The sequence below is a fragment of the Triturus cristatus genome, chromosome 10 (assembly GCF_964204655.1).
Source record: "Triturus cristatus chromosome 10, aTriCri1.1, whole genome shotgun sequence".
Classification (NCBI taxonomy): Eukaryota; Metazoa; Chordata; class Amphibia; order Caudata; family Salamandridae; genus Triturus; species Triturus cristatus.
The window spans coordinates 121,221,231-121,365,409 of record NC_140593.1 but is presented as its reverse complement, the minus strand read 5'-3'; positions in this window follow the sequence as shown (position 1 = coordinate 121,365,409).

Genomic DNA, 144,179 nt, shown 5'->3' with positions numbered 1-144,179 from the left:
TAGTATATTAGGAACAAAATAATTGCACACAAAATCCGAGTTGAACTGCTTCCCAAATATTGCTGCTAGTTCTCTGAGCATGTAAATGAAAGTAACTGAAAAATATGGCACACAAATGTAAAATTGAGAATTAATGTGTTCATATGCAGATAGCTCAGAGCTGAGATGTATGACGAAAAATGAGATGTAACATTGTTGTAAACTTGTCACATGCAATCCTGTTAATATAGATAAGACTTAAAAAAGAAAAAAAAACAATATGTCCTCAAACATCCCATTGATGAGTCATTACGAGTGCCACGGACCTGCACAGAGTAAATCCACATCCCGTAATTAACTTTACCAATAATACTGTTAACTTGTGGGTACAGAGTTAGCAGAAATTCTGAATAGCCCTACTTAAAATATGAAGAATTACTGGGTAAATTGGTGGTTCTAGGTCAGATTTACCTGCTAATTGCATATTCTGCACTGCAGTTTCCATGTTTTTGGCTGTTTTAAACAGCCAAAAGATCTGTAGGAAGCAAGACAGATCCGTGGTGATTTTCAGCCCTTATTAATTCCAATGGGCCAGTAACATAGTTACTGGCCCTATCAGAATTTCTGGGCTGTCGTAAGAGGCTTGAAGATATTTGCCTTAGGGGAGTACCTGTAGTGTACCTTCGAGTGCTCTATTTAAGAAGTCCAATGTGCTACTTTCAGTAACAAATTTGGTAAAGCTCTGGGCTCGATAAAATTCCATTTGATTTGTTTAAAATCAACTTAGAGTTCTGGGTTCTTTTAATTTTATTATTGATAAATGCTACATCCTAAGGAAATCCCATTAAAAAAAAATTGCCTCTGGGCTGATATTGTCCTGGCTTGCAATAAGAGATTCCAGTGGGATCCACCAAATTGCCACTCAGTAAGTCTAATTAATTTGTGGTCAATAATTAATGTCTCCTGCCCAGGCTAGTGGAATCGACTGTAATTAATGATGTTTATTCACACTTTGAGGGTGGGTTTAAAAAGTGAGTACCCTTGACCAGATATTCAGATTGCAACTTTTCATAACAAAATACTACCGCGTATTATGATGTAAACTTTGGGATTATAGCACAACATATTTCATGCTAGAGGAAACTGAATTTTTCAAAGGTGTAATCGGGTCTAATAGGAGAAACATCCAAGGAGTTTCTAGTGTCTTTTGGATCTTCCTGGCCAGTGTGCCTAACCTGGCTCTGTTCTGTTTATCCCTTAATGGTGCTGTATATTTTTTATGACAATATGCGACTGGCGCACTATTGTTGGAGGTAGGAGGGATCACTACTTTACTGTTTGCAGCTGATGCTGGCTTCAGAATATTTGTTGTATTTTGGGATTTAAGTTAAGGAGCCTTCAATCAAGTTACCATAAAGACCAAATATATGGCTGAAAAATTGCCCAAGTCTTTTATGCCGAAATCCATCTTCATGGCCAGTTATTGGAGAAAGGTCCACAATTTTGTTGTGATGATAGCACGTTCATGCTAAGGGGCCGATTACGATCTCGTTGGGAAGGGCTACGAATCTGATTAGGGCTTGCCGAATCTGATTCGGAACCCTTGTTTCCAACTGAATCATACCCAGTTCCGAACGACCGATTATGATGCCTGGAAACCGTAAGCAAATCGGTTTCGAAAGGCATTCGGACAGGTCGAGCCTTTCGGAGAGCTCCATGGACTCTGTTCCCGAGCGAGCGATTACGATGACCGATTGGGACAGCCATTCCGATTTGGTTTGCCTGGAACGAAACGGATGTCGGAATCTATCTTTGGGGGCCCGTAGCAGGCCCCCCTTCACCCGGGGCCCTCCTATCGGGCCCGTGGGGGAACCCATGGGTCCCCTCTTCCCAACCATGCACATTGTGGCAGACAGGGTGCACGATTTCCCACCGGCTCCCATTGAAGTCAATGGGAGTCCGACCAAATCGTATCTGAATGCATCCAAATCGCTCGGTTGGACTCCCCCGATCCGAGTCGTCCAGAAAGCATTCCCAAACCGATTCGGTCAGAATGCTTTCCGAACGAGATTGTAATCGGCCCCTAAATAAGGGATCAATCCGTATCACGCATCCTAAATGTGTGTAAGGCTCATACATGTTCTGTAGCCCTTTACATTGCTGTGATAAAGGACCTCAACAACTATGAAATTGTACTTTCAGTTGAGGACCACTTTTTAGGAACACGCTTATTATGCCCACAAGTATTTCCGCCATCCGCCTCCACTTAAAAATGGGCTTAATGAGCAAAAGGCCCATATTTTTCTTATAAACCATGACTTAAAAAAGAGCTGCACCCTAATGAGAAGGCAATTAAAGATGTGTTGGGACTCCAACGGTATCTACCTTACCATGGTTCTCACATGACCACTCCATCCTGTTCAGCTTTGAAAATAATTGGAATAGTGACTGAACTCCTGTTTCAGTCTTTAAAAACAATACCTGGGAGTGGGTTAGATATCAACATATATATATATATATTTTTTAAATGGATCTTTGAAGCATTCTTTAATTGTCTTTCCCTGGTTGGGAGCTTATATTGCATTGGTTGTGCCTCCCATAGCAAAGATTCTGTATAATAAGCTTTTAAGTGGATATTTTGTCCTGGGTAAATTTCACATGCAATTGGGGGCCCCACATATGCCTTTTCGGATCGATTCACTTGTTACCTAGCAGAATTTGAGACCCTGGTTCAACGTGTTTTTTATGCGCAATGCATACTCAGCAAAGGAGAAAGTAGTCAGTTACTACTTTTACAAGCCTGGACCTTCATAGTCCCATTCTGGCCATTCAGGTTGCTAGATAGACTATATTTCCTGCACCAGTTTTGTGATCTCTAGATTTGTGTTTTTAGTGTAGAATATTCGGAGGACAGTTAGAAGTTACGATAACAAAGTTGGTTGATGTGCCTCTTCTCTGTTTTATCCTATAAACATTTGTGATTAATATTTAAATGTCCATCCACCCTCAAACTTTTTTATATGTTTATCTTCTGTTTGTACTCTGATATTTAGAAGCTTTAAATGCAAAATAGCTTATCTTAAGTTGAATTTTATACAGGTTTTATGAGTTATTGACCCAAAATAAACTGTTGCATGGCTAAGTCCATATATGGCATGAGATCATCAGTAATATAATCAATGAGGTCCTCTGTGATATAATGTATGAAGTTGAGGAGCTACGAATGCTTCGATGAACACACTGTAGGAATTGAGTGTTTTTTAAATTTTTTTCAATATTATCAATAATGGCCCTTCAATTAAAGTTTTTTTATCTGTTTTTTACTGTAATTTTAACTACAAGTAGAGAGCCATACGCTCTGCTGTTACTTGCGTGGTTCAGATAAATATGTCTTTATATAATTATGTATCTAATCTTTTTATACTGTATAGCCACTTCTTGAAGCAATAATGGCAGGTCTTCCAGAGAGCACATACTCATTGATAGCACTCCTACATGCCTTTTCAGGCAGAACATCTACAGCTATAAAGCTCTGTTATCTTTCGAACGGTAGAACAAGCCAGCTGTGTTCTGGTTCCTTCCAGCGCTCTCCTATTGTAACACAACGAGCATGTAGAATTATGTAAGTTGTTACACCAGCAAAACCTTACAAGTTCCAAATAGAGATATTGAGGGGGGGGGGGGGGTCGCACACAAGTCCAGGCTCACTAACTGACTCAAACCTGTGCATTTTGCAGGCAGCACTACCTCCAGGGGAGGTTGTGTTCCTGTCACCCAGTTTGAGTTGCACCTTTGTATAAAATGTACTGATTATCTATTTTTTTTCTTGTTTTCCACTACTTGCATATACCTGAATGCCTTGCGTAGTTTTGTTGCAGTGTAAAATTATATATATTGGTTTGGGATATAGAAGGTACGCAGGCCTTTTATGGAAAAGGGAGTCCTCTGGTGTTGCTGACTTCAATTTTCACCCATTTGTGTCTTGATGTTTACCTGCTTTCTATGTGTGAAGGCAATAAAACTATGAATGTTGGAAGTCTGCGTTCTTTGTCTGTTTCTCTTTTTCTATTCTCCTATAGTGCCCTTGTGTCTGTACATCCTGATATACAATCTCAACAAGGTGCTTTCTCTATGCCTGCAGTTCATGCTTTGCAGATTGTGTGCAGAGTCTTGGTATGGCATTCCCATAACGGAAACTGAAGACCGTACTCCTAACCCACCCAGATATGCATCTGTGCCAGGGATGCAGCACTATTGTTTTGTTTAAAAAAAAGGAAAATTGTAATGAGTGAATTGTTTAGACTGACAACTGTATAATGTTTAGAAATGTTTTTGCCAATAGGAATCCTTTCTTTTTTTATGGTAAAATGCTACTTTAATAATGTAAAGTAACATCCTAGGAGTTGTAAGTGCTGCTAATAAGGCAGTATATCTTTTTTAAGTTTTTTCACCAGGTTGCTATGACTTGAACATTGCTGTTTTTTTAAATTGTACCATATTAAAAAAAAATCATTTAGTCTCGAATACCTGGGTCTGGTCAATTCTTTAATGACTCAATATCATCACTCTTTATTTTCTTGATATGTAAACTCTGTGTACATACAGTCAGTGAGATGCATGTGCTTCCAAATGATGTAGGATAACTTGCTGGGCGAGTGTATTACAGACTGTTTTAATCTTGTATTGTGAAGTGGCTGCTTTAATTTCATTTGTCTCTGGGTCCAGGAGTAATTCTCAAGATCCCTCTTACATCTGGGATGGCGTATACAAGCAGCTCACATTCTGCAAGATTGCTCCAGTCTTTGCTTTAATTTTCCGTGCCCTATACTTAGGGTATCACTTAATACCCAAAAGAAATGTGGGGTTTTCTCATGCATTTGATTTATATTGTGTTAAAACCTAAAACTAAATAGAATTTCATCACATTCTAATTCTCAACTACATTCATTTTCTGTAAGTATGTTTGTCAGTGCATTTAAAAAGACAAAATCGTGATTACTTGAGTGAAGTGTGACACTAGGAAAGTGGTGTGTCTGGCTTTAATAAAGCTGTTTTATGAAATAATATAAATTAAGTAGTGCTTAGTACATGGCATGTGCACTGGCCACTACAGAGTATCTCATCTTGGATAAGCAGTTAATACAGAAATCTGGTGAGATGAGAGACACATTGTTAAAAGCTTTTGGAAGAATTAGCATTTTTTCCTAATCATTTTTACCCATTAATTTCTTTTTTATTTGTTTCAAATATATATTTTATTTGGGAAATATGCAAATACAATAGAATAAATACAAGGGATAATCATTAAGCATATAATCATAATATTTGATAAGAAATATGAATTAGGAAAAAGAGAAAATAAGGGGTATAAATGACAATTATATACCATCAAGCAAAAACTAACAACTGTATGACAATAACTAAAATCAAAGTAGAAATATTGGCAAAGATATTACATTAAAAATATGAAAGATTTGCAGAGGTTTATGTACTTCTTCAATTCAAGGATTACATGAATATGTCCTGTTTACATAAAATTTCAAAACAATTGTTATGGGTAAACAAAGAAGATCTCGTTTAATAGCAAGAGTAATTGGATGAACATATAAAAATATATTTAAAAAAAAAGAGTAATTGAATGAACATATGCTCTAAATAGTCTATGATTGTAACAGACTCCATACCACCATGCCTGAAAAGATACAGTAGACTCATCGTTCCGTGCCTTGGTAATCTGTTGGAATGCAACGGCAAGAATTAGTCAATAATGTGAAAATCGTTGGGTTGAGATGACCAAACCTCTGAGACGCTGCCTAGAATAATATTAGCAAAAGTAATTGGGACTTGTGTGCGAAAAATAGTATTGATCTGTTGCCAAATTTGTAAACAAAAGTTATGAATAGAGGGACATTCAAATAACATTTGTTTAAGATCTGCTGGAGCAGTGGTGTATGACCAACACGTAGAGGGTATATTAGGGTCAATTTTATGTAATTTAGCAGGAATAATCAAGAGTCTACAATAAATGAAAAATTAAGATTTTATTTTTTTTTAAATAAATTTGTTTATTGGTTTTCAATTACAGCCACATATACAAGGGTGGACAACATGTTCAGGATACACAACATTGCAGCTGGGCAGTCATAGATATACAGTACAATTAAGTAACACTTTCTTGTTCGACACGTCTATTCAACTCCAGTTCAACTGTAGGCGACACACATGGCTCTCCTCTATACTTATTCCATTGCGACCACTTCTTATCCCATTTTTTGGGGCACCTCAGTTTCTGCAAGCATACATCTGTCCATTTCCCTAGCCCATAGGGTGACGAACGGTGGGTCTGTGCCCCCCAACTTCTCGCCAGTTCTCGTTTAACCAATGTGTACCCCATTGTTGTGAATTGCTGTTCAACGTCCGTGAGGTCAGTCGCCTCCCATATGTTTAATATACCCAGTTGTGGCTTCAATACTATTTCTTTCCTTAAAGCCGTCTGCATATGGGTTGACGCTCCCTCCCATAGGGCACGCATCTTTGGGCAACTCCATAACGTATGATAGAATGTGGCCTGCTGTCTGCATCCCCTCACATAGAGATCGTCAGGTCTAGCACCTATTTTCGCCAGAACTACCCCTGTGATGTATGATCGGTGAAGTACCCTAAGCTGGATCAGCCAAAATCTAAGGGTGATGGCCGCTTCTCGGGGGGACATGAGAGCCGTCTGCCAGTCTTCATCATCTATCGGGCCTAGGTCATCCTGCCATCGCTCTCTGAGTTTTGGAAAGATGTTTGGTAAATTATTACGTAGCTTCTTGTAAGTCAGGGATATTGCCTTTGAAACGAGGGGCCTGTCCAACAAGCGGGCTTCTAGTGGGGACGAGTGTGGTATATCTTTGAGAGACGGAAAGGCCGCCCGTATCGCATGACTGATTTGTAAATATCTGTACTGTTCCCCTTGGGCCAGATGATATTGCCTCTGAAGGTTCCCAAACGTAAGCATGGCTCCCTTCTTCACCAAATCCCTCACCGCGGAGATACCAATGAGGTCCCAATTGTCGAAACCGGGCTGATAACATAACATGCCCAACTTCTGGGTGTACCATAACGGCGTCGCCTGTGAAAAATAAAGTTTGAGTAATATTTGCTGCTCTAGAAGATGTCCTTAATTTAGGAATAGAATTGAAAAAGAGGTTTGTAAATCGGATTCCTAATAAAGTTCTACCTCTCTTTTATCTAGAGAATCTGGAAAAGAAATTCGGTATTTATAAAGTTGGGATACAGAAGGGGAATTGTATAAAATCACATTTATACTAGGTATTGGAGATTAAGACATATGATTGAGAAGAAACTGGATACATGATAATTGAACCACAGAGATTAAGGATATGTATTTGGTTTGATGTGAAGAGGGAAGGGAAAAATGTGCTTGAGCTATCGAAAAAGGAATACAACCATCATTCTGAAAGAGTTGATAAGTCCACCAAATGTCCTTTAGCATACCAATTTTTCCCAAAAATTATTTTGTTATGTATTTTAATATATTTATTATATCAAATTAATAAATGTGCAAATTGTGCTTTAAGGTTTTGATAAGAGATCGGAATAGATTGAGGGTCTTACAACCATTTTTAAAAATGGGAAGAGATAATTAACTGCCGATCAGCAGCAAAGCATGCCTCCGACATCGCCGCTCTAATCCTGAGCCAAAAATCTAAAATAGCAATCCTAACCGAATCATGGCTCAATGAATCATTGTCACCTTACCTAGATTTATTGGTCCCTTCAAATTATAGCATTGTAAGGCTTGACAGGCAATTAAAAAAAGGGGGAGGCATTGCTTGCATTTACAGCTCAGACCTCCTCGTCACTGAACTTCACGCTGACCCCCACCGACTCCTGCAAATATCTTGCACTCTCCATATGTAATAACGCTACCCAGTTGTGCAAACTGCACATCTTCTACCACCCCCCAGGCAAGAACAACACCTTCATGGACCACCTCATGGAAATCATTACAGCTAAGGTTTCCCCCCACTCCAATGACATTTTCCTCGGAGACTTTAATCTGCACTGGAATGACCTCAATGACCCTCAGGTTAACGCCCTCAAAGACTTCCTTGCTGATCAATCACTTACTCAAGCCTGCACATTACCAACTCACAAGAAATGCTCCACACTGGATTGGATCTTTGCTAATGCAACGGCGGCCAGGCTTAACTCAATAGAACCATGCGCCTGGTCTGACCACCACGCTATTACCTTCCTATTGCCTGGCACCCACAAGACAAGGTCAGCGCAACCTGTGAAACCGAAACTCTGGCTCAGGGACACAAAGAGCCTAGATCTCGAGAAGCTGGCTGCACGTTGCGCGAATGACCTTCTCCCCCACCCCCCAAATCTCTCAAAGGTCAACGACTTTAAAGAAAACTTCAACACGACTGTGACATAATGGATGATCTTGCCCCGCTAAAGCTAAAAAGATCCAGAATTAAAGAAAAAAATCCCTGGTTCAACGGATCCCTCAACAATGAAAGGTGAACCCTCTGGCTAACAGAACCTGGAAACAGCACCCCTCAGCCTCCCAACTAAAGCTTCTCCGACAGACCAAAAATGTTTACAACAGGAACATTTTCAAATAAAATAGAGTTCTTTAGATCGGAACTGGAAAACACTAACAACAGACCTCGTAAGCTCTTTGAAATGGTCAAACATCAATCTAACAAACTGGCTAAAACTTCCAAAGAAACCTCAAAATCCCTAATAACCTGTGAGGAGTTATCCTCCTTCTTTACAGCCAAAATTAATTCCCTAGGAAATGAACTTAATTCCGCCACCAACATCTGACCTCCTCCTGCCGGGTTCCATCTCTCCTCTCTCCCCCCCCCCCCAGACAACACCCAAGAACCAAGCACACTGGTCCAACTTTAAGTTATATGACGACCATTCCATCTCGAAAATTCTATCCTCCTTAAATCCGAATATCCACTTTAATGACCCACTCCCCTCCAGCTGCGTGGCCGCAACCTCCCAATTTATCATTCCCATTTGGACTACAATAATCAACGCTTCCCTACTACAAGAGTCCATACCTGACTCTTTAAAAGCCGGTCAAGTGGTCCCCATCTTAAAAAAACCCACCTTGAATCCTGCTACTCCAGACAATTTCAGGCCAATATCCCACTTCTAGCGAAAGCTCTGGAGAAATGTGTGCAACTTCAACTGAGCCAACATATCGCCAACTTTAATTTGCTAGACGAATTCCAATCTGGGTTAAGGCCTGGGCACAGCATGGAAACTACTATTCTCCATATTGTGGATGATGCTATTCAAGCCCTTGACCAAGGCAAAACATGTCTCCTAATTCTACTGGATTTATCCTCGGCATTCGACACAGTCAACCACGAGAAACTAGAATGCCTCGAATTCAGGATGGAAGTAAGGGGAACCGTTCTCAAATGGTTTAGATCCTTCCTCCCGAACCGCACCCAGTCAACCGTAATCTATCTGCTCCTTACCCGATAACGATCGGAGTCCCCCAAGGATCAACTCTTTCCCCAACCCTCTTCAATCTCTACCTTGAACCGTTAGCTGAATTACTACGTACCGCCAACATCTCCTTCCACATGTATGCTGATGATACCCAGATCTACATCAAAATCTCATCTGAAGAGGAGATCAACTCTTTGAATAAGGCCCTAAAGCTGACTGTTCAATGGCTCGCCTGCAACCAGCTCAAACTAAATGCACAAAAAACAGAGTTCCTTCTAATCTCCCCCTTTAAAGGTAACACTGACATCCTGGAATGGACCAAGTCGATCACAGCCCTAAACTGCTCACCGACCATAGTGGAATCTGCCAAATCTCTCTGAATAATCCTAGACACCAACCTGAATATTATGCAAGACCACATCAACTCGATGGCTAAAACTGCCAGGTTTCACCTGATCTACCTGAGGAAACCTTTCAATGATGCAGCGGACCTAAAAATGGCAGTCCAGGCATTAGTTATCTCCAGAATCGAATACGGATGCTCGACCCTTTCAGGCCTGCCCAAGATCTCCACGGCCCCCCTAAAAGCTTGCCTCAACGCTGCCGCCAGACTCTTAACAGGCTCAAAAAAATTCGACCACATCTCACCCCATATGAAGGCGCTGAACTGGCTTTCTCTTGAAGCCAGAATCCACTCAAACTGGCATGTATCACCCACAAAGGACTACACACAAAATCCCCTGCATATCTCGCCCAGAAAATCATGGTTTCTGGAGGAGCCAGAAACTCCAGGTCCGCCAGAGACTTTGCGCTCCTGCCACCCCGCTTCCGAAAGGAAAAAACTTACAATCGTGCTTTCTCCGGGGTCGCACCAAGAATCTGAAACTCTGCCGTCTTTCATCAGAAAAATTCCCTCGCTGTCAATATTCAAAAAGGAAGCCAAAACCTTCCTAATGGGCAAGTTTCTCCCTTAAATCATGCATTGCACACACCGCTCAGTGGCTTTGCTTATTTTTGTTGCCGCTAGAGTTTGGACTGACTGGCTGCTATCCATCTTGTACTGACCTTGTACTCCAACAAATATATTTGCTGGATTTCTCTGCATTATGATCTGAACATTGTATACACCCTGTTATTCCCCAAATGTTTCACTTCCTTCTATTCCTACGTATGTTTTTTTTTTCTTTGACTATTTCATACTTGTATACAACGTGTTATCCCTGTGTAGCGCTTTGATACCCTAACGGGTCACGTTCGCGCTCTATAAAACCCTAAATAAATAAATAATGATAAAGGTTTGTGTGTAAAGATTGGAAACTCCTTAAAAGAAAAGGGATGAAAAAAGGATTTTTCAAGATCCCCCCATAAGTGAGAGATGAAGGAATCATCGTCATGTAACAAAATGGAAGTCTGTTTAAGGAAAAGAACTGAATGGTAAGAACGAAAATCTGGGATATTAACACCTCCCATATGTTCAGGTCTTTTGAGTTTATGGAGATACATTCTAGGTTTTTGTTGTTCCATAAAAACTTGGACAAGATACAGTATATTTTTTTATAATGAGAATTAGGGATATTTGTAGGAGTATTTGAAACCTAGAATATTATTATGGGAACTAACTATAGTATCTAAACGTCCCCACCAAGATAGGACTAAAGGATTCCATCGAGAGGTAGATGAAATTAATACTGTTTGTAATTCCTTCAGGTTTAAGGATACAGTGTCTTTAATATTGTATCTAGTATTGTCTGAAAGTTGTCTACCTTTAATGAAACCACATTGTTCCTTTTAAATCAACTGAGGTAATAAAGTATCTAAACGAATAGCAAGTATTTTTGCAATGATTTTATAATCTAAATTACATAAAGAGATAAGCCTATAGTTTTTGCACAATTTATGGTCTTTGTTTTCCTTGGGGAGGAGACATATTAAACCATCTTGAAAAGAACCATCAGACTTTTGAGACGATATAAAGTGAAGAAACAATTGATGTAATTTGGGAATAAGAATTTTGGAGAAATATGAATAAAACTCTATAGTGAAACCATCAGGTCCAGGAGCTTTTCCTCATTTAATGGAAAGAATAGCAGTAAGGATATCATGAATATGAATGTCAGCATCCAATGAAAAAAAGTTTGGGTGTGGAGCTAAAAAGTACGAAACGTGACGCATGCTGTTGCTGACTTACATAGCTTTACACTGACCTTGCAAACAAATTTAACAGTCCCTGCCCCCCCTTCCACCACAACCCCCCAACTAGGTTGTGTGAGAAAGTGGTTCTGTATATACTGTTCCTAAATAGGTACAGTGTGTACAGAGTACACAGTCCCCAGAGGTTTGGCAGAGACTAAAGTTAGATATAACCTTACTCTCTAAAGTGGTAGCTTGGTCGAGCAGTAAGGCAGTATCAGAGGACAGTGTAAAGCATTTGTTGCACACACTCAGTCAGCAAATGGTCTCACACACTCAGTAAGTGAACTCTAGGCCAATGGTTTATATATAAAAAATATGTGCTTATTTTATTTTAGAACCAACAATAGGTATCAAAATATACTTTCTCAGAATGAGATGCTTTGGATAAATACTTTTGCAATATTCAATTGGCTTTTGTAGAAAGTTACAGATTGTTGCAATAGGCAACACAAGTTCAAACACAATAATGCATTGAGTTCAATGGAAGTTTTAAGTTATTTGCAATAGATTACTTTTGTAATTCCAGGACTGGATCCTAGATTCAGTCCTGGGTCAGTTCTCAGAAACAAGTGATAAAAGTCGACTTAGTTGCTGTTATGATTTTTAGACAATATTTAGCTATTTTAAAAGTTGACACTTAGAAGATATCTCCAAGAAAACAGTCAATGATTCCCTATGGATGAAAATTCAAGTTGCAGGTATAGTATGTTCTCTTTACTTTTGTAATCCAGTACTGGGTGCCTAGACTCAGTACTGAGACCTCTATCTAAAGCAGGTAAGTAATTACGTTTTCACTGTTTGTACGATTTTTAAAGAATATTTGAAGTTTGCAAAAATCGACACTTAGAAGAAATTTCACAGAAAAACAGACAATGATTCCCTATGCAAGAAAATTGGGTTACTGGTAAGTACGGTTGTGAATATTCTTCAGGGTCAGTGCTGGGCACCAAGATCCAGCACTGGGAGCTCACCTAATAGCAGGTGAGTATTTTCGTTTTCGTTAATCGGCTGATTTTTGGTGAATATTTTAAGTTTTGAAAACTCCACACTTGGAAGAAATTTCAGAAGAAACCAGTCAATGTTACCCTATGGAGAAAATTGAGTTATCGGCTTTCAGGTAAGTACTCGACTGGCAAAGTTAAGGTTCTGGGCACAGACTCAGGGGTCTCCCAGGGTCAGGTAGGTACAGTTGTTACACCCTTAGCGGCACAGGGGCAGCCGGGTGCAGAGTGAGTTAGGCCCAATGTTATCCTAAGGGAGGCAGAGGGGCCTTAGTTGGTGGCTGCTGACTAGCAGGCTACGCGGCTGTGGGAGCTGGGCTCCTGGTCACTTGCTCAGGGCAAATGGGGAAGTAGATATGTGCAAAGGTTACACTGCCAGGGCCACTCGGGCGGCTGGGTGCAGGGTGCTTTTGAGCCCGGGCGCTCAATTGGTTTCAGTGTGAAAGCTCCGGTTTAGAAAAAGGCTGCAAGCTCGGGACGAAGATTCTTCAGGTGCCACCCCCGCTTCGAGAGGTAAGTTGGGTAGTTGGAGGATAGGTAGGTACACAGGGGGCCGCAGGGCACCGGGTGCAGGGGTGCCTTTTGGTGTCGGGAAATCTTACCCTCTGTTGATCGCGGTTGGGGGGGTACCTGGTTCTGAGGCTGCAGGCGTCATCAGGAGCGTCGAGGGAAGTCCTTGGGTGCCGGACTCGGGGTCACAGTCACCGGGGGGTCGTCCTTGTGCTCTTTGTTCACTCCGGCACAGGCCAGGCTTGGCGGGTGCCGAGTGTGCAGGGTTCGCGGTTCCGGGCTGATGCCAGGGATTAGAAGCTGATTTTGAGTAGAGCCTCTACTCATGGGAGTCCCAGGTGCTTAGAGCCAAAAGGTAGCCAGATCCTCCGGGGTTTGTGAGGTTGCTGGCCACAAGAGATGCCGGGTTGTAGCAGGAGCAGGTTCGAGGGTCGACCGGCCGGTAGTGCTGGGGCCAAAGCAGTTGGTGTCTTCCTCTTCTTAGCAGCTGCAGGGCAGGTATTCTTTCTTCTTGCTCTTCTTTGTATTTCGGAATCTGGGGAAGGAAGGTTCAGGGTGCCCCTAAATACTAGATTTAGGGGCGTTACAGGTAGGTGAAGGGCAGGGACCAATGGGTGCCTGTCCTGGGGAGGGTACACCCCCTATCCTGCCTCTCTCCTGTGGGAGGGGGGCAGTAGCGTAGTCCTGATTGGGTAGGCCCTCCCATCTTTAAGATGGCGAGTGCCCGGAGATATGCTTCACCTCGCCTCCCCCACCTGAGGGGTGGGGTTGGCAGGCTGGCACATCCCCTGTCCTTATTTGGGGGTTCCGGCCAGGCTTCCCGCCAGAGTGTGGGCTGCCAGTGGCCTGGGGAAGCTCACAGAGGCGGCATGCCTTTGAAGCTTCCCCCTGCCCATCCTGGGGGAGGAGATCTAGCACCTCGCCCAGGATGTGCTTTGTTGCAGGCCCAGCAGAGCAGGGGCTCTCCTACCCAGGGGTCCAGCAACATGTCTGCTGTGTGGCAGCCTAGGCAGCCCCCAGACCCGACGTGGATTGTAGGTTAGGTTTCAGGGGGCATCTCTAAGATACCAAACTTCTCAGTCTTCAGTGTTGCCATTATGATGCTGTGAAGTTCGTGTTTGACGAGCTCTCAGCACCATGTACTCTTAAATGGCAGCACTGCACTTACAGTGCCCGGGAATGGACCTGGGTACTGTAGGGGCACAGGGCTCATGCTCATGTGCTCACACCAATGGCATAGGGCACCCAGCTAGAGGGGTGGCTGATGTATGCCAGGGCAGTGTAGGTGGTGGGCATGGCACACAGGGATGTGTGCCATGTCGACTCTCTGTTTTGTCTTGTACCAAGACACTCAGCCTGCAAGGGCAGTGTGTGTGTGTTAGGGTACAGGGCCTCTAAGGGTGACACAACAAGTGCTGCAGCCCTTAGAGGACTTCCCTGGTCACAAGGCCCTGGGTACCTAGGGTACCATTTACCAGGGGCTGACATGTGGCCAGGGTTTGCCAATTTGGGTTTTAGGTCTTTAGGGAAGGAACATAGGCCCTGGGCACCTGATTGGCAGGAGTCCAGGGCACACTCAGTCAAAGTACATTCAGCAATTCAGCAAAAAGTGGGGGCATACCATGCAAGAAAGATGGCACTTCCTCACACAACCCTCCCTCCCCCCCCCTCAAACGAAAGGTGATGAGACTAACCTTGCCCTATGGAGTCTTCATTGTCTAAGTGGAAGAACCTGGAAAGTCCATCTGCATTGGCATGGGCAGTCCCTGGTCTGTGTTCCACTTCAAAGTCCATTCCCTGTAGGGAGATGGACCACCTTAGTAGTTTTGGATTTCCCCCTTTCATCTGCATTAGCCATCAGAGAGGTCTGTGGTCAGTTTGCACCAGGAAGTGAGTACCAAACAAGTATGGCCTCAACTTCTTCAGGGACCAACCCACAGCAAAGGCCTCCCTCTCAATGGCACTCCAACGCTGCTCGCTGGGGAGTAGCCTCCTGCTTATAAAAGCAACAGGCTGGTCTTGGCCTTCATCATTGGTCTGGGATAGGACCGCTCCTATCCCTAGCTCAGAGGCATCAGTCTGCACTATGAACTGCTTGGCATAATCTGGAGCTTTTAGAATTGGTGCTGAGCACATTGCTTCTTTCAGGGTGTCAAAAGCCTTTCGGCAACTAACTGTCCAGTTAACCTTCTTGGGCATTTTCTTGGAGGTGAGTTCTGTGAGGGGGTCACAATGGACCCATATCCCTTCACAAACCTCCTGTAGTACCCAGTCAAGCCAAGGAATGCCCTGACTTGGGTCTGGGTTGTTGGAGCTACCCAGTATAGGATGGCCTGGATCTTGGGTTGTAAGGGTTGTACCTGGCCTCCACCTACAAGGCGGCCCAAGTACACCACAGTGCCCTGCCCTATCTGGCATTTGGATGCCTTGATAGTGAGACCTGCATTTTGCAGAGCCTCTAAAACCTTCCCAAGGTGGATCAGCTGATCCTGCCAGGTGGAGCTAAAGACAGCAATATCATCAAGATAAGCTGCACTAAAGTAATCCAGCCCAGTCAGGACATGGTTCACCAACCTCTGGAAGGTGGCAGGGGCATTCTTTAACCCAAAGGGCATCACAGTAAACTGATAATGCCCATCAGGGGTGGAGAATGCTGTCTTTTCTTTTGCTCCTGGGGCCATGCCAATCTGCCCGTACCCTGCAGTTAAGTTAAAGGCACTGAGGAATTGGGCTGCCCCTAATTTATCTATCAGCTCATCTGCTCTTGGAATAGGGTGAGCATCTGTCTTGGTGACAGAGTTGAGCCCTCTATAGTCCACAGAGAACCTCATCTCTCTCTTTTCACCTTGTTGATGGGGTTTGGGGACCAGAACCACTGGGCTAGCCCAGGGGCTCTCAGAGGGTTCAATGACCCCTAACTCCAGCATCTTGCTGACCTCAGCTTTGATGCTTTCCTTGACTTGGTCTGACTGGCGATAAATTTTGTTTTTGACAGGTGCACTGTCACCAGTGTCCACATCATGGGTACACAAGTTTGTCAGACCAGGGGTCAGGGAATTAGGCTAGCATACTGTTGCAAGACTTGCTTGCAGTCAGTCTGCTGTTGGGCAGAGAGGGTGTCTGAAAAGACCACACCATCTACTGACCCATCTTGTGGGCTGTAGGAGAGGAGGTGAGGGAGAGGTTCACTCTCTGCTTCCTGTTCCTCATCAGTCACCGTCAGCATGGTGATGTCAGCCCTGTCATTGTAGAGCTTAAGGCGGTTACCCTTTTGGGTGTCCTGCTAGTGCCCAGGTCAACCAAATAGGTGACCTCACTCTTTCTTTCTAGGATAGGGTAAGGGCCACTCTATTTAACTTAGAGGGCCCTTGGTGCCACTGGCTCCAAAACCCACACCTGTTGCCCAGGTTGAAATTCAACCAGTGCAGCTTTTTGGTCATACCAGTGCTTCTGGAGCTTCTGGCTGGCCTCAAGGTCTTTGATGCTTTTTCCATGTACTCAGCCATTCTGGACCTTAGGCCAAGCACATAGTCCACTATGTCTTGTTTGGGCTCTTGAAGAGGCCTCTCCCAGCCCTCTGTTACAAGACAAAGTGGTCCCCTCACAGGATGAACAAACAGAAGTTCAAAGGGTGAGAAACCTACTCCCTTCTGTGGTACTTCCCTGTAAGCGAAAAGCAGGCATGGTAACAGGACATCCCATCTCCTTTTGAGATTTTCAGGGAGACCCATGATCATACCTTTCAATGTCTTGTTGAATCTCTCAACAAGGCCATTGGTTTGTGGATGGTAGGGTGTAGTAAACTTGTACTGCACTCCACACTCCTTCCACATGTGTGTTAGGTAAGCAGACATGAAGTTGGAACCTCTGTCTGAAACTGCCTCCTTAGGAAACCCTACCCTGGTGAAGACACCCAGGAGGGCCTTGGCTACTGCAGGAGCTGTAGTAGTCCTAAGTGGAATTGCTTCAGGGTACCTAGTAGCATGATGCACTACTACTAGAATAAATGTGTTCCCTGAGGCTGTGGGAGGTTCAAGTGGACCCACAATGTCCACTCCTACCCTTTCAAAGGGTACCCCCACCACTGGTAGTGGGATGAGGTAGGCCTTTGGGTGGCCACCTGTCTTGCCACTGGCTTGACAGGTAACACAGGAGCTGACAAACTCCTTCACCTTTTGGTGCATCTGGGGCCAGTAAAAGTGACTAACTAGCCTTTCCCAAGTGTTGGATTTCCCCAGATGTCCAGCTAGGGGGATGTCATGAGCCAAAGTTAGGAGGAACTCCCTGTACTTCTGTGGCACTACCACCCTCCTGGTAGTTCCAGGAGTGGGGTTTCTTGCCTCAGCATACAGTAATCCCTCTTCCCAATAAGCTCTGTGGGTACCACTGACATCTCCCTTTGCTTCTGAAACAGCTTGCTGCCTCAGGCTTTCAAGAGTGGGACAGTCTCGCTGACCCTAGCACAGCTCTTCCCTAGAGGGTCCCCCTGGGCCCAAGAGTTCAACCTGGTAAGGGTCGAGTTCCATGGGCTCAGTTTCCTCAGGGGTATCCAAATCCTCTCCCTATGGAGAGGGGTCCTTAATGTCCTGCTGTACAGAAGCTGGCTCCCCAGTCTTCTTACCTTTTCTCTTGGTTGGCTGGGCCATTATTTCAGGCTCCAGACCTACCTTTTTCACCCTTCCTCATGCTCTGTGCTCTGGTTTGCACACACACCAATTCAGGGATGCCCAGCATGGCTGCATGGGCTTTTAGCTCAACCTCAGCCCAGGCTGAGGTTTCCAGATCATTCCCAAGCAGACATGCAGCTGGCAACTTTGGAGAGACAACAACCAGTTTCAGGCCAGTAACCCACCCCCATCCTAATGTCTTCATGGCCATGGGATGACTAGTAGTGACACTCTTCAGCATTGGTGACTGGGTAAGACTTCCCAATCAAATATTGCTCAGGGGAAACCAGCGTGTCTTTCACCATAGTGACACTGGCACCTGTATCCCTCATAGCTTCTACCCTAGTCCCATTCACTCAGGGGTACTGCAAATATTTCTTCAAGTTGGGTGGCCACACAGCTACAGTGGCAAACTCCACTTCCCCCAGTGAGACTAGACTTGCCTCAGTGTGTCCCCAGATTTGGGTACACTTCTGATCCCATCTGTATACTTGCTACCCCAGGAGTGGCTGTGCTGGGTGCCTTAGGGGCTTGCTTGTAGGGGCAAGATTTATCTACAGTTAGGTGTCCTGAATTCTTACAGTTCTTACACCAGGCCTTTAAGGGATCAAGGGATCAAAGTTCTTCTCCCTATAGGGTTGAGGCACATAGGGGGTAGTTTGGGTCCCACCCCCCTGAACAGGTTTGGAAGACTCAGACTTTTTATCTTGGGGATTCTCACCACCTTTCCCCTGGGGAGGTTTTGTGACCACCGTCTTCTGGTCACCCCCAGTGATTGTCCTTGTCACCCTAGTCTTGACCCAGTGGTCTGCCTTCTTTCCCAATTCTTGGGGAGAAATTAGACCTAGGTCTACCAAATGCTGTTGCAACTTTTCATTTGTGCAGTTACTCAATATATGTTCCTACATGAATAAATTGTACAATACAGTAAAATCCTGCACACCATGTCCAGCTAACCAACCATCCAGTGTCTTCACTGAGAAGTCTACAAAGTCAATCCAGGACTGGGTCTGGGTTTTGTGAGCCCCCCTGAATCTAATTCTATACTCCTCAGTGGTGAAGCCAAATCCCTCAATCAGAGTCTTCCTCATGAGGTCATAGGATCCTGCCTCTGGCCCAGAGAGGGTCAGAAGCCTGTCTCTGCAGTTACCAGAAAACAGTTCCCACAGGAGTGCCCCCCAGAGAGGTATCTTTACTCTTCTTATTTCACAAGCCCTCTCAAAGGCTGTGAACCATTTGGTGATGTCATCACCTTCCTCAAATTTAGGGACAATCACTTTGGGGATTTTGGGATCAGATGTTTCCTCCCTATACTTGTTTTTATTATTGCTGCCTCCATTGATGGGTGCTAAACCCATCTCTCTCCTTTCTTTTTCTAGAGCCAGGAGCCTGGACTCTAGCTCTAATCTTTTGGCCAGCCTTTCTAAAAGGCTGTCCTCTTCACTGGTGGGTCCCCCAGTGATCTCTCTGGTACCAGTCACCTGTGTGATCTCTAGGTCCCCAGATGCTAATTCTTGGATGTGAGGGTATGGGGGCCCTCACTTTCCTTGGGAATAGTGTGGGGGGGGGTCATTTTCCTCCTCCTCTTCTTCCCTTTCCTCATCTGACTGGCCGTCACCATGTTCAGATGGGTGGTCCTCAGCATACTCAGCCAAGAGCTCCTGGAGCCCCAGTTTGGTTGGATGCAGGTCCATTGGTATATTTTTAAGTTTGCATAGGGACCTCAATTCCTTGAAAGACAAGTGTAAGCAAGGTGCGAGGTCGAGCTCCTCCACCAGGTCCATGTTTGAGTCATTCTAACCTGACAGTTCTAATCCTCTACCCTGACTATAGTGACTTTTATTTTTCTAAAATTCTACTGGGACTTAAGCAAGGCCCTGACAAGACTTTTAGTATTTTGGAAAAGACCAATCAGAATTCTAAACACAATTTTAAGAGTTCTGTTGTGTGATCAGATGGTGACTAAGTAGTCCAACAAATGCAAGTTTGTATCCCACCTCTGATCCACCAATGTGAGAAAGTGGCTCTGTATATACTGTTCCCAAATAGGTACAGTGTGTACAGAGTCCACAGTCCCCAGAGGTTTGGCAGAGGCTAAAGTTAGATATAACCATACTCTCTAAAGTGGTAGCTTGGTCGAGCAGTAAGGAAGTATCAGAGGACAGTGTAAAGCATTTGTTGCACACACTCAGTCAGCAAATGGTCTCACACACTAAATAACTGAACTCTAGGCCAATGGTTTATATATAAAAAAGATATGCTTGTTTTATTTTAGAACCAACAATAGGTATCAAAATATACTTTCTCAGAATGAGATGCTTTGGATAAATACTTTTGCAATATGCAATTGGCTTTTGCAGAAAGTTACATATTGTTGCAATAGGCAACACAAGTTCAAACACAATAAGGCTTTGAGTTCAATGGAAGTTTTAAGTTATTTGCAACAGATTACTTTCAGGATTACTTTTGTAATTCCAGGACTGGATCCTAGATTCAGTCCTGGGTCAGTTCTCAGAAACAAGTGATAAAAGTCGACTTAGTTGCTGTTATGATTTTTTTTGATAAACAAGTTTATTCATTTTGCAAAAGACATGCACCAGCCATATCACACCACAAGTCAACGATCGAGAATGACAGTCACAGAATCCCCCCTCCCCCGCATACATATATAATGAGACAAAGAAACGATGGAACCAATCAAGCCCCTCATGGTTAGACCACCCCCCCCCCCAGCCACTTCCCCCAAATTCTACGATATTTCTTGGGGCAGCCCCGTGCTGCGTACATAACCTTCTCTTGCGTGGCACACCAGTCCACCCCACTCCGCCAACGTCCCACGGTGGGAGGGTCAGGACACTTCCACAAGGCCGCAATGTCTCTCTTAGCAACCACCATGGCCGTATTTAAAGTTGTCAGTTTGTCATTTCGTGACCCATCCAATCCATCTGTAATGTCCAGGATCGTGTGCTTAGGGTCGTGCGGGACCTCCCACCCCAGAACCTCCGAAAGCACAACCTCAATGCCCTCCCAAAATCCTGCTAGGATGGGGCAGGCCCACACCATGTGCAGGAGGTCTGCAGGATCATGGCCACACCTGGTACAGGCTGAGGACGTACAGGGGTGAGATATGCGGCGTGTAGGTAGTAAAGTTGCACCAAGCGCAGCCGAGCGGAGGGGGTGACCATTCTAGGAGCCATAAGTGCATCCCGCCAGTCCTCTTCCTCTAAGGGGCCTACCCAGCCCTCCCATTGCGCCCGCATTCTGTCCAAGGAAGTCGGGGTGTTGTTAATCAGTGTGCGTGCTGTTATGATTTTTAGACAATATTTTGCTATTTTAAAAGTTGACAGAAAATATTTCATAGAAAACAGTCAATGATTCCCTATGGAAGAAAATTCAAGTTGCAGGTAGAGTATGTTCTCGTTAATTTTGTAATCCAGTACTGGGTGCCTAGACTCAGTACTGGGACCTCTATCTAAAGCAGGTAAGTAATTACGTTTTCACAGTTTGTACGCTTTTTAAGGATTATTTGAAATTTGCAAAAATCGACACTTAGAAGAAATTTCACAGAAAAACAGACAATGATTCCCTATGGAAGAAAATTAGGTTACTGGTAAGTACGGTTGTGAATATTCTTCAGGGTCAGTGCTGGGTACCAAGATCCAGCGCGGGGAGCTCACCTAATAGCAGGTAAGTATTTTCACTTTCGTTACTCGGCTGATTTTTGGTGAATATTTTAAGTTTTGAAAACCCCACACAGAAGAAATTTCAGAAGAAACCAGTCAATGTTACCCTATGGAGAAATTTGAGTTATCGACTGGCAAAGTTAAGGTTCTGGGCACAGACTCAGGGGTCTCCCAGGGTCAGGTAGGTACAGTTGTTACACCCTCAGCGGCACAGGGGCAGCCGGGTGCAGAGTGAGTTAGGCCCAATGTTATCCTATGGGAGGCAGGGGGGCCTTGGTTGGTGGCTGCTGACTAGCAGGCCACGCGGCTGTGGGAGCTGGGCTCCTGGTCACTTGCTCAGGGCAAATGGGGAAGTAGATAGGTGCAAATGTTACACTGCCAGGGCCACTCAGGCGGCTGGGTGCAGGGTGCTTTTGAGCCTTCGGGCGCTCAATTGGTTTCCATGGGAAAGCTCTGGTTTAGGAAAAGACTGCAAGCTCGGGGACGAAGATTCTTCAGGTGTCACCACCACTTCGAGAGGTAAGTTGGGTAGTTGGAGGATAGGTAGGTACCCAGGAGTTGGGCACAGGGGGGCCGCAGGGTGCCGGGTGCAGGGGTGCCTTTTGGTGTAGGGAAATCTTACCCTTTGTTGATCGTGGTTGGGGGGGGGGGGGTACCTGGTTCTGAGGCTGCAGGCATCGTCAAGAGCATCGAGGGAAGTCCTTGGGTGCCGGACTCGGGGTCACAGTCGCCGGGGTGTCGTCCTCGTATTCTTTGTTCACTCCGGCACAGGCCAGGCTTGGCGGGTGCCGAGTGTGCAGGGTTCGCGGTTCCGGGCTGATGCCAGGGATTAGAAGCTGATTTTGAGTAGAGCCTCTACACATGGAAGTCCCAGGTGCTTAGAGCCAAAAGGTAGCCAGATCCTCCGGGGTTTGTGAGGTTGCTGGCCACAAGAGATACTGGGTTGTAGCAGGAGCAGGTTCGAGGGTCAACAGGCCGGTAGGGCTGGGGCCAAAGCAGTTGGTGTCTTCCTCTTCTTAGCAGCTGCAGGGCAGGTCTTCTTTCTTCTTGCTCTTCATTGTATTTCAGAATCTGGAATCTGGGGAAGAAAGGTTCAGGGTGCCCCTAAATACTAGATTTAGGGGTGTTACAGGTAGGTGAAGGACAGGGACCAGTGGGTCCCTGTCCTGGAGAGGGTACACCCCCTATCCTGCCTCTCTCCAGTGGGAGGGGGGCAGTAGTCTAGTCCTGATTGGGTAGGGCCTCCCATCTTCAAGATGGCGAGTGCCCGGAGATGTGCTTCACCTCGCCTCCCCCACCTGAGGGGTGGGGTTGGCAGGCTGGCACATCCCCTGTCCTTATTTGGGGTTTCCGGCCAGGCTTCCCGCCAGAGTGGGGGCTGCCAGTGGCCTGGGGAAGCTCACAGAGGCAACATGCCTTTGAAGCTTTCTCCTGCCCATCCTGGGGGAGGAGATCTAGCACCTCGCCCAGGGTGTGCATTGTTGCAGGGGCTCTCCTACCCAGGGGTCCAGCAACATGTCTGCTGTGTGGCAGCCTCCCAGACCAGATGTGGATTGTAGGTTAGGTTTCAGGGGGCATCTCTAATCACTGTGGTGCTTGGTACATGAAATCCCACACTGGCATCAGTGCGGGTTTAATGTGCTGAGAAGTTTGATACCAAACTTCTCAGTCTTCAGTGTTGCCATTATGGTGCTGTGGAGTTCGTGTTTGATGAGCTCTCAGCACCATGTACTCTTAAATGGCAGCACTGCACTTACAGTGCCCAGGAATGGACCTGGGTACTGTAGGGGCACAGGGCTCATGCTCCTGTGCCCACACTACTGGCATTGGGCACCCAGCTAGAGGGGTGGCTGATGTATGCCAGGGCATTGGTGGTGGGCATGGCACACAGGGATGTGTGCCATGTCGACTCTCTCTTTTGTCTTGTACCCAGACACTCAGCCTGCAAGGGCAGTATGTGTGTGTTAGGGTACAGGGCCTCTAAGGGTGGCACAACAAGTGCTGCAGCCCTTAGAGGCCTTCCCTGGTCACAAGGCCCTGGGTCTCTAGAGTACCATTTACCAGGGGCTGACATGTGGCCAGGGTTTGCCAATTTGGGTTTTAGGTCTTTAGGGAAGGAAAATAGGACCTGGGCACCTGATTGGCAGGAGTCCAGGGCACACTCAGTCAAAGTACATTCAGCAATTCAGCAAAAAGTGGGGGCATACCATGCAAGAAAGATGGCACTTTCTCACAGGTTGTGCATAGAAACCCACCCCGTCTAACAAACCCAATGTGAATCCCCTGACTTGTGCGTGGAGTCATGAACAGGGAGCTCTCCCTTGGGGCATGACTATACCGGCTTACAACCCTGCCAGATGGCGGGGTGGCCGCTTGTAAGTGTGAGAGCTAAAAAACATCGTACCCTTAATGGGCCATTGGGTGCATCACTGGCATGGTGTCTTTTACAATAAATTTACTCAGCTAGGTCCTGCGGGCTACAGCCCGTCATCAGTAGCATTTTGTACTGTCTCAACGATAATAGGCAGTATGTGCATTCCGAAATCATTCTGTGTCACTGAGTCCAGTGTCCGAAGGGGCTCCTGTGGCCCGCTGCTTTTTTCTTGCTCCCAACATGTTTAGCAAATTTCATTGCCGATTTAGCTTCTGTGAACCCTCGAACAATACCTTCAGCTTGGCCGGATATAGCAGTGCGAATGGAATATCCGCTTGTCTAAGAATCTGTTTAATCAGATCAGCACAAACTTGTGCCTTGCTGCCTGGACCGCTGGGGTAAAGTTCTGAAACAGTGAGATGTTATTGCCCTTGTGATTGATGCATCCTCTCTCTCTGACGATCAGCAGTATGGAGTCTTAGTTGCGATAGTTTAATATGCTTGCTAGCGTTGCTCCCACCTGGGGGTCTGGGACCCAAAGTGTGATGCGTTCTTTCAACTATGAACATCGTGGATAGTTCCGGGCCAAATAGATCTCACAGCAGCTCCTCCACGAAAGTTTCCATCTTGGAGATTGCTGTTGTCTCTGGAATGCCTGTTATTCGGAGGTTATTCCTACACGACCCGGCTTCTAAATCATCATTTTTGGCTCTGTTGATGTTGGGCACCTTGTCCATTTGGGGCAGGTGTTCCTTAGTCTCCAGTTGAAATTTGTGTACTTCGGTGGAACGGTTATCCAGCTGATCTAAACAATTCTCATGTGTGTCCACTTGCTTTTTCACCTGATCAAGTTGAGAGGTAAGGATGTCTAGCTTGGTGTCAATAGTTTTTAGGCTGGACTTTATGTCCAGCAACAGTGACAGGAGATCGTCGCTACTCCCCTCCACCCTATGGTGTGTGTTCAAATCTGAGTCAGTGTCTGCATCATTATTGGCTTGCCTGGTGAGCCGTTTACTTTCAAAAGGGAGCTTCGATTGCTTAGTGTCGTGTTTTCACATGTCTCTGCTGGTAGGGGATAGCCCGGCAGAGTGTTTTCAGCCATTTGTACGCAGACCCTCTCTCAGCTGGTCCACTCATGCTCTTGTATTTGTGACCCCCTCTGCCCCATCTCCCTTTTTAGGCAGCTCAAGGCATCCACTTGTGCGGGGGGTTGCCGGACGCTGCACAATCTCACCTTGTGGAACCAGTGGGTCAGAGTGCTACTGTGTGCTGCAGCCTGTACACCAGATTTACTCACCCAGTCCAAGGGACACATCTATGCGTGTGCGGTATCTCCGGTTTCCGCTCAGTATGTCCCTTCTGCCCTCACTGGGCCGCAGCAGTCCGAACAGTGCCCCAGCCGCTGCTGAGGGTTTATGGGACCTACAATGTTCCTGTGTTGGAACACAGTCCTCACGTTGTTCTCTCCTCTGGCCCAAGTCTCGCTGGGAGGTAACGGCGGGGGGGGGGCAAACCCAGCATGAGTCTGTTATCACAGCACTCCACCTGCTCTGCAGTGGGTACCTCCATCCATGTGTAAGCCTTCAGCGCCCACTCCTCAGCGCCGCCGCGCCAGCGCCCTCGCTAGATCCGGGTCTCCCAAGCAAAGATGGCGGTTGACGGCTCCTCCAGAGGCAGTCCTCCCATTTCCGCGCGAGCAGCGCGCTATCTGGTTGTGTCAGGGCTCTACAAGACTCTGCTCACCTCTAGCTGTCCTGATCCCCTCCTGGCTTCCGCAACACGACCATCAGTTGCGCCAGCCCGGAGACAGGATATCCACACTGCTGGGCCACAGCACACCGACTGCGTGGTCTCCGGGAAAAGACAGCAGCCTCACTTCATATCCTCATATGCCAGTCGTCACATGCCTAGGACACCGCTCAGGCTCTCGGCGGAGTTTCATCGTTTTTCTCCGGGCTCCGCGCTGTGCTCTGCACCCCAGCCGGCCTCTGCCTTTGCCGCTGCCAACGCCTGTTCCTAGCAAGTAATGATGTGCGCTCTGTCATGCAGGATTTTTAAGGATTATATTGCGCCCAACAGAGCCCTCTCAGTGAGCGGCCATCTTGCTGCTTGGCAAGCCACGCCCCTCAATAAAATCTCCATTTGAATTCAAAGACCAGAGACTTATTATGCTTGTGCAAAGCATAGCAACAACAGAGTTAGCTACACGAGTAATCGGTTTAAAGTAGAAAGGTTTTAGAGTGAAAACGTTAGATCAATCCGTTGATCTGAGTATGTCTTCTAAACTAGCCCCACCCAAAATGCTTTTGAAACCATAGCCCCTCTAATGGAGTGTACCCCAAATGCCCTGCTAAAAACTCTTGATACAAACAAATTCTAATTGAAAACTGAGCTTTGTCCATGTTTCCACATATTTACTCATTGCTTTAATGACAAAACCACCAAAAAGGAGGCCATTCCCCTGGTGCATTTCCCAATTTTGGGGTGTCTTTAAAAGTAGGCTTTTGTGGCGTTCTTAGAAAATAGCTGAATTTGCACTTCTTAAAATCCAAATTGCTGTTTGTGCCTTATTAAACAATATAGAAAGATCTACCTTCCAGTCTTGTCCTGTAGTTAAATCCATTCTCTTTAGAAGGCCTGTAAAATCTAAAATTCTATCCTGACAGTTTATCTAGGGCCTGTTCACCTCTTTTTTGGGGATCCATCCTAAATTTTGCGAAGAAAAGCAACATGTTTGGGTCAATTGCCAGGATGGCTGTATTATAATATTAAGCAGTGATGAACAAAGTCTTTTTCGGGGTACCATATCCAAAGGTTGATACATCATTTTCTGCATGTTTTGAAGGACACCACTATGTTGATTTAGGGTGATGTATCAATGAAGGGTCAAACATTGCTCACTTGTACACTCTGGAACTGTTTCTGATGTAGATGTGTGAGAGGACTCTTTCATTTTGACTAGAGAATGTTTACGCCTCTTCTGCGGAGGTACATGCCAGATGAAAACATCTGGATCTTCATCATCTTTATTATTGTCAGTGTCAGAATCATCTTGATCCATATCATCAGTTTCACACAAATGGGTTACCTGAATGGGAAGATCTAATGTTTCTTCAAAATTAAAAATCTCTTGGAAGTGAGAAACAGAATCCCAAGCTTCTATATTTGGATTAGTTATTTTGGCAGACTTATACTGTTAAAATGGGAAAAAATTGCCTTTTACAAGGCTACATTTTGTTTTTAAAGGAAAATCTCCAAATTCTTTGAAATATCTGACACTGCCAGTCAGGTACTGAGGTCAAATAATCCCTAATTATCTGCACCCCTCCTTCTCCTTATATAAGGAATTTACGCACCTAATAAAGGTATGTGACTTCAGCACTTAAAATATATTTGAACACGCATTAAACTCAAAGGCAGACTGAATGCAAAAGGAAGTTAAATTGCCAATTAAAATTGGCTTTTGAACGCCGTCTATTGCCAGGAGCAGCTTGAGGGGTACAGGTAGCTGACGCCTTCCAGGTCTCGCCCTAAAGATATATGGGGTCTGCTCAGAGTTTATTGAGCACTCTGGTCTAACCTGGGGTCTCCGATCTCGGTTCAGAAGGTTGGGAACCATGACTCCCTAGCCACATCTGTGCGGCTAGCACCCTAATATGATTTGTTGGTTGACAAATTGTTCAGTACCGTACTTGAGTAACATAGGCATTCAAACTTAATATTACTGCTGTGCATTGTGTAGTGATTTTACACAATATGATACGTCGATAATTGTTTGAGATGTATGTTATGATCACTGAAATGCCAATAAAGAAATTACTAAAAAATCAAATATTACTGCTGTGATCACTTGTTTGTTCTACCGCTAACCCTATAGCTATGTGATACACTGCTGCAGTGTGTACTATTTTATTGTCTATTGCCCTCTGTATTCAAGCTTACCTGTGACTTGTTTGATGTTTGTTTGGAAAATTTCAATAAAATCTTAAGAAAACTTACTAGTGAAAATTAAACTTAAATTGAATTTTATGGAAACGTTATATATGAGACTTGAACCAGAAAACTTGCCACACAAGCAACAAGCCTCGCTTCAGTAATAAATGTACTAATCAAGCAAACAAAGGTGTTATTGGGTGGAACCTTTCTTGAATTTGCGGCCTCTCGTTGAAGAATAAAGCACTGCTGTGGAGGTCTAGCTTGTTGAAGAAGCGAGAAATGTTCCCCCTCAAAGGGGAGCACTTAAAATAAAGGCAATGCCTCCTCCCTGGCTTGCACAGGGTTGACCATGGAATGCTGTGCCTGAAATGGAAGCAGTTGGAAGAGAGGCCACGCCCTCACCTCAAAGGTGCAACGGTTGCGTTTCTGTCGGCACATCCTGGATTGAGAATGAGCGCAACCTGATTTGAAGAAAAAACTGTCCTGTTATTTAATGTGGAACAATACTACAAAAATGGCAGCTATAATCATTATTTATAAATAATAATTAATAACTGTAATAAAATATCTTGAACAACAAGTGAACACAATGAAATGACCAGTGAATATGCAGCAAGGAGACTTAATGCATGGCAACCAAAATCACCAGCTAAAACAATGGAAGGTAGTCACATCACTACTTCATCATGTCCTACTTCCTCGCCCAAGCAATGATAGAGCCTAGGCAGCGCATGGCTGCTCTGCAACGGATGTTGTATTCGAGTATAGACTTGAAGCCCCGTCCACTATCTGCCTGTATTTGTCATTGGCTTGGTTCAATGTCCTTCGTAAATGCTGGCTTCTGATTCGCTAATAGACTTGTTCATCCCTCCTTAGTACCGCTTTGTCTTAATTTGTAACCTCCCATGAGGACTGGCCCTTTTACTTCTGTTGTTACACAGTATGTCTTATTTAGTCTTTTAGCACTATTTCCTTTAATGAGTTTCTCCTACTGCAGGCAGGACATGCTTTCCTGCAACATTCAGCACTTCATGCATGCTTTCACTGTCCAAGCAGTGGCGGCCGCTTATTTGAAATGAAATAGGTCTCTCATTTACAAGAGTTTGAGCTATTGGCATTATAAATGACAAAGTCTTTTATTTATGTATTAATTATCAAAACAGATAAATAAAAGGCATTGTCATTGTCATTTACAATGCCAATAGCTTAAACTCTTGCAAATCTGAGACCTATTGCATTGCAAATGCTTGTTTATACCCACTACCAGGTTAAAAATAAAAACAAATGAACCCAGGCAATCTGCAGAAGCCGATAATAGGGCCCCTGCTTTGGCTGAAGCCTCTCGGTCAACCCAAGCTCAGCTGTTGCTTCCTGGAATAAGTATTAAAAGAAGCACATAAGGCATGCAAGCAGCGTCTGCAGGAGTCCCCCCTCCATCAGTCCCTGCCCATACCTTACTTTCCGCCATGAGAAAACGGATGCCTTACATGACTCGTGTGGAAATGACGGGATGGATCCAAGGTTAAACAATCGGCAACAAGTCCGTGAAAGCTCTCCACCAGATTAATATAGTGAAGAAATGTGCTAGGCAAGTGATACTCTTGTCCCTAGATATAAGAAAAACATTTGATAAGGTTGACTGGGGCATTAAGTGAGACTCTCCACACAAGTTTTGGTACAAAGACTGCTTAATGAGATAGATTGAGGCCATCTGTGAGTCCGCCTGGGCCAAGATTCAGCTAAATGTCCGGCTCTTCATCTGAATAAACATATTCCGAATGACCCAATACAGATGTTGTCTCTCCCTTTTATAATTCACTCTCTTTTAAACCTCTTCTTCAGAGGATCAGAGACTGATTAAAGGTGTAACTTTCCACCAAGACACTTAACAATTCTGAAATGTATGGACAATAACCTGTTGTCACTTGTCAAACTGAAGCAGTCTCTAAGAGAATTAAGTTTGGTTCTGAAAAAATACAGAGAAATAGCGAATAACCTCAACAAAACAGAGGACCTAATCCTGGCGGGCAATCAAGCACTTGCCTCTCACTTACAATCTTCTACCCCTTTAGGTGATCCACGGATAACATTTGATATCTGGTCATCCTTTTGACAGTTGTGTGCCAGGGAAAACTTATCTCCCTCTTTATAGACACCAAAGCTATACTTTTGTCTTGGCGAAGCCACGCGCTATTGTGGGTTGGAGAACTTGCAGCACTTAAGATGACACCTTTCCTAAATATTTTGCATGTCTTCCAGGCACTTCCACTCACAAGGGAGGAGATCTTCTGGTTGCAAGATGTAGGCAACACATTCATATGGGCTGGGGAAAAACCTCAATTCAATTGAAAAACATTTAAGCCCTAAGAAGGCAGGCTTGGGAATATGCCACCTGCACCGGTACTATGAGGTCTCCAATTATGATAGGTGGTGGAATGTCTGCAAGGGGAGACCCGCATGTTGTGGTGCTGAATTAAGGTGTATCAGTCTAAGTTGAGCTGATATGGCCAGTTCTCTAGGGGCAAGTATGTTGTCCCTCCAATTTGCCTCATCTGATGTTCCTATATCAACCCCCTGTAGGAAGGTGGAATCTGACTGCATGGTTGCCCCCACTTTTTTCCTGGCGTTTTGATGGTTTTTGACTTAGTTTGGCTGGGATCCTGCTATTCAGGACCCCAGCCTATCTACTTTCCCCTTTAAATTGTTTACAAGTACTTTAGGAACACTCCAGATTGGATTCTGGGGTACCCTTATAGTTCCCTAGTAGATGGTATACTGTGTACCCAGGGCATAGGTACCCCACAGGCCTACCAGGGGCTGCAGCATGTATTATGCCACCCCTGGGAAGCCTTCCAAAATGCCACCACAGGTCTGCTACTGCAGCCTGGGTAAGGTGGTGAATGCACCCCTTATTGAGATATAGGTTCACTATATCTCTCCATATCACTGCACATGTAAACCTATCAGTCACCCCTATGGCAGGCCATAACAATCCTGAAGACAGGGTGCTGGATTTCATGTGAGAGGGTGCCCATGCATAAGCAGAGCCCCTCTGCAGCTTTCGGAACCCTTATTCCGGAGTTGTTTGTGATGCAGCCAGACCATATACTCTTAAGTGCATTATAACCAAACGGTAAATGCTAACTTTTGAATGGCTGCATGGAAACATGCAGTTTGGTGTCAAACACCTTGGTATCATACCCCCCACACCAGTATGATCCCACCCTTCTGGAGGGAGGGACATGACCGCACCGGTATACCCGGTACCAGATTAACAGACCCTGGCATCACAAAATGGATACTGCCAGCCACAGACACGAGCCCTCCTGCTGCTGGACGAAACTCCGGCAGGGGAGGCCTGGACAATATGTTTCCTGTCACAGGGAAGTGTCACTAACTCCCAGACAGACTTTAGTGTATTGGGGCTGGGTGGGTGCACTCCAAGAGTGCTTTGAAGTCTGCACTGGGGACACATTTGGTGTCCCTATGCATAGTCCAGCTCAAACCAGTTGCAGGGGCTACCAGCCCCTGCTCTGGCACGAAACTGGACAAAGGAAATGGGTGTAGCCACCCCTTTTTCCTGACCCTCCAATAGGTGGGTCCCTAGAGTTTATCCCACCCCTTCCTTGGGTATAAGATAGGAACCCCTGGCTACAGGACTTTAGATTTACCTGGATGAAACTCTGATACATAATCCTGGAACTTCGACGATCTACAAGGTGCTAGATGACTGAAGAATCTCCCTTGGAGTAAAGGAGTTACTCCCCTGCAAGGCAGGTACCTATGACGCATCTGACCGGTTTGCATCACCAAAGCTCCTGCCGGACTCCAAAGAATGTGCAACACAGGAGGTGGGTTCCCAGACATCCCAGAGGCTGACCCGAGCTCCCAGCAAAGCTGAGACCCGTAGCCCTCGTGGGGACCGTGAAACCAGAACCCCTGGACACCGTGCACATTTGCAAGTGCATATGCTTCTCGTCGATCCTTGAGGCTGTGCTTTGGGCTACTTGTCCACACCCCGAGCAGTGTCTCCACCGAAGATTACTGGCCTACACTCACCGAGTGTCCCGTGGGCTGGTATTGTGTGATTCGTCTCGAGGTCCCTTCGTGATCCCTGGTCCGTCGACTGGTGGGTCCCTGTGAAGGCAACTCTAACTTTAATTGGGCTTACTTGGTTGCTCCAGACCTGCCCTGACTGTCCTTCGCTTGGGGAGTCCCCAGGGCCTTGCTGGTCCGCACCGAAGCATCTTTTATCTTCCTGCGTGGGTTGCTCTTGCCAAGGCTATTTGGGTTCAATCCGAGCACCGACACCGCAGCACTCGATATCCTTCGTGGGTCCGCTCGAATCCAGCTCCTGGTCATCGTCGACACCTCCTGGTCCTCGTGGCTGCAGAGTCAAGCTTCATTTCTTCGCACCTGACACACTCGACATCGGTGGGCATTCGTCTATCGTGCCCCTGGTCATTGGCAAGTGACCCAGACTCTGTCCCCTCTGCTTTCAGGTTTTTCTGATCTTCCATCCAGGCTTGGATCACATTGGACATTTTTCTTCTTCCTGGCAGCAGCACTTTGCAGCAGATCGCCATTGAAATCAACGACAATTCCCGACAACATTTGACACCTATGCACCCGGCTTCCCTGGGTGAGGTAACTCAAGTACTCCTGTGCTCCCGTGGGTGCTGGCCCTAGAACCCCCTAAGTCTAGAGGGGTTTCCTCAAAGTCCTCTCCTAAGTGTCCTTAACTTCTAAAATTCCAACCGCGACTTTCCCATAGAATAGTACGGGGCTCGCGCCTGTGTTCTCACACTGCACGTGTCCCCCGTGGGTCTCCGGTGTCACTACCTTGGGTAGTTCCTTGGGGTCCCAGCGATTCTACATGCTCTAGGCACTGTGTCTAGTAAAGTCGTGGTTCTTATACCAGTTTCTTAATATATGTTTTGGTCCGCCCCTAGGGCCCATTGTATATTGTGCTATTTACTGTTGTTTTAGAACTGTATTATTGGGTATCTTGGACTCTAATCTCATAAAGAGATTAGTAGTGAGTGTTTAGAAATACATACATATATTTTATATATACCTTGTGTGGTTCTCCTTTCATTTAGTAATTCAAGAGGTTATAATCTGGTAAACCAAGCTGCTTTACACTCCTTCAAGACTTAGCCTGAAGGCTGCTCTCCATAGCTACCACTAGGATAGCTTTCAATAAAGCTTGTCTTTTAACCTATTCATCAATAAGGGTTGTTTGGACTGGTACAAGGTGCCCACTATAACTAGTGGGAGCATATACCAGGCCAACTTCTTACCCCCCCCCCTTAGTGCATAATGTCATTAAGTTAGTTGGTGAATTAGTTGTGAGGGAGTTGTATATTTTGGATTTGTATCCCTTCGCAATCTTCTCCATGGTCAGCCATGAGTCTAAGGGCCAAAAACAAGTTTTCTTCTACCTGAAGACTATTCCCATCCCTGTATCCCCGTATGTTAGACCCATATGCTAGCACATTACTGGAACACATTTCCGGTTAATGATGTCCATAAGTGGAGAAATCAGTTTATGATCGATGTTTGTGGTCAAGTTAAGCAAAAAGCCGACGACAGACTCCAAAAAGTTGCTTCCTATTCAGCAGACAATGATCTCAAGTGCCATCACCATCGACGGTCACTCCAAAATCAGGATAATGATACAGCCTATCTATGGTATGGCCATTGATAGAATTACTTCTACAGGGCATAAAGAATGTTTTAGTAAGGTCAGTTTCAATGTTCAACTCGTCCATAAAATTAAACATTTGCATCAATTATTTTTTTTAAACCATTAGGGGCTCTAGCCACTAGTAATGCGTCATCACCAAGAAGCAGTAAGGTATAGACTTATTCCTAACTGTGGGCATATCCTGCCCCTTCTCAATAAGCTCTACCTTTAGGTCACCAATGAATAATAAAAAAAAAAGATTGTGCAAGAACGCTCCCTTGTCGCAAGTTACAGGCTAGGCCAAAGTGAGTGCTTACCATTTACCCAAACCTAATGGAGGCTGTTAAATCTTGGTGTAAGGCTCGGAGGATGTCAATCAATTTCTTGTCTAGTCCTGTGGCAAGCAAGATTGACCACAGCTTTGATCTATTTACACTGTCAAAAGAGCATGATAGGCCCATAAACGACAGGTAAATATGTCAGGATTTAGCTACAGTGCATTTGCTAATTTGCAGATGTAAATTTAAACATTGCTCTAAAGTCCCTACTCCTCTCCGAAAACTCTTCTGCGCATCTGATAGGATGCGGTCCAGGCCATTAACCGGTCTTGGACAACTCTCCCTTTAACTTTAACCATTGAACCAAACAGCGAAATTGGACGAAAACTGCGAGGGCGTTTGTCCCTTTATAAACATGGTAACTATGATTGCAGATCTCCAAGATGAAGGCAGCTCCGTCTTGCAAGCAAAGTCAATATTGGTGAGTAAAGGTGCCCTCACCTCTACTTTGGGTTTATGTAAGTCCAGTGGTTTCACTCCTGGGCCCAGGGCTTTGCTTGATGGACTTTTTAGGATCGCAGATGTTACTCCAGCACGGGTGGACACAATTAAAAGAGGGTAAACAGGAGAAACTGTTGCTGGCACTTCCTTATCCCTCTCAAGGGGGCCATACATAATTTTGAAATGATCCACCCAATGCTTAGGTTTGATGGCCTGGCAGTGAATAGGCCACAGAGTTTTTTGAGCGTCTAACAGAGTTGGCCGCCTTCCGAAAAGTGCTAGTATCTCTTGATTCACTTGGGAGGACCAGGTTTCCCAGGCTTCGTATTGAAGTTCTTTTCTCTTTTTCTAGAGTGCCTGTTTATAAGTTGTTCAGGACTGACTAATCGTGCTATTTTTGGGTCCTCCTTTCAATGACGCATAAAGCCTTCTGTTTGCGGAGCTACAGTACTTGTCGAACCAAGCATTCGGGTCCCTGCTTGAATGTCCAATAGGCTTTAAAAGCCCAAAATATGAAATGCTGCTACAGCCTTTGTGGGATTGGTATCCAGGGACAGGCAGTAAAACACATGTGCTATATTGCCGCCAATCACTTTGTGAAGTAAAGTGCCTATGTCAGCACCTTTCCAGACTAACCTTGTACCATTTCCTTTTGGCTCCAGCTTGATGTGGCCCTACTTATTTTTCAATGATTTATGCTTGTGGGTGAAGAAGGTGATACTCAACAGATTACGATCACTAAAGAAATTGGGATAACATCCACCTTAGTAATGCACTGGCTTATAGCTCTAGAGACGAAGATATAATCTGTAGTTGAGCTGGCTCCATGTCCCACATACGTGAGGAGCTGTAGGATTCCGAGGCCCGGGATTCCAAAGCATACATAAATCATGTTTCCTTAGGTGCTTGTATAGCATTGCCCCTAATTGAATCCTAAACATATATGCCAGCTTTTGGGTCCCAACATAAAAGGGGTTGTCATTTCGGCACAATGTCTTACCACCCTGCTTGGCGTAAAAATCATCCACCACCAAGAGACTATAGCCCTTACCTAAGATGAAACCAAATAAGCTATGGAAATTTAAATTGTCTTTGCCTGTAAAATCGTTATAAAAGCTGTTCACCACATTAAAGTTATTAGCCAATTTAAGAATGGCTTGCATGAGGCAACAATTTCCAGGTATTAAGGTTAACGTTCAAGGTAAGATAGTCCTAAACCAACAAGTCATTCTAGCTTTTGCTCTCCCACATGGAGATGGAGTTGCTAATTCGGAAAAAAGCATACATAATCATCGTAATAAGGGTCATTGATGAACCATGTTTCCTGCATTAATTTAATGTCACATGTACGGATAGATTCTAACAAGGTTTCATTGTTTAATTTTGCCAATATACCCGCAATTTCCCAATTTACGATTTTTATTTTGGAAAGCATGGAATAGGTGCTTCCTCCCTCCGCCCCTGTTCCTTCCATGTTAGGTCTGCCATACAACTGAATGGAACCTCTATTAGACTCATCAAGCTGGTAGCTGAGACCTATATGTCCCCTTGCTCAAATTCCTGTAAAAAACTCCTAGTTGCAAAACCATCTCTCTGTCCAGACAGCAACTTTGTATCTTCCAAAATCCCTCCTGCCAGTGATGGATGCCTAACATTTACCAATTAATAAAGGGAAGAGAGAGAGGAGGGAACAATGGTGCCCGTTTGTCTCCCTAATCTAAGATTCAACAAACAAAGAGAACGAGCTTGAAGCTACGCTTTAGACAGCCTAATCATTCGGGCTATCATAAAACACAGATTCCCTTGCAGGGAATCCATTAGGTTTGTACAAGAACCCTCACCCACCAACCTAGTTGGTGGCATGCTTCATCATTGGGTTTCCACCCAGGAAGCCGAGTGCCTCCTAGGTGTGCTTTGAGGCCTGATTACAGCGGAGTACCGGGAAAGTGAGAAGTTAAAAATACCTCCGGGGTACCAAAAAACTTTATTATATGGTCCCTGGGGTGAGATTAAAAATGAGATATTTGGACGTGAATGAGAAAATATGATCTCGCACGTCTCTTCAAAGATGTGACAAAATTGTGATCCAAGTGAAGTGGTCTGCATGTTTCAGCCAATGAACATTCAATTGATTGGCTTTCTTCAGGAGCTGCGGCTCAGGGTAAACCCCGATCTTAACATGCTAAGGTGTGCATAGATGTATAAGGTGCATAACTTACGGGTTTCACTGTCGGATTTTGTGAATACTGCAAGAGAAAAAAAGAGACAACGTGATTATGAACAAACAAATGGTCTCCATGGTAGGGACCCGTCATTCATGCATGCACCCTCAGCCGTGTCTCATACTTTTTTTGACAATTGCGGCTGTGGGTGTAGTGGCCGCAATGTCAAGCATGCAACAGTAAGTGGCGGATCTCCGGTACTGGCCTGGAGTCTTATGTAATGGTGCTTCAAGTTAGAATATCGAATTTGTAGGAGATCTGGAACGTATTTTTTTTAAATCATCGGGCCAAAAGTCGGCCTGTTATCACTGATTTCGAATCACAAATCACATTGTGCCAGTGCACCCAAAAATTAGGCAGGTATATCAGAACAAGCTTAAATTCTCTGATTAGGAAGGGGGGGGTGTTCCCATATTCCATTAAAAAAACACCAGATGTGCGTAAAGGACTAAAACCTACTAATGCACGAATAATAGACTGAAGGCTTTCTTTGAAAATACTACACCTATAGAAAACCCAGTTACCATAGGGGACACTAATTTCAGAAATAAATCCACCTTCTGTCCCCCCACGACAACCTCACCAGTGGAACTACAAGCTTTCGAACAAGCCGTGATGAAAGACATTGAAAAGATTCAGCTTACTGACACTTTTCATAACATGAACAAAGCATAATCACTAGCATTAAAAGAGGTACGGCTGGATGAAACCATTGTGATCAAAGAAGCGGAAAAAGGAGGAGGTGTGGTCCTGCTAAATAAAAATGACTACAGAGCCGAATGCAAATGATTGTTGGATGACCAAAAGAACTACAAACTCCTTACCCAGGACCCTTCCACGGTCCTACACAACAACATTGGCTACATGGTGGAGGAGGCAGAAGCAAACGGTTACATTACCAAGAGGGAAGCTGATTTTCTATGCACAAAACAAGCCAGGATTCCCTAGTTCTATATTCTCCGAAAATCCATAAAAACAAATCAGCGCGCCTTGCCACCCCATTGTATCAGGGATCAATTCTCTATTGGAATGCCTATCACGCTATTGTGATTTCTTTCTCAAACCACTGGTTCAAAAAACATCCACCTATCTAAAAAATACGAAAGAGCTTTTACAGTGACTGAGAGGAGTGGACTTCAGGCCTGGTATCGACTTACTCGTCAGCCTGGACATTGAAAGTCTCTACATGAGCCTGCCTCAGGATGAGACTATCCAAGTAATCAGGAACACCCTGGATGAAACAACATGGGATTTCAACACACCAAAAGAATTTGTAATGGAATGTGCTGAATTAGCTCTCAAAGAGAACTTCTTCGGATTCAAAGACATGCTGTTTCTCCAGATATATGGAACTTCGATGGGGAGCACCTTCGCCCCAAGTGTGGCAGAGATCTAAGTCCACAATTTTGAAAAAAAGACACATTCTTAACATTAATCCCTTTATATCGAAGACAAAATTCTGGAAACGTTACATCAATGACATTTTGTTGATATGGCAAGGACAAAAAACGTCTTTCTTGGAATTTCATGTGTGGCTGAACAACCGTGACACCAACCTCAAATTTAAATACACATTGGATACAGGTATCACCTTCCTGGACATTAACATTTTCTACGAGGACGATTGTTTACAGACAAAAACTTTCTACAAACCAACAGCGGGGAACACATTGCTTAAATTTGATAGTTTTCACCCCAGGGCACTGAGGGAAAACTTACCCTACGGACAGTTCTTGAGATTTCAATGGAACTGTAGTAAAATAGAGGATTTCAAAATTTAAGTAATTGACTTGAGAAAGAAACTAAGGACCAGAGAATACCCAAAGAGAATAATCGCAAACACCATGAAGAGAGCCAGAAACCAGAATAGAGACGTACTATTGGAAGCAATGAAAAGAGTCCTAAGGAACCACCACTAACTTGTGTAACAACCTACAGTGTTATATCCAATCAGCTAAATGTATCTATTATTCTTTGCATTCTTTATACATGTTAAACAATGGTCCTGTATATGTGGATCCTCAATGTATATGAATATTAATATACCTCATTTTCCTTTAAAATCTTTGGTGTCAACGACTGATTTTTCAGTTATTAACCCGGTGAGTTATGCCATGCAGGTGGCCATTACTAGTTAAACTGGAAAGTAAGGGATTTAATAAAGAATAATATTGTACTTCCCCACAGGACCAACTGTTCTCCATACTAATTGATTTCCCAGGTTCTGCAGGATACCAAGTTACCCCATTATCCATAATGCGACAGGAACATGGGCCCGATCCAGCAAGTGGTCCACATAGCTGCTACAGACAATTTTAGAGTGTGTTTTCAGCCCTCGTCATGTGTGGCCTGTTTACACCATTAAGCTCCGGGCCTGCACTTAGTGTCTGAGGTACACTGTGTTGCCCCTACATGCTGGTCTGGTCAGTTAAATCTCTCTTTTTTGGTGGGCCGCGCAATGCCCACACTAGTCTGTTCTTCAGGACCCCTAAGATAGGACCAACGCTCCCTCCCAGCCAGCCTAGACCTGACATTGTCAGAGGGCTGCTGCATCACCAAGCAGAGGCTGACACCCCTTGCAGGTCACGAGTCTTGCAGGATCATCGGATCCAAGCTGTATCAACGAGGTAGCAGGGTAGTAGCTAGGCGGTTCCTCTCTGGCGCCATTCATAATGAGAGCCGCTCTTTCCCTTTGCCTCACTTCATTGAGGCTGCACACCAGGTCTGATAGACAAGATCTTCTTTGGCAGCTTGTATTGGTGTCTGTCACATCTACAAGAGCTGGGGTGTGATCCAGTACTCCACAGTCCAATGTTCCTTTATTCAGGATGATGTATGAGAATACTGCAGGTTGTGGTGGGAGCTCGGTTAGACCACATACGCTATGTTGGCCACCAGGTTCTGTACCCTGGCAACTAACACTTTTGACCAGGAGTGACAGCTCTCTAAAATCAGACCCGGAGAGCTCAGGGATGCCTCAGGCCCTGGGATCTTTATGGCAAAGGTGCATTAAAAAAAATCTTAGACAGTAAGGAAAAGTTTGGCTGTCCAGAATTGGAACGCTTCCAATACTTCCAAACGCTGAGAAGATGCATGAGATGCACTGAGCGTTGATTGCAGATGGGCTGCGCCTGCTGCCTGCATGCTACTCGCCTCCACCGGCAGAGGTTTTCCTGGTTTGGCTCCTCTCCCGCCTTCTTGTCTTGCTCTGCCTCTCTTATAGATCCAGGGCGGATCTGTGGCTTTGGCGCCAGTCGCCATGTGGAGTTGCGAAAGTCCTGTACGTGCCGTCTACGGAAGGCAGCTCCGTCAGCTCCTACAGTCAATATGCAATCGTCATACCCATTTTCGTTACATCCGGAGGCCAGAGCGGAGCGGAGCACTCAGAGTACCCAGAGCACCCGGAGCAGAACCGCCGAGCTCCCGTGCCGAGAGCCGCTGGGAGCTGCTGGGAGCTATTGCGGCGAAAGGCAAACGCCCAAGGCAGGGCAGGCGAGGTGCGGGAGGAGGCTGCGGGCAGCGTGTGAGCCGTGCCGCCACACTGAGCCGCCGAGAGCCGCTGTAGGGGAGGAGAACGCGGCCCAAGGCAAGTCAAGGCGCGGGTGCAAGCGGGTGCAAGCGGCGGGCAGTGTATGAGCCGGCGAGTAAAGCCCAAGTCACCAAACCAGAAAATCACCAAGCCGTCACCCGTCATCATCACTATCAAAGCCGCCGATGCCGCAGTGAGAGCCGCAGTGAGAGCGAACGCGGCTGGAGGTGTGGCGAGGCGGGGTGAGATACGAGTGAGTTGTGCGCTGTGAGTTGTGAGCTGCAAACAACGTGTGGTGCTACCATCAACGCGGAGTTGTGGGAACTGACGTGCTCTTGGGAGCTCTGAGGAGCTGAGTTAAGTCAAGCAGGACAGATTAGGGTCGAGCAGGGTTGAGTGGAAGGCCCCCCTCCACACCCCCGCCCCCCTCAGCCTTCTCCCTTCAGCCCCCTATCCAGTCTCCCTTCTCAACTTTCCTACCAACAAGCATCATCTGCACCCTCCAATGGGACATGCAGGTCGGATGAGTGGAGCAGCCTCAGCCCCTTAAAAACCGCACCACAGGAGTAACCCCTATCTGGTCGTGCCCACTCGCAAAGGAGGTGGAGTTCCCCGGTGCAGCAAGTTGTTGGCTGTAGTCCACCGAGGCCAAAACCCGTAATTTGTAAGACCCAAGGTGAGATTCTTTACTTCACAAGGAGGTCAAAAATTTCAAAGAAGGGAAAGCAGCTACTCAAAGCTATAGTTATATCACAATGCGGTCTGAAATGCTTAAGAAAGAAACCGCAAATATCCGCAAGAAGTTGAAGAAAGAACTTACAGACCCGCTTGGGGAATCAGAGGTGGTGCAACCCCCCTCCCAGGCACTATTACCACTTCTTTCAGAGCATCATGATCACGAACCTGGCCCCTCCGGCCATACTACCAAGACGGAAATAATAACCTTCCAGCGCCTTCCACCCAACATCATAATACGCAGGACGAAACAACTAATGATGCAAAAAAACCGACTCTCAGAGATTATTTTAAGAAACATGGAACCAAAGTCCTAACTCCAATGAAACATCGTCCTCATTAGTTCAGCCCCTTCAAACTTAAAGTGCAGGCCCTGATTCATGAACAGCTTTATAATCAGGCTAACAGCACATCCCCAGACAGTCATTCCACCAGGGATGAACCCCGCACGCTAGAAAAAAAGAGGTTAAGATCAGTTATTCAGTCTGGAGACATGTCTCCCACCCTACAACAAGTTCATCAACCAAACAATGATCAATGTTCATCGCCAATATCAATCTCAAGTCACAACACTCCCCCCCCCAACACTAGACTACCCTTGCAGCAGGAAATCAACTCTCACATAGATAACCCAGTCTCCCCTGGAAACAAAATAAATTCTACTCCTCAAGCAGCACAGTGGACCAGGACCACTCCGGGTACCATTAAACCGTTAACGCCCACAACGCCACCCGTCTTGGTCCACCATGAATCACCTGAAGCAAAGCCAGGAGAACTTAATGATCACTCCCTCCTGGACTTATCATTTTTCAAAACTGAACCAAACAAAAGACGAGACTGAAGGTCACGACTCCACAGCATTTGAACCTACTGCCGTCTGGCCCCAGCTTTTACAAACCCTACAATCTACAGTATCTGCATTAAATTACCACTCGGATAAACTCGATTTACAAGTTGACCTTTTAAACACACTAGCAGTGTACACAGCAGGGATTGACAATAAATTGGAAGGCTTGAATGCCTTAATTACAAAAGCACAATCCAAAGTCAACTTGACCCAAGCGATATGCTTCTGCTCACCAATCGTCGATAGTCTGTCCACGCTTCCGCAGTTCCTTGCTATGGTCCTGACAGAAATAAGGATATTACCATCAGGTTCACAAGACACACCACATCACTCACACCCACCTACAAACAACGCAATTATTCGGAATGTTAATGACCAAAGCACAAACCATAATAAAACCAGCAACGGTAACAAGGTTTTACCAGCAAAAATCGATTCTCGCCCGACCAATGTCCCAGCAGTGGTACCGTCTCCTGATAACCAACTGTCTCCTAAGGAGTTCAGTATCTTTCAAATTGCCAAATCAAACAATAAAAACAATATCACGTTAAAAACAGAAACATTGTTTACGACTGAGACAAAGCAAGACACCAACACTCGAGATGTCGACCCGAGGTTGAGACCAATGAATAAATCTCCTCAAAACCAACATCTAACCAAAAGGGAAAGGAAGAGACTAAGGAAAAATCGTAGTAAACACAGTACAGTGACCCAAAATACGACTAGTGTCCCCCGCTATGTCGAAAAGGACAACACACGACGTGGCTCAACCAACTCTGTTAGTTATGATAGCATCTTTTCACCATCACAAAACTCATCTCCGCAAGCAACCACAGAGTCAATCAGCAAGACGCTCTCATCATCTGTCCACAGCAAAAACTATAAGGATTCATCCATGGCCAAGGGTGAGGTCCTAGTAAAGTCCCCAAACCATTTGACTTTAGACGAGTCAGGAAGAGCTATCAAGCCGGAAATATTGCCTCACACGGTTAAAACCGGACTTGAAGACCCGACAGCTTCAACAAATATGGCAAACTTACCAAGGGAAAATAAAAACAAAAACAGGGAAAAGATAGATCAGCACGAGAATGAGTATAGGTTAAGACGCAAAGAGAATTTCCAAATATCACTATTCAAGAACCGGGACCTAATACAAACGGGTAAACATCTCCCCAATATAGTGGACTACCAACCTCAAGAAGAACAAGTAGGACATAAGCAACAATCACACCATACACAAAGGAGAATTGATCTACCACAGATAATAGATCATAAGACCCTTGGTCAGGTCTCCACAATAACAAATCTAAAAACTAAATTGTTATTTATCCCCAAATATCACACTCAAGGATCACATGACATCCTTAATAGAGGGAACATTTTGAAACTCTTTAAAAATATCCCTGAACTGCGTCATATTGAATCCAACGATATAATTTCGATCAAATTCAAACCCATTGGAAATAATAAATTCACCGAACCAACGTTAATCACCTTTTCAACTGTAGTAATCAAGGAGCAGGTTCTACTAATGTCCGATTTACTTAACACATGGGGAATTAAAATAGTTCAACAAGCAGAACCACGGTACCCATTGGTCCTTGCAAAATCCCCGGCTTCATTAGATCAACCAGGACCACCATCACACTCTGTACTAAGATCTGCCAAAGGCCGATCCCCAGGAAGGGCCATATGCCCTGAAATAGAGGAGATCAAAATAACGGTGTCTGACTGGGCCTGGCTGCCATCGGCCCTGGACGGGGGAAATCATAATTGAACTGGTATTCTACCCGGTCTTTCAGTATGCTCATGGAATATCAACGGTCTCACTCCGAAACTTCAATCTACCGACGTGATAAAGTTCTTAAAAAATCACGAGGTCATACTATTGCAGGAAACATGTTCCCTGGTCAGTCTTCCAATAGAAGGATACCTGGAATATAGAGTCCCCGCTCAGAGGATGCAAAAATCTGGCCGACCCAGCGGCGGTCTCTCAATCTACATTTCAGCCAAGTTAAATGTCAATATCGCTCAACTGACATTCAAGGAAGATTGGATCTCCGGCGTAAGGATAGATAACATCAAAAACACTGACCAATTGATCTTGATCAACGTCTATATCTCACCAAGTACCAGGGGGGAAAAAACGAAGTTCATCCACCTAATTCAGACCCTGTGTAATATAGAAAGCAATTACAAAAGTTCTGCGTGACTAGTATCTGGTGATTATAACACAAACCTTTTTCAGGAACTTCCCAAAGAATATGCTGCACCATGACCAGATATCCTAGAACAAACAAAACCTGTCGGCACCAAATACAGCAAACTCTGCGAATAAATGGTGCTACAATTCAGTGCTCTGGGCTACACAATCTTCAATGGTCGTTTCCCTAAGGATAATCCACCGAACTGGACAAGATCAAATGGTCATATTCATTCCTTCATAGACTACACCATCTGTAACAAGGAAATCCTCCCCATGATCGAGAATTACACCATAGCTGCTCGAGGTGACAGTGATCACCGTCCCCCAGTGATCACCATGTAATTTCACTTAGCACATCATGCTGTGACAAGCCAAACTTCAGGAGGAGATTATATTGAAAATCTCAAAAGGTTGTAATGGTCAGATCCAATTATACCAGCAATAATAAGTAAATGCAGAGTCTTGCAAGACCTAAGGAGTACCGACGAGCTATCGCCAATTACAGCATGGGATCTCTTCTCCCGGGAACTGCTCAAAAACTTTTCACGTACTTCAGGAAAAACAAAAAAATGCAACCCAGTATAAATCAAGAAATTAAAATCAATACGCAACAGTACATTAAGACAAGTTCATAGGCACCCTGGGGAAGATCACAAACGTAATAAATACAAGAAAGCCCAGAAAGCTCTTCGACAAGCAATATTCCTTGAAAAAAACAAACGTTCTGAAGAGTTTTGGCAAAAACTGATACACGCAAGTAGAAGTCATAATCCAAAATCCTTCTGGTCACTCGTTAACTCCAAAATACATAAGCAAGGAGGACAAAGTAGCGCCAACATCTCCGAAGCCGAATGGGTATTCTACCTAACAACCCATTTCGAGGAACAAGAAAAAGAAGCCGGTCCACTGGCCAAGCCCCCGGTAATGGCCCAACAACCCAACGGCTGCCAACCGCAGGTACAATGGATGTAGGCTCCCCAATGAAAAAAGTTGAATCAAACATAAGGACGCTACTGGCAACTAATACTAAAGCCCCGTTCCAACCCGCAGAACCATTCCAACATTCATTCACAACATTGGGAATTACTACGGCAAAAATAGTTCAAACTATAACTGAGGGCCGCTCAGATGGAGCCCCAGGGCCAAATGGCCTACCCCAGTCTTTGTTTAAACAAGACACAGAATTCTGGGCCCATCAAATGGCACCCCTTTTTTTCTACTGCTGGACCAACCCGGTATTACCAGAATCGTGGGGTGGTGCCATCATACATCCAATTTATAAAGGAGGCAAGAGATCAGACCCCAAAAATTATAGGATGATTACTCTACTGGACGTAGAATCAAAATACTACGCCAAACTGCTCCTTCAAGAGCTGGTGTCCTGGGCAACAAAAGATCATCTAATACCTTTTAACCAGACAGGATTTGTGCAAAAATCAGGCCCCATAACAAATTTGCTTGCCATATCTGTTCTGTTGGACAAAGCAGCTTCCTCAGGATCGCTAATGCATGGCTGCTTTGTGGACTTTAAGGCCGCCTTTGGCCGTGTACCCCGAAGCCTATTATGGCTCAAGTTGCAGAAATGGGGGATTCCACCAATGCTTCTTCGAGCCATAATCGCGCTTCACACCAACACATGGATCCGCATAAACCTTGGGGATGGATCATATACTCCAAGAAAAATACAAACATCATGCGGAGTGAAACAAGGTTGTGTATTGGCGCCCCTTCTTTTCAATCTCTTCATTTCCGACCTGTCGGAGTCACTCGATGAAGTTAATTCTCATCCACCAAAACTCGCCGGGGTAAGAGTTAGTAATCTGTTGTACGCGGACGATTTAGTCCTGCTAAGCCACACCAGGGTCGACTTGCAGAGACTTCTTTATCGATTGTCCCTTTATACCACCGGACACAAACTGGAATTGAACTTAACAAAGACAAGGGCAATCACCTTTGGGTCAAGGAAATACCGAGGCGGTGGTTGGTTATACAACGTTAAAAGTGTAGATCGATCCGTCTCATATAAGTACCTGGGGGTCCACATGGACAGAAGGGGTTCATTCTCCAAACATAGAGACGAGGTAGAATCCAGGTGGCATTTAAGACCCTTGCCAGGCAACTGTCTGGGCCCAGCCTGACCCCACTCATAACAGTTATGAAGGCAAAAATTATCAACTCCCTTACCTACAGCCAGGAGATCATGCAAGGGAAGGACAACAGCCTTGTGAATAAAATATCAACAAGAATATTCAAACAAGTGTTGAGCCTTCCAAAATCTTCATCTCCTGCTCAAATACGCCTCAAGTTTGGCCTTCAATACCACCAAGCAGTAGGAGCCGGAGCATTCATGAGGCTGTGTAATAAGTTGCGTACCTCCAGAAAAGGAAGCCTGGAGGCCCTCCTGTGACAGGAAATCTCAGCCGGTCAACCTGGTAGATCATACTGGCGTCACCTGCAAGACTCCATAAACCTCCTGGATTCAGAAGAAATCTGGAGCTCGAATCCATCGCAGCAGGCACTCAAAATCCACATCAAAAGGAATGTCCGCCTTTGGTCCTTCCACTCGGATAGAGCCCAACTGGCCCAACGTAAGCACGCCTGGACAATTGTATCACGGTTCAAGCCAGGGACTATGGCCCCATATCTGTCATGCACCTACTCCGTGCTGTGGAAAAACAGATTCCTGGCCCTCAGAATGGGCGAATGGCCATTCTTGTACCATCTACCGAGCTGGCAACGCATAAACACCAATGTAATGTGCAGAGGGTGCGGGAGTAGCAAGGAAACAATTGAGCATGTGGCATGTCTCTGTCCTACATTACTCAATGACCGGAAGATCTTGTTAAAGAGCGAATGGAATAAACTTGGCATTCGCACGTGTCGACAAGCTATCCTTGCATCAATGAACCCGAACAACTCACTGCTCAACATCCGGTTCACAAAGTTTTTGATAAGAGCATCAAGAAGATTCATAATCACAGAGAGCCAGCAAGCAAACAACGGTCAACCAGAAAACGGAGGATTAAGTCCTCTGCTCCACTAAACAGCAGTTGACCATGGCCGCCTTCTTACGGATCAGTTCTTGCCCTCTTGTGCGCCCCAGGATCATTCAAACCACTATATGTAGGGATTTTACCATATTAATGGAACCGCGCTACCAGTGGTATTAATCACTAACTTTTAACGACTAGGGTCCTGTTCTGTGGCCCTAGTAGACGTTAAACCAGAAGGGCCAACCACTGCCCCTAACTGCTTTTTATTTGTTCCCATTGAAGTTGTATTGCCTAGATGAAGTCAATATTTTATTATATCAACAAACATAGATTTTTAGATCTTTTTTTAAATATTTATAGATGAACTCTATCTTTCAATTCACTGTGACGATACAAACGGACTAATTGGCCGCTCCTGGGAAGATTCTTAAATAAGAAAAAAAAAAAAAGGGGGGGGGGGGGTTTGTAACCAAAACATAGTACTGAGATAAAACATGTGTCTCCTGCATCATGTGTAAATATTTTAGCAATATCGATACATGTTTTTCTTATTATTGATGCATTACCATTGTAATGATTTTTATTAATCAGACAATAAAGTTCCTACTCCAGTCAATACCGGGCAGCAGCGGCAGTGGGTGCAGCCACCAACAGAACCCAGCAGACCCGGCTGCTCTACAGTGGAACACCTGTAGGGGGCAGAGGTGAGTGAGCCCCTCCCAGCAGGTAGGCTGTGGGGCTCGCCTATAGTCCGTGGAAGTGGCCGGGCTAGGTCCCGGTGTGGCTTCCATCTGTATGTTGCCCATCTGCTCCATTCGCGTTGCTGTTACCCAATCCCCTTCTCTGGCAGAAGCATTAGAAACCCAAGAGCAAGGAAGCTCACTCCTTCCAGCAGCTGCTCCTCCTTGCACCATGGGGTAAGAGTCAAATAGCTCATTATTAATTATAGCAGTATAAGTGGGACCACTTTGTTTGACTGCTCTTTAGCCTAAGTTTTAATTTCAAACAGCAGGCCTGAGCTCAATAGCTTAGGGAAGGTTCCCCATGGCGTTCCACGAGGGTGTGGGGGAATTAAGACTCATGGGGCGCCACTTGGTAGTGTCTTCGTAAACAAGCTATCGCACCCACATTCCAGACTCTTGTAGTTTTATTACCGTTACAAACTAAAGGCCTGAAAGAGCAGAGGCAAGCGAACAATGGGAGAGGGTACAACAGATAAGTGTAAAAAGGAGCCCTATTCAAATGAAAAGCATAGTGCTGGTCACAGCACCAAGCAGATGTCAACCAAGACAAGTACAGCAGACTCCATCACAGTCTTGACTGTAAATCAGCCGTCATTCCCTGCAAGACCTTCTTCCTTCCCGTCCGCTATTCCAGCATCTCCACCGAGTCCACCGAATTCACACGGTGTCCAAAGTCCAGGGGTGGACACTGTTTTTTGCACTTACTCGTCGTTCTTAGTTAACAAAAAGAACAGTGGCCTTTGACCTGGAGACCATCAGGAGCCCCTATTATGTTACAGAGCTCGGTACTAATGAACCATGGGACTATTCAACTCGGCCAGAGACTGAAATCAGTGTCATGCAAGATGCAAAACATTATTCTGCTAACTGGTATAGGCTCTCGGCTGTGCTAAATGTAATGATTTCAGCCCTTTCCAGGCAAAATTTGATTATGGAAAAGCAACTTTTGTCTACTCACGATTCTGAATTGTTAGTAGAGGGGATTGATGCAAAAACCCCATGGCTTGAATACAATAATCAGAAAAGCTCAGGCTGCTCCGCCACTACCTCAACTGGTCATGCTTCCAGTGGTGTCAAGCTATTGTATCAAAACTGGAAGATGTTCCAACTGCCCTAAACTCAAGTACAGATAGCTTCAGAGCAACACAGTCATGCCCGCCGTCTAATCAGAAGAGCGGCGTCTCGAGTAGGTCTAACATTGGCATCAGGCTATTGTAGCCATCACTACTGCAGAGGCGTAGAGTCCTCTGGTGCAGGTGCCAGCACAGTCCACCCTGTAATCAGATATAAACTTAGGGAAAGATGGGCGGTCCTTTAACTCGCCCCAAGGTTAGTACTTATTCAAATGCAATATCAATCAATTCCCAGGCTCCCACTGTGGCAGATCAACAGCCGTCCGATGGCGAGCCAAAAAAGGCTGTGTAATATCCAAGGCCAGTGAAACAAAGTCGGTCTATTTCGGAAAAAGTGGATCCGCACCCAGTCCACAATTTATACCAAGCAAATAATGCGAAGGGTCTAAATAACAAAGATGAGTTTTTGCCAGTTCTGTCAGAAGAGAATTGCAGGTGGTGGAGGAAATCAAACGAAGGGAGAAGGAGTGCAGAGGCTGCATCCAGACTGCTACAGAAGCTATACCCATTCGGCCAGATTCACAAAGGGCCTACGCACTCGTGGCAGAGGCCCCGCGGTTGTAGGGGAGTCTCCGCACTCTGGGTGGAATCTCCACGATGAGAATTTTCATTGCGAAAATTCTGCTCCGAGTGGGGAGACTCCCCCACGGCTGCAAGTCCTCTCCCAAGAGTGCGGAGGCCCTTTGTCAACCATGCCCATTTTTTTTTTTTTTTTTACAAAAAAGTGAGTTACAATGGTAGCGAATCAAAAGCCGGCTTGTACGGAGAACTATGATGGGTTCCCATCGTCACTCAGCCACAGAGATGCAAATATTCAACTAGTGACCCAAATAGGTGCCTTTCACTGGCTAGATTCTCCAGCACTGAAGCCATCGACAGTGTCCCAAAACCCGCCACCTTCCGCGCCCTCCATCTTATGCTTGGATTGGAAATCGCCTTCTCCTGTCAACCATCACAATGCGCTCTAGGTTAAAGCAGCAGTCCTCTTGGGTCCACTATTCAGTGTTTCACTGAAAAAGCTATTTTTTTCTTTGTTTTAGATCTTGAGTTATCTCCGCACAAGGTGCATTAGCCCATTGGTACTCATCTACTGCTATTCATTTGCATTACTTCAGTCCACGTTTAGATGGATTGAGCTGGTACTAGTTTCAAGTAGGTAGAATGTCTGAAATGAAGTCCATACCAAGTTCTACACACTATTAGATGCTGCAAAAAGTAGTACAAATTAGCACTTCCATTGTAATATTTGTTGGTTGTACATCTAAAAAATGAAGGGGCACATGCATCAAGGTGGGATTTTGCGAGTCCTTAATTGCGATTATTAAGGAATCGCAATTAAGGACTCGCAAAAGTCTATGCATGTAGGAATCGCTATAAAAATAGCGATTCTACCTTAATTGCGACTCGCAATTTGCGACTCGCAATTAAGGAATGGCTCCCTATTCATTCCTATGGTCCTACAGGCCCATAGGAATGAATAGGAGATTGCATGAGCAATTTACAAGTATCAATAGATACTCGCAAATTGCGCATGCAATTTCAAGGGTGCAAGGGTGTCAAAAGGACACCCTATTGCAACCCTGAAATTGTGATGTGCACCCATGTTGCTCACACACATGCCCCAAGGGCATGTGTGTGTGCAACATGAAACTTTAAAAAATGCACTTTAGTGCATTTTTCTAAGTTTTTGCAAATTTCCGACCAGTTTAATTGCTCAGTAATTTGCGGCCCCAAATAGCGAAATCGCTATTTAAAAGTGGTTCTTGCATTGCATTTAAGGAATCGCAAATTGCGATTCCTTAAATTTAATCGCAATTTAAAAAATCGCAATAAATTGCGATTTCTTTAATTGCGAGTGCCTTACACCTTGATGCATCGGAAAAGCTCTTTTTGTGGGCGCAAACGGTCGATTTTTGCGAATCGCACCGCTTGCGCTCGCAAAAAAGGTTGATGCATGTGCCTGATAGTCTGTAGCACAGTCATTCAACACACATTGGGTCAGTCCAAGTTCCCAATTCTATTATAAATAAACAAATGGTAGCTAAAACGACTTAAAGTTACCCAAAGTTAAATTGACCAATATATTATTCACAACTGATTTACGAGTTGGGAAGATTTCATTGGTTGGTAGGTGGTAGAGTGTGCTTGGCTCATCTTCCTACTGCAAGGGTCTGCTCCATTCTACATACTCACCTTGACAGGTACCTGCCCTGGGTAGCGTGTATTGGAGGCGATTAGACAAGAGTGCTGCTCAGCACAGGTTTTACTCTACAAGGACGCGGTCTGGCATCTGATTTATCTATGTTTGGGCTAGAAATGCCAGATCACTTTAAATTGACCGGATCCCATGTGTTAAACCAAAGCTTTCATTTAACAAATCAGTGCTTTGTGTAGGTTGAATTCTTCTTGGGGTTCACCAGCTGGACTAACACACCTGAGAGCAATGAGGTGAGAAAGGAAAGGGCTGGAATCATTCTGCCTTGCAACATGGAGCGATCTAGCAATCCGAGTTGGGAGCTTGAGATGGGGTAGACCAAGAAACTCTTCTTGGTTGGTTGGATCTCTCGAACAGCATTATAGATTCTTCGAGCCCAAATCTCAAACTTAGGGGCATATCAGCAACAACCGGCGATAATTATCGCTAAGCGCACTTAGCGCTAGGATAATTATCGCCGGCTTTCGCCGAATTTTATCGCTGAGATAGCGTGCTATTAGCAACGCTTAGCTCAAAAGCAATAAAATTCCAGGCGCAAGCTGCCAATTGTGCGATTATCGCTGGAAATACAGCGATAATCGCACAACCTTTGGCGATAGCTTGCTGATAGGGCAGGGCAGACTCAGCCATGATATCCTCCTTCCATTGGATATCATGGCTAAGTCAAACTAAAAGCAGGCGTAAAGAAAGTAGCGATAATCTAGGTTAACGCTACTTTTCTTAACGCTATGCTTGTTAGCGTGCCCATTGATAATTGGAGAAATGTCGGTTAGCGACATTTCTCCAGTTATTTTGAGCTGGAACGCCCACTTTGCATCTCATTAGAGATGCAAAAGTGGGCGTTACGGGAAAGGGCGCTAAGGCAAGGATTCACGCGATAGCGTGACCTTGCTGATATAGCGATAAAATTATCGCCGCTTTTAGGCCGAAAACGGCCGCAAAAGCGGCGATAATTTTTTATCGCCGCCTTGTTGATATGCCCCTTAATTTTGTAGTAAGTAAAGTAGTACTACGGTAGAACTACTTGCTTTATACAAAATGCAATTCTCAAACCTACGGGTGGAAATCTCCATCTGTAACTTTCCTAACTTTTCTTTGAGGAAACCCTCACATATGTAAGTGTAGAATTTAGTAGTAAATGTGGGAGGGATCAGGAGCAGTGTCTGGGAAATGGAGATTACTTATTAAAAACAGGAGAGTTTTGGGGGCATGGATGTAAGGAGGTTTAAGGGGAGAACATGGTAATACAAACACCCACAAGTACGGGGCGGCCTGGCCTGATATTAAAAGGATCCAGGGTGTATAATCTAATGGGGCCCACGCATATATGGTATACTTCCATAAGATGAACTACAGTTTCACAAGACGCATATCATGGTATATTGGTTGTACAAAATTAGAATGCCCTGACGAAGTTCACCGTGGTTAAAGAAGTGTGCTGGCTGTGTTGTTTTGCTGTAACGCTTGGATGTATATGTCTAGTGTACAAGCACAATAAAGAATATATGGAATATTCTACATTTTGATTTGAACTCTTCCACATTATTATTTACTGTTGGTGCACCACTATATGTATTTTTCGACATCTCTGTGGAAACTAATGGGGCATCAACTTAAAATAACACCCTGTAGGAAATAATGTTAAAATAATTACATCATTTTGACTTTGAAAATAAATATTTTACATTATTTTACTGTTAAAATGATATATTACATTTAACTTTATATATTTTATAGTTGTAAAAAATGCTTTCTTAATTAAACTTTAAATAATGTATGTAAAATTAATTGAAATTCGTTAAAATACATGTACGTACATTTATGAAATAATAATGTAATTTTAAAATGCTTTTCCGGGTGGGAGTTTTTAAATTTTGTTTAAAATATTTATAAATTAGTTCAATATTTTAAATATTAAAGCATTTAATGAATATTTAATTTGATGAGCTAATGCGCTGTCACATTTTATTTTTATTCGTTTTAGGTTAATAATTTTCTGTATTGGATTTACATTTTTATTTTCGATAAAACAATAAAATATTTTCAATTTTTTTAAAGAATTAATAGAGTCTATAACTTTTTCCTATTCTTTCTTATAGGGAGAGCTCTGCCTAGGAGTGAAAAGAAATAAGTAGAACTTTTACATTCATACATTCTGTCTTACAAGTACCCAACTCCTGGTGTCAAGGGGTGCATGTCTACACTTAGGTGTAATATGCACTCCGAAATTGTGAATACCAAAAAAGTGTAGATTTACACCTATGTTCAAAAATACATTTATGCATGTGTAAATCTACCTGTGTAAATTTACTTTTGTGCCTAGGGCTGTGGGAGCTGAACCCCAATATTCATCGGAACCCCAATATTTTGAACATCCCAATTCTTACCCAATTAATTCAGCTCCAGAATCCTCAATCGTTCTAGTGGTTAGAGACTATACTCCTCCTGGAAAAATACACATTTCAGCAGAGTAAAACAGAATAAATGAGGAAGTGCTTGTAACTGAGTTCTAGATCAAAAATGAGGCAAAAATAGATGCATTACAGAATTGTTAGTAAATGTGGTACTGAGAAAAAAACATGAAAATGCCATGAAGGACCAAATGCTGAATTACAGAATCATAAAATGTAGCTCTTGTTAAAAAGGTTTTGCCAAGACCCTGGAGTCAAACTCATAAAGAGTACTGAAAATCCCCCACAAGAAAATCTAAGACAAATGGAAAGAATATCAGGAGAAAAATGAAAAGTAAACCCTGCAGCAAAAATGAACGAATGATCTCCATATAAAAAATGGAAAATGAGCCCTACAATACTAAAGCCCAAGAGTTTTTATACGCAAATCATGTAACCCACTTGCTAAGGTAAAATAAATCTTCCCCTTTTATTAAGGCTCGCCCCACCTTGTTTTGGCTAAGAATCTGGAAAAACCCAGCTGCACACTTGACAAGGGAAATAATCAATGACTGCCTAAAATGTGATAAAGGGATGGATATACCGTGGTTAGCAGGGGTCCGGAAAAGTTTAAATAGCCTGAATATGGAACATCTCTTCTTAAACCCATTGCAACATAATTCTGTTAATATCAAAAAATTGGAAAAGACTCTGTATATCCTTTATAATGAAGCACGAGTATCAACCGAGTGTTGCAAAACCTCAGTTGCCAGATATATGCAGATAGAAATGTCCCCTGCTATGCCCAGATATCTTGTTAATCCTATTAGTTGCTGGGAAAGAGGTCTATTTTTCAGGCTAAGGACAGACACCATGAAATATCTGTTGTCATTTCCCATCGGGTTCATACATAATTTTAATTCAGTACTGTGCCCCTGTGATAACATTCAAAAGCAGTCAATGTTACATTTCTTGTTCTTTTGTAGTTATTATTCAGCCCCCACTAAAAAATTCTTGATCCCATATTTTAAATCTCGACACATTACCGATTACAAGGTGGCTTACGAGAAGGTGCTAGCTATTACCGATGATGAATTATGTTTTAGAGTTGGATCATTTTTAAAAACAGTGATGCGTATACGTAACTCTATGCACCCTGATTAATTGACCCTTTTAAATTGCGTAACAGTTTTATGTCTTTAGTAACTTTTGTATATTATTTTATGCTGTACTTTTATGGATATGTTGTTTTTATCCGAATAAAGTTCATATTGATTGATTGATTGATTGAAAAATACATTTATGCATGTGTAAATCTACCTGTGTAAATTTACTTTTGTGCCTAGGGCTGTGGGAGCTGAACCCCAATATTCATCGGAACCCCAATATTTTGAACATCCCAATTCTTACCCAATTAATTCAGCTCCAGAATCCTCAATCGTTCTAGTGGTTAGAGACTATACTCCTCCTGGAAAAATACACATTTCAGCAGAGTAAAACAGAATAAATGAGGAAGTGCTTGTAACTGAGTTCTAGATCAAAAATGAGGCAAAAATAGATGCATTACAGAATTGTTAGTAAATGTGGTACTGAGAAAAAAACATGAAAATGCCATGAAGGACCAAATGCTGAATTACAGAATCATAAAATGTAGCTCTTGTTAAAAAGGTTTTGCCAAGACCCTGGAGTCAAACTCATAAAGAGTACTGAAAATCCCCCACAAGAAAATCTAAGACAAATGGAAAGAATATCAGGAGAAAAATGAAAAGTAAACCCTGCAGCAAAAATGAACAAAGGATCTCCATATAAAAAATGGAAAATGAGCCCTACAACACTAAAGCCCAAGAGTTTTTATACGCAAATCATGTAACCCACTTGCTAAGGTAAAATAAATCTTCCCCTATTCTCTCAGCACCTGCACTCCAGAGATGACCATCACAAAAAAAACAAAAAACAGTTCTCAAACAATGGCTCATAGAATTAACACGCCTTCAATGGAACTTCCAGTGGAAGTCCTTTAATATGATACCTCGGGTACACAATAAAAGCTTCATTCACATTACACACTTCCTAACACAATAGTTCATTTTTTAATATTTGTCCTCATCCACTTGGTGCATGTGGAAATGAGAGGAGTTATGGTTTGCAGGGGGTCACTGGGAGGGGGAATGAGCAGGAGAGAGATGAACAGAACTCCCCAAACTGCATCCATATTAAAATACATGTCATTTCATATGAAAATGTGGCAAAATACTTCACAGTATTAATTCAGTCAGTCAAAAACTATATTTGGCTCAAAGGCCATAAAAGCACATAAAAACAGTATAAAATATAAGTAAGTTTAAAAACAAGAATACATAGAAGACCACCTCATGTTATTACAATCAGTAATCATATAAATAAAAGGAGAAGGACAGTCAAATGTTATCATTCAGGATCTAAAAATGAATTCACACTTCATATCCCATCGTTGGAGCTGCAGTAGATAGTTTGTCAGGTGCGGCATTACATTTTGTCCTGACATCGGCACGGCATTTCATATGAAAATGTGGCAAAACTACTTCACAGTATTAATTACATTTCGAAGCGACTCAGTAAACGTGTTTGAAGTGCAACATCATTAATTCATCAATTACAACTCCGTGTATCATTAAAACCTTCAGATTTCAAAAATAATTTTCACCCGACATCACACATTTGCACATTTTAAAAGCACTACTACGGAGCCCTTACTCGTCGCTAGGAGGAGGTGAAGTTTTCAACCTGGCTGCTTAGTCAGGCAAAATGAGAACTCTCTGAACTTCTTCAAAGAGTGCAGGGTTTCCCTACTTTACCCAAGACAAAATGTAACCTGTTCGTCTATCAGCAGCTACAATTTACAACAACAATATGCCCACAGGACATCTTGTGGCGGGAAATAGTGGCTGCAGCTCCCCTGGGACTCACTCAAGGTACAACGTTCAGGTAGACAATGCAACAGTACCTGCCTTGGGGCAGTCAAGAGGAGGTCAGATTAAGTCTTCACCAGAGATTATTGAACAATGTAGGGACAAAGTAGGCCATCTTGCCAAGGCATCTTGATTCAAAGGGGAGTCAACCAGGAGTGATCACCCCTTAGATAACTCCTGAAAGAGGGTGTTCTTTTGAACTTGTCTGAACAGGATGAGAAGTTACACTCCTGTCCTGAAGTTATTTTCAGGATGGTTTTGACACCCTTCGGTTATCTGAGCCGATATTAAGTGTTCTTAGGCAAATTCGTGAAATGTAGTTCGTCGTGTATTTTTTTTTATCAAGAAGAAACTCCAGTGATTTGGCGTTCATAGGTAGAGTGGGAGGTAGTTTGTTGGATCACTGACATAATATCGACTACAAAAATATAGACTTACAAAAATATCGATGCCAAAATATAGAATGCCAAAATATCGAAGTCCTATCTCCAAACAAGAAATTACAAAAATATCGAATCCAAAATATCGTTGTAAATAATATAGTTAGTCAAAATATCGAATTTTTTAAATGTTTTAAAAGTAATGTTAAATAAATGAAATAATACATATAATTAACTGACACATACTTATAAATACTTAAATAACAGTAAACTTATTGAATAATTAAAGTAAGTAAAAAAAAAAATTAATACATATATCTTAACGTGATATTAATTAAAAATATTCAATATTTTCTGTGTAGGATAGCGGGCGCGTAAAATTTACTATTACCACTCCAGTAAGTGCAATAGTAGGGAAAGCGTTGGATAGCGGGAGGGTAAAAATTACTATTCCCACTCCAGAGAATGCAACAGTAGGGAAAGCGTTGGATAGCGGGAGGGTAACATTTACTATTCCCACTCCAGTGAGTGCAACAGTAGGGAAAGCGTTGGATAGCGTAGGGGTAAAAATTACTATTCCCACTCCAGAGAGTGCAACAGTAGGGAAAGCGTTGGATAGCGGGAGAGTAACATTTACTATTCCCACTCCAGTGAGTGCAACAGTAGGGAAAGCGTTGGATAGCGTAGGGGTAAAAATGACTATTCCCACTCCAGAGAGTGCAACAGTAGGGAAAGCGTTGGATAGCGGGAGGGTAAAAATTACTATTCCCACTCCAGAGAGTACAATAATAGGGAAAACATTGGATAGCGTAGGGGTAAAAATTACTATTCCCACTCCAGAGAGTGCAACAGTAGGGAAAGCGTTGGATAGCGGGAGGGTAACATTTACTATTCCCACTCCAGTGAGTGCAACAGTAGGGAAACCGTTGGATAGCGTAGGGGTAAAAATTACTATTCCCACTCCAGAGAGTGCAACAGTAGGGAAAACGTTGGATAGCGGGAGGGTAACATTTACTATTCCCACTCCAGTGAGTGCAACAGTAGGGAAAGCGTTGGATAGCGTAGGGGTAAAAATTACTATTCCCACTCCAGAGAGTGCAACAGTAGGGAAAGCGTTGGATAGCGGGAGGGTAAAAATTACTATTCCCACTCCAGTGAGTGCAACAGTAGGGAAAGCGTTGGATAGCGGGAGGGTAAAAATTACTATTCACACTCCAGAGAGTGCAATAATAGGGAAAGCATTGGATAGCGTAGGGGTAAAAATTACTATTCCCACTCAAGTAAGTGCAATAGTAGAGAAAATAATAAATGTATTTTTATTTTTAAATTAATTAATTATTAATACAAAAACAAGTATTACAATTAATTACCAATCACAAAAGAATTGATTATTTATAAATACCAATACATTTTTGTTTAATTAATTAACAATTAATAATTAATTAACAAACAATTGTTTTTCAATAACAAACATTAATAAATGCAAATAATACCAATTAATAATTAATTTATAATATATTAATTAAGGATATACACAAATTATTTAAATAATTATTTTTTTCCAATTATATTACTTCCCACCATATTCCCGTATAAACACAATACCCGCTACAAATATTAATTGAATACAATTAACATAATTATCAATTTACCTATTAATACTAATTAATTACCAATTAATACTAATTATTTACAAATTAATAATTAATCAACAACCAATTAATTTGCAATACCAATTAATAATTAACTAATAACAATTAAATTACTTCCCACCCTATTCCCCTATAAACCCACAACCCGCTACAGAAGTAAAATGCAAAATTAAATTAAAGATATATTAATTAACAATATACACAAATAAATAAAATAATTATTTATTTACAATTATATTACTTGCCACCATATTCCCCTATAAACACACTGCCCGCTACAAATATTAAATTAATACAATTAACATAATTATCAATTAAACAATTAATACAAATTAATTACCAATTAATACTAATTATTTACCAATTAATAATTAATCAACAACCAATTAATTGGCAATACCAATTAATAATTAACTAATAACAATTAAATTACTTCCCACCCTATTCCCCTATAAACCCACAACCCGTTACAGAAGTAAAACGCAAAATTAAATTAAAAATAATTAATAATTCCTATAAATTATTATTTAATAATCTATAATTAAATTACTTCCCACCCTATTCCCCTATAAACCCACAACCCGCTACAGAAGTAAAACGCAAAATTAAATTAAAAATAATTAATAATTCCTATAAATTATTATTTAATGTACTATAATTAAATTACTTCCCACCCTACTCCCCTATAAACCCACAACCCGCTACGGAATTAAATTACATAAAAATAAAAAAACATAAAATTCAATAATTTACAAATATTCTAATATACATTCCAATATTAATACATACTTTTAACACATATAATAACACTTAAAACACTATAAAAAATTCGATATTTTTAACAACTATATTATGACTGTCGATATTACTTACTTCTATATTATTGCAATCGATATTTCTTACCTGTTTTTCGATATTCTTCACCACTATATTTTTGCAAGTCGATATTCTGTCCATTCGATATTAAAAACTCGATATTCTTGCTACTCGATATTTTTTTTTCGATATTATGTCTAGTTACCAGTTTGTTATGCCAAAATCAGAGAGAACCCGGGAACTGAATTAGAATACTAGAAGATGCAGAAGGAAATTTGGGAAATTCTGTATTCTGGGAGTTGAATTTAGAGACTTGTTGTGATGTCCGGGCGACACATTGGAACTAAATAGTCTGGGGCAGATTTACAAGCCCCTTGCGCCACTTTTACGTCACTTTTCCCATGTTAAAAGTGACGCAAAAGTGGCGCAAGGGGCTTGTAAATATGCCCCAGACTATTTAGTTCCAAGTACTCCTTCAAGAATAAGTGTGTGTCTTAATAATGGTAATAAAATTGGTCATAAACAGTTAAGCACATTGTTCCATGTAGAAGGCAAACAGGGGCGAGGAGGGAGAGGGACAACTTGTGCTTCACTCGTTGAAAGCCATTGTTCAGACAAGAGGACACTATCTCAGTTCCTGTTCTTAAATGCCAGTGATATTTTAGATATAAATTGTTTAAGATGGAGGTGTAATTCCTATTTACACAGATCATAAGTTTGAAATTTAATACCTTGCCCTCTCCCAATTAGGACTGAGTTTACATTCCCAGGAGGTTGTCTCTGGTGATTCAGTGGCATCAAGGCACAACATCCCTAAAGAGATGTGCCATCTAGGAAAAAAGATAACCTATCACACCACTTGTCAGACCCCATTTGGTGGGGAGGGGGCAAGAAGGGGCTACATAGCCACAGTCATTGGCTGGATTCCTCAACCCAGTGCTTATCTTTTTAGTAAACAAGTAATTTAATGCACTCAGAAAGAGTTAGTAAACACTACAGTGTGTCAGGACGTCTCTGGCAGCAGGTGGCTTCATGGTTGCAATTTTATAGGTTTCAGCCTTATGTACAAGAGTACCACAGAACATATTTTTGGCCTATAGGTTGATGAAGGGCTTGGAAAGATAAAGAAATACACTGAGATGGCAACAGCAATGGGGCTTTGCAACAGCAAAAATCTTTCTACCAAAACTCACCGTTCCACAAACGGAACACAGAGGGCAAGATGTAAAAAAAAGGTTTTTGCATTTCTTAATGGGCCAAATCACAATTTCGGCCTATTAAGAAATGCAAAACAGCCTTTTCATATCTACAAAGGCCAAAAAACGTTCGCAATTTACGTTTTCTACCCAGTAGAACTTGCCAATTTCGACCGCGATTTAGGGAACGCAAATAGAGATTACCGATTCCTAGAGCACATGTACAAAGCATTTCCTAAATGCAAATGGGGCATTTAAGAAATGCTATTACCATTATTCAAAGTCGATAGTAACCATGTGCAAAAAAAACCAAAGCATTTAAAAATTCATTTTTAATGTGACATGATGCGCACATATGCCCCTAGGTCATATATGCACTTACATGTGCACGACCCATTTCAGGATGATTCCAGGGGGGCCTCAAGCCCAGAGGCACCCTTGGGTTTGGATTCCCTAAATTGCTATTTCCTATTAGGAAATCACAATTTAGGCAATGCAAACCATTTCCTATTTGGCCCATAGGCAGGAATGCAGTAGCATTTCTATTTTCTAATTCCTAATAGCAATTCCTACTCTGTAAGAATCGCTATAAGGAAATCGCAAATTTTGTACACACCATTTTGCCATTTAGGAAATGCAAAATAAGAATTTCGTATCTCTGGCCCAAAATTCAGAGCTAGGGGCCACACGGTCAAGGGCCCGCTGCAAACAAACAGTGACTCCATTTGCATGACGCTGATCTGGGCAGGACTAGGACTTGAAGGAAATAAACTCGAATCACTGAGTCATGTCTACAGTGCAGTGCGGATATTCTGCAGAGTTCGACGCGAGTACAATGAATCAGTTTCCAAAAACAGACAGAACACACAAGGATCACTTACCACTTCCAATGGAGGAGGTGACACCCCTTTAACCTAAAGAGGTGATATAGGAAGTGCGTATATCATAGTGAGGGAAAGTGCTGTCTTTGATAAACCTTTTCATACCAAGGAAGGACTCCACCCTCAGATCTATCCTAGACATAAAGCTGCTGCGTGTTGGATCTGAAAGATGCATAGTTTCATATACCACAGTTCATTCTTTTGTATTATTTTTATCTGAGATTAATCTTTTCTCGAGTATTTAAATAACTCTCATTGATTTCATACACAAACGTACGGAATATACAAATCAAATTTGAACATTGGCAACACAAACTACTGTCTCAATATGAAACCTAAGCAGTAGTTACTGACACTTTTTCTCTCAAATATGTACCATCCACAGTTGGTCATATGACACAAACCATTGCTTTAAACAATTGTAACGTATATCAACATCAAATGGAATTTATTTGCGTCAAAACAGTGTCACAGCGTCGACGTTTCGGTCTCCTTATCTGGAAGATTAATCCCCGAGACCATCATCAGGACCAAAGTTGCACCATGTATCTAATATAGAAATACATACGTATAATAAATAACACAGAATTTTTAATTGTTGATTAACAAATACGAACATCTGAGTTCTACTTTTCGTATTGTTAATACACTGAAGGAAGACAGGCCAACAGGTGTATCCCATTTACACCACCCGAAATGGTATGGAAGTACCCAGTCCCCACAAACTATATAGCCACCAATATACAAAAAGCACACCGCAATGTGAACATGTACCAAACACAACTGATATTGCCACACATATACCATAAAGAAACACCCTATAGTGAATATAACACTCCTATTTAAAAGACTTGTAAACACTTACTCCCTCAATAAAGTTTTCAATCTCGTTATATTGTCTTGTTTTTCACGGAAGCACTAAATTAAAAAAAGAATAAAACGAAGGGACAAAATCTTCAATACCAATCACCTAAATCACCACTAACACCCAGAAACACGAGAATCAAACACTGCTGTAAACAGCCTTTTACTTACACAGAAGCGGCTACTCTCGTCTGCGCTTCTACACTCTAAAAGCAAACCAAAGCAAAAAATCAATCAAGACTCGTCTCCCTGTCTTACCTAAGCACTACGAACCGCTTTAGAGTGTCAGGCTTACCTCGTTCACCACCAAGTCAGCTTCCTCGGTTCAACTCGCCAAACAAGTCCGAGCAGCAAACTCGGATTAGGGCGGGAGTTATTTATTTAAAAGGTAGCGTCATGGAGATTGCCACAGACTGACGGAAAATAAGTCGGCCATCTTAGAGTGTAGCCCTCGTTGTTCGTAATGCAATGAAAAAAGGAAAGGTGTAATCTGCCATTACGGGTTGGAGACTTAAACATCACCCCATATTCGCAGATGATGGCAACTCTTAGCCAACCAGCCAAAGCGTCCATTTCTCAAGACATATAGTCAAGTAGTTACAGTCGCTACGCTGTATATAAATAATAAATCGAAAAAAGAAGAACAAAAATTAAGCAAAATAGCCAATTATAGTTCAAACATATCAGCCAATATGTCACGGTAAGAAGACAATTTATATGTCAATACTGGGTTAAATCCTCAAGGTTTATTATTATGTTGACATATTATACCCAATTCCTTGGGGTTTAGTGGGTTGCCCTATTGTTGTATACATTTGTAAGCGCAGACTCGTCTGCAAGGGCCCTTTGTAACAAAGTGGTTGTATGTTTTTTAATATAGGTATTGTCGCCACACTTAAGGTTGTGCACAGAATTTATGATTTTTGTTAAAAATTTTTGTTTGAATTGTATTTAGATTATCTTCTAGTACCGCTCCCTAATGTCAGAACAAGAAACCATCTCTGCTTGGTCCCTCCAGTGGTAGCAATAGTCAGAATATCCAACAGACTTCATTACGGAACAATTTAGAAAGGCTACATAAGAAACTTATAAGAACAGAATTGCATGCGAAATTCCTCACAGACTGTTTGAACAATAATATAATCCCAGTGGGGCTACAGGTACGGAATATTCAGTCATCTTTGTAGACGATGAGGACTTTAAAGTAGGTTTTAGCTTCGTCTCAAACAAATGCTCACGAAGCTGGATACTATAGGGTGTTTCTTTATGGTATATGTGTGGCAATATCAGTTGTGTTTGGTACATGTTCACATTGGGGTTTAGTGGGTCGTCCTATTGTTGTATACATAGTTTCATATACCAACACAATGGAAAATATAGTTCCCAGGCAGCGTGTGATCACAAAGTTGCAGATACAATACAAGAAATAAGTTCAAAGAATAACTAATAAAAATTCAAATTTTTTAATTAAGAAAACACATACATTAACATTTTCGTAAAAATACATTATCTGATGACACCAATGAATCTATTTAAAATACATGAGTGGCAGAAATAAATTCTTCGACGCGCGTTTCGGCACTGTGAGGGCCTTCGTCAGGAGTAGCCACAAATACACTTGTCTTTAACTATATATACGGACGTAATCTTCTAGTTGGGAACCTTTGGATGCGATAGATAGATCTCGCTTTTTACAAGGAGCAAATTTTGATTTTGATAAGGAAACCGAAGGAAGGAACTTCTCTTTCAGGTTATCTTTATTTGGTTAAAATCTTCGTAAATGAAGTGAGCGCAGATTTGCCGGACTTTTCATTAAATCAGGTTAAGGGGACAAGCTTCATGTTAGAAAACTTGCTGGTCTGATAAATGTTTGTACCTCGGTTGGAATGGATCCCGGGTTTGTGCTTACGAGGATATCGCGCAGTCAACGCCAAGCCACCCAGCACATCACCAACACCTGAGGTTTGTGGTAAGTGACAAGCATTACCAGATCAGTGAGCTACCATTTGTCTTAAAGACCTCCCGGAGGGTTTACCAAATGTTTGTACATCTGCCTCATTGAGGTATTCGTGTCTGCCCAAACTTGGACGACTGGCTGTTGAAGAACATTCAAAGTCTGAAACGCCACACCCTGACATATGAGACAGTGTCAATGTCATAAAATTTAAAACATTCACAAGCAATGTGAAGATGTCAGTCAAGGACTCCAGATTCAAAACTTTCTGGGATCACCTCTCCATGCATCAGTAGAAAAGGCCCCCCCAACCCGAGAGAGAGTGTTGGCATTGCAGAAGTTGATTCCTCTTTACCAGAAATCACAACATCCAGTGCTTAAAATGGGCCGGTGCTCACAGGGACTAAGTACCGGCACTTTTCAATGTTCACCCTTTGAGTACCGGAACTTCTCCTAAGAGAGTACTGGTACTCAGAGGAACACAACGGCAGGATCAGTGGCGTGAGTGCGTAAGGGCGCCACTCTACAGCCGTGCGTAGGTGTTGCTGTAGGCTGAGCAGCTGCGGAATCATCAGCAGCTCATTTGCATTATCAGGCCGCCCAGGTGTTTGCCCCGCTTGCGTCGCGCGCTGATTCACGTCCATTGACGCTGGGCAGTTAATCCCGTGTAGGTGTGCGATGCAGGCCCAGCTGCCTGTCACATGCGAAACAGGACAGCAAATCCGAGTTTTTTTAGCAAATCTGAGTGGTTTCACGCACAGTATTTATTTTTTATTTTTGTTTTATGTAGTGTTGGCTAGACCCAAAGGTATCAAAGCGCTTTACATGTTTAGAGAATACGTTTACAGCAAGTAAATGACGAAAGTCAGGTGGGAATCACAGACAGTCATCGAAAAATATAGGACAACAGAGCATTGAAGTATAGACACAGTGTGAATACAGTAATGTATATCAATCAAGCAACTGATCAAGCGGCAGCGTGAAAAAACAACTGAGATCTGTGTGGACACAGTTTTACAAGGGCACATCATTAATCTGCATTGAGTTTCCCTCAGTGCCCCTAAGAGAGGGAGAGGAGAAGAAAGGGGGGTGAGTGAAGAGAGGGAGAGCGAGCTAGAGACATAGGTATAAATCAACACGAGCAAAGTTCACAGTGATGACATTTGGGACCACTTAAGCGTGATTCAGCCAAACAACAACTCTCTGTGAAATATCAACTGAGCCGCCTTCCGGCACCACTTTTTTTTGTTTTAATTCTCAGCTCTTTCGAACTCTCTACATGTGATGCACTCGCGCCCAAAGTAAGCCACGCTCATGCTGGGAATGGGTTCTACTGCAGCATGGTGCATCTCACTCTGCGTCGCAGGTTTGGTTGTGGGGACACCAGTGTTTTGTTTAAGGAGCTTGTGCAATATAGGCAGGGCCACTGCAATTATGCGGCAGATTTATACCAAATTATGCGGCAGTGGTATACCAAATTATGCAGCAGGGGTGACTAAATTATGTGGCAAGAAAGATAAATTATGCAGCTTAATGCTGAACATTCTATGATAGAATTACTTCATTATTTCGTCATTTTTAGGTCTCGCCTGAGACAGCGCTTTAGCGCTGCACTCGCGAGAGCTTTTGTTAAAGGGGGATCTGGAAGTGCAAACGAGTGCTTTTCAGGCCTCCAAATACAGTGCATATGCGCCGGGCGCGCGCACCATTTGGCAGCCTGAAAAGCACTGCCTGATCACTTTCACTGCCGCTTTGATGTCCTCAGTGAGCCGCGCGGCCACTGAGGACATCAAAGCGGCCGTGAAAGTGCACACCATTTGCCACCCCCTTCCTGCTTGTTCAATATTCTGTACTTCATCTCTAGCGCTCTATCCTTTCTTACAGCATTCCTTTCACTCGAGGACCCTCACCTCTCCCTAAAGCAACATCAGTCTCTTTCTCTCAGTACATCCCTCTTCCTCCCCTCAAATCAATGTCAAATGTGTCCTTAAGGAAGTAGCTGTGTGTCTGTCTATCTATCTATCCATTCGAACACTTATTCAGATTTAATGACATATGCCCAGGCCTATTCTTTCTCTCTTGTCTGATGTGCGTTCTGAACACACATACACATAAATGCACACACAACACGCATCCATTTAAATTTGCTAACACACACTCGCTCTCTCACACAGTGAGGCATTTTTCAAACACACACTCATTATGAACACATTCTCAAAAACTCTAATACACACTCACGCCATTTCAAACCAGTAAAAGCACTAACACACGGCAGCAGGAACGCATACCTCCACTCACCACACATTGCACTATTTCACACACGCACACTGCTTCTCTCGCGGCCTCGTCACACACATGCACAACTCCACTCTGACTGTCTTTGCTATTGAGAACCAGTGGACACGCACTTTCTCATGCTTGTTTTACTCTCGATCGTAAATGTTGTATTTCACTTATATGTCTCTCAGCATTAGCAGGTTTTCTCCCCAATCGTTTTCCCGAGGTGTTTTCCCTTTTTTGCACGTCTCTTCCTCTTACACATCTCAATCTTTTGGCCGAGTCTCTCCCAGCTGAATGTAAAAGTAACAAGCATTTGCAATTCAATAGGTCTCGCATTATTTAAGTTTGAGCTATTGGCATTGCTAAATAATGCAACACCAATAGTCTTTTGAACAATAGTCGACCCAGCAGGAGAGTTACTTCCCTACTATTTAACTCCCTGGCATACGAAACATTCATAGAAGCACCAAATACCGCTTATGGCTGGGTGAAAAGCGAGCCTTTTTTTGCATGCAGCACAATTACAACACAGGCCCAGATACAGCTAAGATCTAAGAAGCTTCTAGCAGGCGACTGTGAATGCCATAAACCACCCCCCTTTCAGTGCGAACACAAGGGATTGTAAACATCAAGGGGCCTTCATGCGGAGCTCAAAGACATCATAAATCAGGTGCTTATCTCTGGGAAGCTCATTCCTTAGCTGCCCTCTAAGCAGGGACAGGAAGGCAGGATTACGGTTCCAGCAACAAACAAGCATTTGCAATGCAATAGGTCTCGTATTTACACGAGTTTAAGCTATTGGCATTGTAAATGACAATGCCTTTTATTTAGGTTTTAAAAACAAAAATAAAAGGCATTGTCATTTGCAATGTCAATATCTCAAACTCGCGTAAATGCGAGACCTATTGCATTGCAAATGCTTGTTACACATGGTAACACTGTCTGGGAAAATATTTCACCTTATAAGTACCAGTGTAATGCCCAAATACAGCAATAGGAAACTCAAAGATGACGCCAACCTTTGCAAGGGGCCATCCACTGCACAGAAACACGAGTCGCCATGGTTTTAGTAACTTTTGATCTGTTTAAGCTAGAAACATTTTTTTTCTATAATCTGCCAATTCTGCAACAGATGATGCTGTATGTGGCAAATGCAGTAATTCCATTATTATGCGGAAAACGCAGCAGCCGCAGAATTGCCATGAATATAGGCTTGCAAACCGGTGCCCTGAACTTGCTGCCCAGGTGTTTAACCACTCTGACATATGGGGTATATGATCTGTATAAATATCAGTCTGTGAGGGTAACAATGACTGATTGGCGGTCCGGCTGAGCTGTCTCATCTTAAGTTTTGCACATGCACATTTAGACCATTCAAAAGCAGAAGGGTCTAGAAAGGAGAAGAGAGCCAATCTGGAGATTGGTTGAACAGGAGAAACAGGAAAGAAGATAAGGGTTGGAAAAAGAGTGAAGGGAAGGTACTAAAGAAAGAGGAGGAGACACAAAGAAGATAAAGAATGATAGAAGAAAGAATGAGGGGTGAATAAGAACAAAAGTATGTAGAAGACAGGAGGATTCACACAGGGAGTCATAAAGATATACTTCGAGAAAGGAGGACGGGAGAGAGTGATGGAAAGGATGAGAGAGCGGAAGGAAGAATGTGGGGGCAGGAGATGGGAAATGTGCAGTTTTTTTATTCAAAATGAGTTACAAATGCATCACTTTTAGGGGGTTCTGTTTTCCTGAAGAAGTAGCTTGGCTCCAAAATTCATTGAAGTAATATTTTTCCTCATATAAATTTGCATGCTGAAATGAAGGAAAAATGAAACAATAATTATATATATTCATGACAGATATTCAGGGACTGCTTTAGAGTTAGAGACGGCTGGGGGGTCAGTGTTTCTTGGGGCTCCCCTTTGATGACCCCCTTTTCCACAGATTCCTTTACCACTATCTTCCAACAGTGCCACTCATCTCCCCACAAACCCTCTCTCACATGCATTTATTTTTTTTATAGCGCTACTCATACCAACGCTAGGGTATCAGAGCACTTTACATACACATACATAATGAATCTTACGTGTGTAAATCAGTCTATAGGAAATGCTACTCAGACCAACGAGGATTACTGTTCTCTGATCTGCCTGGTACACGTTCACTGCAGCGGGCATAAAAACTCTCTGCACTACTTTATAATGAGTCCAAACCCCCACTAAACAAGACATCATCTCTCGCCAGCAGAAACGTTAATCACCTGCATTGACATTTATACGGTTGCAAGGAAACTGCAGGTGTTCTTAAAACCAGAAGTCATTTCTGAACGCAGGGCCTCGCCTGAGGTCAGCGCCAGGTGCAGCTGCACCAGTCGCACTGCCCTAAAGCTGGCCCTGCATATATTTAAAAGAGGTTCTTATACCCTTTAAATACTAATACAAATACAGAAGAGGAACTATGGGTTACATTTCAACTTTACCAGGAGTCTTGCAACAACAAATAAATAAAGCATCAATGCTTGATTTCTTAGTCACCCCATGGAGTTCCACAACCATTATGTTCTTCAAATACTTTACATCAATGCACTTCATTATTTTGTAACTTTTAGACTGACCAGTCCCAGGTTAGGTGAATAAACATTATTACTGAACTCAAGGGAATTAAAAGACACTTTCAAGGAAGCACCATTGCTGAATAAACAGGAAAGATGTAGACAAATAGAGGCAGAACCTGTCACTAAGAAAGAGATCATGGTATGGCCTTGTCTAGGCTTTGAAATACGAGATGAACTTGCACAACGTTTAAGGATGATTATATCACTGAAGTGTGAACTCAGTAAAGATTAAGATCTGTGAAAAGCGTGCAGTCATATATGGGGGTTTTGGCCCTAACCCCTGTGTCGACCTAAAGCCTATTCCACAGATGAAGCAGAATCAATTTACTCTTTGATACAGGAAGCACGTACCTTCAGCACCACCGCTGGAACTACAACTCAACTACTTAATTGGAATATACCATGAAAAAGGAAATAAATCAACGTCTCCACGCCACCACTCTTATCGAGTACCACAAAGTAAAACGTATCCCTAGGGGACTTAGGATCGCTTTGAAACCGATGATGTTCAAATTTAATAAAACATTCATGGCAAGATGGTACGCCATATTGAACAAATGTTCTCTAGACCTTATTCTATTAATTATAGAAGAGATATCAGCCATTCTCATAGAACTTGCGCAAGACATCAATAAATTCAAAGATGAGATTCAAGAACAGATGGAACAAGAAAATTGGTCCAATGTTTTAGAGGAGATCAATGTTAGACTGGATACGTATGCCAGAGAAGTCCATGAACGGAAGATCCGGAAATTCAGACGAGACACCATCGACTATAAATTAGATGAAGTGTATACGTGGGCTGAAACTTACGCTCAAAAATGGTTCTTTAGGAAACCAGGCAACACCTCGTCTGAAGAAAGTGTAGTTGATGAACAAGAACTATCTACACAAAGACCACCGGCTAAACAGAGTACTGAACAGACGAGTATTCAGAATAAAGAAACAGCTTCTACATCCGGACTGAAACCGTCTTTTTTAGCAGAGGGACATTCATCGAATCTACCTCCAGACAGAAGCATTCACCCACCAGACACCGTATCCGCAGGGGACAAAACAAAAAGAAACACCGAAACAGGCAGACCACAGAGGAATCTGAAAAAACCAAATCTCTCGTGATAAATATCTCTAAAAAGAGCTTGAACATAGAACAAACAAGGATACTTAATAAAGGAACATCCTTTGTTTCCACCTACACATCCAACCCACTAGAGACGGAAATAGCTCTTTTTAAATTTATGCGTAAACTCAGATTGAGATGGTTCTTTTCCACCAACACCTCAGAAGAACAAGAGAGACCTAAAGAACGTTTTCGCCCCAAGAGCAAATTTATGGCTCCATTCTCACATAAAACCTTAGACAACTTCGAATTATTGGCTAAAAAACACTTGGAACACATCAAATATTCTAAACCCAAACATACCAATTTATCTAAGAAGGAATTACGGATACTCAACGCACTTCACCAAGACAAGGACATAACTTTTTTACCGGCAGACAAAGGAGGGGCCTTAGTCATTCTAGACACGGAATTTTATGAACACAATGCCGGTAAGCACGTTAATGACCAAGACACCTACATTCAGTTGGACAATGACACCACTAGAGAATTCAAAGATTTATTGGTTTCTCTACTAAAAAAAGCCACTGACAACGGCTTGATCACTGAGAACATCAGGAAATTTCTACTAGTTGACTACCCCAAAACACCTCACATATATATGCTCCCTAAAGTGCATAAGAGTGTTAATAATCCACCTTTTCGTCCAATTGTGGCAGGATGTGGATCAATACACGAACCAATTGGACAATTTCTAGATTTTTATCTACAACCACTAGTGCAATTATAAACCTACGTCAAAGATACTACTGATTGTTTATTGAAACTGGGAACTACACCACACCATCTTGAAGAAGACATTTTAGTTTGTACGATAGACGTGGTAGCTTTATATACATCCATAGCTCATAATGAAGGTCTCGAAGCGGTGGAGTGGCGACTTTTACAATCTCTTTTTGAACCTGAAATGGGTGTGTTCCTATTGGAGCTTTTACATTTCGCACTCTATCATAGTTATTTCTGTTGGAAGGAGCGCTTTTACCTACAAAAAATAGGAACGTCCATGGGATTTCCCGGGGCACCAGCATATGCTAATACCTTCATGGCACACTTCGAATACCAACATATCCTTCAAAACCCAATATGGCAAGAGCATGCAATCCTATTTTTACGGTACATAGACGACATTCTGGTTATCTGGAAAGGGTCACGATCCACCTTGGAATCCTGTATCCAAGATCTCAACCAGTGTAATCCGAGAATTCAGTTCACTTTCAATATTCAAACCGATAAAATTCACTTTCTTGACATTGAAATCCTAAAAATACCTACAGGCTTTCAAACAGCAGTTTACAAAAAACCTACAGATGTCAACAACGCATTGCACTTTAATAGTGCACCTCCGTATTCTCTCAAAAAACATTTACCAGTGTCCCAGTTCATTAGGATTAAAAGGATAACATCAGATAAAACCTCATGCATCAAATTCACAGAAGAACAAAGAATGAGATACAAGGAAAGGGGTTACCCTGAGGAAGTACTTTCAGAAGCAGAAAGAATAGTGGCTCGCAAAAAACGTGAAGATCTTTTACTTCCATCACATAAAGAGACGGATCAACGTGAGGTATTTGTTTTAAAATACTCAGTACAAGCTTCACAAATCAAGAAAGTCATCAAAAAACGTTGGGAGATCATCGCACAAGAAACGGATTTCACTGACTTGTATAGAGGTCCTCCTCTATTTGCACATACCAGATCTATGAACCTCAGAGAACTTCTCAAACCAGGACGTCCCTTCATCAAACAAACCCATAAAGTTATGGGCAAATGTCACAATTGTGGACAATGTGGCAACGTTATCGTTGGTAATACATTTTCACATCCCCGTACAAGACAGAAAATAACACTGAGGCATTCTTCTGATTGCAACACTGAGGGAGTAATCTATGCGATACAATGCCCTTGTGGGCTAGTTTATGTAGGTAGAACTTCCAGGAAAATCAAAACAAGAATAGTTGAACACAAAAGTACCATACGCAATAAAAACTTCAAATCATGCTTAGCTACACATTGGGTCAACACTTCTCACAGTATACCACAATTACGTTTCACTATTTTGGAAAAAATACACTCAACCACAGGTACAGACTTTAACACACATTTAGTGCGTAAAGAGACCTTTTGGATCAAAAAACGTGGTACATTAGCCCCAGGAGGGCTCAATGATCATGTGGAATTGTTTTGCTTTTTATAAACAGTTGTGAAGTGAATACGCCAATGTTTGCATGTACTAGCGTACTTTCTGTAAAGGATTTGCACTCTTTTGCATTCATTTTTACTCAGTTTTATTTATTCATTTAATTTTCCCATTTTTCACTTTCTTCATCAATGATTCAAACTGACCGCCGTTTTTACGGTGTTCCTTAGTCACATTCCTTCCTTGTTTATTTAATTCAGCACTTGCCGAACTCGGCACTGTCATTCAAACACCGTTTCAATAAAGTTTTTCACTTGAGCTGCGTTGTTATCATCGCGGTCTCTTTAAACACGTAAAAAGCACGTAAGTGTCTACACGCGCGTCTTCTCACTTTGCTGGTACACCGAGAACGCTGAACTTTCACTGACCCGCCGGTAAGCCTTTTTCTAATCGTGGAGATTCTGAGCTTCTATCATATTTACAGTCCTGATTTCTTCAGGATTCGTGTACCAATGCCTTTGTTCCTTACATTTCAGTTGCCTTGAGTCATCGCATTTTGAAAATACCGGGTAAGACTTAATCACAGAACACACGGGTGATTACGCATAGGGCGATACTATTGAGTTTTTTTTCCATCTTTTGGAAAGCATACTTAAACCACGTTTCCAATTTTTTTTGGGGTTATACAGTCCTGAGAACTCACCGGATAGTCACGTTACCATTTCACTACATTGAAAGTTAGGATTCGTCTCTTCGTGAGTATCCGTCTGCCTTACAAATCCTGAAGAGTTTTCGGTGCCTAAGCTTTGTTTAACTCCTTCAATTGTCACACACAATTACGGCTTTTCTGTACTCTTTCACCATTTACCGTTGAGTACTGGATAACACTTATGGGCACCATATTACCGACGCACCGTCTAATTCTCACTGCGGAACACCGCCCGGTCCTCACTATTACTTTGCGTGTTCGTTTCACCAATATATTGTTAAGCACCTCACCTGCAGATTTCATTAAAGACAGCATGCACTTCACAACAGCATGTTTTTAATCTTTGGTTTTCGACCTTTTCTTAGAGTGCAAATCCTAATTAGAATCTTGAAATGTAATATTCGAATATAATTATACTTTTTGTTCTGTTGTAGTTTACATTACGGTGGACCACTTGGAAATCTATTTCATCTTAAACCCTCTGAAGAAGGGTTTAAACAACCCGAAATGCATTGGGACTTTTCTCTGCACTGAAGATTTAGCTTGTTTTTTCTACGCTTGTTATTTGTGGATCTATAGGATCACACAGAAAGAATATCTGTGTATAATCATGAATCTTAAAATTTCTGTTTAATGACTTATTATGTTGTCATTTATCGTGATAACCACACATGAAATGATCACATGTATATTTCTGTTCAATTGATTCAGGTGAAAATTAAAAATTGTTTGAGACTATTTGTAGTCCATAGCTGTGCGTCATGTAGGTTTGGGTCATCCCATTCCTTTCATTTGCTGTTGTCTAGGCTTTCCCAGGCTGCACACAGTGGCCATTATTGTGGATAAGTGAACATTCAAATGTTGTTCATGTGCCGTAAGTGCAGAAGTAAGCCGCACACATTTGAAATTAGAAAAACATTGCTAAACTTATCAGTTTGCACATGCAAAAAAAATAATAATACAGATAGAAGAAATGTTTCTTTATATTGTGCACTGAGAAAGTCATAATCGTGTTAATAAATTATTTCCTCTCATTCCCGCCCCTAACTCCTCCCCAAACCCCGCCCTCAGTTCACAGCTCAACCTGGTGAGCACCTCCGCTCTTTTTTCCCCATTTAAAGCACTGACAACATCTGACAATGGGAAAGTTCGTAAAGTGGTTCGGGTGATGGTACTGTGCGTTCTGCCAGTGACCCCTGTCCCTTTACGAATGCCTTCACTTCAAGAATGTCTGACGGTGCCTGGCGTCAAGCAGCTGGGCATGGGGGCATCTAGTGTTGATACCACCTTAAGTGCAGCATGAAATGCAGTGGCAGATCTTTTGCGGGCCCCCGCCTAAAAGGGACCGTAAGAGTTAATTAGGGGTAAGAAAAAGTTACTCTCCTGTTCATTACCCACTAAATATCTACACTTTATACTCCGTCGGTTGAAAAACTCAGTTATAAATCATCTCATCCTTTGGAGACTGTCACTCATTTGATAGAGTAGAACACAAGGGATGTGTGGGAGATGAGGGAAGGGTATGTTTGGATCCATGTATATATGTGCACGTTTCTTTGACTTCACTTCATCTATGACACAAACTGGCCACTAGATGGCAGTGGTGCTGCATCTTGCGAATGGAGGTATTTTAATTTAGAGTAACGTTTACTTGGCTAAATGACCGAGCGCAACTTGGGGTTAGTAGGTTTGTAAAGTGAACGTTTAATTAAAGACCACGCCCCTCGTCAAGAGTGGCTCGGCTGGGGATGCGGTAATTATCACACCTGTTACAACCCTACACCCGTGGGGGTCGGAATGTGTGTGCAGATAAAAGTTTCTCCATTTGCAGTGTGGCTTAGCATGCAGGGTCTGGCGCTTTCCTGTCCACAATCCACAAGCGCTAGTATTTTGTCTGCATTTTCTCCAGTGAATTTCAGCAGATTTGACCTGCCAAAAGTTACCTGGAGAAAACTGACAGAAACGCGGTAATTACCGCAAAGCTTCCACTTAGGAAGCCACTCAAACGGGACCATGCGGACTAATCGGAAAATAACTGGCTACTTGTTTTTTAAACCACTTTGGGGCATATTATCAAGGACGGTGTTCAATTATCGCTGCTTTAGCACACGGGCTCCTATTGGAATTCTCTGCGGCATATTATCAAGCCCATTATCGCCGTCCTTGATAATATGCCCCTTTATTCATTAACATTCACAATGATTAACATTACTTTCATCTACATGTTTTAGAATTTTCAGGGCTGCTAGTGTTTGACAATAAATTCCAGATACATTCCCAAAGCTATCACCATCGAGTCTCCCCGCTACATTTCAGCTTCCACCTTTGTTAATCACACGTCACTAGGTTGGACATGCACACTCTGCTGATACAATAGCTCGGGCCAGCCTGCCTATGGGTGTTTCTGTTTTGTGAAGTATCGTTTATAGTTTCTTTTTGTAAACTTTGGGGACAGTAGCGTAGCAAGGATGCCATGGGCCCTGGTGCGATCAAGGAATCCGGCCCTTTGCTGCTGGGGTGGTAAAATACAGTATTGTCAGGGTTCAATGGGAGAGTTAGGGCTCCCGGCCCTGGTGTCACTCCACCTGCTGCACCAACGGTAGCTACGCCCCCGCTAAGGGGGCCAATCATACACATGCTGTCTGTCATAATGGTGGCGGCTGGTTCAAGTGTGACAGTCTCAGCAGTCTCTTGGTGTACGTCTTGACGGGGACAAAACTGCTGTTAATGTTTCCATGGCATGAAGGTTTCATGCCCTGTACTGCCATAGAGTGAGATGTGGTGCCCCAGGAGCTTTTCATCTATGTGCCTTCTTCGTCTATCACTCTTAGTAAGGCCCTCTTGGGATGTAGTGGGAATTGTATGTTGGTTATTTCTGTTTTGAGTCACAGGAACACTCGCCAGATGTCCTGGACATGCCTGTGAGACCATCACATACATAGATTGGTGCCTTGAGCCCCATAACCTCTCCAACATAAGTAGCATCCCCATATACTGCTTTTAGTCTTACGTGTGGCAGGCACCACCGAAGCCTTGTTTCTTATGTGTTCTTGTATTTAGTGCATTTAGAGGACTTCTCAGTCCATTGCCTAAGTTTACAGGTGTCTCACCCGGTAATTCTGATTTCCACTTTTTGTGTTGTAGGACTGAGTGATTTCCATTGTTCTGTATAGTTGGGACATGGTTAATTTTGTATTCCCTCCTTATTTTAGTTTCGTGGAATCACTGTTCCCCCATCATGAGCCGAGTTATGGATACGAAGTTGTGGCACTGATTACCGATGTCATTCCCAGTGGTCTAAAAGTTCATTAAAAAACAGTATGGTGCCAGAACCCCTTTCAGAGGTCCAGGGGCACCCAGTGGCTACTGGGCCCAACCGTGGTTGCTGAGGCCTTTTACTCCTGATGTCCCAGGACCCAACCTTCAATGGATTCTGAGCAACCAGGCCAAGTACCCCTTCTGCACTGGACTCTCGATGGCCGCTGTGGTCGAGCAGTCAAGGAGTCCCTCGGGCAGGGCATGGGGGGTTGGAGGAGTGCAGATACAGGTAAGTGAACACAACTCATAACTCAAAGTGCAATCAGTACGAACAATAAATCAATGTTCAGTCAAAAGCTAGCTTTTATAAGAAAAAGAAGTATTTTATTTTAAGCTTTTTATTTCTAACTCTACACATGCAAAGGAATAACGATACTCCTATGCAATAAAACACTCCCCTTGAGGTCGGGCCCTAGTAGCTGTCAGGCAAATCCCTATGCCACCCTCTGCCTTGTAATGTGTTCAGGGTTATTCCCCCTTCACTGGTGGCTGCATCCAGGGAATGCGTACTAGTAGGCCGTACTCAAGGGTTCCCATTTAACGCCTTAATCATTGGTCAAAAGTGTCTTTGGTGCCGCAGCACCGTTAGTAGCGAGTGGCCCATGGTCCCACAGGCCCAGTTTCGGTCTTACAAGCTGCGGCAGTGTGGCAGTGTGAGTGCGCTCTCCTTGAGCGCTACTGAGTCCAGATCCTGTTCTACGAAGACGAAGGAGCTCACTGTATTGATTTATACCAGGTAATTCGTGTTATTCTGGTGAATTGTTTTGCTTCCTCATGTGCTTGTATATTCCCACAGTGATTATTTCCTCGTTCTGTAATCTCTCCTGCAGATAAGCATTATTTTTATATATTCAACCATGTGATTTGTACGCGCCACTGTAGAGCGCTTGAATGCCCTCAGGCCATGTTTGCACTATATAAAAGCGAACACGTATTGCACGCTTTTGCTTAAACTATCCCTCTCATGGGCATCAAATGTTGAGCCCTGCAGGAAAGGCTTTTGTGTGTACATTTGGGCCCATATTTTCTAAGGTTTTTCTTTGCCCTTGCACCACCATTGTTGTTTATTTAGATTTATTTCACATACAAAGCTAAATAAACAGCAATAGTGCATTTTTAAAATGCAAACTAACAAAAATCACACTTCCAATAAAAAGAAATAGAAATGTATGTATGCTCAGCTGCAAAATGTCTCTTTATAATTGCATTAAGGGTGCTGTCCTTTGTGTGGCTGATAGGGGTCCCTTTACAATGCCACAGGGACACCTAGTAACAGCCTGTAGTACCACACGCTTTTCTTACTTCATGGATTTTGTTTTATTATGCTACTGCTGGAATATTATAAAAAAATGAAACAAACAATCATTATTATTTGCAACGCCAACAGCTCAAACTTTCACTAATGTGAGACCTATTGCATTGCAAATGCTTGTTCATTCAGGCCTCTGGTACTGGGGCAGAGTTGGGAACAACATCTGGACCCGTCTCGCCTCCACAGAAAATCAGGTCAGTGTATGACAGGACATACATGAGATTATATTTTTACACATAATCTTGCAATCTAGTTAAAAACAGGTCAGAATCTGGCTTATACAATTAGCGCCTGTATGTGGATGTTTACTGTTGCCAGACATGCTCGTTTCACATGAAAATGAGAATGAAAGTACTACATTGCAGCGACAGACACAACCCAGACTGCCAAATGTAATACCGGCTGCACTTTGATACTGTAAGTATCGTATGTCCACATCTCACCCAGTCCCTGGAGAGAAATGGAACCTGGAAATCAGCCCACATTCAGATTGATAAAGAATTATTCTGCCGCCTCACTAACGAACACACGGAGACACCGCGGCATCGGGCACATTCTGCTAACAAACATTTTCAATGCAATAGGTCTGGCATTAGCGAGCGTTTAAGCTATTGGCATTGTAAATAACAACGCCTTTTAATTTATGTGTTTTTTAAAGCAACACATATATAAAAGGCATTGTCATTTTTAAAGCCAATAGCTCAAACTCTCGCAAATGCGAAACCACTCTAGTGGTGGCTGCGCCCCTTTCTTTAGGCACTGCTCGCCGTATTCAGGTTACAACGAGCAGCATCTAAAGTAAGGGGCGTGGGCAAGATTAAAGTGAAGTCGTGTATGTTGTGCTTTCACCCAAAACGGAAAAAAAACAATTATTTTGAAAGGTTCAGTAGCGCGGTCGCTAAGGTGAAAGCGGCCTGCGCTGTTAATTAAATAAATACATAAGCACAGCCACTAAAATTGAAGGCGGCCTGTTCTGTAAATTAAATAATTAAATAAGCGCAGCCGATAAACTGAAAGCGGCCCGCGCTATTGATTAAATAATTAAATAAGCGCAGACGCTATAGTCAAAGTTGGGTGAAATAGTGGAAGCTCATTAAAGAAAATAGTGCTCACCGACTTATAAAGCAGACCATGTAACAACACAAGTAAAAAGTCCAGTTGTTATGGGAGGTTACAAATGCAGACAAGGCGGTACCAAGGAGGGACTACTAAGCCTATTCGCAAATGAAAAGCAACGATTTCGCAAGGACAGTAACAGGAGCCAATTGAAAAGATGGTCGGGAAATGGGCGGAGCTTCTATGCTGTATCTCAATACAACATGCCTCGCAGAGCAGCGCATGCGCTGACTAGGCTCGACCTAAAAATAGGACTGTCGGGTAGGAAGGCAATGGAGGAACAGGTGGGGTCAGGAAGTAATAGGGACTGGGAGAGGCACAGCCCACTAGCGAGAGAGAGAAACAGGATGCGCTGTGAGAGGGATAGGAGCATTCTGATGGGACAGATTGATGGGGAGAAACACACAAGCGAGGGAAAACACGGCGCATGAGGCAAGAAACACAAAGGTGAGAGAGAACAACAAGGAGAACATAGAGAAAGAAGCAGATGAGAGATCAACTGGAAAACACATGCACACTCATGGGGTGCAAAAAGAAAATAGTAGTTCTCTAAAAGTGAGCAGTGGAAGGATACATGTAAAGAAGCCATGCTCAGGGAAGGGACAAACACAAATTGGACAAAGCAAGCCACTGAATAAGAAGAAAGCAAATGAGAACAACAATAAAGGAAACCACTGCTAAGCAATGGGCAGACTTAGATTCTGGGTAAAAGAACAATAGGCTTTTTTTCAAGCTGTCTGGCAGGCTCAATCTAGAATTTTTTTTTATGAAGCATGCTTCTACCATTTCTGAGGGCTGCACATCACAAGAATTAATATTATACAATATAACCTCGGAAGTCTGTGCTGGCCTTGCTGGATGCAATATGGTGCAAAGGTGTGTGAGTGGCGCTCCGCAGCCTGTTTGTGCACTGGCAGTAAGGGGGAGGGGGGGGGGGAGTTCCATATCTCTGTAGATATGATGCTTTCCTGGTTTCTCCCGTCACACAGCGCAACTTTGGGTGCTGAGCTGCTTTGTATGACAGGGCAATAAATCTGGCCCGTAATGCTCGACAACTCCATATCTACTATGCCAACACCACTAAGAACTAAATCCTTGAAAGGCCACAATCTCAAATCAAAGAAAAGACGATGATGTGGCAACACACAGCAAGTCACCTTTAATGGGTGGAGCCCATAGCCTTTAAAGCTGCACGCTGCACCACAAACGACTGCTCGTCGTTCCGGAAGTCAGCTTCGGGTCCGTTCTCTCATGCTCGTTTGGCGTTCCTCGCGTCCTCCTGCTCCGGCGTTCTTTGCTCCTGCGGGATTGGCGTTGAGTTCATCATTTTGAGCATCAAGGGGCATATCATCAAGGACCGGCGATAATTATCACTAAGCGCACTTAGCGCTAGGATAATTATCACTTGGTAACGTGGCATTTTATCGCTGAGATAGCGTGCTATTAGCAACGCTTATCTCAAAAGCGATAAAATTCCAAGGGCTAACTGCCAAATGTGAGATTATCGCTGGAAATCTCACAAAGTTTGGCGATAGCTTGATGATAGGGCAAGGCATACTTAGCCATGATATCCACCTTACATAGGATATCATGGCTAAGTCGGTCTTGAAGCAGGCGTAAGGAAAGTAGCGATAACAGAGGATATCGCTAATTTGCTTGTCGCTCTGCAGGTTAGCGTGCCCATTGGTAACTGGAGAAATGTCGCTTAGTGACATTTCTCCAGTTATGTCAGGGCAGGAACGCCCACTTTGCATCTCATTAGAGATGCAAAGCTGGGCGTTCAGAATACAGGCGCTAATGCAAGGTTTCACGCGATAGCTGATTAGTCGATAAAATTATCGCCGCTTTTCGTCCGAAAACGGATGCAAAAGCGGCGATAATTTTTTATCGCCTCATTGATGATATGCCCCTAAGTTTGTTGGGCTTTGTTTTCTTTGTGTTTTCCATCAGAAGACTGTTGTGACCTGAAAAATATATGAAAACACAACATCACAAGCTGGATACTCTTCAACTGGGTAATGCGCGGCAGGCGCTTGTGAACAGTTATATGTTTAACTTATCTGATGAACTTCCTGTTGAAAAATTCTGGTGAAACCCTGCTTCTGAGAAAACCTGAAAGAAAAAACAAAGCCACAAGAGTGTTAATATCATTGACTCTCACTACCTTTGGGTTGCAGCTAATCATTGTTTATTACTAGAATGGTTGGATATAGTGGAAATCTGAGTTTTAAGATTCCATTAAGGAATTAAGGTGGGCTAGTGCTCTATTTTTTCTGTATTTCCTCATGTGCATTAGCATGCAACAAACAGTTGTTATTTCATTTGTTGAAGACAACTTTAGTTTAGATGAGGGCAGAAATAATCTTCACACACAGAATACATATAGGTATGTAATAGTGAGGTTAGGTATTTGATATATGTATTTAAAAAAAACTGGAATTTTAGGACATCACAATTGTAGTCTTGTCATTCTTTTTAGATAGTATGAATGCACGACTGGATATCAGTGCACCGGACAGAAGGAGGAAGGAGCTTTAGGTAATCTAAGAATCAGTTCTTCCAAAATATAGTCTAGTCCTCCACATAATTACTGGGTGCTAATATATTGATCTTTATTTTTTAGATGCAACTAGAGTTAAGTATTGTGAAGTCCTGAAGTGGGATTCTGGGAATCGTCTGTTTCCATCCCTTCATCATGGGGGATCAGGCAGGGTCTTTAATTCTTGACCAGTTTGACCTGCGGGGAAGTTGGTAATCTTCGCCCTGCCCATTTCACTCCTGCGGCAAGGGTATTGGCAAGAGCCTGACAGAGTTTTTCTATCACCACCCTTCTGATGTAGGCCTTGAAGGTCTCCCACAGCAGGTCATATTTCTCCCCCATTGCCTTAACTGGAAATAGTCTGCTATGGCCATACTAAATTCTTCACGAAATTCCTGGTTTAGAAGGGAGTTTGTGGAGATGCCCCAATGTTGTGGATGTAGTCGAGATCCCCAGAGCGTCAGTCGTCGTTTGACTAGGGAAGGGTCTAAGAGGTTGTGGGGAAGGTGATTAATGCGCGTGTGACAAGACTTCCAAATCTGGTGTTGACAGCCAATAGTCCAATCTAGAGAAGGAATAATATGGCGAGGAGTGGTGTGTGTCCTCTTTAGCGGAGGGATGTGCCAGCCGCCATAGATCATGGAGATCCGTGGCACCCTTCAGGACATTTACTGAGTTTGTCTGAAGTGAGTGTCGTGTAAATGCAATATTTATGGTGTGCCTATCCAGATATGCAAGTACTTGTTGCACCTTACAAACAACAATGAAACAGCGAGCCTCTATAGCAACCACACCTTCCTCCCAGTTTCCCAAATTGAGTCCAGAGTACAATAGTTTGAAGCAACTTAGCGGGCACATCCTCTACTCCCCCTGTTTCCAGAGAGTGATCCAAAGACCAAAACAATTTCACCCATGTGAAGTACACCGCAAAAGAGAGTTTTAAAAATGAGTTAGTCCATTCCGTTTGTTCTGTATCCAAAGTATTCTTTATTCTTCATAGGAATAACATAAAAACAGCCAACGCATTTCGTCCACTGCCTGTGGACTTCATCAGAGCTTTAAAACATACAAAGACATAAAGGGGGAGATTTACTAAGATTTTGCGCCGTGTTTGTGTCACTGAAGTGACGCAAAACGGCGCAGAATCTTTTTTTCCTAATTAACTTTTCAGCGCTAAACTTGTTTAGCGCTGGAAATAATGTGAAAGTAATGCAAAGTAGTGCATGGAGCTGCTTGGCATTACTTTGCGCCATGAGGGGCGTGCCAAGGGTGCTGCATGGGCGTTCCCATGCAACCCACCAAGGTTTCACACGCAAAACCCAATTTACTAAAAACAGTAGATAGTGTTTAGCGTGAGAAAACTGCGCCCTTTTCAACGAGGCGCAAGGAAGGAAAAATGCTTTAATGTGTCCTTCGTTTTCTGACTTTGAATGCGCGCTGCACTGTGCGGCATGCACCCAACGTAGAAAAAGCATTCCCTCACGTCTAGCATAGTATTTTGTACAGGAAGAAACCTATGCTACACTCATGCACACATCCTAGTGCTGCGGCGCTAACGTGTGTGCATGGCGCACGGTAGCTGAAATTAGCGCCGGCGCAAGGGAAAGGGGAGGAATAGCCATATCTTTGAAGATATGGCGCTCTCCTGCTCCCTCCCTGTCGCACAAAGCAGCGCAGCCTCACGGGTGGCTGCGTTGCGCAACTTTGTTGTAAATCTCTCCCAAAGTGTATAATACAACCTACATATAAAAAACCACAATAAGGACATGTATAAAAACGACAATTAAAAAACTCCATATAGGACGCCACAAATTTATCAAAATAGTACAAACAGGGACAATATAAATGAATCGAACAGAGACGAAATGAGAGAGAAAGAGGGAAGGATATTAAAATTCAAGAAAAAAAAGGTGTGAAAAGCCCGCATTTGGTTTAACTGACCATATAAGTAACAGTAAAAATCTATCAGCTAGAACAATCCATGCATCCAAAAAGTGTTATTGAGTCCTACATTTAAAATAAATGTGACCATGAATCAATCTCTTGTGTGTGACAATGTGTAGAAAGTCAAGGCTATAACCTAGCATAGCCCTTAGGACATACCATAATAGTTTATCGTATTGATTTCTCCAGGGTATCAAGAGACATCATCTGCAACCCTGCAGTATCCTGGTCGGTGGTGCATCCCTATCACTCCCCAGGCCCTCATGTTTCCAGGGTTTAGTAGCATTCATTAAATGAATAGTTGAGTCAAGAAAGTGATGGTACCTAAAAGAAATGGGAGCCTTGATGTCAAAATGTGTATTTATATATGGCCCCCCGCACAGTATTATTTTGTCTTATTGAAAAACCATTGGAGATGGATGCTAAGAACCAATCAAGTTACAAGATTTGAATTTTTATTATTGTTATTGTTGTTGTACCGTTCATTAAAGTTCTCTATTTAATGTATTGTTAAATGAAACCATCTAAGATAGCAGAGTCATATTTTATTATTTGGGTTGCATGATATACAGGCACACAAAGGGCAGAAAGTCAACATATTACGGATCTATATACAATGTATTATAGTAAGGGACCCTCCCCTAGTTTCCATGACCTCATTATCAGCTATGCAAACAACCTGCACATAATAACACTACGTGCACCTAGCCGATAAGGGAATGTAAGCAGTTGCTCAAAATCCATTGGAAAAACTTATGCTCCCAAACGCGAGGGCAGTGATTAATCAAGTGAAAGTAATATATAATTTAGAGGAGAGTATGTATATAGCCTCGCATGTCGCAAGCCGCCAGACATATCACCCAAAAGAGGTTCATCATTTATAAAAAATCCTACATCTGGCAGATCGGTCGTCCGAATTTACCATCAATGCAACAAAGGGAGTCGTCTAACGGGTCTTACCATGGTAAGCACCGGTTCCCGCTTCGTGAGTCGGCGTTTCCCCGTAGGAAAACCGGCCCTGTCCATTAGACTACATGCGAGCGTGCGCGACTGTTACTCCTGCGTCAGGTACGTCTCGGTAGTTAAAGGCAAATTGCACCAAAAACACCTAAAATATATATGAGACATAGTCTTAAAGCATCATTGAATTGCCTAGTAGCACAAAGAGCTTCTTAAAAATCGGTTAATTTTACTGTGCTACACAGGACCGTTTCTAGGTGTTTTGCCGCCCTAGGCGAGAATTGAAAAATGCCACCCCCTCCCTTTTACTACCACCACTCTCTCCCCCTGTCATCCAGGCTAGAAGAATTAATGCATTAGATATTCCCAAACTCATGTTTTTTGCCACCCTCCCGCTTTTGCCGCCCTAGGCGGCCGCCTAGTCTTGCCTAATGGTAGAAATGGTCCTGGTGCTACACTATGCCGGCAAAAGATTTAGTAGGGAGAAGAGACATGCTTTCAACTAATGGCATTAATTATCTTAATTCTGAAAAAGGGCCAATCTTGTTGAATAACAACAGAATGTGTAGGAGCTTATTATACTAGCAGGAAGGGCATATTGCAGTAGTCACGAAAATAGACTTCATTAGCAGTGTCCGTCTAATATATGGACATTTTAAAAGCACATTTTAGGACAATATGTCTACCCCTATAATAAATATTATACAGCAACTTAATGCGTTTGAAAGCATGCCATTAGAAGCTTACAGGGAAAGACTACATAAGGGAAGAATGCCTCGTGTGTAGATTCAGCGTTGAACAAAGTGGAGGAATAGGCTAGCCCTATAGGAAGTAATGGAGTTCATCATCTGTGTTATGCCCCATAGAAGTACACTGTATACGGCAAATCCAGCCAGCCTCGCTCTGTCGAAGCACCAATTCTTTATCTCTCCCCCCTACTCAAGGCAGAATATGATCAATCCCATGAAACCGGATCTCAGGTTTGCCAGCATGTTGTTCCGTCATGTGCGAGGTCATAGGATACCCGGTATCCTGTTGTTTAATGCTCCTGAATTCAGATTTTCAGAGGTCTTACCGTGCTCCCCACATAGATATTACAGCTACAACCAATCACATATGTCACGAAGGGTGTTTTGCAGCTAATAGTGTGGCGAATAGCGAAAGCATGCTCTATATTGTATCGAAACTGCTTATTTTTGTTCTTACCATATTTACAGACATCACAATCCTTGCAGGAGAAACATTTATTCTATTGGTCTCGGCAGCCAGTTTCTATCCCGTATCTGATGTTACATAGCTAGGGCACAGCATGTTTCTGATGGTCCTACCCTGTCGGTATGTTACCTTTGGTTTATGTGTGATGACATCCTTGGTGCCGGGGATTTCTCATAATAGGGATCAATGTTTCAATAAGATCTAATCTAACTCATTGCTGTGTTTATTAAATTTGGTGACAAAGTGAAGTTGGTTCTGGTTTTTCTTTAGCCTATGATCAAGACCTTTTTTTGTCAATGTGTCTTTTCTGGGGATTAGGCGTATCCTATTTTCAGCATGCTGTAACACCTTTCTCTTATAACCTCGTTTGATAAAACGGTCCTTAGCCTCTTCCAAATTAATCGCAAAAGTGTCTGCCTCACTACAATTTCTCCTCACCCTTACCATCTCTCCATACGGGATGTTGTGGATGGTAGATCTAGGGTGGGCACTGGTTGCCTGTAGTGTGCTGTTACAGGCAGTGGGTTTACGATATAGGGTACTGTGATGTGACCTTCCTTGGCATAGAAAGTAATATCAAATAAGTATATTTTCTTGCTGTGGTATGTCATGGTCATATTTACATTATACAGATTATCATTCAAAAATGTATGATAGTCTGTAGTTGGTTCACAGTACCATTCCAGATTACAATAACATCATCGATGTACCTCCCCCAGAAGATGATATTCTCTAACCAGGGGGAGGCATATCGTCCCCAGGCAGTATGAACGGAATTGTAGTGTAGTTCCTATATCCCTGATAGGCTCTGCGCATTGGAATAACATACACTATAGATTTGACATAGGACTAAGGTCGGTATGTCTCTATCGAGTATATTAAACTTAATTACTTGTGTGTGCCTGCTAACTCAGAGGTCATTAGAAACTTCTCGAATATACAAGAAGGGATTAGTCTCTGACAACCGCATAAACATGACAACTTTGTTTCCTTTTAGAATCGGAACAGTCTGTAACGCCCTGAACGTCTCAGGATCGTTTAACAGACACGATAATGAGGACGCAACCACTTGTGAAGGGTTAGTTATTTTAATGAAGGCAAAAATAATACAAAGAATAAACAAAAGTTATCGTCACTGGAATCCTCCAGGCTAAGTACGTTACCAGCCCACCGCACGGATGGTCCTAACCGTCCTCTGCATATACGCCGATCCCGGCGTATGCCAACAGAGGGCAGAAATGAAATGGCCGACAATGCCAATCGGTAGGCTGTGAGGGGCACGAAGAGTGTTGGGGAGAATCGAGGAGTCAGGGAAACACCCAGCCGGGGTCTCTACCTGAAGGGAGCAGCCGCTCAACCTCTTCCTCAGACTGCACCGGGACGCGGAGTCACCTCCTGGTGATGCGTCACCGATACCCCAATCAAAAAGCAAGAAGACTGAACCGAGAGCAGCCGCTCGATCGATCCTGTGGACTTCCGAGTCTGTAACGCGGCAAACACCTCCTGGTGTGCGTTACAGCTGGCAGTCCCTGTATCTCTGGTCTGGCTGGGAGTTACGACTCCAACCAGCAAAAGCGCCACTGCGCTTTGACTCAGCCGAGTCAAAAAGCGAAGCTCAATGGTTGACCGGTAGAGCTTCCGGGTCCTTCAAAGGTGACGATGGGGCAAGACACGGCCCTGGGAGTAACGACTCGACCTACCTCCGTTCTTGCCTTACTAGAGCACCACTCCGGAACACTGCTCTTCACGAAGCAGGTACGTCGGTGTAAACACAATATCCGACAGCGTTGTACCTCCCGGTTCCTCCCTTTATAGGGCGTGTTTTCCTTGAGTTATGTAACAGCTCTCCTGTTTACATAAGGGCGTGTTTTCCTTGAGTTATGTAACAGCTCTCCTGTTTACATAAGGGCGTGTTTTCCTTGAGTTATGTAACAGCTCTCCTGTTTACATAACCTCTCAACCGCTAAGCATCCTGGGAGATGTAGTCCGTTTTCGCTGGTTACCGTTTTCTTCCCCTCGCATGACAGGAATTCTTGACACAGTCCCAGAATCGTGGAAACAATAGATAACAGTTTCACTCAGTCAATCGTGCATGCTTCGTTTCTACAGAGTTGCACAAAAATAGAGAGACGGGCTTTTCAATAAAAGGGTTTATTGAACAGTCTTATTTCTCATGCAAGAAATATGAATTGCTACAATCGTAAAACAGACTGCAAAGTACAATATGTACGAGGTTAGCAGTAAGATAAAATAATACTGCAATAGCATAGTTTGTAGCTATGACATATATTAATCAAAATACATACATAAATGACATAAGCTAAAATGTGATATTCATCTGATGCTCCTAAATTGTTCTACCCCAGTGTACCTAACGTAAGTGCAGTACAAGGTTTGAAGTAGGTGCCATTTCTAAAGTATAGCTAGCTATATTTTAGTTTAGCCAAGAGTTGCCAAAAGTTTCTCTAAGTTCTAGTCAGCTCCATACCTTAGAATGAGAGAGGTTGGAATCTCTTTTCTGGACTCGATAGTCTAACCTCCTGCAAGGGAAGTCAGAGAGCACTTGAGCTGGATTCTATGCAAGGAGGATGGCAGCGTCAGGTCCGTGCATCAGGCTGGAACTCGATCTCCTTCCGAACCTGCCGTGGCAAACCGCGTAGTCTGGGTTGGATCGAATCCTCTAGGAACCGCAATTTGCCAGGGCAAGTGCTGGTATATTTATACCTTGAAGGTGTCTCGGAATGCCAGTATTGACGTAAAAGTCGGGCAGAGGAACGTCATGAATGAACCCCTAAGGAATAGATGTTCATGCATACTTAATGATTTCTTGGAGAAATCAATATTCAAGCCGAGGGAAATTCCTAAAGGCTTAAGGGTCTGGTTTTCCAAGAATTTGTTGTGACGTGGATGGACGGATGTAGGTGGCCATGCCTGTATTTGGTTTGTATGGACAATGGGGCTTATTTACAAGACCCTTGTGCCACTTTTGCGTCATTTTTAACATGGGAAAAGTGACGCAAAAGTGGCGCAAGGGGCTTGTAAATAAGCCCCAATTTCTAAATAAGGGCCGGATTTCTATGTCCAAATAAGGGCAATGTGAATTGTACCTAAATAAGAGCATAAATCGGGAAACCTATATACGGAATCTAAATCTGCACACAACAGAATAGACTAACTCATTTTGGAAACTCTCTTTTGCGGTGCACTTCACATTTGTGGTTGTATGTCTTGCGCCTTGCAGTGGTCCTTTAGGCCTGAATATTCCAGGATATCAGTCTGATGTTTTTCCGAGGGGGGCACAACTGAAGTATGTAATGGTTGTGCGGTGTGGTATAGTCACAGGTTATAGGTTTGGATCATAATAAAATACAATCGGATCACATGTAGTAGAAAAAAAATGCACAAGAATGCAACAACTCAATTTCCCCATCCTCCAGACCACACTGACATCCGCAACCGTCTGCAGTACAGTTCTCCAAACATTGAACCATGTTGACCCTCGAATAGGTCAAGCTCAATACTCTCCAAAAAGATAAACTAGACCAATTGGGTGGGACACACCATGGGGCATGGCAGCGCCCAGTTGATCAATAAGAGTTATCAACATGTATAGAAGTTCATAAGGCTCCCAGCGGTACCTATGCAGGCCCCTTGTCCTCCAGTGCCACATGTCCAGAGTTGTGTTAGATTAAGCTCACCTCCTCTAATTCTGAAAGTGTGGAGCATCCAAGAATGGGGTGAGGTCAGCACATCCAATGTCACCCAGCACAGTTATAGTCCTCCACCTAGACCCGAGGCCGCTGGATTCACTATATGTGTGGAATGGAACGGGGAACAGGAAGCTGATTGTGGAAAGTTCTGATCAGGTCTTGCAAAATTTGGTGGCCTTCTCCGTGGACATGAAGATGGGATTTGCCGCAATCAAGCAGGGTATAACATTGCATATTTCACATTGTAGTTGCATAGCATGCATTTGACTTCCACAAATTTCCGGCGCCTCCTGTACATCCATAGTGAAATATGGATCATCTCTGTTGTCCTTCAGGCCTCAGGTATCCAAGGCAATAGCTGCAGTTGCCCAGGCCACACAAACCACCCGCTCGAGTAGCAGCTCCCATGCCACAGTCGCAGCTCAGTCAGTGTCCCAATGGCCCTCTCGAGGGAGTGCGCCACCCCGTAAGTGACCTGTGGGCCCCACCGACCCAGCAGGCAGGGAGGGAGGGCGTCCCCTAATGCTGCATGTCCACAAAGGCCGCCCATGCCTCTCTAGGCTGCATTACATGGCGACATCTTTACCCCTTTCAGCGGCATAGCCAGTTTCAATACAGTGCCCCAGCCCATCAGGACTTCTTCAGCAGTGATGTTTGCCAAACTCAGTTCTTAAGTCTTTGGGAACTCTGCTATGAATAACCTTCTCCACCACATTTCTTACTGGAGAGCCACAAGGAGTAGCCTGGCTGCCTCTGTCTTCATCTATTCCCAGTGTGAGCGGGGCAGGGCTTCCTTCCGCTGGGGACTTTGGGAATGGTAGTTCCCTGGTGCTGCCTCTCCTCTGGTTCACTTTGCAATCATCACGTTTCTTCCCACGAAGCGTTCTTACCCTTGTGTTTCTCCTGTCACTCTCCAACAAAGATGTCTCTATTGGCCATCCTGTTGATAAATACCACTTCGAGGGGCATATTATCAAGACAGGCGATAAAATTATTGCCACTTTAGCGGCAGAAAACTGCCGCTAAAATGGCGATAATGGGCTTGATAATATGCTCTATGGAATTCCAATTGAAGCTCAGGTTAGATGTCCTTCACATCTAACATGGGCTTCAATTGGAATTCCATAGAGCATATTATCAAGCCCATTATCGCCGTTTTAGCGGCAGTGTTCTGCCGCTAAAGCAGCGATAATTTTATCGCCTGTCTTGATAATATGCCCCAATGTCTTCCAATGCAAGATCTTCTCCCACCTCTTTCCTCCACATCTCCTACAGGTACCTCACACTATCAAATCATTAGAACAAACATTATTCCTCTCTTTCACACTTACTGGTGCCATCTCACCAAGGCAGGAGCCACAGGAGGCCTGGAGGGGCCAGGCACCCCATGATAATTTCTGCCCCATCCCAAATGCAATTTGCAGCACGCTGGGTTCATAGGTCAAGAGATAGTTTTCAAAATAAAAGCTTAGCTCATATTAACCCTTCCTTCATCTCTGAATAACTTCATCATGCAAGTTAAAGACCTGCACTGTGGCGCAAACTCCACACCCTTTCCTAAATTTTCAAATGCAAGTCAAACTGCTCCTGTATGGTCATCTCCAAAAGGAGTGTGAAGTACAGGATAATTACAATGTTGCATTAGTGATATGGATGTGTAATTTGCCAACTCGCACTTTTTAGATGTGTGTCTCTCTTTCTCTTTCGCTTTCTTTTTCCCTAGGAAAAACAATGGAGCATAATTACTAAGACTTTGCTCCAAACCAAAGTCATGTAAGTTACTCAACGTCTGGGAAGAGGATTTACTGTCCAGCGCAAAAGGGATCTTGCGTGGAAAGGGGCAGGCTTCTTGGTGCAAAGAACACCTAAGAAAATTGAGAAGAAATCTCCCATTTCTTTGTTAGCGAAGTAAAACTCTCTCTACATGATTCCTTCCCATAGAGTGACTCGCTACTAGATGTTCCATCTCAGGAATCCAAAGATGTCTTGGCAGCTATGAAATAACTAAAAGTGATTATTCAGCAGCAACTTACGCCAAACTTGAGAAAACGTGATCAAATCCTCCCTGGTGCAAGGAATAGGTAAAGCGTTCTCCTGTCCAACTAGATCTGGTGCGCGATTTATAAAACCACAAATAAATAAATAAATAAATAAAATAAGATGATATAATACAACAAAATATTTGGATTACTCATGCAGCACAACCTGATGGAACACAAGCATAGTGAATATAGAGTGGCATTCTCCAATGTAACACGGTTCTCATGAAGAGTGGACAAAGGATAACTAGTGATCAAAATGGCCACATTCAGGCTCAGAGTTTATGAACAAATCCTATTGCTTGACAAGGCTGTGCGTGCCAATAACTAATTAATGTCCTGCTTTGAATACTCATCCAGCATTGAATTTCCCAGCTAGAGCAGTGGTACCCTTGTCAAATCAAACCACGAAGGCACCGACCATCCCACAATAATGTGATGTGTACACCCCTTCAACGCGACATATTTGGCACTGAACACCCACTTGAAACATTCCTTTAACTGCTTTTTATCTTTAGTAGTAAGTACATACTGGATTGGCACAGAAATGCACTTTGATGACCACAACTGTTTAGCCACCACAAAATCAAAAATACCGTAAGTCACCACAAATGACTTACCTTTACCTCTCACAACACACAAGAGGATTGACCTCATGTACCCAATCAATTCTATTGTTTGGAATGTGCAGCTTTCAGTATTCATATCCACTTTTGATAACACCTGTGAAACACCCTCTTGGACACAAATGTCGACCAGGGCAGGAGTCTACTAAGACTGTTGTTGTGGACATGTATTGTAAATAAAATTTATAAAGCGCAACTATTGCCCTAAGGCGTCTTGGCGGTCCTTTACTCTCTGCTTTTTGTTGTACATAAACATCACTCAAGGACCCCCCATTGACATACTTTTTTTTAACTAAACCAAATACTAAATTAACTATATTAAATTGTTAAACAAATGTCACATTTTATAACGTACAAAGTTTGAATTACTTGCTGATCAGAATTCATAATATACCATAATATCTGTATGACCTTGAGTCAATCTACAGAACTTCAATTTATTGTAATTGTAAGGCAGGAGGGACTTTGCAACGGAACATAAAGTTAAGAGACTCAGATGATTTTTGAAAACTATTTTAAGATCAACAGTTGTACGTTCATACACAATAATTATATCCCCTGCCACCCTCTACCTCTCGCAGGTGCTGAGTGTATTTCTGCAGGTGTTATCTTTTATTGTGTTGCTGTCTGATATGTTCAGTGAATTCTCCTTTTTTGGGATGGAAAAGTCCCTCTCATGGCGATGGATTTGCACCCCTGCCCAACGATGTCTGGATCCCTGATGCTGATTTTTGTTGTCACTGGCAAACACGGATATCGATATAGGCTTCTCTCACGGATTGTGGTCTAGTTGGACCGGGAGGGGCGCCCAAAGTGCTACCCTCATGAAGGTGAAAATCCATTGCCTATGTCATGAGTTCAATAGCATGAGCACAGTAGTGGCAGCACACTGTAGAGATCAGTAGGTGTGAATAGACCTTTTCATCTGTCATTGGAGTGAGGCCTAAAGGTTCACGTGTGACGGTCCACTGCTGTGTGCTTAGCTCACCCTTGGCCTACATCAGGTTGGCATGGATCACTGTGCAGCGCGTATGATTGCACGTGTGTGCTGTGTGTTTGAGGGCCTGTGAATGGTACATCACATGGAAGATCCTGGAATCCATTTTGGGAAACAGAGTTGCATATTTGGTGTTTCGAAAGTTTCCAGTGGGCCCTGTATAATTCTTTTCTCCACCAGACAACCTCGGCTGTGAGGGGAACGGCGCTGGGGAGAGCTATCATCCATCGCACGCCGTGAGGGCAACGGCTTTCAACTACATATCCCAGGTGCCCCAGCTACCACCGGCGCACCTCTGACGACGCTACTTGCGCCCGGAGGCGCTATTAAACAGCTGAGCGCCGAGCGCTCTGAGTGTTTCGAAAGTTTCCAGTGGGCCCTGTATAATTCTTTTCTCCACCAGACAACCTCGGCCGTGAGGGGAACGGCGCTGGGGAGAGCTATCATCCATCGCACGCCGTGAGGGCAACGGCTTTCAAATACATATCCCAGGTGCCCCAGCTACCACCGGCGGACCTCTTACGACGCTACTTGCGCCCGGAGGCGCTATTAAACAGCTGAGCGCCAAGCGCTCTGAGTGTTTCGAAAGTTTCCAGTGGGCCCTGTATAATTCTTTTCTCCACCAGACAACCTCGGCCGTGAGGGGAACGGCGCTGGGGAGAGCTATCATCCATCGCACGCCGTGAGGGCAACGGCTTTCAACTACATATCCCAGGTGCCCCAGCTACCACCGGCGCACCTCTTACGACGCTACTTGCGCCCGGAGGCGCTATTAAACAGCTGAGCGCCGAGCGCTCTGAGTGTTTCGAAAGTTTCCAGTGGGCCCTGTATAATTCTTTTCTCCACCAGACAACCTCGGCCGTGAGGGGAACGGCGCTGGGGAGAGCTATCATCCATCGCACGCCGTGAGGGCAACGGCTTTCAACTACATATCCCAGGTGCCCCAGCTACCACCGGCGCACCTCTGACGACGCTACTTGCGCCCGGAGGCGCTATTAAACAGCTGAGCGCCGAGCGCTCTGAGTGTTTCGAAAGTTTCCAGTGGGCCCTGTATAATTCTTTTCTCCACCAGACAACCTCGGCCGTGAGGGGAACGGCACTGGGGAGAGCTATCATCCATCGCACGCCGTGAGGGCAACGGCTTTCAACTACATATCCCAGGTGCCCCAGCTACCACCGGCGCACCTCTTACGACGCTACTTGCGCCCGGAGGCGCTATTAAACAGCTGAGCGCTGAGCGCTCTGAGTGTTTCGAAAGTTTCCAGTGGGCCCTGTATAATTCTTTTCTCCACCAGACAACCTCGGCCGTGAGGGGAACGGCGCTGGGGAGAGCTATCATCCATCGTACGCCGTGAGGGCAACGGCTTTCAACTACATATCCCAGGTGCCCCAGCTACCACCGGCGCACCTCTGACGACGCTACTTGCGCCCGGAGGCGCTATTAAACAGCTGAGCGCCGAGCGCTCTGAGTGTTTCGAAAGTTTCCAGTGGGCCCTGTATAATTCTTTTCTCCACCAGACAACCTCGGCCGTGAGGGGAACGGCACTGGGGAGAGCTATCATCCATCGCACGCCGTGAGGGCAACGGCTTTCAACTACATATCCCAGGTGCCCCAGCTACCACCGGCGCACCTCTGATGACGCTACTTGCGCCCGGAGGCGCTATTAAACAGCTGAGCGCTCTGAGTGTTTCGAAAGTTTCCAGTGGGCCCTGTATAATTCTTTTCTCCACCAGACAACCTCGGCCGTGAGGGGAACGGCGCTGAGGAGAGCTATCATCCATCGCACGCCGTGAGGGCAACGGCTTTCAACTACATATCCCAGGTGCCCCAGCTACCACCGGCGCACCTCTGACGACGCTACTTGCGCCCGGAGGCGCTATTAAACAGCTGAGCGCCGAGCGCTCTGAGTGTTTCAAAACTTTCCAGTGGGCCCTGTATAATTCTTTTCTCCACCAGACAACCTCGGCCGTGAGGGGAATGGCGCTGAGGAGAGCTATCATCCATCGCACGCCGTGAGGGCAACAGCTTTCAACTACATATCCCAGGTGCCCCAGCTACCACCGGCGCACCTCTGACGACGCTTCTTGCGCCCGGAGGCGCTATTAAACAGCTGAGCGCCGAGCGCTCTGAGTGTTTCGAAAGTTTCCAGTGGGCCCTGTATAATTCTTTTCTCCACCACACAACCTCGGCCGTGAGGGGAACGGCGCTGGGGAGAGCTATCATCCATCGCACGCCGTGAGGGCAACGGCTTTCAACTACATATCCCAGGTGCCCCAGCTACCACCGGCGCACCTCTGACGACGCTACTTGCGCCCGGAGGCGCTAATAAACAGCTGAGCGCCGAGCGCTCTGAGTGTTTCGAAAGTTTCCAGTGGGCCCTGTATAATTCTTTTCTCCACAAAACAACCTCGGCCGTGAGGGGAACGGCGCTGGGGAGAGCTATCATCCATCGCACGCCGTGAGGGCAACGGCTTTCAACTACATATCCCAGGTGCCCCAGCTACCACCGGCGCACCTCTGACGACGCTACTTGCGCCCGGAGGCGCTATTAAACAGCTGAGCGCCGAGTGCTCTGAGTGTTTCGAAAGTTTCCAGTGGGCCCTGTATAATTCTTTTCTCCACCAGCAATCTCCGCCGTGAGGGGAACGGCGCTGGGGAGAGCTATCATCCATCGCACGCCGTGAGGGCAACGGCTTTCAACTACATATTCCAGGTGCCCCAGCTACCACCGGCGCACCTCTGACGACGCTACTTGCGCCCGGAGGTGCTATTAAACAGCTGAACGCCTCCCGTCCCGCGAGGACGCGCGCGGGACGCGCCGGGCTGAGCCCGGGCAGAGGGCGGGCCGTCTGTGGCCGTCAGGGGACCGGAGGAGGCCGGGCTGGGCCACCTCCTTAACACACTGCCATCCAAGCATCCAAGGAATAGGCGTGATTGGAAGGAAAATATAAAGGTATTCCTACTGGGACATTTATAGCTGTTGCCACTATTACCTGACTGTCAGGGTGTTAATGGTTCCCTTGTGCTATATTTGACTTGTGCGGGACTTCCTCTCGTATTCGTTAATTCATTTGATTAACTGTAGCTAATATATCATTTGTAAAAATGAGTAAATCGGGCAAGATATCAAAGTTAGCTGCGTACCGCCCGAACACTAGATTGCACGCAGCATTGCCTCAGCCCTTACCAACGCTGACGGCTATTGATAAAATGCTACAACAAACAATTGGGGTCGTGGCCAATGCAATTGAAAACACTGAAAGGAGACTATCCCTTACTCCCACAGTATGTCTACAAGATCAAGGAGGGGATTGCTCAGTAATTACTATTGATCCTATGGTCTCAAATTCCTACCTTGCATCTACTTATGCTGAGTTGCCATGTACACAGATGCCTCTCGAAATTCTAAGAGACGAGGAAATAGGGCAGGCCCTAGTGGAGTTTCCTAGAAATGTTGAAGATCCACACTTTACCCTGACTCCTTCCTCCCCTGCATCAATTGCGAAATCCGGGAAGCCAGGACCTAAGATGAGGAAAAATAGTCTCCCCAAAAAAAAAAAAAAATGGGCAACAAAACATTGGCCAACCATAATTTGGTGACCCCATCCGATAGTACCCTGTATCCACAACTAGGGGTACCGTGCTGGGTCACCAATATGGTGGCTGATCTTCAGGCATGCTTGGAGCAGACTATTGTCACCCATATTAAACCTTTAGTTTCGAAACTGGATAGAATAGCTTCCATTTTAAATAATAGGGTGGTGGGAACAACGAAGTCAATAATTCCCCATGATAATTTAGCATCTTCTGCATCTGGTAGTGGGACTATAGAGGCCCCTTGTCCGGGGGTAGTTACACTTAATATCCCAGTAGCACAGAACAAAAATTTAGGGATCCCAACAACTATTCCTAACCCTGTAAGTTCCGTGCCACCACCCCCTTCTATTTCAAATGTATTAGGTCATACCTCCCAGTCTACAGAGGTCCCAGTTGGTAATTCTAGACCACATTCTAAGGAGGACAAAATTCTGGAAAAAACTGGTACATTATTGTCAACGAGATCTGCTCAGTCCAGGGCAGTCTCTTGCCAGTTGCCTTCAATAAATCTGCCTCCAGAAGCCCAACCATATGTGGTAATTTTAGTAGGTGTTCCGGTACTTAGAGAGGGGAAAAGAGAATATGAGACTGATCTTAAAAATAAGTGCATTCAGTGGTTGAGCATAAATAGACCTCTCCCTCCTAATATTTCAGGGGAAATACTGGCGGTGAGAAGAATAGATTGGATTGGGAGGGGTCCCAAAACAGTGGCAGGAGATGTTATAACAATAAATTTTAGGGACCCTTCCGCAGTGGACTATATCTGCAAAGCCCCTTTTTGGCGGAATTCTCAGATATTTCCACTGCACCTGTCTTATTTTAATCAGACCTCCAATAATAATTCGAATTATATCCAGAGGCCCCAACATGATAGGAATCACTATCCACCATCTAATAGGAATCGACACTGGAAGTCATTTGGGGAGTGTCCCTTAGACCCCATTCCGACTTTTCAGTCGTACACCCACTGGAATAGGTTCAGTGTCCTAGAGGAGGTTGATTGACTGACTCAGACTGAAACCCCTATTCCAGAATCGATTAATAGTGAATGCATGGTTGGTTTTGGATTAGTGGAGGATATTTTGTCCCTACCCACTGGTGATGATCTTCGCCCCACTGATGCTAGGAGGGTGGATAAGAGAGTAGAAGGTATCCTAGATCAGGGCCCCCCAAAAGAACAGGGAAGACGAGCAAGGTTTAGAAAAAGCGATGGAAGGGTGCATTAAGATCCTTTCATGGAATATAGCGGACTAAAGAACAAATTACTTGTACCAGAGTGGTCCGCCTTTATGGCCATGTACGATATTTGTTTGATGCAAGAGACCTGGGCCCTGGAGGGGAGTGTAAGTCCTGGTTTTGCGACCTTTGATACTCCTGCAGTTTCCAGGGGCAAGGGCCGCCCTTCGGGTGGACTATCCATATGGGTAGGATTACATCTAGGTATACGGGCTATTCATCTCGAAACAAATTCCCCAGATATTCAATGTGTTCTATTAATTCTACTTGATAAATCACGAGTGGCCATTATAAACATTTATTCTAGGCCTACCATGAATGGAAAGGAATCGAGTACTATTATTGCACTTGACCTTTTCATTCAGTCACTTGATCCCTCAATATCGATAATTTTGGGTGGCGATTTTAATTGTCAATACGAACCTCTGAGCGATCCTGAGCAGTGCGATCAAGATGAAGTCGACTCGCTTTGGTGCATTCCGGTTTCCACGATTACCCCAGTAAGGGCTTGGACCAAGTTGGTTTTGCAAATTAAATCCTTCACACTGGCAACGTCTTTAAGGGCGTGCAATGGAATGTCCGATAATGTTAACTCCGGTCTACCCACATATAACAGGATTAATAGTACTTCCATTATAGATTATATTTTGTTGGAAGCTAAACACTGGGACAAGCTTAAAGATTTTAGGGTTGTATTAAGACACGACAGTGACCATAATGCTCTGGTCCTGACGCTTAAACCTGGTGCATTTGGCTTAACCAACCCAGAATCAAGCGCAAACCTGGCTGCACCACCTTTTATTATATCTAACAACAGGAGAAGGGTTAAGTGGCCAACATGTGTGGAATCCCCGATTCGAGTTGCAGAAATCTATCAGATTGCTACTCCGCTCATAAGTGAAATGGGGGGCTTTAATTCCTTTGGGCAGGCTATAGAGATACATAGGAAGTTGACTACGAGCCTAGGGGAGGTATTCTATCCAGTTACTGGGACTAGGCAGTCAAGGCCTAGAACACACCCCTGGTATGACCATGCTTGTAAAGTAGCAAAGAGAGATTTGCTTGCAGCAATTAAATCTAAAGACACTCTTAAAATCAGAGCATCTAGAATGCTGCATAAGAAGGAATTAACCACGGGTAAGAGAGAGTGGGAGGAATCCAGATGGAACGACCTGAGACAAGCACTCCTCACAAAGGATTCTAAGACCTTTTGGGGCATCGCCACCTCAACGATGAGTGGGGCGAGAGAGGAAGGGGTCTCAAATATTGCTCCCCTAGTGTGGGAGGCGCATTTTAAAGCACTTTACACAAGTCTTGATTCGAGGGCTTTTGTGTGTCAGGACCAGGATAATATACTAGCTCCTGGGACTCTTGCGCCCTTAGACTCCCCCCATGAATATAGTCTGCCGGGATTTTTGGGTACTCGGAAAGGGATAAGCTTGCAGGACCCTCAGGATAGGATCGACACTAATTACTTAGATTCCATTTCTTTTAAGGAAGTGGAATCTGCAATTGAGAGACTGCCCCTAAATAAAGCACCAGGACTTGACAAGCTCCCGGGCGACCTCTTCCGTTCCCAACCAAAAATCTGGGCTCCATACCTGGTGGTTCTGTTCAATGCGGTTCTGCAAGGCTCCGCATTGCCGGACACCTGGCTTGGAGCCGAGATTGTTCCCATCTTTAAGAAGGGCTGCCCACTAGTCCCATCCAATTATAGACCCATCAGTTTATTGGATACTACTCAAAAACTGTTGGGCAGAATTTTATTGGATAGATTGTTAGGCTGGATGGAGGAGAATAAAATACTGACTCCCTTACAATCCGGATTTAGAACAGGTGTTTCAACCTTGGACCAGATCTTCCGGCTCCAGGTCCTATATTGGAAAACTGCAAGAGTAGAGGGTGGCAGCCTCTACCTTGTTTTTGTGGACCTGCGGGCCGCATTTGATCTGGTTCCTAGGGAAAAGCTCTGGATGGTGTTGGAGGAACTTGGTCTCCCAACCTATTTACTAGATGTATTGATCCGATTTCATACAGGGAACTTTGCACAGGTGAGGTGTGGGAAGAATGGGGAACTATCGGCTCGTTTCCCTGTAACTCGGGGGGTACGCCAGGGCTGTGTACTGGCCCCTACACTCTTCAGCCTATATGTTAATGGACTGATAGATGAACTAAATAGTCTCAGGGACAATGATGCCCCGCGATTGGCCTCTGGTCGGGTGCCCGCTCTGATGTTCGCGGACGACACTTTGCTGTTGTCGCGGACATCATCGGGCATCCAGCGGGTCCTAGATGGGTTTCTGACCTTTTGTGCCTCGGACTCAAAGGTCTGTGATATTGGCAGCTGTTAGATCTTATAACCTTAAAACATTACACTGTTCAACCTCCCTGGGCAGGTTGACCTCTGAGTTCCTATTGGTGAAAATTGAATCTAAGATGGAGGTATTCTTGGACTTAGTACAGCCTCCATTGGCAAGAAAACTATATACTCAGCTGAGACATGGTTTTCTTCCAATTGGGGCGCTGACATCTAGATGGGAAAAATCGATGGAGGGTAATTGTCCTGCTTGTAAAACTTGCAATGAAGATATTGTGCATATCTTGTTCTTTTGTCCAGCATACAGTGCGATTCGAAAATGTTGGCTTATTCCTCTGTGCAAAAATTTGGGTCTTAGACAATGTGCACAAGCCTGCAGAGTTTTAACTTATGACACTGATCCTCTCATTGTCTTTGTAGTTTCCCGCTTTTTATATGGTATGTGGCGGAGAAGGCTGGGTTTTATAAACATAATGTAATGGTCTTTTGTGCTTCTATCTTTTTCTTCTACTATTTATCCATGATAACTTATTGTTTAATAACTTTTCAAAAACTTTGTTTGTATTTATGGTTTTATTTTTGTACTTGTACATATTTTATTGCACTTTTATGGTCTTTTGACCGAAATAAAGTTACCATATATATTTATGAGACTCGTGGCATGCTTCCACAAGGCACCGTGGTACATGTGTGACGCAACCCTTTAAGTCAGATTTATGAAACCACGCAAAGCCACTTTGTGTGGCTTTAAATGACTTCATAAATCTGGAGTAATGCAAAACAGCGCAAATCACTGCATCGCATTTCTACAAACAAGGGAGGCATTCTATGGGTGTTGGGTGGAACTTCCTTGATTTTTGATGCATTTCCAGATTTACCAAACCAAGAAAACCTGGGAATGTGTTGAAACCATACACCTTCGCATGAGCGGCATAAGAAGGATAAATATCTTTATTGCTCCTCGCTACTTCCTCTTTCTAAGTGTGCTGGATTATGCAGCACACATAGAAAGAGGAATATGCATCTAAGGATTGCTTTTGTGCAGGAAAGTGCCCCTTCCTGCACAAAAACAGTCCTATATACAACACAGGCACCCATGCTCTATGGTGCGTCGGTGCCTGCATTGGTGCTAGGTGGCCCATTGTGCGCCAGTGCAGGGGGAAAGGACAGGAATACGGCGCATTCCTGCCCTTTCCCTGTGATGCAGGACAGTGCAGTGAGCTGACTTGCTGTGCTGCGCTTCAATCTTCATTAAAATGCCCTCCTGGTGCTGACTGCAGGGGCATGAGGAACTAAAGGAACAACCTCCCCCAAGACAGATTTGTGGATTGCTGAATTCCCTTGAGCTGGGTGGGACACATACCGGAGGAAGGAGAGCCAGGCTCTTCAGTACACTTCAAAAGGTTCTCTTTGATTCAGGGAGCGGTCACTGGAAATTGGCCTGAGCACATCGCAGAAAGGAGGTGGGGATGATAAGAGAATCATAAAGAGTATGGTTGGGAGCCTGGGGTAACCTTTTGATTCACATATCCCTGTGGCTGACAGTGGTGTGAACCTCAAGTCACACCCCCGGCCTGTGTTGCGGGACTACCAGATTTGGAGTAGCTCCTTCTGTGGCGGACTGTTTTCCGGAGCAAGAGGACGTTACTGCTGTGCCGATCAGGCCATTGCCCGTGCGCGGAGTAAGGCCACTGCCAGAGGGGGACACCATGAAGAACAAGGGGCATTTCCTGGTTCTGCCGCAGTCGAGAAGAGGGGACACTGAAGGGATCTTTGCAACCCTGAGACCCAACTAAGGATCAGAAGAGAGCGACTGTTCCCTCCACCAATGAGAAGAATCAGTGAAACTTACCGTCTCAATGGAGGAAGCACCATGGAAGCCCAATCACTGCCCCTGCGAGCTGCGACTGCTACTCACCGTCAGCAGCCGCTGTAGCCCTTCCATAGCACCCAAGACTGAAATGCCTAATGGGTACTCTGGTAGCGCCACCTCTGCAAGAGCAGGTAAGACTGATCGCAGGCCAGAAGACCTGGGGCAACTTGTTCTGCCGCAAAGCTCTTCGTGCACTATTACACTTTTGACTTTGAAAGTGTCGCAGTGGGACTCCCGAGACTCAGACTACTAGTAGTGGGGCTTAACCTGAATTTTGCCTATAGTGAATGGGGAATAACCACTAGCACTATTGAGAGGGAAGCCAGACTCAGGAGACTGCCATTAAACACTGGAGCCCTGAGCTCAGTGGGCTGTGTGTATTGTTTGTGTATACTGTATTTCACTTTGTGTTCGTATATACATACTCTTTTTTCTAAAACAGCAAGTATTTGACTGCACAATCATTTATCACTGGTATTAAACAAGCCTGTATTCAGTCCCCTGTATCCACCACCCCCTCAAGAAGTTTTGGACTGCTCGACACACGCTACTACTGAGAGTCAACTGCTGAAGGGGTACTTGGTCCAGTTGCTGAGGATCCATATTAAATTGGGCCCTTGGACAACAGGTTTAAGAGTCCTCAATCCCAACAGTTGGGCCCAGTAGCTCCAGTTTGGCTAGTGCCCCCCGGAAGGGGTTCTGAAATCCTTGGTATTCGGTTAAATATCACCTGTGATAATAACATGTACAGGTACATCATTCAGATTTAAAGATGTACGAAGCTAACAAATGTAGTGCCCTCAACCTCATTGATTTTAAACTTGAGAGTTTCAATCTTGTTGATTTTTACCATAGGTCCCAAATCTGACATTTTCTGCCCAGTAGATCACTAGGTAGTTTCTCCATTACCATCAGCTGCCAACATTTTTTGGAACAATCACGTTATTCCCAGAATCCTGTTTGATTCCAGGGGAGAGGATGTGGCCTAAAGGCTAGGGTGGCCGACTTTGAAGCTGGGGAACCAGGTTTGAGTCTGGCGGGAGGCTCAAGCATCCTGTGATTCAAGCATCCTCTAAATCTGGGCAAATTACTTAATCTACCTCTGCCTAAAACAAATTCATATGTCCGTCTGTAACTGACCTGGTGCCCATGTAAAGCGCTCTGATATCCTTGGGTCAAGTTCACGCTGTATAAAACTGTAAAAAATGAACTATCTGCATTTTTTCTGCACACAACATTTGCTATAGTGGTGTCCACAGTGTCTCTTTTCAATCCCTCTAAGTAGGGGTGTCTCACTCCCAAAATAATTAAGTTTGGATCTTCTAGAACCAGGAAGTCCATAACCTCCTTGGTGGGTCCCACAACCTCTTTCCAATTCATTTGGATTCATGAGCATTCCCACCAGATATGTGCAAAGGAGTTCACCGAGTCGTGCATCCCGAACATGCACTTGGAGTTTTCTGTAAGCAGTCGGGTGGTAGGTACCACTGATGCCGCATTATGTAGGCTGAGAATCATCCCACAGATTGACTCAACGCTTTACCTCATGGAGGAGTGGCTCTTCGGATAGCCCACGCTTCTGCTCAAGTGCTGCTAGGAAGGATATTATACTTGTTTGGGTTCAACTTTGTGGCTCTCTCATATCGCCTAGAAAAAGCTTTAAATAGTGTCACTAACCCATTGGCTGCCTCCATATTAGTTGGAAACTGACCCTAGTGACTGTAATGTTGGCGCAACGGACCGAACCATTGCCCGAGGGTCCGCGCGTGTGTGTCAGGGTCACGCCCCCCTAGCGTGGCCGGGGTTGGGTGAGCCCGACGTCCCCTCGGACGGCACGCACGAACATCAATAAAAAGCCCAGGGCTCTGGGCGTGGCAGGCATTGCACTGACCACCACTACCACACCTGTGTGCAGCAGTGTTTTATTTGCAGGCCCGGGGCACGACATTACACTGGCGACGAGGTGGTCTCGCCACCCCATCGCGCGATATCGAACCCACGCTCTTGCCCAAGGAGCGGTTCGTGCCACCTGCTATTGGTCCGGCCCCCGCGCTGCCTCTGGCCCCCTTGGCTGCCCTGCGAGGTCCCCCGCTGGCCTCACCTGATTGCCGATGCTCCCAGCGGTTTCCCCGGACTCCGAAGACTGCTTCCTTCCCCTCCGGCTGCCTGCCTCTTCTACGGGGCCTGCGCACGCGGAACGCTGGGACCCGCCTGCCGACTCTCCCGCATCTCGCGTGCAACACGTGGCACGGCCCTGCCATTCTTCACGCATCTCGCGTGAGGCCCGTTTTTGCTGTGGAGGAAGTCCCTGGCTGACCCTGCGCCCCCCCGGACGGCCCCTGGCCCTCCACTCGACCTACCTGCCTGCGGACGACGCCTGGGTGAGCGGTGTGCCCCAGCGGTGAGTCGGTGACGCCCCCGGCTGCCGCCTTCGGCGAACATGGCCAACGTGCCCCCCCTCGAACCTTTCGAAGTCACTGGCACCCCGACGTCTCAAGCTGCACGCTGGAAGAAATGGGTGGAACGTTTGGAGAACTACTTCGTGGCGGCGGAAGTCGCAGTGGTGCGGAGGCGCGCCATGCTGTTACACCTGGGAGGTGAGGCGATCCATGACATTTCAAAAGACGTGGTGGAGGGTGGGCCGCCCATGACCTACGCCACGCTACGCGACGCCATCACAGCGTACTTTGAACCGTTCGCAAGCGCGGACTATGAACGCTTCCTGCTCCGCCAGGCCCGCCAACTCCCGGAGGAGTCGGTAGATGTCTTCTACGCCAGGCTAAAAAAACTAGCCAGCACGTGCACGCTCCCCGATGCGGACGACGAGATCCGCGCACAGTTCATCCAAGGCTGCGCGTCGTCCAAACTCCGTGAAAGGGTACTGGAGGCGGACAACATGCCCATGCGCGACATCCTCACGCTAGGGCGCTCGAAGGAACTGTCCAAGGCCAGAGCCGCGCACATGGAGCCGAAGCCGGCGGTCACCATCAAAACGGAACCGGTGTGCTATCACGGCGGAGGTAGCCGACACTCGCACGAAGCATCCCCAGCGGAGGAGCCCGAGACCTGTCCAGCCGTCTCCCAGCCGAGCCTGCGTGTGGTGTGGAGGAGCGACACCGCACAAAGGAGCGTGCCCGGCCCAAGGCAAAATCTGCAGCGCATGTGGCAAAGCCAACCATTTTGCGAGTGTGTGCCTGTCCACGTCAAGAAAGAAGCAAGGAGGCCCGCCTAGGAGGGTGAGACAGCTGGCACCCCTACCCAGCACCTCCGCTAACAGCGACATGGATGACGACGACGAAGCGGATGTCGCCTCGGTACATGTCGTGCGGATGCTCAACACCCTGGCCGCGACGCCATCAGCCGGACCCATGTGCACAGTCTCGGTACAGGACCAGGCCGTACCTGCTCTGATCGACACCGGTGCCTCCATCAACCTGATGGTGGCCAGCGTGTACCGGACGCTGAGGAGCGCTCCACCACTCCGGCCAACGAGGGTGCAAGTGTACGCCTACGGCACCCATCGCCCCCTACGCCTGTGCGGGGTTTTCAGGACAGACCTATCCCACGACACCACTCGGCTGCCAACCAAAATATATGTGTCACAGGAAGGGACGGGATTCCTAGTGGGGTGCCGAACAGCCCAAGACCTGGGCCTGATCCACTTCGCCCTCACCGTCCAAACCAGCAACCTAGACCATCTGGTGCAGGAGCATGCGGCCCTGTTTGACGGAATCGGGTGCCTCAAAGGACCTGCCATACACCTCCACATCGACAGGACAGTCGCCCCAGTAGCCCTCCGGCATCGACGCATCGCGTTCCACCTACGACCCAAAGTGGAAGCAGAACTACGGACACTGGAGCAAGCGGGAATTATCGAACGAGTGAGCGGACCCACCCCATGGGTGTCACCCATCGTGGTGGCGAAAAAGCCGAAACAGCCGGATGCAGTGCGGATCTGCGTGGACATGCGCGTCCCCAACCTGGCCATCAGGCGCGAGCGCCACCTGACGCCGACCATCGACGACATCGTTGGAGAGCTATCAGGCTCCAAATGGTTCTCCAAAATGGACCTGAGGTCGGGATATCACCAGATCCCGTTGCACCCCGATTCCCGCCCAATCACCACCTTTTCCACGCACGCCGGCCTCTGGCGCTACACCCGGCTCAATTTTGGGATCTCGAGCGCAGCGGAGGTGTTCCAGAACATTATCCAGAATGTCCTGCAAGGGCTAGACGGCGTCTTGAACGTCAGCGACGACATCCTCGTCCACGCCCCAACTCTGGATGAACATATCCGACGCCTCCGAGCAGTGTTCTCCCGGCTGCAGGAACGAGGCCTAACCCTCCACAGAGACAAATGTGATTTCCTGCGCAAAGACATTAGCTTCTTCGGATACCGATTCTCCGACCAAGGGATAGGCCCGGACCCGGATAAGGTTAAGGACATACACGCAGCCCCCGCGCCTACCTCCGTGACAGCTGTCCGCAGTTTCCTGGGAATGGTCACGTACTGCGGGAGGTTCATCCGAGACCTGTCTGACCTCACTGGGCCCCTCCGCGACCTCACCAAAGCCTCCTCCACCTGGGAGTGGGGCCCAGCACAGCAAGAGTCGTTCCAGAGAACCAAAGAGGCGCTCTCAGCTGACACCACCCTGGCATACTTCGACCCCCGGCTCGAGTCACAACTCATAGTGGACGCCAGCCCGACAGGCCTAGGAGCCGTGCTAGCCCAGCAGCAGAGGTGTGGAGAGTGGGCCCCCGTCGCGTACGCAAGCAGAACACTCACGCCAACGGAGCAGCGGTACTCGCAGATCGAGAAGGAGGCCATTGCGATCCTGTGGGGGTGCCGCCACTTCCACATCTACCTGTATGGACACCCGTTTGTGGTGATCACTGATCACAAGCCCCTAGTCCCGCTGTTCCAAGGCTCATCATCACGCCCTCCCCCGCGGATAGAGAAATGGGTCCTCCAGCTCCAAGAGTTCCAATTCACTGTAGAGTACCGACCAGGCGCCCGAAATCCAGCAGATTTCCTGTCCAGACACGCCCGCCCGGCCACGGACGCGGAAGCCACGGAGGCGGCCGCCACCGAGGAGTATGTCCGGATGATTGTGGAAAGGTCCCGACCCCTGCCGATGTCCCTAGAGGAGGTGGCGCTGGCTACCAAAGAAGACGACTGTCTTCAGATGGCCATCCGAGCGGTCGCGTCTGGAGATTGGAAGCCGCTCCAAAGCCCGTCGTCCTTTCGCACGCCCGAGGCTCAAGCGTCACTGAAGGCGCTCTACCTCGTCAGGAACGAATTGTCGGTGTCCCCTGAAGGCTGTCTCCTGGGAGGCCCCCGCCTGGTACTGCCCGGCAGCCTCACGCAACGAGCCGCCCTCCTGGCGCATGGCGCTCACCAAGGCATCGTCAAGTCGAAGAACCGCCTCAGGTGCAAGCTCTGGTTCCCGGGACTCGACAAGTTGGTAGAAGATACGGTCCAGCGGTGCCCAGTGTGTTTGGCGACCAGCCTACCCGACCCCCCAGCACCCGTGATCACTGAAGACGGCCCGACCTCCCCGTGGGTACGAGCCAGTGCCGACTTCGGCAGCTTACCTGGAGGGCGACACATGCTAGTCGTGGTGGATGACTACTCGCGGTACCCCGAGGTAGAGATCGTTCCCTCAACAGCCGCAGCAGACGTGATCCCCAAGCTGGAGAAGGTCATGGCCACCCATGGACTCCTAAGTGAGCTGCGCACGGACAACGGTCCACCATTCAACGGCACAGAGCTGGCCGAGTACCTGCAATCCCACCGCATCAAACACCGACGCATAACCCCGCGGTGGCCGCAAGCAAATGGGGAGGTTGAGAGACTGATGAGGACTTTAAATAAAACTATTCAGATTGCCCTAGCAGATGGCCTCAACGTCGAGCTAGCCCTCTACCAATTCCTGCGCGAGTACCGGCTGACGCCCCACTGCACCACCGGGGTCCCCCCGAGCCACCTGTGTCTGGGCCGAGCGATCCGGGACACTATCCCGCACCACCCTGTGTGGGAGTCGTCACCAGACCCACCCAACCGCTCCACAGAAAGTCGACTAAAAACGAACCAAGACGCCTCCCGGAGGAGGAGAGCAGCGGACAGTACAATCCATGTCGGCGACCAGGTGCTAGTGAAAGACCGACACCCCGGGGGGAAATTCCGCCTGCCCTTCGAGCTGGCCCCATGGATTGTCACCAATGTACAAGGGACCCTGGTCACAGCCGTCAGAGGCGGTGAAGAAGTAACTAGAAACGTGTCGTTCTTCAAGAAGGTCCCGCGCGAGGAGGAGGAAGACCTCCAGGAGCTTGAAGACTACTACCCAACACCATCTCCCAGCCCTCGGAACCCCCCAGGAGCGGAGGAACCCCGAAGAGCGGAGAGCGCCGGAACGGATTCTTCTACGTCAACTGAGAGAGAGGAGGTGCCACAAGCGGCGCCGAGCCGCCCGGACCCGGTGGAAGCGGACAGCTCAGAGGACATGTTTCTCACCCCACCGGATGGGCGCAGCCAGAGCAAGTACCACCTACGCCCGCACCCGCGACCATCCCAGAGGTACAGAGACTTTGTGGCTCGCTGTCAACTGTGGGAGTGAGGGAAGGCTGCCCCTCCAACGAACAACCAAGACTGTTCCTTTTGTTTTCCATGAGACTTTTAGAGACTGTTAAACTGTTGGGTCGCGCTAGGCGACCGGTTTCGTTTGGTTTCAGTTCTGGGTAAAGGAGGAATGTAATGTTGGCGCAACGGACCGAACCATTGCCCGAGGGTCCACGCGCGTGTGTCAGGGTCACGCCCCCCTAGCGTGGCCGGAGTTGGGTGAGCCCGACGTCCCCTCGGACGGCACGCACGAACATCAATAAAAAGCCGAGGGCTCTGGGCGTGGCAGGCATTGCACTGACCACCACTACCACACCTGTGTGCAGCAGTGTTTTATTTGCAGGCCCGGGGCACGACATTACAGTGACGTAGCTCTAGGTTTTGCCATCTATCTTGCTCGGTAATGTTGAAATCTTCTTTGCATTCCATATTAAATCTACTTTGTACAAAGAGACCAGAAGCATTATGGCCTCCCTGTTTTGACATTTTTCAGAAGGGTCCTCCTCTCAAACCCGGTTTAAAGTGTAGAGTGCCATGAATTAGTGTATTAGGGAAGGGATTTGTAGTTAATTGTCCTCTTATGTCCACGCTATCCCAGACCTTTACAACCGCTGGTGTGGCTAAGCAGGTGTTCCATGGTTAATGACTCTTTATCAACCAGGCTAGATCCCAAGTTATCCTTCCCACCACCACTCTGTCCATCAGTAGCCACCTCTTTCCTTTTCTCTGACTGCCCTTTCTGCTGCTCCCTGGAGGTGGGCTTCTGATAGTATTTCAAAGTATATGGGCAGCCTTTTCTCTCTCTTTCTCTCGTCCTCTTTCTCCTTCTCGCTCTCTCTCTCTTCTTCTCCACTGCACTCTCTCTCCAGGAGCGAGTATGATTTTAATAATTTTTTCCCCGCAGCCCAGACAAAATTAATAACATTCTTTTAAACTTTTCGCAATTCCGCTTTTGGAATGGCTAACAAAGTCTGGAAAAGATGCAATAAACTAGGGAGGGCGGCCATTTTTAAAACATGGATGCGCCCTAGAAAGTATACAGAGGGGCTGCCACCTTCTCAAAACCTTGCCTTATTTGGTGTTGAATGCTCTCCACGTCCTGTCTAGTTGTTATTTCAGCCTTGGTTTGTTATTGGGGCTGCCCAAGTCAGAGTACAGCCCGAATTGATTGAAATATGTGTTTACAAATATTATCATGAACATTCTGAAATGAATCTTTTCAAACACTGTGTGTTTATACATGTATAAGTATAAATGTATGTACATTTTTAATTTTTTTTTTGTATATTTAGTTTTTCTGTCAACCTCTTTGTGATCACTTACTTTTTTTTATCGTTATCTTTATGTGCATTCGAGCACTGCCATTTGTTAACTGGTCTATCAAGTACTATAGATTATGTGTGGATAAGAATTTCTGATTTACTATCTTCCTGATACGAAATATCAAGAAGCCCTGTGGAAGTGGCTCAGTAATCTTACAGGTGGAAACACGTCTTGCCTGCTTTACTTTTCTATTCTTAAAATCATGCCTACATGAAATTATTATTGAATCATGTAAAGAAAAGAATAAAACAAAAGAGTATCTGAACTCAAAATTGTTTCACTTCTTCATAGAATCCCTTTTTCGACCTCTACTTCATCTTTTAAATAGCACCAGTGTTGTCTGTCCCCTTTGTCGTAGACTTGTTTTAGTTTCAGCAATGCTACTTTTTATTTTGCAGTTTTATATGGCACAAAGTCGACCCGAAGGTATTGGGGCACTTTACATGGGCACCAGATACATTACACAAGGACACATTCATTTTTGGTAGGCACGGGGAGATTAGGTGATTTGCCCAGAATCAGGGCTGGACTGGCCATAGCGGGCACTGGGCGTTTTCCCGGTGGGCTGCCAGGGTGGGGGCCGGTTTTGAACCCCTGGGGGGCGTTTTGTTACCAGGGGCCTGCAATATCGGCCACCGGTAACAAAATCGGCTGAAACTGGCTCTAGCAAACAGCTCGGCCGCACCCCCCTCCCGCCCAGGGGAGCCGGCCGAGCAGTTTGCCAGGGCCTGTTTTGATTCCCAGTCCGGCCCTGCCCAGAATCACAGGCTATTGGAGCCGAGACTCAAACTTGGTTCCCCAGCTCCAAATTTGCCGGTCTGGCCACTACACCACATCATTTGGCAACCCTTTCTAGAGAGATAGAACTTAGTTATGGGAAGTCCTCAGCTGTTCAGTGCTTAATTTGTGAAAGAAAGATTGGCGGTGCCCTGAGCACTTCTCAGAAGCCGCCAGCTAGTGCAATTAAACATCGGTGCACCAAATACCAAGGCTGGTAGTCTTAAATCCACCTTCTGTTGCTCTAATCCACTACCAGACACTCCCTGCCCCATTATTTCACTCTTACCGGTTCCTGCTTTCTCCCTTTGTGAAGGTTTTGCCATCTTTCTCATCCTGAGTGTTTTTCCCTCTCTTGCGCTTGGTAAATCTCTAATACGGAAACATAAGTGCCGGTGCCCAACAATGAGTGCTGGTGGCCACCACTGGCAACTATGGCTCAAATTAAGTACTGCAGTTTGTAAATAGCGAGGACATCAAGCATAAAAGACACGAAGAAGCAAAAAGAGGGACTTAAAACTCACTTGTTTGGAAACAGACAGCCACAGAAGTGCTTTCAGTGCTAATGATATGGATGAGAGATGAGGCCATTATCATACAAGTCTGCCAGGGGCATTTTGCATTTGTTGGTGTTGTTTTAGCAACACCATGGTCATCCAAGACATAACGAATTATAGTAATCTGATTGACTCAAATTTGTTACCTGCACCTCCAGTGGGTGAGGTTATACAGGAGGAAAGGTAAGGATTTTACACAATCGCATAAATGAAAAAAAGCATTCGCAAATTCAATAAGTCTCGCCTATGGCTAAAAGATAGTGGCGTGGCATAGAGTGAGGTGGCATATCGGGGAGTGGAGTAGTATAGAGCGGAGTGGCGAAGAGTGGTGTGGTGTGGAGTGGTGTAGAGTATAGTGGCATAGAGTGAAGTTGCATAGAGTAGATTAGTGAGATGTAGAGTAGAATTGCATAGAATAGAGTGGTATAGAGTAGAGTTGGGAGGCATATAGTTGAGAACCATGGAGTACATTGAATAGAATGGAGTGGCACAGAGTGGAGTGGCATAGAGTGGAGTGGTGCAGAGTGGAGTGGTATAGAGTGGAGTGGTATAGAGTGGAGTGGCATAGAGTGGAGTTGTGGAGTGTAGAGTAGAGCGGCGTGGCACAGAATAGAATGGCCTTGAGTGGAGTGGCGTGGAGTGGCACAGAGTAGAGTGGTGCAGAGTAAAGTGGTTTGTAGTGACTTAGAGTAGATTGAAGTGGCATACAGTGGAATTGCAAAAGTGGAGTGCCGTACAGTAGACTGGATTGCATAGAGTAGAGTGGCGTGCAGTGATGTGTAGAGTGAAGTGGCCTTCATTGGAGTGCGTAGAGTAGAGTGCTGTGCCGTGGCACAGAGTGGAGTGGCGTAGAGCGAAATCGGTATAGAGTAGATTGGTGTAGAGTTGTACAGTTGTCGGTGAATTTAACTTAAACAAGAAACCAAACTTAAAATCACCGCAAGCATGTGAGGCATAAAGGGGATGAATGGCTGAAATGGGCTTGTGGTGGAGAGCATCAAAAGGTGTAAATGTGCTGTTAGTGTGGCATTTATACACCATAATGGCTTAATCTAACCCAATTAAAATATAATTTTATTTTAGCTGTAGAAGTAAGCCAAAAGATGCAGGCGTAGATAAACAATATCCACAAATGTGCTTAAAAACAGAACAAATGGAGAAAGCAGCATGAGAACTGGAGGATGTGTCCTGATATGCGCATCTCAATCACAGCACGTTCAATGGATGGACATTAAGTACGTTGAATCAATCTGTGCTTGGTCCTTGCTCCACAGAAAGAAAAGGAAGTGATGCCTGTCATACACTGGGCCAGCAAAGAAGAGCAAAAACGAAGCCAATGAATGGTAAGAAATGGGAGGGGCTCCAAGTCCTTTATTGCAAGCAATACCCCTGCAAGCGAGAGGACATACAGCGCATGTGCTGGCACAGGTGAGGTCTAAACAGATGGAGGACCAGAGATTGACTTTACTCTTCAGTGAATGGTTAAAATCTAACTGTATATCAAAGTTATGGACTGCTGCCACCGGGGAATGGGGCTGCTCCTAAGGATGCTGGCCAAAATCCTTTTTTTATTTTGTTTATTGGCATTTCAATATAACCGTCATGCAAAAAACAACACAACGACTTAGCCAGTGGAGCATAGCCACAACACAGGTGGCACACATATAGTAGTCAGTGTTTAAAGACGAAATGGATAGATCGCATGCAACAGCTTGTCAAGTACAATGCAATATAATCAACGATAACCTTTGATACAGAGGGATCTAGGAGTCGGGGTATCTCCTGTATGGGGGAACAATAGGCCATTTAACATATGATTGGCTGCTGATTTCTGGCTTGCTTAAGTAACTCTAGTACAGTTTCTGCCCTGACCCTTGGGTGTAGGATTACACAACTGGGGGACTGATCTGTCCTGGAAAACTCTTCCTCTCGGCTCGCTGCGTGCCCATTCCAGAAATGGGTCCCAAATGTCTTTTGGCCTAGAAGCGGGTGGCATTAGTTCCCAGGATGTTTTTAATTGTGTGTGACTGAAAGTGACATCCCGCTACCAAGTCGCCTTCATAGGGATCCTCCTCCTGTGTATAGCTACCCTACGCTTCGCCAAGAGCAAAAGCATGGCATGTAGTTTTCCGGGTCTCAACAGACGTGTCTCTTACGTATCCCAATAAGCCAATAAGTGGCTCGGGATCAACTGGGGTGCCAATTATCTCATGTATTGTATTAAAAATCATGGCCCAGTATGACGCCAGAGGGGGACAGCTCCACGCCATGTGTATGAACATGGCCGGGGCATAACTGCATCTCCAGCATCGTCTGCCTTGATCCCTATTCGGTGCAGTTGAGAAGGGGTTCTGTAAAAGCAATGGAGGAACTTAAAATAGATCAAACGCAATTTGTAGTTGGGCGAGAGTACAGTAGGTTGAACACAGCAGTAAGCCCATTGGTCCTCCGTTACCTGTGTTTGTAAGTCTGAGTTCCAACCCTGAAAGGCATTTGGCCGAATTATGGGAGCGGTATTCTGCATGTTTCAGTATAAGCGTGTTATGAGTTTCCGGGGGGAAACTGTCTGAATAATATTTTCAAGTGGCATTAATGTGGGCGGGGGGCAGGTGTCGAAGGTTGCGAGTATTTGCTTGCAAGTTGCCCTAAGTTTGTAATATAGGAAAAACTCTGAGAATGTCCCAGCTCTCCCCTCCGTGCTCTTCGGTGGCGCTCTGAACACGTCCCCGGGATACAGACCTGCAAAGGTATGCAGTCCTCGATTCTTGGCTATGGATCTGTTGGTGCCTTCCGCCATGGTGGAGATCATGGGATTATGCGCCAGAGGGACTGATGGGGCGTATAGAATCTTCAGTTGGGCTCTATCCCGTAGTTTATCCCACGCCCATCTCAAGGTCTCGACCGTGTCAATTCAATCCAGCGACCCTCTGTAGGTCTTGTCCACGGCCACTTGGAGGGGTACCGGCACCGCCACATCTAACTCGACTGCCACGTGTGGCTGAAATGGTGTGGGGTGTAACCAGAAGTGCAGGAAATGAGCCTGTGCATAGCTGAAAGTGTGGGGCTCCCAGCCGGCCCTGAGTCAGTGGTAATGTCAGGAGTTCCCACGAGGCTACCTGCCCACACCATGGGTATTAATAAAGAGCAGATTTTGCTGAAGAAGACTTGAGTGAGGCGGATCGGGATGTTAACAAACAAATATAAACATTTTGGTATCTTAGCCACCACCATCCTGCCAGCCAGGGATAGAGGTAGCCTTGCCCATCTTTTCTTCCAACCATGTGATGGCTCGCCCAAAATTCATAGTCCAGATCTCTTGCTCATCCCTGCTAAGCCAGATGCCCAGGTATTTAACCGGGCCATTAGCCCATTGAATAGGGTAATCCGTGGGGAATAGACAAAATCCTTGAAGTAAAGCTTGTGGAAGGTCACAACATGATATAAGCAAGACCATGTCCGAATTGGATTTTAGTGAGTCATGTGCCAACCAGGTGGCCGCTGCACATTCTAGGAATGACACCAATTGGTTAAGTAAAGAATTCTTGAAAGAAATTCAAATCTGTGTTTCACCCACATAGCACATATACTTGAGACTAAGAGATAATCTGTGCAGGAATATGATCTACTAATCGCTTTCCCCATGCATCTTCCAGACCCAGGAGCATATTTACGAGAAACTGTCAGAGCGTGGAGCTGCACCACATTTCACAGTGCTGCGCTCCAATATTTTCAAAAGGCAGGGATGCACTAAATTTAGCTGCCTAGTGCTAACGCAGGCCCCCTTGCACCATAGTACAAGGGTTTCTGCATTGCAGGGAATGATTGTTTATGTGCAGGAAGAGACACCTTCCTGCACATAAACAATCACTAACATGATTTGTTACTTCTATGTGTGCTGTAAAATGCAGTAAACATAGAAACAGAAAATCATCATTATTTAATGATTGTTTATATGCAGGAAGGTGTCCCTTCTTGGACATAAACAATCATTAATGGCATTTTGCTTTCTATGTATCCTGCAGAATGCAGCACACATAGAAAAGCAAAAGTGAGGAGAAATAAAAGTATTTCTCCTTGGTTTGCCATTTTAACGCGTGCTCTTCCATGGCGTTAGGTTTTGCCACAGCCTCAGAATTACACCGCCTTGTAAATCTGGGGCAGCGTCAAAGGCAATGGGTGTTGTGGTGGAAAGCCCACAGTTGTGCACATTGCATGGCCTTTTCAGGTTAAATTACGTGTGTAAAGGGGCCTTATTTACAAGGTGGAGTTAAGCCATAATAAGTGGCTTAACACCGCTTTGTAAACATGGAGAAGGGCATATCGCCACAAGAGCGATATCCCCTTGTAGGTATGCCCCCAGTTCTGGGGATTTTTTACTTAGCTTTAGAAACTGCCTTGCGACCAGCTTCCCTACACCTTTCCTACCTAGCTCAGGTTATCAGGCCATGATTATGTTTCCCCCATTATTACTTTTCTTCTCTTTGGAGTACCTTTTATTCCAAGACCTTATCACAAATTGATCTAGTCCTACACTAGGTGTATATTTATCAAAGTTATATTTTGCCCATAAAGTTGTAGCTGTATACTTAATATTTACACTCCGCTGAGACCCAACATTGTAAGGTATATGGTTTGCACTTCAGAAACAACTGATCTCTATGCAACACGTTAATTTTTTGCAGAAATATTATATCCCTAAAACTTTGTCTCTTGTTGGGAGAATTCAGACCCTTTACATTAAATGATAGGGGCTTGAATGGGGCACTTTGGATTTTTTCTCTTCAAATGTAACTTTGCCATTCTCGTTGGTCATGTCATTGTTCTGTTCATCTCTTCTCTTCACCCCCCCACAACTTTAACTTGGCCAACCTATCCTACAAAGGATACCTCCCTAATGGACCCTGGAAAACAGGGAATCTTCCCATCTCCCTCTGTAGCAAGGGTGGAGAAACCCGTAACATCCCCCGCTTTCCATGCCAGTTCAAGATCTCTCTCGTGGCCTTTTGATTTGTCTTGTGAGATTTGTCTCACTGCCTTTCACCCCCATACACAACAAAGTGTTAATGTTAATAATAATGTATAAAGCGCGCGTACACCGGGTGGTTTCATGGCGCTATAAAGGCTCTGAGAGCTAACAGTGAACAGCTTTATTTATAGGCTTGTGCATAAAGTCACTTTTTAAGGGACTTCCTGAAGTGCAAAAGATCGGTACAGGACCGGATCTCCAACGGGAAGGAGTTCCACAATCTATGGGCCAGTGTGGCAAATCTTTGGCCTCCTTGTCGTACCCGATTGAAAACGGGGATGGTGAGGAGTGAGAGGTGGGCAGAACGGGTGGTGAGAGGTGATATCCCAAAACTGGTCCTAGGATGCTTGTTTCCAGTCCAGGGAGCACCTGGCCTGGCAGTTCGGGCTGGACTGTTCCCATGGGGAACAGGGTCAAGACTGATTTGCATATGGCTGGGTCTGAACTGGAATAGAACGGGGAGCAAAACACCAATAGATTTAGACCCAGATATCTGTACTGGGGTGAATGCATGACATTGTTCAGCATTCTATCCATTAATTGTTGGGGAGAGGATGTGGCCTAATGGCTAGGGCGGTCAACCTCAAATCTGGGGAACCCGGATTCGAGTCTCAAGCAACATCCTGTGATTTTAGGCAAATTGCTTAATCTTCCTGTGCCTTAACAAAAATGGATGTGTCGCCATATAACACAACTGGTGCTTGTGTAATGCACTCCAATTGCATGTTGTTCTTTAGCATGATTTGGTCCTTTTTTGTGCAAGTTCCTCCCCATCTTGTTTGCATGGAAGAAGTGATGGGGCCAGGCCATCCGGTCTCTTTTATGCACATATTTAAATCTTTTGATTATCACTTCAACTACACTGTTTGATTTGGGATTTTAGGAGGCTAGTAGTACTGGTTCTCTTTCTGGCATTGCACCCTCTCTTAGGCCCGCATCGCCAGAGGCTCTGTAGGAACTCCACCTTTTCTGCTTGGTCACCCCCTATTTTTTGCCTTTTGTTGAACCACTGTGCTCCGCCTTTAAACATGATTGAAAAAAATGTGTATTCCTAATTGGCACATATAACTTGCCTATTCCTCCCTAGTATATGTTGTAGAAAGTGCATTCAGGGCCTTGAATTTAAATAACAATACTGCAGCACTTCTTATGCCAGCCACTTCAATGGCAACACAAACATTACTTCAGACCTACCCAGTGTAGTTTGACTGCTGCAGTGTAAACCCTGCAGTACGACCTATCAAAATAACTATTTTGACAGGAGAAAACCTTTCATTTAAAAAGGAGTGTAACCCTTACCTTGCAGCCCACAAGGTGGGGTGCATAGTATTTAAAAGTGGAACATGAAGAAAAGAAATGCCACTATGTCCCTACAGTGACATGGCCCAAAGAGCTATTGTCACTGAAGCAGGCCTAGCTGTCCTATGAAGAAAATCGGAGTACAGATTAAAATACTAATACTGTATTTTAGGAAAGGAATCAGCTAGAAAAATAATCAAACCACTATTTTTTTTTTTTTTGAAACCGTTTATTACAGAATCCAAAAAATATACAAAGATGGGCCTACAACCTTCAGGCCGGCCGCTAGCAAACAGAAGGAGCATGTAATACAGACAATAGAACGCACGCTGCGGCAAAAGGGACTTCACAGGAGTTGAAAGAGGCGTTGGCAGCCACACCATCCGGACCCCACACGACGGCTTCATTTTTATATAAATAACAACAAAAAAGCAAGTCCACAAGGCAACCCACAGTCGGAAACAACCGCATGTGCTCCCCTAGGGGGGGGGACCCCACTGGTTCATAGGAATATCGAGGGGGGGAATAGGTCAGGACGGGGACTAAGTAAACTCATTGCCCAGAACCGGGAAGACAAACAGGCTAAGGAGACGAGGCCGGTGACGGATCAGGCAGTAGCGGCGGGGTACAGATTCCCCCACGGTAAGCGTTCCAGGGGCCCCATACTTTCACCCATGTCCCAGGCTTACCTCTCGCAACATACACCACCTTTTCCCGAAACATACACCAATCCATGTTGTCCTTCCACGCCGAGACAGTAGGCGACCTCTGGGAACCACACAATTGCGCAATGTCACGTTTGGCCACCATATATCCCAGAGTCGCCCACCACGTCTGCGGCACTGAGTAGTCGGTTGGCTCCCATACATTCAAAAGACATCTCCTCGCCTCAGGCAACAGCGGCACATGCGTAACTACCTGCAAAACCTCATGCACACCACGCCAGAATCGCACCACCTCCGGGCATTCCCACAGAATATGGAGAAAGGTCCCCAAAGAACCACACCCACGCTTACACAACCCGTCCACAGCATAGCCCATACGCATCAGCCTCGGCCCCGTAACATAGACCCTATGGAGTATCTTGAGCTGGACGAAGCGAAGGCGGGCCGGTATGGCCACCTCTTTCGGGGAGGCCACCGCAGACACCCAGTCCTCGTCATCCAGCTCCAATCCATCAGCCCCCCACGCCTCACGAAGGCCGGTCAGCAGTCCCGAACGGTCATTGATGAGCTTTTTGTAAATTAATGAAATCGTGCCGTCCGGGACATGCCCATCTAGCACTCTATCCTCCAGAGGGGAGTACTCCGGGATGGAGGCAACGTCCGGAAATACGGAGCACAACGCATGACGGATCTGCATATAACGAAAGTACTCCCTGTCCTGCAGCTGGAATTCTGTCTGCAGCACATCGAACGTTTTGAATCCCCCCCTCGTCCAGAGATCGCCCACCCTGCTAATTCCTATCATGTCCCACTTCTCAAAGCCCTTCGAGGTCCACAGGGAGCCCAGCCGCTCAGATGCGTATAGTGGCGTCGCCCGGGTCAAGCGATCCTTCCACCCCATCGCCACGTTAGCCGTATGCCACACCCGTACCATGACCCTCGTGGGGCCCGTCAGCCGCGCGTCATGCGAGCTAGAATAAAGCACCCGATTATAGTCACCGCCCGGCAGTAACATTTTATCCATCTCGAAGGCCGGGTTTAGGGCGGGCCCGTAAAGGCCGTGATTGATCGCAGCCAGCTGGGAGGCCCAGTAATATCGCTTGATATCTGGGAGGGCAACCCCCCCGTCGTACCACGGGAGCGTCAGCTTCGCCAGGGCGATACGCGGCCTACCCTCCCAGAGCAGTCGGCGCTGCAAACTCTCCACCTCGCGAAAGTAGCGCGCCGGGACAACGTCCATTGTATTCTGCAAAGCATACAGGAAATGCGGCAGCGACATCATCTTAAACAATGCCGCCCGGCCGAGCGGCGAGAGCGGCAAGCGCTTCCAACGCGCGACGTCCTCCTTCAGGCGCTGGAGGGGGGGAAGCAAGTTCTGGCTATATCGGGCCTCCGCGTCCAGGGTAATGAAGACACCCAGGTACCTAAATCCCCGCGGGGCGATCTGGATAGGACAACCCCGCGGAAGGATAGGATCCTCCCCAGAGAGGACATACACACACGATTTAGCCCAGTTGATGACCAGGCCGGAGTTGAGACCAAATGAGTGCAATACATCAACCAGTACTATCAGTGATTTACGTGGGGAAGCCAGGTACAGAAGAATATCATCAGCGTAAAGAGATACGCGGTCCTCATACTCGGGGGTCCATCGGAGACCACGAATAGAAGGTTCCCACCGCAGCCACTCCGCCAGGGGCTCCAGGGCAAGCGCGAAGAGGAGCGGTGATAATGGGCAGCCCTGCCGCGTGCCCCTGCCCAGCTCAACCGGAGCCGACACTCTACCGTTCACAACCACCTGCGCCAGCGGTCCCGAGTACAACAATTTCACCCAACCGATGAATCCCGGGCCAAACCCAAACTTCGACAGTGTCGCCCAAATATATGGCCACTCAAGTGTGTCAAACGCCATAGTGGCGTCCAGGGATGCCAAAATTTCCGGTTCCCGTATAAACGGGACACGCGCGCGCACCCCATGCAAGCGCCGCAGGTTAAGCGCAGTGTTGCGATGGGGGATAAAGCCGGACTGATCCTGGTGAATCAAATCGCACACCACGCCAACCAGCCGATTGGCCAACACCTTGGCGAGAATTTTGGGCTCCGCATTCAGCAGCGAAATAGGCCGGTAGGACGTGACCCGGTCCCGCGGCCTCCCCTCCTTGTGAATGACCACGATAGTAGCCAGACGCTGGTCTAGCGGGAGGGAACCCGCCGAACGGGCCGCGAGGAACATCGCACGGAGATGCGGCGCCAGCGTATCCGGTCGCAGCTTGTACAATTCGATGGGAAGACCATTAGGACCCATGGCCTTGCCGGAAGCGACCGAGCGTATGGCGAGAGCAATTTCTTCAGAGGTTGGGGCGGCGTCCAACGACACTCTGTCCTCCTCCGAAAGGGAAGGCAGCGCGATATCCCTAAGCAGGGCATGGGAATCCTCTTCCGAGCGGGAGGACACCGGGGAATACACCCCACGGAAATATTCTGCAAAGCAATCGACTATTTCTTCCGGTTCCGTGACACACACACACCATCCAGTTTCTCAATCGACGGGACAACTCGACTCGCCCTCTCCTTTTTATCCAGCCACGCAATCAATTTCCCAGCCTTATCACCCACATCATACAGTCTCCCCTGTTGCTCTCTACTGAGGCCCCTGGCCGCCTCCGTGACGAGGGCCTTATAGGCCGCCTGCTTGAGTCGGAGGACATGTAATTTGTCATCCGTCACCCCACATTCGAGGTCGCCCTCCAACTCAGTTATTTCAGTTTCAACACGGGTCACCTCCTCCCGCTCGCGCCTCCGGGAATGGGAAATAAGGGACAGGGCATCCCCCCGAATCACCGTCTTAAATGCCTCCCATAGCGAGACCGCAGATGACACCGACCCCACATTATCATCAAAATATCGCTTAAGGGACTTAACCAACTCTGCGCGAATGGTGGGGTCACGCAGGTACCAGGGATTAATCGGGGCCACCCTACCCTCTCCCCTCGGGAGAATATCGAAGTGCAATAAGAGCGGGGAGTGGTCTGAAATACCCCGCGCCAAATGGCGCACCTCCCCGCATGCGCCGCCGGCACCAGGACATAGTCTAGTCTTGATAGACTGCCATGGGCCCCGGAATGAAAAGTGTACTGTTTCTGCGTAGGATGTTTCAAACGCCAATAATCCACCAGCCCCAAGGCATCCAATAGGCCAGACAACCACGCTTTGGCACGGGGGAGATCCCTAGGGGGGTGACGGTCCTCAATTCCAGAAACCACAGCGTTAAAATCCCCCCCAACCACCAGAATCCCCTCCGGAAGGCCAAGGAGGAGGCGCCCCAGATCCGCAAAGGTGGTCGTCTGCAACCCTGGCGGGACATAGACAGAAACAAAAATAATCACTCTGCCCTCCATTCTACCCACCAGAACCGTGTAACGTCCCCTGTCATCATGGAGTACCTCATCAACTTCCAACGGTAGCGAGGTCTTGGCCATGATGCCCACACCCCTTGAACCCGACGTGAAGCCCGAATGGGCCAGAAGGCGGTAGCCTCGCCGGTTCATAGCACGAAAGGAGTTGCCAATGAGGTGCGTCTCCTGCAGAAAAACTATGTCAGGTGAAATTCGTTTCAGGAACTGCAGGACCACACCTCGTTTTATCCTGTCCCCCAGTCCATTAACGTTCCAGGACAAAAGACTCAGTCCCCTACCCCCCATCATAAACGAAAGCAATCACTCGTCCCCCCGAGAGCACTTTGGGAATAGCACGACAATACTTTTGCCTTGTGGTACAAATGAACAACACCCCACCCCAACCCAACCGCCCCAACAAAACTCCCCCCTCCCTGCACCCCTGCATGAGCCCAAACAGCCCCCCCAACTTGCAGTGTGCCTGTCGCCCCTATATAGTTGAAACTAGGTAAACCCCCTAGAGGAGGAAAGAGTACCCCTTCGAGACCCCGCACCACCTACAAAGGAGGGAGAACGAGTACAAAAAACGAGAGACCCTAAGCTTGGCCGAAAGCGGCAGCATCTTCTTCCAGAGTGAGTCCCAGTATGAGCACCTCAGTCCCGGTCCAGTGGGCCTTCTCCTCCCGCAGCCCCCCCCCCCCGCCATCCCGATCCCGACCCCCAGACAAAGTGTCCAGCCAGTCCCCGGCCGCTTCAGGACGGTCAAAAAAGTGAGTGCGACCATCCACCTCCACCCGCAGCCTGGCCGGGAAGAGCATGGCGTATTTTAAGTTCCTGTCCCGAAGCCGCCGCTTGACGCCCAAGAAGCTCAGTCTCTGCTTCTGGACCGCTTGGGTGAAGTCAGGATAAAAGTTCACCTCCATGTTCTCCAACTTAATCGGCCCTTGCAGTCTGGAGGCTTGCAGAATTGCATCCCTGTCCCGAAAATTAAAGATACGGGCAATAAGAGGCCGCGGAGGGGCTCCGACCTTCGGCCTTCCCCCGGGAACTCTATGAGCCCTCTCCACCGCAAAAAATTTACTCAGTCCCCGAGGCTGGAGATGGGTAGTGATCAGGTCCTCCACAAAAAGATCCGCCGCCGACTCCTCCCGTCCCTCAGGTACTCCGATGATGCGGATATTATTCCTCTGGGCCCGGCTCTCGGAATCCTCCAGGCGCCGATCCATGAGCGCACTCGCCTGACGAAGCCGGTGTACCTCTGTCTGAAGGGCCACCACCTCAGTCGTGAGGCCCGACGCGGTGTGGGCCAAAGAATCGACCCGGTCGTTGGTCTTCGAGAGATCAGCTCTCACCAGGTTGACATCAACGAGGACCGCGTCGATTTTATACGCTAACGTGTCAAACCGCTGGCCCACCGAGGCCTTCATCTCAGCAATGGCGCCCATGACGTCTTGCAGAGTCAGATCTGTGGGCAAATCCGGGGCATCCGGGGGGCACTCAGAGGACTTGTGCGGTCCACCGGGAGATCCCTTCGGGAGGGTGTAGCGGTCCATGATGTTGGCCTGATGTGCGGCGCCACGCCGGGTCGACTTGGCCTTCAACCGATCTCCATCTTGTTTCAAACCACTATTTTTAATAGTTATTACAATCCAATGCAAGGGTGAAGTTGAACGTTTAATAGATTTTAAGCAAAAAAAACTTTTAGAAAGTTACCCTTTATCTGCATGTACTGTCAGAAGGTCGGGTGTGAAATGCCCCCGAGGACCAAACAATAGGCTGACCTGAATGGGGAAAGATAACCCCTCTGAACTCCATAGGATATGCATGGTGGGGCCTGTGGAGATCCATTTTGACATCAAAGATTCAAATCCTGTTTGACATACCTGTTGAGCCACATGTAACACTTGGTGCATACTTGGTGCACACTTTAAAGGGAGAGAACAAGATAATTCATCTCCAGCTATCCACTGTCTGCTTGTGAGAGGACCCTGCTTTCTTTCAACCAGACATCTGTCCATGGGTTTGTTGTGGATACCGGCTCTGCCTGAACCTGGATTTCAGTGTTAGATGTGGGTGAGTTATAGGCTAACAGTAGCACTCTCCCCACACACACACACAGCACGCCGAGCTCATGTTGAGTGGGACAGATGTTCGCCATCTTGAAAATTCCTTGACAAATGGTATTTTGGGCCTGTTTGCAGTAAGTAAAACAGGAACTACTGAAAAAGTGGAAAGGGTTGGCCCTGGGAACATTTAACCCAATGGTTAGGGTGTGTTCAGGAGTCACCACACACCCATAAGTGGTTCCAGGTATAAATATGACACCTCCAGGTACCCACTACAGAACACTTTTGGGACCTGCAGAAGATCAGAAAAAGACTGGTCTTGCTGTCTGTGACCTGAGAGAAGCTCTGTAGGAAGGACTGGTCCTGCTCCTTCTTGTATCAAGAGAAAGAAGTGGACACCAAGAGTCAGTTGGCTGACCTCCTGATGCATTTAGTTGTAATGACTCACAATAGGGAACTTATACCTTTTTTTAGAAGAAAACAGAGTACATTGCCAAAGAGTCAGAATCATTTTGAATGTATTTGTCTGAGTTCGTATAAATACAATGACAAAAACTGCATCAGTAGTCCCTTCATTCCATAGTAGCTACGTTTGTCCCCATATTGACATCAAACTAATTGGTCTCCTTTTAGGAATGAATTGAACCCAACTCACTGTGAAGATTGCATTGGTTTAAGCTGAAAAACATGAGGCACAATTTGTGTCTCCATCAACACCAGTTAAACCCTCATTTGTGGTTTGCTAAAGGGGTTGATTTAACAGATTTGTAGGTCCTGACATATGATCATTTTTACATTACAAATTTGAGTGAAAGTCTAGAAGAATTTGGAAAAGATACCTCAATATTAAAGCTTGACCTACAGTTTCTATTACATTTGAGCTAATTTGCAGACCAAGTTGTTGTTTCTTCAATTCACAGCTCATGCAGAGCAGCTCGCGTAAGATTCTAAAACAACCTCTTCACAATGAGTACAGCAAGGTTCTTTAAAAGTTAAACCATTGTGTTGTGCATCCAGTGTGACCTGAGTTAAACTATTTCACGATCATGCAGGGCTGTTTTCATCTCACCCTGACTTATGCCTTCCCCATGATAATGACACACAGTACTAAAATCTTCCAGATGACCATGTGTTCTAGAATTTTTTATCAGTTGCTGGTAACCTTTCAGAAGTAGCAAAACGTGAGTCGCCACCACATTTGTGGCACACTTCCCTCTAATGGGCTTTCAGCTGCTTTTTCGCATCACCTGTACCCTGTTCCCGTAGAGCAGATAACACGCCTTTTCAGGCGACCACAATTGAGTCACCGCACTTCCACACCACGCCATTATCTCTGGAGCACACATTTTCCGCTTTTCAATAGTCATGGCTATGCTCAAAGCTGCATGCAATGTGTTTTATTTGACTTTCCACAAACTCTGATGTATTTTACTACTTTTTGCCTTTGTTAATATTTAGTCACGTGGCACCTTGTATCATATCCCACCCTGGACCCCAACACCTTGAACCCCAATATGGCTACATTGATAACTGTTTCCTCACTTAGTCCTCATTCTAGAGATTAAACTGTGTATCTACCCAAGACACTATGGGCCAAATGTACTGAAAACCTGCTCGCAAAAACGATCGCAATTTGCTCAAAGACTTTTTGTGACCAGTAAATTATTGTATGAAGCCACCAATATGCTTATTAGTTGGCAACTAAATAATAATTTAGAGAGTGTCGCATAACAACCTACCTAATGAGCATTCATTGGCCAATCTGTGAATTGTGACTCCCTCAGATTGGCTACCTTCACAGGGATTGTGACTTGCAAGGGACAGCAGACCACCATCCCTGTCAATGTATTTCAAAATGGATTTTTTTTAAGCATCCTAGGATTCTTAAAGGAAACACGCCTGCTTTAAAAATTTTGAAGAACTTCAGTGAGAGTTGGCAGAGATCCCTTAGAGCACTGCCTCCTCTCCCTGGAGCTACCACAAGATTCCCAAAGGGGGAAGGAGTTCAAAGGGAAACCTTTCCCCTTTGCAAATTACTTACCACCCCAACTTGAGAGTCAGTAGTTTGTCAGTGGTTTGCGACTGGAATTACAGTCAGAAACCATTGATACATAGGCTACCAATTTTTTAAGTTGGAAGGGAGAGAATGTGCCCTCAGGGCTAGAGCAGTCGGCCTTGAAACTGGGGGAACTGGGTTCGAGTCCCTGCAGGGACCCTCAACATTCTGTGATTCTGAGCAAATCACTTCATCTCCCTGTGCCTAACAAAAATGAATGTGTCCGTCTGTAAATCAACTGGTGCTCATGTAAAGCTCTCTGATACATTCGGGGCGAGTTTGCACTATATAAAACTAACCCCCCCAAAAAAGGGAACGCCCACAACAATTGCAAATCAGTACTGTTTTCTAAACTGATTTAACTTAAGTCTTTCTACTATTTTGCTCCTCTATTTGCTCAAATGCAATCAAACTTCCCTGTATATTCCCCAACTTTAGTGAATTGTTTTAAATGCTTGGCACTTAAATTGTCTCCTAATTACGCTTGTTTTTTCAGGGGTGTTTGGTCCAGTATCGAGTGCCCTGAAATGTGCCTCACTCCCCAGGCACACGTAAAAATGGAGGTGACCGTTATGTACCTCACACTCTTCCTGGGATCCTTCTACAATACTTTATGTACCCAACAGGGTGGTTAATAATCATATTGTTAAACCAACGCCGTTAATTGCAGGCCAACCAAAGCTGTTTGATCATAAAATCTATTTAAATTCCACCTTAATTGCCCAACTTCCTTATTTTTTCCACAGCAACTCCTCCATACACGTCAATGATGCAGCCTTTCTAACACATCACAAATGTCACAAGGCATGAGAGGCCAAACTATAGGGAGTGAATCAAAGATGTAACAGGAGGTGTTCTTAAGAAAATGTACCAATAAAAATATTCCAAATAAAAGAAAAGATGTAACTGGAGTCTGCTCCCACTTTTTGCCTCCTGTAGAACTTTGGCATTACAGAAGGGGCCACAGATGCAGATCACCTGGTGTGAAATGTGCACTGGCGCGATCTCAAGCCCGAGGGAGCACGCCCTCAGTTACACCAGGTCGTAGCCCAATCAAATGAGGCAAATCCTTTTCGAACACAAAAGATGAGAGGCAATTTATAAGTTGCAGGGTCGTATACATAAAAAATATTTTGCTGAAATATGCAACAAAGCCGATTTATTCTTGCAATTTCTTTTTATTGCTTTTTAGGTCTCGGCTAGCGAAGGCTGCGCTTGCGCAGTCTCGCTCGCGAGATTTAATGACTTTGAGTGACTTTTAGAAGAGGGGCTTGCTCCCGCCCCTCTTCTCTCCTGTTCTCCATTGGCTGGCCTAGTAAATGCTGGCCAGCCATTGGAGAAGAGGTCCCGTCACTCCGATCCTGCCCCGTCCTTTTCGGATCGGGGGGCGTGTTTTTTGCGAGAAGTCTCAGGGAGGAGACAACAGCAAAACACGCCCCCCAATCCGAAAACGAGGCTGCGTTTCTCCGAGGCATATCTTCTCTGCCTCGGAGAAAGGCGGTGGTGTCCCGGCGTTGCTCCCTCACCTGATCGCCTTGTGTAGGACTTGTTACTGGAGCTGTGAACAGAAGATTAATTATGTTGACTATACAAAACAATGTATGCATTTAATGCAGTTTGATATAGCGCAGACTTTACCCAAAGGTGTCAGAGCGCTTTACACTAGAACCATATAGTACGTTACATAAGGAGATTTAAACAATGGTTCAAAAACAATGGTATTTGTTGTCGGAGTGTCAATAGACCCTGGGGGTCAATGAGCTGAATGTCCCCAGCCTCACGGGGAGAAAATAAGGTTTAGTAATCAGTGCAAACAGCCGCTCCACGTGCATTTCGAAGCGTTTCAAAACACGCAGCCATGCTTTCCAAGACAAGCATTTTTGTTCCTGATTCCCTGTTTTAGCAGACCGCACGTAATCGTCCGTTTACACCTGGTGTCCTGTTTGGAGAAAAACACACAAGGGGGCGACTTCGCAGGTCTCCTGCCTACAGCAGGCACTTCAGCTGAGCTCCCGTTTCCCCTCCCCCCAAATTGAGCGCAGTCTGCGCAGAGCGCCCCTCCCCTGCCTGCTGCCGTTGTAAGAGGCGGAGTGCGGGGCCAGTGAGTCTGGGCCGCCTGGGAAAGCGCACGCATAGCTCGGTCCGGCCGCCATTCCTCTGTCCCCGGCGACACCTGTTACTGCAGCACCGGAGCGGACGGAAGGTAAGAGTCCGGAGCCCGCGCGCCCGCTGCACCGAAGAGCACTGCGGAAAGGGAAAGTGCTGGGAGCCGAGGCATGCGGGAGACCCATGTCCGTTTAAAGGTACAGGCAAGCGGCTGAGCTCGCCCTCCCCCGCGCTGAAATGTGAAACTGGGCTGACCCGGTGGAAAGGGGACTTGTGTAGATTCGGGGTGCTGCACACTTCCCTGTTCCCGTTAAGTGTCCGAGTAGAGTCCAGTGCAGGTTGCTCCGCGGTGATGCCATTCGTGTCTTCTGCCTTGGTAGCTGGTTGTTGTCCCTGCTTTGCGCTTTTGAAATCCTCCCGCGTGCAGTTTTGCTTTTGCTTCCGCGGCTGGGATGCCTCCGTGCATTCCTGCCTGCTTGGGAAGCCTCTGTGTTGTGGTCTGTGATATCCATGGTTGCTGCTTGTTTACCGCCGGAGTCTGATCCCTACATGTGATTCTTGTGTGCTCTCCCCGCAGGGTGTGTGCACTAATGCCCATGGCTCTGTGCTACGTTCTAAGGGCTGTCTGTACACCGTTGCTCCTGCTTTTGATGTCAGTGTATGGGGGCAGCCTCTTTGATGCTTCTTTTGCAACTGCCTGAAATATCTTGAATGTTTTGTTTCAGTACTAGTGATGGTTGTGTGTTCGTGCCTTTGGTGCTTGTGTCACACTGCCTTTTCACTGCAATTCCTGAATTTGGATGCCCCTGTCTGTATGCAGCTCCTGCACGTATCTACGGCATTTTTCATGACGGAGGTCCATATCTAGGCAACCAATTGCCCTGTACTGACGAGAGAAACACACGGTGTGCACAGGGCGCAGGTTCTACTTTTTGCCTCACCTGCCATGGACCCAGCCCCACACACCCTTTACTGTCCCTCCGTTTTTGTGCGCCTCCTACTGTCAGACTATGCTTCTTTGCACAGTGGTATATCCATTCCCAGCAGCAGGCGTCCAAATGAATCTGGTGGGTCAGTTAAGCGCTGCTCTCGAATTTAATTGTGGCTTTGTAAATGGAAACCCAAACATTCCACAGTTTTGTTTGTGCTGTGCTTTTTTTCATGCTTAACAATCCTTATCACTGGTGTTCTACCATACATCTAGAACAAGTCTGCTCGACAAGCCGTGTAAACCTGACAATTTACACCCGCGTGGTGTCACTAAGAGGACGTTGTTTTGCTACTTGTTGATTCAAAAATCACAATTTGATACAGTTATGTTAATCAGTAATTTTTGTCAAATTCGCTCACTTTTTTAAACGACTTTGCAACACTGGAGCTGTTAAACAAATCGAGTGATGGCAAGAATTACAGATTACAAATCTGCCCACTACTGCTGTTCACCTAGGCCTAATTTTAGGGAAGAAACGCCATCTTTGGTGTGGGGAATGTAAGGTGAAAGTCTTGTCTAGTCATTACAAGCCCCTTTCCGACTCTCAGGCGCCTCTTGAACAAATGGGTTATTACCCGTGGTTATGTTACACTTATCTACCATAGTGTAGGCTTTACTTTAATCTGTTTATTAATTATTCCGTGCGTTATCGTGTTAGTGATGCACTATTTTACGAAGGGATGAAAGTTCATGTGGGAATACAAACCTTAAACCTGCTGGCTGCTCTTAGATTTCTTAAGCAAGCTCGCAGCCCAATGGCCAGCCTTGGCTCCTGTAAGAAGGGTGGTGTTGGTGACAGTGCTATTTTTAGGTCTCGGCTAGCGATGGCTGCGCTTGCGCAGTCTCGCTCGCGAGACATAATGACTTGTGGTGTCATGCGTTGTAATGGTATGCGTTGTAATGGTATGCGTTGTAGTGCCATGCGTTGTAAAGGATGTTCCGTTGTAATGCCTGCTTTGTAAGTGTAGTGCGATGTAATAGTTGCGTTGTAAAGGTTGTTTCCCGTCTGGGAGGAGCGTCACCGCAACCTGTGCTGCTTTTGCCTTTAGTCTTTCACGTCTTTAGTCCATGATTTCCTCAATAGCCACTCTAAGATCTGTGTGTGTGTGTGTGCTAGGCTGTGTGTGTGTGTGTGTGTGGTAGGCTGTGTGTGTGTGTGTGTGTGTGTGTGTGCGCCTCTGTGTGGTTGGCTTTTTTGGTAGGTGGCTCTATGCGTGGGTGGCTCTGTCTGTGGGTGGGTAGCTCTGTGTGTGTGTGTGTGTGTGTGTAGGTGGCTCTGTGTGGGTGGCTGTGTGTGTGGGTGGCTTTGTGTGTGTGGCTCTGTGTGTGGGTGCAAATGCAATAGGTCTCGCATTTGAGAGCGATTAAGCTATTGACATTGAAAATAACAATGCCGTTTCTTTAAATGTTTTAAAAACAAAAACATAAACAAAAATAATGTCATGAGCAGTGCCAATAGCTCTAACTTTAACAATGCCGAGACCATTGCATTGTAAATGCTTGTTACTTATTTGCCTTCGCGCTAGCACAGCATTACAGACATGGGTGCAGAGACAAAGGGACCATCAGGAGGCGCACTGACTGTCTGCCACATAGAGGAAGTCGCTTATGAGAGGTAGAAGGATCTCAGGAAGCCTCCAGCAGGATCGGCCTGGCCATAGCGAGCATCGGGCGTTTTCCTGGTGGGCTGGAAGGGTGGGGGCTGTTTTTGTTGGGGGGGGGGGGCTGGGCTGGTTTTGCAACAGTGCTGCAACATCTGTAACAAAAGCAACAGCTGGTTTGTGTTCCCAGTCCGGCCCTGGCCTCCAGGCATTTCCCTGCAGGCGACCGCAGTCATCCACCTGTGGGATCTCTGTTTATCTTTGGAAGGCAGGTCGGTTTGCCACCTGCCATCAATAGTGGACCAGTGGCTTCATGCAACTTTCAATAATGCACCATTCCTACTGCAAGCACAAGTTTGCGCATGCTCTGAGAACAGTTTATTTACTATAAGAGGAGGCACTGTCCTGTTCTACGCTCGGCTCACCCAACTAAAGGTGCACTGCGGTGCAGAATGGGGCAGTGCACCCTATATGTAATGGTGCACTGTTTGTCCATTCAGCAGAAACTGAGTTGTTGACAACCAAAGAACCTGGATGAGATCCAGTGGAACATAAAGTTTATGTTCCACTGGATCTCATCCAGGTTCTTTGATTGTCAACAACTCAGTTTCTGCTGCATGTGCGAACTAATCTCTGGAACAAACTGATACACAAAGTTACTGAGACTTCCCGTTTCAGGATTCTCAGTGCCTCTATGCAGTTGGGAAACCTGCATCAACCATTTGCAATAAGTATGCTCTTTGGACTCTTGGGTAGGTCTTGATATTTTGAACCAAGCAATCTCTTTCTGTGCTACCTTAGACTTCAAAAAGGCAATCACCTGATTATATTTTCTCATGGTAACAGAAGAAGGGGCATTCATTTGAGCACCTCTTGGAATTTCTTCAGTCTGCCGCTGCACTAAGACCATGCACTCTGCCCACAGATCGCTAGGGACACCGATATCAAAGAAAGTATTCGAATCCTCCCACAGCACCTTTGAAATGTTCACAAATCGCTCAACTTGAGTGTACCAAAGGTCAGAATTCTCTTTCAGTTTTGGAAATTGATTTGTAAATGTGATAAGATCACCGCCACTCCAAGGTACATGCACATATCCACCTCCATGTCCCTCTCAGGTAATAAGCCTTTTCTCTGTCGCTGTGGCTACCCTCCCTGACTGGTCCTCCTGAATTGTCTTTCCTTTCCTCTTTTTTTCTTCTCTTTCTGAGCCCATCAATCTTTAGTCTTCTGAAAATCATTTCACTTTTGAATGTTACCAACAAATTCTCTTGCCTGCTAATTTAATTCAGGAGTTTGCATATTCTTGACAGTTTCATCACTCATGAAAATCCTGAAATTATTTTTTAGATTCTTACCTTTAGACAGCTCAACCCCAAATTCAGTGGCTATTCCCTCTAAAATTGCAAGAGTTGCACAAGCACGCCTGGTAGCTTCCTTGCACAAGAACAAATGTTCCTCTTTGTACCCATCAATTAACTCCATCTCATGATTTCCTTTGATAATTTCCTCAAATTCAGCCTATAGTCTCAAAACATCCAGTGCTCTTGTTGGACATTCCCTCCCCATGGTTTATGGCTTGGACTTTCCTCAACTTCTACAGCAGGCGCACTCACAGTGCCACCTCCCCCTGTTTGAGCTCATGCTCCTAGATCTAAGATAGCACAAGCACATGATGTACTGGGGACTGTTGTAACTGTGGATGTACATGGGACTGTGGTAATGACAGTAGTACTTGGGACTCCCAATGGCAGACTTGGTGCTACAAAGGGTAAACCATCCTCTGGAAGAACCTGAGCATCAGCAGTGGCGGTGCGCCCATTAGGGCGTTGGGGCGTAGCCCCCCCGCCCGCAGCGTCGCCCGCAGCTTCGGCGTCTTGTTTGAACTTAAGTAAACTGAATCAGTTTACTTAAGTTCAAAGAGGAGAACTGACAATCATGTCAGTCAGCATGACGTCGCCCGCCCACCCGGGAGTGGGCGGTCCGACGTCATGTTGACTGACATGATTGTCAGACAGACCAGGCAGGGGCAACAGGCGGCAGCACAAGTGCGCATGATTGGGGAAGGTGCATGCCCATTAGGAGACCGAGGGTTGAGCAAAGGCTGAGAGCCTGAGAGGGGCTGTACCGCTGTAGGCGCCAACGGACGGACCCGAGGCGGCGCGGACGTGCTCAGGAGTCAGACCTCAGGTAGGAAAAGGATTTTTTAAAATTTATTTACACCCCCCCATGCGCAACACATACAACACCACCACCACTAACCCCCCCACCTCCTCCGCCGCCGCGAGCCGCAACTGGGTGCACGTAGTGATTGATGGTCGAGAAAACTCAACTCTACTTCTCTGTCTCAATTTAAATGACTGTGGTACGCAGTTTGAAATTAATGTTAGCGAGTTTTCCTGTATTAAAATAGCGTCACTTTTCCGCTCGTTCACACCTTTGTTTTGCTGAAGATAACAAGACCGAGAGTGGGCGTTAGTGGTCCTGTCCTCCCAAAGTTCAGCCCCTCTCTTGGGAGCGCAGCGCGCTAAAGATAGAAACCCAGCATGCATGGCTCCATCCAGGAACAATGGGCACCGGCACGCGCGCCTCCCGGCTGGCGCCTGCACGCGGGAAGCCCTCGGACGTGGAGAGCGGCTCAGCAGTCAGCATACATCACAGGCACCGTAGGTGTCGGTGGAGAGCAGACTGCTGCAGTCTGACACGTTCACTACTGAGGAACACACGACGTAAACTGTGTAGGTAGGGAGGAAATGGGCCTTTTTGGTATGTTTAGCTCCTTAGCCTCTCGGATGTGGCTGAGAGGACTCTGGCAGTTGGCACCGCTCGGTCTGAGCATTATCATTGCTTGCGGTGGGTTACTTGGTGTTTTAATCTCAAGGTTTCAGAGCTGGCCGAAATACAGAGAGCGTGTGTTTATTTATATTGCCCTCCCCCCCTGTCCAGCCACTGATTCCCACTGGTGAGTAAATGTTGGTGGTAACTATATGAAAATCTATACTGATAGCACATATGCGAGAGTATGTTCAGTTAATGGCACACTGCTGTATATAACTGCCAGGTATAAGCAGTTTCTAATAGGCAGCGCAGCCCGATACACAACTCTACACACCATGGAGTGCAGACGGCGCTAGACCTACAATTCTATGCCTATACTACTTAATAGCCCTTGCTGGGTATAACGTTCTTCTGGGTACACACAGGTCAGCCCTTTACACGCTGCCGGTGCACAGCGCTGGATACACACACCTGTGGTAACAATTAATAATTAATCAGGATATTAAACATCTCTCCTGCTCAGCGCCTCATACTTTGTTATAAATGACAGCGCTATATCAATAATCAGGAGTGCACGCACCTGGAGAGGCAGATGGACTGCGGTATTGTGTTTAAACAAAGCCTTCTGAGATCTGCTCTGCTTTATTTAATCCTGTTGGTGCTACTGGCGGCGGGCACTTTAAAAGCATAAATAGTTAAGCAATGCACATGGCTGGAAGTCATGAAGCGCTGCAGCTGACTGCTGCCTTAGCTATGATCCAAGCAGGATATCTATATTCGCTTTTATGATGTTGCACATGTAAATTAATTTTTGTCTGTTTCCTGTTTCACATAAGTTTATTTTTTTAAATAATTATTTTCCATAAAACCAACATTGGAATGACTGAATTTTTGCAGGACCGAATCAGAATGCTATAAGGGTGTTATCATTTCCACTGTTGTTTTAATGCTTTGTCTATATGGCACATTATGGTCACCGTGAGCAATGTAATTGAAGGAATTCTCTGTATATTGTTAAAAACTTTTTTTTTTTTTAAATAGTATCACAAATACCTAGACTGTAATAAATTAAACCTATTGAGTGCAGTGCAGCGAAGGGTGAGTGATGTCTGTGTGAGTGCAGGTTGAGCAGTGTGCCTGTGAGAGTCCAGGGTGAGTGATGTGGATGGGTGAATGCAGGCTTAGTGATGTCAGGGAAGGGTGAGTAATGGGTCTACGAGTGCAGGGTGAGTAGTGTGCCTATGTGAATGCAGGGAGAGTGATGTATCTGTGCAAGTGCAAAGAGACTTGTCTGGCTACTCCCAGAGATGTGTTCGCCAAGCCACCTCCTTCTCAAATTTGCTTTAGAATGCAACATTTGCCCCCCACTTTTTTCAATATTTTCTCGGGGGAGACCCCCTGAACCCCACCGTAGGTGGTTCGGGCTCGCTCGCCCGCCACAGTATTTACGCCCCACCACTTTCAAATGTCACCAGCCGCCCCTGATCATCAGGCGCACTCGCACCCATGTCAGTGGGTGTGGGGTCCCTCCCGGTTGTTAATTACCTCCAGTCTGATGAACAGTGTTATAGAAAGTCAATAGATTATCTGAAATGTCATAATTGGAGTCACTATCAATAGACGCATCTATCTTTCTTCAATTTCACCCCCTGTTGTAATTGCTTTCTCTCCACGCTTCCTCTCGTTATTGTGGGATGCTACCTTATACCCCCGATTACATTTTCATTCTTACAAATCTGCATCTAACCTCGCTTCCATCCAACTGTGAACTTTATTTTTTGTTTGGGTCTGATATTTCTCCCCCATCACATGCACAGCTTGCTCCCAAGAATTTAAAGCCTCATATAATGCAGATCTGGGGGCGGGGGGGGGGTTTTACTTGCCCCAAATTCTCAATTATTCTAAGATTAAAGGTACCAGGTGGAGGAAACTGCAAGGACCCTTCGTTCACACTGATCCTTTTCCATTTTTGCATCCACATACATATGTGCAAATCAACCTTGGTTGTTCTGCTAGTATGCCCTCTGGAGGGGCCTCCTTGCCTTCATGGACATGTATTCTCACATCATTGCTAAACTAAGCTCTCAATTTCTTGAAAATCTTCATCCTTTTGTTTTGTATGCGGCACAACACAAACTCAATAAATTTCATTTGAAATAGAATTTGAAACAACAAGCAGTTCGCAGTGAATCACAATGGAACAAGCAACAACACGAACATCCAATCTCAGCACATCACAGTGCTTAATTAGAGCCAGTGGTTTCAGTTACTCTGCACCGGCACTTATGCCACACATGGTGGCGCTGTCCTTATTTACAGACGAGTACAACAAGAGTTGTTTATTAATTAAATGTACTTTAAAAATGACTAATACCGGCTAGCCACGTCAATCATAGCTTTGTGTGCATGTAATTGTATGAATTATCACACTTGTAAGAGAATGATGCTCATTAAATATCAAGATACCAGATTAATATAAATATTGTGCAAAGTGCAAAATAGTGACAAGGCGTCACCAGGTGTATGCTGCCCTTTATGTCACTGCGCAACATAACAGGACATACATATGCTTGTAGTGATAAGGCCCTGAAATGTTAAAATCCACTGACAGAGGGTCAAATTCAAGAACATACTCTCTCTGTTCATTCATAAATGGGCAGAGAAACACCCCTCCGGTCTGAGTGCCTCCTGTTTGAGCTCATGGTCATTATTGGCTTCCAAACACCACAATTGTCTTCCATCAGTTGTTTGAAGGTAACACCTCATGCCTTACACCAGAGGTCTTCAAACTTTTGTAGGTTGAGCCCCCCCAACTGAATTTTTTGAAATGTCGGGCCCCCCCCACCACCTGACAGAAACTTCTGGAATCTTGTACACTACATAATTGACTGCCACCCGCATATCCCGGGCCATATCCGGCAAATGATGTTCAACGCAATAGGAGTTTAGTGAACTGTAGGTTTGTGAGTGGGTGTGGTTAATGACAGGTTTATTACACACCTCAAAACAAACAAAATTAGCCATCCTTCCTTCCATCCATCCACCCACCCATCCATCTACTCATCCACTCATTAATCCATCCATTGACCCTATCACTCATCCATCCTTTCTCTCATCCATCTATCCTTTCACTCCTTCACTCATCTATTCATCCTTTTGTCCATCTACCCTCCCTTTCACTTACTCATCCATCCTTACATCCACCCTTTCACTCATCCTTCCATCCATTCACCCTTGCACTTATCAATCCATCCATCATTTCACTCATCCATCCACCCACTAACTCATCATCCACCTTTTTACTCATCCATCCACCCTTTTACCCATCCAGCTACCCTTCCACCCATACATTCAGCTATTTACCTTTTCTCTCATCCATCCTTCCACTCACTCATCAATCGTCCATCCTCTCTCATTCTCCATCTATTCAATCTTTCATTCATCCATACACCCTTTCACTAATTCATCCAGCCATCCACCCATACCTTCACTCACTCACTCGCCCACCTTTTCATAATAATTTTTGAGCTGAGCCTTTTTGAGAAGAGGCCCATCAAGAAATTCACCCTCGCTACAGGAGCCATTCCAGGACTGGGACAGGATCTATCACAGGTGGGGGGGGGGGGGGGCAGCCATCACGGTTGGAGGGGCAGGAGTCATCACAGGTGGGGGGACAGGAGCCACCACATGGGGGTGGGGGCAGGAGCCATCACAGGAGGGGGAACAGGATCCTCCAGTGTGGGCATGCAGTTTTCAAGTATCATCTTGGTCTCTTTCAGGGAGGGGTAGGGCTCCTCACCCCCTCCTGGACAAGACAAGGAGAAGACAGGCTCTCTTTCCAAAATGTTAGTTTTTGTGATGTACAGTACTTAAAGGAGATACTCCAAGAGAACTGATTTAACTGATTGTCCTCCATACTTTGTTTATTCAGTGTGGGTGCGATTGTGCCATTTCTTTATTTTATTCCAATTATAGACTGCATGTTTGCAGAACCGAGGTTTGCTTACAATTTAGTGACAGTAATTAAGCTCTGTGAAGAGAACCACGTGCTGCCTCAGGTAATCAGGGCCGCTTCTAGGATGTTTGGGGCCCTGGGCAGAAAGGGAATGTGTGAGGCCCCTCTAAATTGCAGAGACATGAGGCATTCAGGGCTGTTTGCATCTGAATAGATGCCCCTGCTCCTGAAGCTGCAGCCCCTCCCTCTGTCACCTCCAAGCCCCTCTTAACAGCTCATCAAGGGCTGAAGGTGTGAGGGTTGCCATCCCGCTGTGCCTCTCCGCGCTGCCGGGTATCTGAGCTTTGGTGCTGCATCGGAGTCTGTTACACCCGACCTCAGCAGCATCAGCAGAGGCTCACCTCTGATAATGAAATGTAAAATGATGCAGAGTACTGCTTGAAAAACTGTCCACATCTCTGAACAAGCATTTACAATGCAACGTCTCGGCATTGTTAAAGTTAGAGCTATTGGCATTGCTCATGACAATGCCGTTTCTTTAAATGTTTTAAAAACATAAACAAAACTAATGTCAAGAGCAATGCCAATAGCTCTAACTTTACCAATGCCGAGACCGTTGCATTGTAAATGCTTGTTGTTTGTTTGTACTAGCCGTTGCATGCTGGGTTCAACGGGGGTGGGGAGCGAGGGACGCGCAGCTGCGCACAACTAAAAAAGGGGAAAAAAGTTGAGTGTGACCTTGTGAAATGTAACCGGTGCTCATGGAGAGCGCCCTGTCTGCGCTTAGACTGGGACAGACAGGGGGGCTGGAGCGGGGCCTGGAAGAGAAGCACCGTTGCAGGAAGCTCTCTGGGAGGGGCTGGGGGTGTGGGGTATCCATGCTGGTTCTGAATGTAGTGGATGGTGGGACTGTGTGTGCACGTGTGCTACTATATGGTACTATGTGGTAGGTACTATGTGATGCAATGGGGTATTCTGTGGTACTATGTGCTACTATGTGGTAATGTGTGGTACTATGTGCGCTATGTGGTGCTATGTATACTGGGTGGTTCTATGTGGTTCTATATGACCCTAGACTGCTAGAGATGGGGGGTCCGGAGTCTGCCCTGCCAGAGACACCCCAAAGTCACCATCAAATGCCTTCCTGCCCCATCTGTCTCCCCTGCCCTAGACTGCCAGAGGTGGGGGCCTGGAGTTTGCCATGCATGAGACACACCAGCTCACATAGCCCCCCCCGTGCCGGTCTGCTTGTGGTGTGCTTAAGATCAGGTGAGGGCTTAGATATACTTTACGTATTTCAGAAAGCCAAACCTACGCTGAGCTACCGCCTAGAAGCCCACCCTGGGGCTTTGCCGCTTGCGACCATCTTCCTAGAGCTTGTATGTAGCGCCTTGAGGTCACGGTGCGTGATATGCACTGGGTACTCCCTGGGAGGGGTCTGAACCCCGCTGTATGCGCCACGCAGTGCTAGCTGCATGGGCTCGGATAGCTCCTCTAGGTGGGGTGGAAGCCACGAGGCGCTGTAAGGAAAGCCGCCGCTGGACCCCTGAGCTAGATTAGGGTTCAGAGGAGCTCGAAGGACTTTGGTCTGAACTGCGAGGGACTGAAAGTACCGATCTTTACAGGACACCTTTGCCGCCACTGTTGCCCCAAGGGCTCTTTCTGCCTCCCCAGCGCTTCCAGTTGGCACGGTCTGCACCCCCTCCCCCAGCTCTGCAGCCAGGACGCCAGCTGGGGGCAGGGTGCTGGGAGGTGGCACCGGTGGGGAAGAAACAATGTGATGAAAGCGGGAGAGGCAAGCACAAACGCAGCGTCCTTTTCGGATTCGGGGGCGTGTTTTGCTGTTGTCTCCTCCCTGAGACTTTTCGCAAAAAACACGCCCCCCGATCCGAAAAGGACGGGGCAGGATTGGAGTGACGGGACCTCTTCTCCAATGGCTGGCCAGCATTTACGAGGCCAGCCAATGGAGAACAGGGCAGAAGAGGGGCGGGCTCAAGCCCCTCTTCTCCCAAGTCATTAAATCTCTGGACTTCCGGTCTGCCGACCGGATGGTCCCCGAGACCTAAAAAGCGCTATGCGCGAGGATGCTTTTAGGCGTCCAATGTGTTTGAAACCTCCGCTACGGCGATCAGCCATCAGATTTTAGGGTGGAGTGCGCGCCCCCCCTGCGGGGCGCGCCCCACAGATTGAAGAACACTGCCTTACACTGATGCGTACTCTTGATTCTGGGTGGAAGAAAAGCTCTGGAAACTTTACCAAACAAGACACAGATGCACTTAGATTTCATGTGACACATTGCAGCATTCGAATATGCTGTGCTGAGTTGAAGGAATGTGAAAACACAGAGAAGCACCATATCTCCTAACACTGCCCTGCTCCTGATGTCATGGCCCGTTAGGTGCACAACAGGCTGCGCTGCGCCAGGCGCAGCCTCACACCATGAAGCAGAGATGATTGGGCGCTGTCCAGAGTAGAGTTTGTATTGGAAGCATATGGTTCCAGTAAAAATGACTCTACATGTACAACTGCAGAAGAGCCAGTCACGGGGGGTGCGCTGTAGCTCCCATGCAACGCATCAGTTGTTGGTAGAAATGAATCATTTGCACCTACTTCCACTATGTATTAGTTTTTGATGCATTTGCAAGCCTATTTTAGTAGACTGGGCTTTGTGTCTAAACCTATTGATGTTCGCAATGATCCACCCCCATGTGCAGTCTTGTTGAAAAGCAGTGCAAAACGGATTTGCGTGGAGAAAATTGCACCCTTCCAGTGCAAAACACCTCATGGGCTGGAAAGTAAATCCTTGCTGTTCCTTTGCGTCATTTAGCCTGGTGCTAGCTCTAGCGCAAAGCATCGGTAAATTTGGGCCAAATGTGAAAAATTGATTCTATCACTTCCAAATAGTTCACTGAAAACTTCTATAAGACACACGAGTTGGGCTTTTATCAGTGGTCCAACTCGGTGCAGTATGGATTATTGAAAATCTGAGTGCGCTACATTATAATGCAGTGGCTAAGATCTCAGTGTGATGCTGGCAGGAGATTGTCCATGGAAAGCTTCTCCAAGTTGATTCTACTTAAAATTGCTAAGTTTAAAAAGGCACTGGGACTCTTCCAGGGCTGAACCTCAAAATAATCCGGGCTTCGAACAGAGTGAAATTATTTCTCCTTGAATGTAGCGTTGCCTCTGCCCAGGCATGTCAGATGCAGAGGGTTCCAGTGAACTTCACCAGCGTTACATCGAGAGACAAGAATCTCTCTTCGATCCAATTTTCCTTTGAACCTTGAGATCCTGTCTTTAAACTGGCGTCAATCCTGGTGGGTGAATTCCTGGCTTTATGCTAAAATTCAAGCTCAGTGAAGACAAATGCTTTTATGTGATGGTCTGGGATTTCCAAATTCAGCTTCTAATAACGGATTATTTTTCAAATAGGGAGTAAGTGATTGCAAAGGGCTTGCAATCATTTTGTGAATATGATCTCTTTCCATGTCTTCTAATAGACCTTTTTGTCATTCTGGAAAATGTTAATAGTTATTTATTGTAAATGATCTTTTGTGATGTGTAAACACATGCAATTGTTGTGCAATACTCTGTTTTTATTACAAAGTTGCCCAAATGAAATTATTTCCCTGTCCATTTGTTTGTTTCAACCTTATAGTCTATTTGTGCCACTCTCACCCAGCACCTGTTTTCCAAACAGCTTGCCACCTGCCCAGCAACCTTGAGCCTTTATTTGTGATAATACTGGGATAAAGTTGTCTTTGTAAGCTCATTTGTGCTCGGCCTTGGATTGTAGTGGGGACAGGCTGGCACCAGGGGGCAGACTGCCAAGGGCCACAGGTAGTCTAGTGATTTGCTGTCCTACTCTTCACTGCCCCCTTGGTGGTGCATGCCCTAGCCCTGTGGTGCCTCTCCATGGGATCAGGGTACCAAAGCAGCACACCCTGGATTGCAATGCAATCCCATCCCAAGGCCTTCATCCACGCGGCCAATCAGAAAAGACTCAGGCCTCTGTTTCTGTGAATATTTATCCCGGAATGCTCAGTGCAGTAACTTTCTGAATGGCCCAATTTCTTTACTTGATGCTTATGATGTTATTTATCTCCTTATTGCTCATATATTTCTTCATATATGTTCTTGAATAAAAACGTAACAGATGTTTTCCATATACCATGACGTTTTATTCATGTAGTATCACTAAGTACATCCAAAATTATACTTGCCTACATTATTATTGTATAATATTAAGTTGTCCATGAATCCCATGCATTTCTCGCAGTATGTATGCTTCACTAGGGGAGTTTAATTCTGTGATAATTGAAGATTTAATAAAACAAATACGTTTATAATAACTTTTTAAGCACAATATTGGTGATGCAGCTCAAGAAAAAAGGTGTCCTGAAGGATGGCATTTAAACACCAAAATCTTTATTGGTCTAAAAGATGGAGGAGAGTCATCTCCACAATTTAGCCTAATGTCCATATAATAAGTGTGGAGGGCAGGCATCAAGATACCTCGACCTCAAAGGTAAAGGAGACTCCTGCAAGTAGTTTAAGGTAATGTTGGTGCCACAACAGACACGTGGCAGACACTTAACAGTTTGGGAGTACCATGCAAACAACTCCAGCCGTCTTTGACAGATCTGGTGTATTTTTGCTACATAATGAGGAATAACGGTCCAGCTCACGTCCTCACTCATACTAATCACAAAAATGTGTGTGCAGTTCCGAAGTAGTGGTCCAGTCCATATATTTCAATAGATCGGCCCAGAAAAAGGTCAGCAAAGGCATCTAAGGGGTAGACAACAAGCCCTTACGCACCCACTGGTGGCATGCTTCATCATCGGGCATTGCTCCTCATCAGGACGGTGCTGCAATGCCCAACGGGCCCCGCAAGGGGATCTTTACCAGAGCTCTTTTCAAGATAGCCTTAGAGTATCAGACTCCGTAGGCGTGCTGTAGATTGGCCAAGATGTGAAGAGAAAAAATCATTAAAATTACCTAAATAACCTCCTAAAAAAAGTCTAATAGTGCCTTCGTTAGGAGACTGGATAGTGCGGAGAACATTTATTTTTCCTTTTCTTCTTTCTTGACCCATGGTCGTAGGCAGTGTTAGTGGTGGGAGTCTAGTTGTCAAATTTGTTGGTAATGTTTACTCTTTGTTTTGTAGTTGTTGTTCTAGTGATGGTGGTCGTGCTCCGCTACTTGACCAGACCAGACAGCTATGTTTTTCTGATTATTTTATTGTCGAGTTTGTCTTCTTCTTATTTTTATTGTATTACTTTTTCTTTTGCAAAATCAAAAAAAAAAAGTCTTGACAAAAAAAGAAATACTGGCTTTGTTAAGATTAAAAAAACATTGAGACCCCCCCCCCCCCCCCAAGGAGATAATGTTCCTGGGGATCAAAAAGGAATGGTCAACATGTCCTCTACAAGACCGGCGGCAATTTGTGAGGACCATGTCCATAACCCTACTGCTGGTCTCAAATAAATATATCAAAATCTGCTATGGTAAAGATTTTGATACTTCAGACTCTGAGGCTACCTTAAAAAGAACTCCGGTAAAGACCCCCTTGCAGGGCCCATGAAGAATTACAGCGCCAGCCCGATATGAGCATAGCCAGATGATGAAACATGCCACTAGTAGGTGGGCGAGTGCTTATGCTCTACCACTAGGTGCCTTTGGTGGCCTTTTTCTGGACCGATCTATTAAAATAAATGGATTGGATCACGACCTCGGAACTGCACACACATTTTTTAGATTAGATCTAGTGTATAAGCCGGGTCACTAGTGAATTGCTAGCAATGTTATCTAAATGCATGACCTGCAAGCAAGGTTTAGATCACACTGCCTTCAAAGTGAAATGTATTCAAAAACAGAGGGAGTCAGGATTACCACGCTGTTGTGAAATAGCATCAGAACTATTTCGCGAAGCACATGCTCATAATCACCGACCTTTCACATGATCCAAACCAAAGAAAACACTATTTGTGCATATTATCCTTGTGAGGCACCAAAATGACCCCGTCCATACCATCCAGAATGGGCCGGGCAATGGGAGGCTTATTAACTCTACTGGTCAATAAGGTCAGGATGAAAATTGTAAATAATTTCAATACATCTCTGTTCTTTCATTATTTGGTTTGTGAGGGTCAGGGGTATTGGGACCTGGTTATCTTAAACTGTTACAACAACCATTTTGGGAATTTAGTCTTTGCCGCAGAAGTAATCGAAAGGGAAATTAGTGAGCTAAGTCCTTATCACTGTAAACCTTTGAAAATCCTTTGGTAAAGAGATTTTAATATAAAGAGTTGCCCAATTGTGGACAAACCTGCCTGTGGAGTAGTAGATTTGGATGGGGAATCTATTACCAATTTTATTCACTCTATGTACGGAAATGATCCAAATAGACTTTTAATTACCTGTTTTTTGATGATTGCGAATGAGCTGAATAAAGATACTGGAAATATCTGGATAATACCTTTGAAAGGGCTGCAATAGATGATATTATCTCAGAGAATCTGAGAACTAGTGTAAAGAATGTTGTGGTTTCATCTATAGATGTTCGTGATCATGCGCCCCTAATTTGTAAACTAGTGTGGAGGGGTGACTCCCCTGGCATGGTTAGGTCTGTTTCTAAGCCAGCCTTAACAAGGAAAATGGCTGCATTTTAAAATGGGATAGGGTAGATGTTCTAAAATTAGCTGCCTCAGTTTTGACAATCAATAAAGGTGCGGTGACAACTTGCCTCCCCAAACCGAAAGTTTAATGCATTTCAAAACATTCTGAGTGGTATAAACCAGGTGTTAACACGTCTGCTATCTACCAAAAAGCGTCCATTGACGCGGTGGTTTGATAGCAAAAGCTCTATGGCTTTGGCTAATGTATGTACAGCCTTGAAAGAGGTCCCTAAGAATCTTCAGTTAGTACGGTCATTGCGGGCAAGCTATATAAGTCAGACAGGATAGATTGAAAAATTTGAAAGAAGCATGGGAAAATTGAATGCACGCCTCGGAGCGCAATGATATTGTTGGGTTCTGGAAGACATTAAACACCCCTTTTCTAAAAGACTCAGAGGATCCATCCCTAGACGAACATATTGAGGAAGAGGGGTGGATGAACAACTTCCAAAACAACTTTCATAGCAATGAGGGCCCAAGTAATGGAGTAGTTCTTTCTGATATGATCTAACACTCTCCCTTGATCTTTGAAGTAGCAGAGCCCTGCAGCAGTCGAGCGCCTTGAAGGCTCCTGTCGCTGACTGGGTGCCTGTTGCCCTTTTTCTATCCAACACCCCATTATGGGCC